At 51.8% G+C, this 138025-nt stretch overlaps 5 protein-coding genes and 3 long non-coding RNA genes across 27 annotated transcripts in view; 3 read left to right on the top strand and 5 right to left on the bottom strand.

Annotated features, from left to right (window-relative positions):
- SMUG1 (single-strand-selective monofunctional uracil-DNA glycosylase 1) overlaps window positions 1-3847 on the bottom strand; it is a 6650-nt gene extending 2803 nt beyond the window's left edge. The window contains exons 1-3 of one of the 4 annotated variants that reach the window (XM_035707301.2): window positions 3533-3847; window positions 2473-2685; window positions 289-590 (exon numbers count right to left, since the gene is read on the bottom strand). In XM_035707301.2, the coding sequence (XP_035563194.1) occupies window positions 289-522 (234 nt within the window). In that variant the 5' untranslated portion in view covers window positions 523-590; window positions 2473-2685; window positions 3533-3847. Of the gene's footprint in view, window positions 1-288; window positions 591-2472; window positions 2686-2938; window positions 2964-3140; window positions 3415-3532 lie in introns of those variants that run through there. The other 3 variants (XM_025458702.3, XM_025458701.3, XM_035707300.2) reach the window with 3 other exon arrangements.
- A 32681-nt stretch (window positions 3848-36528) lies between these two features.
- Window positions 36529-74523, bottom strand: CBX5 (chromobox 5). 7 transcript variants are annotated; one of them, XM_049102906.1, is made up of 7 exons: window positions 74356-74517; window positions 69111-69213; window positions 67927-68035; window positions 54795-54973; window positions 50599-50785; window positions 46871-46971; window positions 36529-44914 (listed from the first exon to the last, which is right to left on the bottom strand). In XM_049102906.1, exons 2-7 carry the CDS (start codon window positions 69182-69184, stop codon window positions 44764-44766), a joined length of 801 nt encoding a protein of 266 aa, XP_048958863.1. In that variant the 5' UTR covers window positions 69185-69213; window positions 74356-74517; the 3' UTR covers window positions 36529-44763. The 7 variants fall into 7 exon arrangements, with proteins under 7 accessions (XP_048958863.1, XP_025314481.1, XP_048958864.1 ...); XM_025458696.3 differs by lacking the exon at window positions 67927-68035; XM_049102907.1 differs by lacking the exons at window positions 67927-68035; window positions 69111-69213; window positions 74356-74517 and adding exons at window positions 56705-56805; window positions 56946-56998.
- LOC118352590 (uncharacterized) lies at window positions 42243-54109 on the top strand. Of its 2 annotated transcripts, none has more exons than XR_004809961.2 (4): window positions 42243-42355; window positions 42550-42842; window positions 45230-45289; window positions 53664-54109. It is a non-coding gene; the product is annotated as an uncharacterized LOC118352590 (long non-coding RNA). The 2 variants fall into 2 exon arrangements; XR_004809963.2 differs by having other exon boundaries at window positions 42263-42383.
- A 499-nt stretch (window positions 74524-75022) lies between the features above and the next one.
- On the top strand, window positions 75023-81530 carry HNRNPA1 (heterogeneous nuclear ribonucleoprotein A1). Of its 5 annotated transcripts, none has more exons than XR_007406610.1 (12): window positions 75023-75180; window positions 75732-75848; window positions 76153-76299; window positions 76429-76639; window positions 76737-76829; window positions 76926-77018; window positions 77280-77354; window positions 77548-77706; window positions 78268-78423; window positions 78644-78709; window positions 81086-81170; window positions 81391-81530. XR_007406610.1 is itself a non-coding variant. In XM_049102905.1 (10 exons), the coding sequence occupies exons 1-10, from the start codon at window positions 75166-75168 to the stop codon at window positions 78697-78699; spliced, it is 1122 nt and encodes a 373-aa protein (XP_048958862.1). In that variant the 5' UTR covers window positions 75023-75165; the 3' UTR covers window positions 78700-78712. The 5 variants fall into 5 exon arrangements, 1 of the variants encoding a protein (XP_048958862.1); XR_007406609.1 differs by having other exon boundaries at window positions 78939-81170; XR_007406612.1 differs by lacking the exon at window positions 77548-77706.
- A 2947-nt stretch (window positions 81531-84477) lies between these two features.
- Window positions 84478-91508, bottom strand: NFE2 (nuclear factor, erythroid 2). Of its 5 annotated transcripts, none has more exons than XM_025458691.3 (3): window positions 91208-91508; window positions 87093-87260; window positions 84478-85739 (listed from the first exon to the last, which is right to left on the bottom strand). In XM_025458691.3, exons 2-3 carry the CDS (start codon window positions 87204-87206, stop codon window positions 84732-84734), a joined length of 1122 nt encoding a protein of 373 aa, XP_025314476.1. In that variant the 5' UTR covers window positions 87207-87260; window positions 91208-91508; the 3' UTR covers window positions 84478-84731. The 5 variants fall into 5 exon arrangements, with proteins under 5 accessions (XP_025314476.1, XP_025314478.1, XP_025314479.1 ...); XM_025458693.2 differs by lacking the exon at window positions 91208-91508 and adding an exon at window positions 90894-91145; XM_025458694.3 differs by lacking the exon at window positions 91208-91508 and adding an exon at window positions 88713-90677.
- Window positions 91509-95044: 3536 nt separating this feature from the next.
- LOC112667292 (uncharacterized) lies at window positions 95045-106225 on the bottom strand. Of its 2 annotated transcripts, XR_004809959.2 has the most exons (4): window positions 105969-106225; window positions 96129-96220; window positions 95442-95600; window positions 95045-95316 (listed from the first exon to the last, which is right to left on the bottom strand). It is a non-coding gene; the product is annotated as an uncharacterized LOC112667292 (long non-coding RNA). The 2 variants fall into 2 exon arrangements; XR_003141120.3 differs by lacking the exons at window positions 96129-96220; window positions 105969-106225 and adding an exon at window positions 95746-95891 and having other exon boundaries at window positions 95046-95316.
- Window positions 106226-112155: 5930 nt separating this feature from the next.
- COPZ1 (COPI coat complex subunit zeta 1) lies at window positions 112156-132447 on the top strand. Its single transcript, XM_025458688.3, has 9 exons — window positions 112156-112292; window positions 123158-123226; window positions 124555-124636; window positions 125259-125350; window positions 127353-127408; window positions 128719-128796; window positions 128951-129002; window positions 130193-130231; window positions 131041-132447. Exons 1-9 carry the CDS (start codon window positions 112275-112277, stop codon window positions 131086-131088), a joined length of 534 nt encoding a protein of 177 aa, XP_025314473.1. The 5' UTR covers window positions 112156-112274; the 3' UTR covers window positions 131089-132447.
- Window positions 127150-128719, bottom strand: LOC118352589 (uncharacterized). Its single transcript, XR_004809958.2, has 2 exons — window positions 127511-128719; window positions 127150-127430 (listed from the first exon to the last, which is right to left on the bottom strand). It is a non-coding gene; the product is annotated as an uncharacterized LOC118352589 (long non-coding RNA).
- Window positions 132448-138025: the final 5578 nt, after the last annotated feature.

The raw sequence follows: 138025 nt of genomic DNA, 5'->3' as shown, positions 1-138025 counted from the left end.
GGTAAGGATGGGGCTGGCGGAAGGAAGAGCTCGCAGAGGCAATTAGAGGACGGCTCACAGGGGAAACGGAACTACCGTTAATGTGCTCGGTTAGCTATGGGCGGCAAGGCCAGGAGAGTGTCTGCGACCGCAGGAGCCAGCATGTGTATGGGGGGGGGGGGGGGGGGGACCAGGGGGCCGGTACCCAAACATGTCCACAGGCGTGCACATGCTCCTCCCCGCAGCACACAGCCCACACCCACCTGGGAGCCTCCCACTCCACCCACCAGGGGAAGCCAAGCCCTTTACCCCAGTCTGAGCCATGCCAAAGGGCCCGGGGTTCATGCCCAGGAAGAGCACTTCCTTGGGGCCCCGGCAGTAGCGGGTCACGTAGCTGTGGTGTGGCTCCCACGCATACTCCAAAGGATTGTAGATGATGCCCACAGGCTCTGAGAACTGCAGTTGGCTCAGTTCATTATTGAGCCGCAGCTCCTCCGCCAGGAAGCCCTCAGCCAAGCTTCGAAGGCAAGGCTGGGGCTCCATCAGGGCACCTGCAGGTTCATGGAGGGGCCCCACTGGATAAGCCTAGGGCACAGCCACGTGACTGTCACCTGGAAAAGAGACGGACAGAGGCTCCATCAGCCCTCAGCTGTAGAGTGAGAGGGATCCAGGCTGGCCAGGGCTACCCTCTCCTGGGCTCAGAGGAGACCATCAGTCACCCTCCACCCTCTAGGTTTGGCTGCGCTCATCTCAGTTCTTGCTAGTGAAGGCCCCTTCCACTTCCCGCTTCCTCAAGTGTCCCTCCTCCTATTATGTCACCTGGTGAGAACGGCCCACCAGCCCCCACTCCAAACCTCCTTTCCATCAGGCGTAAGCCTTGAATCACTAGTTCCAAGGCCATGGCAAGCACATGGGAGGTTTTCAATACACATTTACTGGTGGCAAACTCTCAGCACTCTAATGTCATCCTTAATGAAACAAGCTCGGCCAGGACGGGCTGTGTCCTGGAAACCAATGTGCTGAAGAATGAGATGCAGGTGCACAGCCAGAGCCCAGAGACTAATTACAGAAGGCTAATTACAATTGCTTCCAGGTGGTGAGCAATTGCTCTGTGCCAGCTACACCTCATTGATCCTCGTAACAACCCCATGAGGCAAGGATTATTGCTCCCATGTTACAGGTGAGAAGACTGAGGCTTAGAAAGATCAAGCAACTTGCCCAGGGTCACGCAGTTAGCAAGTAATGAAGCTGGGATTTGAACCCAAACTACCCAACTCGAGGCTAGGCTCTTAACCACTCTCCTCATCCTGCCCGAGGCGGTTCAGTCAGCCGCCCTGCTCTTCCAACAACCCCCTCAGGCCCAGCCCAGCTTCTTGCCCACATGCAAGAGTTCTCAGCAGCCAGCAGGATGATTACCGGACTTAGGACAGCCCCTTACAAGCTATGTAACCGTGGCCAGAGCCTCAGGTTTTCTCATCTAAATACTAGGAATAATATCCACTCAAGGGCAGCCCAGGGCGGGGGCTGGCTCAGCAGTGTAGCGCCGCCTTCAGCCCACAGCCTGATCCTGGAGACTCGGGATCGAGTCCCGCATCGGACTCCCCGTGTGGAGCCTGCTTCTCCCTCTGCCTCTCGTGAATAAATAAAATCTTTAAATAATGATAATATCCACTCAATAACAGTAATGTGAGGGATGGAATGAGATGTTACATGCAAGTGGGGGTTGGGGGGAGAGTAGAGAAGCAGGAGAGAGAAGAGGGGGGAGGAGGCAGAGGGAGCACTCCAGCAAGCTGTATCGTCTACACAGACCATGCCTTCCAGTCCTCCTCCTCACAACTCCCGGCCAAACCCAGTGTTCCAGCCTGAGCATTCCACTTGCGCTTTCAAAATGCTTTTCCTACTCCAAGTCCCCAAACTTGGCACCTGCCATTTCTTCAAACCCAACCAAACACATTCCTGGAGTCAACCGGGACTGTGACTCCCCCGCCTCTCCATACACCCAAGCCATGCCCACCCTTGGAGACGCAGCTCCAATGATCCCACGGGGAACGCCTTCCCCCTTAGGACACGGTGGCATGTGCCGCACGCGCGAGTGGGTCTGCTGTGAGACCTCAGGTGATCCTCATGGTTGATGCAGGCTGAACACCACCTCGCCTCCCTGCCTCGACTTGACAGATCAGAAGCCTGTTCAACTTCCCTTTGTATCTTCAAGGTCGTACCTTTTATTAGGGAGCCAACAAACACCTGCTCGCTCTGTCCATCCTACCTTTTCCAGTCCTGTTTAAAACTACCTTCTACCAGGATGCCTGGGGGAGCTCAGCGGTTGAGCGGCTGCCTTTGGCCCAGGGCGTGACCCCGGGGTCCTGGGATCGAGTCCTGCATCAGGCTCCCTGCGTGGAGCCTCCTTCTCCCTCTGCTTGTGTCTCTGCCTCTCTCTGTGTCTCTCATAAATAAATAAAATCATTAAAAAAAAAAAAAAAAAAAAAACAGTACCTTCTGCCAAGGAGTCCTTCCTGACGCACTCTAGAGCCCGAGCTCACTCAAGGCTCAGCTGCCCACTTGGCACTCTGGTCGTCTGAGGGTTTCCCGGGCTCTGGGTGGATCTCCATCGTGTCTGGGCCTCCCCTAGGGCCGGGATCTTCTCCCAGGTGGGACCCTCGTGCGGACGGAGGAGCTTGAGCCATCAACCCGTTCTCGGATCCGAACCTAGGGGAAGTGGGAGAGAATAAAAAAAACGTCAGGGCCGGTCTTAGGAAAGCCTTCTCGGGGCTGATCTGCGAAGTCTGCTGCTCTGTCCAGACGGCTAAGCAGAGCCGCCGGGGCTCCGGGAGGGCCGAGAAGGGGCCTGGAGGACTCCCAGGTCTCGGCCGCTCTGCCTCTCCCGGCGAGTGCCAAGGTCGGTGCCCGGGCTGCCCCAGCCCCGGGACTGCTCTCGTCCTAGGCTGAGCCCGCCTCTGACCTTTAGCGACCTGCGCTGCAGACGGCAAGGCTGTGTGGGGCTCGGGTTCCAGGGCCCCCGCGAGAGCGAGACGCAGTCCGGGCGGCCCCTGAATCCACTTCTACTCCTGCTCTCACCTCTGCGCTCCTCTCCCGCCAAGCCTTTACCTCTGCTCTCTATAGAACGAAAATCACAAGTTCCATCCACCTACAACAACTGTTACCTCGTCTGGTTTTTTGTTTGTTTGTTTGTTTCAACGGGTCCGTTCCATGGTCGGCACCGCAGGCGCCTCCGGACGGGCGAGAAGCCCAGGACGAACGGCACAGGCCAGGCGCGCGGGGCCCCGGCGGGAACCGGAGGAGCCTGAAGCCCGGCGCGGCGCGCGAGGCCCGGAGCCTTGAACGCCGACACGAGGTCCGTGCGGGGGCGTCGCCAGCGCGCAGGGCCGGAGCGCGACTCGGGGCACCGGGGCGGGGCTGCCCACGCCGTGGCTCGCCCGCCGGGAAGGCCCCTCCGCGGCGCCCCCTCCGCCGCCGCCAACCCCCGAGGCAGCAAGCGGCGCCGAAGCGCGACGCCACCCCCGGGACCCCCGACCCCCGGCTCCCACTTCCTCACCAGGTTCCGCTCTCCATCCGGCTTCCGGTTCCCTTCCCCGCCCCCGGGCGCGGAGGACACTGGGAGTCGTAGTCGGCTTTGTTCGGCGAAGGCGATTGGCGCGGCCGCGGCCACTTCCGCCGGAAACACTCCCATCCCCGGAAGGCGTGCTGCACGGGGCCTAAGTGACTCTGGGGATTGTAGTTCATCCGCTACGTCGGGCCGGAAGCCGGGAAGCCTAAGAGAGCGCAGGCCCAGGAAGGCTCGGAGGCCCTGGCTTCCAGCCCCGGAGGGCAAGGCCCTTCCAAAAGTGCATCGAGACTGTAGCCAACGGGACCAAGAATCAAGAGATTTTAACCGAAAACAAACAAAAAAAAAAAAAAAAGAGAGACTTAACCGGGGATCCCCGGGTGGCTCAGCGGTTTGGCGCCTGCCTTTGGCCCAGGGCGTGACCCCAAGTCCTGGGATCGAGTCCTGCGTCGGGCTCGCTGCACGGAGCCTGCTTCTCCCTCTGCCTGTGTCTCTGCTTCTCTCTCTGTGTCTATCATGAATAAATAAAATCTTAAAAAAAAAAAAAAAAAAGAGAGAGAGAGAGACTTTAACCACCCTCGTCTCGAAGCGCACCTGAGGGCTTTACCAATGGTTAGAGACCCGTTTCTGGTCCTTCTGCTGCCCCACGGACAGGAGACCTCTCCTTGGCAGCCCCCCAAGCAGGTGTCTAGAACATCCCCAGGGGCACTTCTGGGATCCCCCAACAACTCTTTAGTGATGCTTGAAGACTGTTGCGTCTCCCGCCACTGCCCCAGCTTAAGTCTCCATCCCTGCCTCTCCCACTTGACTGCTCCCCCCCCTCCACCGCGGTTCAGCCTACCTAGCCCTACCTAGCCCATAGCCTCCCATCCCTCCCGATCCTCCCCCTCCAATCATCTGTCCGCAACACCTCCCTCCAACATTCCTAATCCCATGGCTGCACCCTCCTACCTCCCCAGGTCAGAACAATGTCCAGAGCTGTCCCCCTCCTGATTTTGATCTTGTTCCGCATCTCGGTATATTTCTGTGTCCTACCTCTCAGGTTTCCATTACACCTCACACCCCATAAGGCTAATTGCCTTTGGATTCCTCCCACCCCCTGCACACCTCAGCACAGCCATGCCTGAGATCAGGAAGCAGGGGCTCCCTACAGGTGGTAAAGGGTGAACAGGTGAACCCTAGAACAGGAAAAGGTGAGAGAGCAAGGATGCTACCCCCTTCCCCAGCTTCCCCTGCTCCCCACCACAGACAAAAGCAGCATGAGCTTCAGGGAACTGTAAGCAGCGACCCCCTGACACCAAAGGTGAGAAACCACCCCCACCTTTGTCAGACTTGGGGAACAGAGTTAATCATCCACCTCACAAAGTCGGGCTATTTCCTGAGCCTTGTGTTCGTGCCAGATTCTTTCCCTTTCTGGGTCTTTGCCTCTCTCTATGTGAATGTATCTCTATTCCTACTCTCTCATTTTGGGGGGCTTTGTTTTTTTAAAAAAGATTTTATTTATTTATTCATTCATGAGAGACACAGCGAGAGAGGCAGAGACACAGGCCGAGGGAGAAGCAGGCTCCATGCAGGGAGCCCAATGCAGGGACTCGATCCCAGGACCCTGGGGTCACGCCCTGGGCTGAAGGTGGCGCTAAACCACTGAGCCACCCCGGCTGCCCTGATTCGTTTTTTTTTTTTCTTTTAATTTTTTTTTTAATTTTATTTATTTATGATAGTCAGAGAGAGAGAGAGAGAGAGAGAGGCAGAGACACAGTCAGAGGGAGAAGCAGGCTCCATGCACCAGGATCCCGATGTGGGATTCGATCCCGGGTCTCCAGGATCGCGCCCTGGGCCAAAGGCAGGCGCCAAACCGCTGCACCACCCAGGGATCCCCCTTATTTTTTATTGGTGTTCAATTTGCCAACATATAGTATAACACCCAGTGCTCACCCCATCAAGTGCCCCCCTTAGTGCCCGTCACCCAGTCACCCCCACCCACCGCCCTCCCTCCTCCCTCTCTTCCACCCCTAGTTCATTTCCCAGAGTCAGGAGTCTCTCATGTTCTGTCTCCCTTTCTGATATTTCCCACTCATTTTTTAAGTAGGCTTTACTATCAGTGTGAAGCCCAACACGGGGCTGGAACTCACGACCCTGAGATCGAGACCTGCGCTGAGATGAAGGGTCCGAGGCTTAGCTGACTGGCCCACCCAGGGGCCCCTCCGCACTCTCCTGTATAGCTCGCTCTCTGTATCTGTGTCTCCGTCTCGCTCTGTGCACACCTATCCCCGTGCCTCTGCTTCTTCCTCTGGAATGTCTGGAATAAGAGTATCCCAGGCTTCGAGAACTGACTGTCCCCTCAGGCTCCTCTGTCTTCATAGATCTATGCATTTGTATGCTGCCGAACAAAAATTTGGGGTGGGGGGAGAACCATACTGTGTTTTCATCCTATTGCTTAAAAACCCAAGGAGCCTCCCCATCCCTGGGACTGCCCTTTTGCCCGCCCTACCCCACAGCCGCTTGCTTGCCAGCCACTTCCAGTTATTCATCGTGGCAGCCCCTCCACATCCCAAGACAGTAAGGAGTGGGCAGCCCGGGGGCGCAGCGGTTTAGCGCCGCCTTCAGCCCAGGGTGTGACCCCAGGGTCCCGGGATCGAGGCCCACGGCCGGCTCCCTGCATGGAGCCTGCTTCTCCCTCTGCCTGGGTCTCTCTAGCCCCCCACCCCCATCTCTCATGAATAAATAAAATCTTTAAAAATAGAAAAAAGAAACGGAGACCCAGAGTTTCAAGAGGCAGAGGCTGTGAGATGGAAGTCAGCAAGGGTGGGGCCCTCCCAACCTGCTGGGGCAGGTGTCCTGCCCCCCCAGGAGGTGTCCCCAAAGGCTGGCTGGCTGTGCTTCACGGATAGAACCTGTGGGGCCGGGGCAGGGGCAGACCCGTGCCCTGCGCGGAGCCTGGGGCGGCGGGGCCTGGGGCAGGGCCCTGTGCTGCCGCCAGGCCCAGGGGCCCAGGCACGAGGGGGTTAAGCCGCCAGCCGGTGCCCCTCGGTTTCCGGGCGCGGCGAGGCTGTGTTGGGCCACGAGCGCCATCTATGGGCCTCCGGTGCTCGGCTCGGACCCGCTCGGGCTGCCGGCGGTGGGGCCCTGTGCACCTGCAGGCCCCAGAGCAGAAGGCCGGCGCTGGCCATTGGAGGAGCTGAGGCCCATGTGCCCCCAGGCCCCAGCCCTGACCGCCTGCGCCCTGGGGGACCCCAAAGGCTTCCTGGCGTGTGCCTTTCAGTGTAGCCGTACCCCCCAGCTCCACCACCCTGGGCATTTCCCTCTCGGCCCTGCGAGCATCCAAAGAGCACGGGAGAGGCGGGGCTGTAGCAGAGGCCTCGGGAGTGGGCTCTCGGGCCTCGGCCTGCCTGGACTTGAATCCCGGCCTTGCCGCTTGTTAGCAGTGACCTTGGGCAAGTCACTTAGCTCCTCTGTGCCTCAGTTAGCTCGGCTGTAAAATGGGATAATCGCTGTAATCCATCCCTGCTTTGCTGATAGTTGAATGACCTCGTTACACAGGAGCTCAGTCCGGGGCAGCTCAGAAGCGTGCCCCACAGAGGTCAGGTATTGCTGTCGGGACCACGAGTCAGGGTCTCGCCAGCCTGAGAACACAGGGTCCAGACCGCAGAGCCGTAGGACACACAAGCACCGAGGACAAGACTGGGCAACACACCCCTGGAGGTTTCCACAGAGACAGAGACCCATATGGGCGGGTCCCGGGGCCAGACGTTTAGGATTGCAAGGGAAGTACCCTTCGGGTCCCCCAGACCGGCAGGAGATTGGATGAGAGGTCAGAGAAAGAACTTGAGGTAGGGACGCCTGGGGGCTCAGGGCTGAGCGTCTGCCTTTGGCTCAGGGCGTGATCCTGGGGTCCCGGGATCGAGTCCCACGTCGGGCTCCCCCGCAGGGAGCCTGCTTCTCCCTCTGCCTGGATCTCGGCCCCTCTCTGTGTCTCTCAGGAATAAATATATAAAATCTTGTAAGAAAGAACAAACTTGAGGTAAAGATGTAGGAAGGAGAAGCACTAAGAAAAAGGTACTAACCGGCCCTTAAAAGGACCCTGATTTCGGGAATTGAGAGAGGTCCCTGATGGGTGGGTGAGCCAGGGCCACTGCATCCCGAAGCCTGTCCTCCTTGGAACAGAATCTCAAGGTGCCATCAGGCTTCCCAGTCCTCCAGACGTATCTGGAAGCCCCATCCCGGCTCTGTGGGGACGTAAGCCCCAGTGCAGTTCCCCGGCCTGGCGGGGAGGTGACCCACAGAGGGAGAAAGCTCCCTGCAGGCCCCACACATCCCCCTCCCGGGTCCGTCCCAGAGGAGGAGAACCCAGGAAGCCTGGCTGTGGGCGACGGGTTGGGCCACACAGGGTTGTCTCCTGTGTCCCCGCCTTCCTCTACCTTCCTGGCAAATGGGTACAGAGACTACTTCAAGGGCTGAGATGACGGGCAGAGTGACACCGCCTCAGGCAAGACGGAAATGCGGGGCCGGGGTCCCTGGTCGGCCTCACCACCCCACGCCCCATCTCAGCCCCGAGGCAGCACAGACCAGCTTATGGGCTGACGGCCACCGGCCCCCGGACTGAAGGCGGGGGACGGCTTCCAAGTGAGTCCAGCTCAGGTGTTCTGGGTGTCCCGGGGCCCGGACGCCTGGGTCCCCCGGAGAGGAGCAGGACAGGCCGCGTGGGCTGATTTGCATCGCTTACTTGGGAAGCAATTATCGGAGGAGCTGTCAGGCCGGCGCGCTCTCTCCTCGCTAATCGGATTTCAGCAGAGCCCGGGGCTGGGGGTGCCGAGTAATTTGGCTTGATGCACTGGTGGGAGATGTCGGGGCCGGGAGGCCGGGCAATCCGTCTGAGTGGTGTTCGAGTTGTCCAGAGCAATTATCCCGAGGAGACCACAGCCGTCGGACGGGCAGCCAGCGAGGGGCCCGGACGGTCCCGAGGCCCGCAGCAAGGCCTGTGGCGAAGCCGGGCGAGCCTCTCCCACGGCTCGAGCCAAATCAAACAACTGGGAAGAGGAATCAAGATGAGGCTGGGACGAGGGCCACGTGGCCAAGCGGGAAGGGGGCCCAAGACACAGCCTGCGGCCCCGCGGCCCCCGGGGACCAGGGACCAGCCGCAGGGCAGGGACCTGAGGCCCCGGAGCCCTGCTTCCCCTGCCCTTGGCTCTCTGGCTCCTCACTTGCCTCCTCCTGGCCTCACGGCCCTTCTGAGCCCAGCCCCCCCTTCCGCCCCCCTTCCGCCCACGCTGCCTGCTCCCTGTCTCCCCAGGTTGGCGCCCGGCGGCTCGCGGGCCCCTCGGCCTCTGTGTTCCACCCGCAGAGCCCGAGGATGGTGACAGTAAGGAGCCTGCCGCCCCCACAGCACCTGCACCCTCAGCTCTGCCTCGGGCTCCGTCCCCTGCACCTCACGCTAGTGCTGAGGGTCGGACTGCACGGCCCAGGCACCAGGTACTGATGGGGACACTGCTGCCCGCGGAGCTCCCCGGGGGAGGGGCACACCGGGCTCTGCGTCCGGAGCCACCAGCACAGCCCTGCAGGCTCTGATGTGCAAGGGATGCGAGTGGACCGGCTCGATGATGGAACGAGTGACCGGCCCTACCCCTCCGGGTGACACGGACACGCCTGGCCTGGCCGCTGCGCCCTCTCATAGCCTCAGCCTGCCACTGCGGCCTGACCTTCCCCACACCTCTCTGCTCGCTCCGCGGCTCATCCTCTGCTGCTGCTGTGCAGGGGCCCACGTGCCTGTGGCCTGCACCTCCCTGGTGACCTGGTCCCCAAGCGCTAAGGGTTTCACCCGCTGCTACAACGTTCGCGGTCCCCCTAGAGCGTCTCGGGCGGTCAGCACTGTCTCCTGTCTCCTGGCATCGGCCCACTGCCTTGCACCTACTAGGTGCTCAATAAACATCTGCTGAAGACCTGAATCTCCGCTCGCTTGTTGATCTTTGGGGATGCTCCTGCGGCGGGTTCAAAGGGGCACTCGGCTTCCAGGAAACTCGAGGGGGGCTCGGCAGTTACCAGCGGGCCCCTCAGGACCTGGGCTGATCATTCCGCCCCTCACCTGGGAGAGGGGATGACAAGAGCGCACCTGGAAGGACGTGTGCGCAGCACCGTCCTCTTACCCGCTCCGAGTCTGTCCCCAAGGCTGTGGACATCCCTGTCCATCGCCCTGCCTCGCTCCCGAGCCTCTGCCTCTCGGACCCCCACCCAGCCCGCAGCTCCCTCACTGTCACTAGGCCTGTCATCCCCGGGGGGTGGCCCCAACCTCCCACCCAGAGCCAGGGGGACCCTCCTCACCTTGGCTTCCTCACCTCGTAACAAGGGAGGCCCTGAGTCGTCCGTCTGAGGACATCAGTAATAAGGGAACAGGCCCTGGGCGGGCCACTGCAGGCGGGGCGGCCCCAGTCTCAGTCCCAGCAGCAGGACCCTGAGCTCTGGACCCGGGAAATCCGGGGCTCATCTGCATGCGATTTGCATCATATTTGCATGTGACCAATTTCATGTTCAAAGGCGCGATCCCGGCCCCAGGGTTCCCCCCACCCCCGGCCCCAGGCCCGACCCGGCACCCCCAGCCCCTGCACCCCCGCCCCTCCCCCCTCCCCCCTCCCCCCCTCCCCCCGCCGGCCACAAGCCTCCCCCTCCTTTCCCTCCTCCCTGCGGGGTCCCCCGCCCCCAGCCCCCGCGCGACCCGCGGGGACCCCCTCGCCCCACCCCCAGGACACATTCCCGGGGGGCCGCGGGCTCGGGAGGGGCATCCCCGCCCCCCTCCGCGCCGGGCGCAGCAGACAGCGAGCGCTGCTCGGCAAATCCCAGCCCATTCAGCCCCGTGATTGATGGCGCTGCCCTCCCCATGAACCTGCCTTTAATACTGAGGAAGTTATGAAACCGCCATACATCAGCGGCCCGGCCGCGCCCGCCCCCCGCGCCCGCCCCCCGCGCCCCTCTTCAAAATCTCATTTGGGCTCCAGCCGCCGGCCCACCGCCGGCCTCCGCGGGGGAGGGGGCGCCTGCCCCCCGCAGCCCCCAGCCCCTCGTCCGCGGGCCCTCCCCTCCTCCCCGCCCTCCTCCCCCCTCCCCTTCTCTCCCCTCTCCCCCTCCCCACTCCCCTCCTCTCCTATCCCCTCCCCTCCTCCCCATCCCCTCCCCTCCTCCCCATCCGCTCCCCTCCTCCCCATCCGCTCCCCTCCCCTCCCTCCCCTCCCCTCCCCTCCCCTCCTCTCCCCTCCCTCCCCTCCCCCTCCTCCCCTCCGTGGCTGCATCTCCGGACCCATTTAGAATTGCTGACATTTTATCTGCATTACATACATCACTCCGTCCCCAGCAGCCATCTCTCATGGATGGGGGGGGGTCCTGCGCTCGGGAACGGGGTGGGAAGTAGGGCGGAGGTGGGGCGAGGAGCACTTCCCCCGCACCCCTGTCCCTGGGGGTCCCCGGGGGCTCCCCGCAGCCGCCTGGAGGTCATGCCGGTGGGGACCCAGGGCAGGGGCCGGCAGGCGCGGGTGGGCCAGGCTCCCAGGCAAGGCCCTGCTCCCTTACAGCATCGCAAGACGTTTTCTGAGACCACACGGCCCTGAAGGGTCACGTTGCCCGCCCCCCCTGCTTCCATGGGGCTCCCCCACAGGACACCCTGGAGGTGCTGCTACATCTGTCAGCCTGCGCTCTGATGTTCCCCACACCGCCCTTCTGGGAAGTCCCTCTGAATATCTAACCGCTGTGCCTCGTGCTGCAGTCATTATTTTCTTCCCGCTTCATCCTTACAGGTTGAAAAGCAGTATTGCCTCTCAGATGAATTAAACGCTTTGTTCCAGTGCCCCGAGCCACCTAAATACGGCCGCCCGCCCACACCCCTCATTCTCATAAATGGGATAGGACGCAGAAGATGGGGCCACCCCAGAAAGGAGGGAACCGACACCCAAATCCCAGAGGGGGCAAAGGAAGAATCTGTCTGAGACCAGGAGGCCAGGACCCAGGGGTCCCACAAGCCCCAGCAAGCCGTTTTGTCTCGCTGGAGAGATGGACAGGGCGGACCGATGACAGACGGAGCGGTCGGGACCAACAGACAGACAGCAGAGGGGGCGGGAAGGAGAAGCCGGAGAGACGGGCAAACAAAGAGACAAACAAACAAAGAGCTAGACAGACAAAGGGACCGTCGGCCAGGGACAGGCAGACAGGCCAGGGGAAGCTGGCTGCGCGGTGTCTCGGGCTGGACACACGAGGACGGCTCCGGCTGTCTGTCCGTCCGTCAGTCAGGGTCTCTGCTGGATGGCGTCTCTCAGGATCTCTGGGGCGCTGTGCTCACGGGCTCCGGGACCCCCAGTCCCACTGTCTGTGGTCCCAGCAGCCCCTTCGGCCTCGGGCCATCCTCCTGACCTGCTCCCCACACCGCTCGGGGGAGCAGACAACTGCTCCCTGGGGGCTCCCGGGGGACTGGGCCAGTCCTGCAGGGATGGGCAGAGGGCAGGGCTCCGCTCCAGGGGGGCTCCTGCTCCAGAGAGAGCAGGGAAGGCCAAGCAAGGTGCTGCGGCAGGAGGGCCCTCGCAGGAGGGGGAAGGCAGGGAGGCGACAGGACCCTCGGGTGCCCCCACCCTCCCCTAGTTCACCCCCCACAAACAGACCTCAGGCAGGGGTGTAGCGGGGAGTGGCTGGCTTGCATGCTGTTTGCATCTCATCTGCATGTCCCTGGTCCCCAGTCATCCCACACACCTTGTCCCTCCAATTCCAGGCTCCCTCTAGCTCAGTCTGGCCCCAGAGGGCTGGGGGCAGAGGGGGGTGGGAGTGCGGTGAGTCTTCCTCAGGCACCTCCTGCCAGTGCAAGACACTTCCCTGCCCGCCCAGGGCACCTCCTCTCCTCCCAGCGTCCCACCCCCACGCACCAGCCACGAAGTGTCCTCCGGACTCTCACTGTCCCCCTCTGACCTTGTCCCCGCGGTTCCCCAGCCCTCGCCACCCTTCTCTGTTTGGTTCAACGTCAGCCATTCTTTAAGGGCAGGGCTCCAGGCCTTCCTCCCCCACGAAGACTTCCTTGGGCACCCAGTCCACAGTGGTCACCAAACTCCGGCTCTCAAGCCTGGAAGGCACCTCAAGAATCCACACTCTTGGGATCCCTGAATGGCTCAGCGGTTGAGCGGCTGCCTTCGGCCCAGGTCGCGACCCCAGGGTCCCGGGATCGAGTCCCGCATTGGGCTCCCTGCATGGAGCCTGCTTCTCTCTCTGCCTGTGTCTCTGGCTCTGTGTGTGTGTGTGTGTCTCAGGAATAAATAAATTTAGAAAAAAAATCCACACTGTTTTGTCTTGCGTACCTTCGGGTAAGTGATGCATCACTCTCCCCATTTTACGGATGAGGCAGCCGAGGCCCAGGGTCAGTTAGATAAGCTTCCCAGGGAGGAGAGGCAGCAAGTAGGGAGAAAAATGGGAGCACAGGCCACTCCTCTCAATGTCCCCTGTCCTACCCCGCCCTTGTCATTCATTTGGTCCTGAGCAAGACCCTGTTCTGCCCCCCCAGCTCTTGCTGTCCAGCGCGCGAACCATTACATATCCTTGCTTAACTTCTCCTGGATTGGGGTTTCCGTCTCCCACAGGCTCCCCAGGATCCAACCCCACAAAATCACTGGCAGTTCCCTGCATTCTGTGCCCTTTCTTAGCAACAAGCCTGTGCCCACAGGGGTCCTCCAGCAAGAGCACCTTTCTTCCCACCGCCTCATGAACTGGAAAGGTTTCAGCCCATCCCTCAAAACCCAGCTCAACTGTGGCCTCCTCCGTGAAGCCTTCCCTGCTGTTCCTGTGAGCGCCCCCAACACACACCACACTTAAGCCTTGAGGGCAGGACTTGTCACGCTGCTCCTCGCAGCCCAGCCGCCCTGTTCGGCGCTTTCCCCAGAGCCCACGTTGTTGAATCGGACCCAGTTTCATCACCACCTTTTGTTTTCCTTTTTAAAATTTAATTTATTTATTCACGAGAGACACACACACATACAGAGAGAGAGAGAGAGGCAGAGAGAGAAGCAGAGTCCATGCAGGGAGCCCGACGCAGGACTCGATCCCAGGACCCGGGGTCACGCCCTGGACTGAAGGTGGCCCTAAACCGCTGAGCCACCTGCGCTGCCCGCAGCTTGGTTTTCTAAATAATCCCCTCCACCTAACAATACTGAACGAAGGAAGGACGAGAAGAAGGCAGAGGAACAGAGGAACAGAACTGAAGGGGAGCAGAGGAAGAAGGAAGGAAGGGAGAGCAAAACAAGGAACGAGAGAGGTGGGGCGGGGGCAGCGGGGAGGAGAGTCAGCGGGGAGGAGGAGGGATCCTCCAGCAGAGACCCTGGCCTCGGGCCTTCCCAACACCCCTGCACCCCTGGCCCTGCTTTCCCGTCTGGGAAATGGGCGCACGGCTCCTTCTCCAAGGACGAGTGAGGCTGGGGAGGGCGGCAGAGGACGGAAGCTCCCGCTGGGCACGCTGTGCCACCCGAGGCCCCGCAACACGCTGCCTCGCAACACCCACCTGGGAGGCAGGGACCATCCTCCCCCGCAGACGCAGGGGCCACACACCTCCTGGAGGTGGGGCGCAGTCCAAGACCCCGGCCCGGGGCCCTCTCCGTTGAGGACAGACAAGAGGCAGACGACATCTGGGCCCTGCGCCCACTGAGCCCTTGCCTCGCGATGCTCAGTCTGACCCTGAGGACTTCCCAGGGGCTCCGGAGCCGCTGGAGCGACGCGCCCGCCGCTGTTAGGTCGCCCTTCCCTCTGCCCCGTCCGCAGCCCGGGAGGGGGGCTCAGGGCTCCTTTTGAAAGGTCACACGGGCCTCTTCCTCATCCCCAGAACCCACAGGCCCCGAACATCCTCGGGCCCCTGAAGCTCGGCGCCCTCCCCTCCCCCTCCCTAGGATGGGAGCCTTAGGGTGCTGGATCACAGGCGACCCCACAGAGCCGAGCTCCACCCCAGAAACAGGCAGGTGCCCCGTGTGCAGTCGCTGTCAGAAGCTCAAGCCCCTCTGTCGGGAAGTCCCTCCTGACGTCTAGCTCACATCTGTCCCGCTGCCATCAGTCCAGGCCTGAGCCGTGAGGCCGAGCAGAACGTGAGCTCTACGGGTTAGAGGATGGGGAGCGGGATAAATACTTAAGGCCTGGGGGTCAGGAGAAGGGGTCCTGGAGCCCCAGCCCTCCCCCAGTAGCAGGAGGAATGGAGGGGAGACTCCCTGACACAGCAGAGAGGTCCGTCTGGGCGGGAGTGTGACAGGCAGCGGCTGTGCCCCGCCGGGGGCCCCGTAGGGCTGGGGCGCTGGAGCCAGGGTGGCAGCAGCAGGGGCACCTCTGAAGCTCGGTGGCGGCTGGGAACCCGCAGCTCCCCCGGGAGAAGGAAGCGCCTGGGCCAGGAGCCCCCTTGTGGCCGCGGGCAGGCTGAGCAGGGGGGGTGCGGGGCGCCCAGGGCACAGGCCCAGCCTGCAGCCAGCGGCGGGCACGGCCCTGTCACCCCCAGCCCCGCAGACGCCGTCCCCGCGACCCGGATGGCTGGGGGCCGGGCACGAGGCCCAGAGCAGGGACAGGGCCGAGCCGCGGGAGGAGGGCACCCCAGCATTGGGGGCCCAGGGCCCAGCCCTGCCCCGGCGGCCACGATGACCTCAGGGAACCCTGCTATCACCCCAGACGCTACAGGGACTTGGGGTGTGTGGAGCAGCACCCAGAGAGGCGGAAAGCGTCATCACGGTGGACCGAGGCCAGGCCCCCAGCCCACGGCCTCCCTCCTGGCTCCTCCCTTTGGCCCTTTGGAAGTTCTTCCCAGCAGCTAACCTCAGTCCTTCCTGCTGGGACTGAGAGGACTCCTCCCTGGGGATTATTCTGGCTTTTTTGCCTCTTTATAAACCGAACAAATCAATCTAAACCCGACTGGGGATGGAAGAGAGGGAGGAGCAGGTAAGACAGGTGATGACCAGAAAGGCGCCGTGTCCACCCTCTTTCCTCGCACCTGTGCGCAAGGAGCGGGGCGCGTTGGGCTGCCCTGGGGGGGCCGGGGAGCCTCACTGGGGACCCTTCTCAGAGGAAGGCAGACGCTGTGGAGGTACGTCGGAGCTCCAGGACCCGGAGATGAGCGCCAGAGAGAGGAAGGCAAGACGGGGAGACACGGGAACAGACGTGTGTTGTCCCCAAAGAGCAGAGCAAGCGCACGGAGGGTGGGGCGAGGGGCCGGGCCTGCCGCGGGCTCCTGAGCAGCTCGGGGTTGTTCCAGGGGCCACTCCGGGGCAACGGGGCCTGCGTGGGGGCTCAGGGAGTGCAGCCCCGTGGCCACCCCCCCCCCGCCCCCGCGCAGGGGCGAATGAGCAGAGCGGGGCAGCAGGAGCCCAGGTGGCCCCAGCCCTCTGGCTAGCGGCTGCGCTCGGAGCCCCAGGCTTGGGGAACAGGTCTGGGCCGACCCCGGGGCTCCTGGATCAGGGGGGCCTGGGAACCCGGGCTCTGGCCAGCACCCCCACCAGCCCCCTAGTGACTCGGAGTCCACGCCTGACAACTGCTGGCTTAGTCTCAAGCTATCATTTTTCGGGGGAGAGAAATGAGGCCCGGAGAAGCAGAGCCCCCGCCCAGGTCGCCAGCTGCACGCTGGACCCACGCGACTCCGAACCCCATCGCCCGATCGCCCGACTCAGGAAATAGCTCAGGCCGCGCCCCCCAAGTGTTGGGGCCTGGCCCCCCTCGGCGCAGGGACCGACGCCTCCTCCTCGTGCCTGGGGCCCTGAGCCGCCGGTGTTCGCTGTCCATGCCCGCGGCGCCGAGGCGGGAAGGCTTCGCGGCATCTGTAGGATGAAGGACCCCGTCCGCCCGTCCCTCCTGGCCCCTGACCGCGGGCAGCAGGTTCGGGTGAGTCCCTGGGGAGAGGCCGGAGCGGCCCGCTTGCTGCCTCCAGTGTGAGGCCCGCAGGAGGGGGGGCCGGACGCCCTGGCCTCGCTCAGCGCCCGGGAGCGGAGGACCCAGCTCTGCGCTGGGCCCCGTGGGCAGGCGGCTGGGCGGCTCGTCCTCCAGGTGCACGCGGGGTCAGCAAACCCCTCCGAGAGCAGGCGGTGGCCGTGCCACGGAGACACTGACAGGTGTGGGCGCCTCGCTGCACCCCCGCCGAGGGCCGGAGACACCTGGAGCTGAACGTCGCCACCGAACGCAGGGTGACGCTCTGGGGCCCCCACCCAGCCCGGCTTCTGTGGAAGGTCCCTCCCCAGCCTGGAGGGGACTCACCTTCCTGCTCTGGACCCTCCCAGACACGCGGGTCCCCCACCGGCAGCCTCGGGGTCCCTTCAGGTCTGCGGGAGGGAAGACGAGACTGAGCCCGGGAAACGGAGGCTGAAGCTCCGTGCAGGTCGGTCAGTGACCTTCCAAAGCCACGCCTGTACCCGGTGCTGGCCGGCGGGCCACGGGCATAGAGCAAGTGGACAGACAGCGCGGACGGAAAGAAGCAGCGAGGCGGGAGCGAGGGGGAGAACCGAGGCTCGCGGGGTGAGAGGAGGGCAGCCTGCTTCCAGGGGCCTCAGCTTCCCTTTTGAAGCTATTGCCCTTTTTTAAGATTTATTTATTTAAAGATTATCATTTATGGGGATCCCTGGGTGGCTCAGTGGTTTAGCGCCTGCCTTTGGCCCAGGGTGCAGTCCTAGGGTCCCGAGATCGAGTCCCGCGTCGGGCTCCCTGCATGGAGCCTGCTTCTCCCTCTGCCTGTGTCTCTGCCTCTCTCTCTCTCTCTCTCTCTCTCTCTCTCTCTCTCTATGTCTATCATGAATAAATAAAATCTTAAAAAAAAGATTATCATTTATTTGAGAGAGAGAGTGCGTGGAGGGGCAAAGGGAGAGGGACAGAGAATCTTTTTTGTTTTTAAAGATTTTATTTATTCATGAGAGACACAGAGAGAGAGAGGCAGAGACACAGGCAGAGGGAGAAGCAGGCTCCATGCAGGGAGCCCGATGCAGGACTCGATCCCAGGACCTTGGGGTCATGCCTTGAGCCAAAGGCAGACGCTGACCTGCTGAGCCCCCGGGCGTCCCGGGACACACAGAATCTTAAGCGGACTCTGCGGTGGGCGAGGAACCTGACGCAGGCCTGGATCTCTTGACCCTGAGATCGTGACCAGATTGCGACTGTCACTGAAAGACTCAGACGCCTAACCCACGGGGCCACCCAGGCCTTAGTGAGAGCCCATGCAGAGCTTCGTGGGAGCCCCCCCCGCCCTTCCACTGCCCAGTGGTTCCAGCTCCCTGCAGATTCCTGGAGCACCCCAGGCCCCTTCGGGAGGAGCACAGAGCAGCTGGGGGGGGGGGGGGCAGGAGAGGGAGTTCCAGTTCCGCATCTGCCACCAATGTGCTTTGTGATTTGGAGAAAGGACCCACCCTCCAGGGCCTCGGCTGGTCCAGCTGTGAGAGCACAGGGCCCAGCGCTCTCTGATCCCCTCTGCCTGCTGCCCCCCGCCCCCCCCCCCCCCCCCCCCCGTGCCAGCGCTCAGGGCTAGTGTGAGAGGTGGAGGGGCGCGGGTGGAGAGACGCTGGACCAGGATCTGCCGGTGGATCTTCCTCTTTTACAGAGGGGGACCCTGAGGCCCAGAGAGCCGGTCCTGCCAGGACAGGGGGGAGCCACAGCCCCCGGCGCTCCGAGAATGACCCAGGCACCAGGAGCAGCAGCAGCACAGGAAGGCCTGACGGGAAGGCGGCCTCCCAGCCTCCCCCCCTGCCCCCGGGGCCTAGTGGACCCCAAGATCCGCAGGGGGCGGGAGGCTGGAGAGCCCTGTGCCAGCAGATGGCCGAGTGTGTGGGTTGCACGGGGAGCTGCACGGAGCTCACGCAAAAGCTGGGCTCCCCCGCTTACTAGCTGAACTTCTGTGCCCCGCACGGTGCAGGCCGCGTAACCCCCATCCCGGGGTTCTCCGAGGGGGAAACCCCTGCCCGATGGGACGTGCTTGGCGCGTGGCGGGCGCCGGGCCAGCGGCCAGAGGAGCGGGGCTGGGCCTGCCCCGTAGGGCACACGGCGCTCAGCGCTCGGAGCCTCCTCGGGACCCCCTGCGCAGCGGGCCACCCTGGGCGCGGCCCCGCGTCCTCCGGGGTAGGAGGCTGAGCAGTCCAGGGTGCCTCCCTTGGAAGGTTGTGGAAGGGCTCAGTGATGAAACGATCGGAGGCACGTGGCAATAACCACTCCACAAATGTTTTAACTGTTGTTATGATTATAAGAGCTCCAATCTCCAGAGACCCAGATTCTAGGGAAGAAGGCCAACCTCCGCGGAGCCCGCGTGGAGGAGGAGGCGGCCGCAGAGCTTCGGGGCGGGGGAGGACGGGGCCACCTCCCACAGGCACCCCCGGGCCCTGGGAGCCGCGCAGGCCCTCGCTCTGGAGCCCAAGCTTGTGGGTTGGTTTGCTTTTAACTTATTTATTCATGAGACACACAGAGAGGCAGAGACACAGGCAGAGGGAGAAGCAGGCTCCCCGCTTGCACCCCACGCGGGACTCGATCCCAGGACCCCGGGGGGTCATGACCTGAGCCCCCAGGGGCCCTGCAGCGCAAGCGTGTGAACAGAACAGCACACAGGCCGCGGTCACGCCGACACACGTGTGCACAGTGAGCACCGAGCAGGAGCCCAGGAGCCCCCCGTCCCCTCTGCACCCCGCAGGCTGCTTGTCCCCTGGGGCCTGAGCCTCCTCTGCAGAAGGGGATGGACCCTCAGCCAGACTCCGAGGGCCCCCTCGCCGGCTGGGGCGCGGATTCCCTGGTTCCGGTGCATCCTGACCCCCGCCCTGCCCAGCCCAGCCCAGCCCACCCCACCCGCACTCGCAGGGAGGCCCAGGGGCAGGAGGGGAGCGCCCCAAGCCCCCTCCCCGCGGGCCCGGGTGGCCGGGGCGCCCCTTCCCGCAGCTCAGAGCCGGGCGTCTGCTGCCCCCTGCCGGCCAGAGGCGGGACGGCGGCCCGGCCTGCGCGGCGGGGGCTGCACCGGTGGCCCGGCCGCACCTCCCCGCCCCGTCCTCGTCCTCGGAGCCACCCCTCCGCGCCGCTTCCCTTCCAGGACCCTCCGGAGCCCATGACGGGAAATGCGAAGAAAGCCCATTGGCCCCGGCTCCCAGGCAGGGGAGACAGCTGCGAGCAACACGCCATCCCCACTGTGCCCGCGGGGCAAGCCTCGCTGGAGCCAGGCCCCACCAGGCCCCACCAGGCCTTACACCCCCCACGAGCACCACTCCCCACTTCACGGGAGTCACGCAGACACGGGGGGGGGTACCAACGCTCAGAGGGGCCCAGAGGCACAGGTAGAGGTAGAGACGCAGGGACTCAGCTACGGAAGCGGGAGGAGGGGCAGGGCGGCCAGGAGAGGGAGGAGAGGGAGGCGGCTCCCCTTTGACCCCGGGCCCCAAAGATGCTATCAGGCCAGACCCAGGCCGGAAAATCCTTCCTGGATCCCTCGCATTCCAGCCTCCACCCGGCAGCTTTTACAGCCTCGGTGGCCGGACGCTGTTTATGGCAGCCCCATTCTGCAGCTCTTGTCTCCAGGCCCCAAAGGCATCTGGCCGGGCTGAGGGAGGCTTGTGGGGGCAGGGGTCCCCCGCCCAGCCTCCCAGCCTCCCAGCCCCTCCTTTGAACACTGCTGGGTGCCGGAAGGAGGGGGCTGGGTGGGCGCCACAGGGCCCCTTGCAGGCTCCTCACCGCCTGTCTGGGGGGCGGAGGCTGACCCGGGCTGCGGCCACCTCCCTCCCGAGGACCCCTGAGTCCTCACTCGGCACTTCCTTGCTTGTGACCTTGGGCACAGGCCTTGACGTGGTTTAACCTTCCCAAGCCTCAGTTTACTCTTCTGTAAAATGAAAATAATAGTACCTCATGCTTTTTTTTGAAAAATTTGACATATTATAAAGTGCCAGCCCTTGGGATCCAGCAGTTTAGCGCCTGCCTTTAGCCCAGGGTGTGATCCTGGAGTCCCAGGATCGAGACCCACGTCAGGCTCTCAGCATGGAGCCTGCTTCTCCCTCTGCCCGGGTCTCTGCCTCTCTTTCTCTCTGTATATGTGTCTCTCATGAATAAATAAATAAAACCTTAAAAAAAAAAAAAGTCCAGCCCCAAACTGTAGCCAATATCATTATCTATCATAGAGTATAGTAAATAAGGTATAAACTAAAGATTTCCACCCCATGAAATGCCCTAGAACCTTCCGGCTAATTCCACTCCTGCTGGTGTGTGGCTGCGAGCTGCTCTGGGCCCACCTCCTCGCAGCCAGCGCCTGGGACCCCCAGCCCCACAGCCCTATACCCCACAGGCTGCAGCCCCACGCCCCGCAGCTCAGCACCCGGTGTCCTGCAGCCCTACACCCCACAACCCCGCAGCTCTGCCACCCGGGACCCTGTCACCCCGCCGCCCAGGACCCCACAGCTCCGCCTGCCAGGATCCCGCAGCCCTATTCCCCGCAGCCCCGCAGCTCAGCAACCGGCGTCCTGCAGCCCTACACCCCACAACCCCACAGCTCTGCCGCCCCAGATCCTGCAACCCCGCAGCCCTGTGCCCCGCACCCTGCAGCCCTGCCACCTCGCGCCACGCAGCCCAGCTGCCCTGGACCCCACACCCCGCAGCCCCGCGCCCCGCTGCTGAACCCAGCAGCCCTGCACCCCGCACCCTGCAGGCCTGCAGCCCCGCCGCCCGGGAACCTGCAGCCCCGCAGCCCTGCACCCCGCAACCCCGCTGCCCTGGACCCCGCAGCCCCGCAGCCCTGGACCCCGCACCCTGCAGCCCCGCAGCCCTGCACCCCGCCTTCCCGCGCCCCACAGCCCCGCGCCCAGCCCCGCCGCCCGGGCGTGTGCGTGTTGCCCTCTGCTGGCCGCCGGGAGCACTGCACGCCCCGCTCCCCTCTGCCCCGAGGGACCCAGGGGGACCCACGCGAGGTCCCCTCCAGCTTTCCAGGGAGCTGGGGCGAGACGCCTCCTTTGGGCAGCGTCCCAGCCCGACAAAGACCGGGCACAAGGGCAGCCCCGGTGGCCCAGTGGTTTAGCGCTGCCTTCAGCCCAGGGCGTGATCCTGGAGACCCGGGATCGAGGCCCGGGTCGGGCTCCCTGCATGGAGCCTGCTTCTCCCTCTGCCTGTGTCTCTGCCTCTCTCTGTGTCTCTCATGAATAAATAAATAAAATCTTAAAAAAAAAAAAAAAAGACCGGGGACAGCAAGAACAGCATCGGTGATGCTCCCCAAGACATAGGGAAGGGGGGCTGCTGAGGGTGGGAGGAGGGTGCCCCCCACGGGCCGCAAGGGTGTCCGTGAGTCTGTCTGCAGGAGGACAAAGACGCTGGCGGGGCTGGAGCTGGTTCCGGAGCGTGTTCCAGAGACCGCTCAGGACCTGAGATGGACCCCTCCGGGCCGGTGGGCAGGGACGGGCAAGGAGCTGCCTCCTCCTGTCCTCACGGCCCAGGCCCTGCAGCCCCCGGGCCGAGGGCAGACAAGAGCAAGAACCCGGAACCTAGCCTGGGCTGCAATCCCCTTCCTGGCCCGAGGTGCCCAGAAGCCCCGGACCCCCCAGTCACCCCCCGTGCCCACCACTGAGCGGTTCCCTGGGAAGGTTCGTCAGTCCCGGGGGACCTTGGATGCCGGCCTTCCCTCAAAGTCACCGGCAACGGGTCTTCAAGCAATGTCAAGGGCTGCAGGGCTGTGGTCCCCCTTTCTGCCCCCCAACTCCCTCCCGACTGCCGGCCCCTCCCCAGCACCACCACCCCCAGCCACCAAGAATTTCCAGCAGGAGGCTGGTTCCAGGCCCGTGTTTATGTTTATCTGAGGACAGGCCCAGTCCTGCCAGCAGCTGCCCCTGCGCCTGACCCCCTGCCCTGCCCCCGGGCTCTGCCGCGCCGACACTGAGCAGGGCCCGCTGGGGGCCGGGCAGCCTGCGCCCCGATGGCGGGGGCCGGGGCCTGAGGCCTCCCCTCGGGGAGCCAGGTGGCCCCTCGAGCTGCTTGTCCTCGCTCGAGTCCCTGCGCTGCGCCTCCGCAGGCCCGGTCAGAGCCCCCCTCAGCCGTTGTCCCCCCAAGCGGCCGGCGCCAGGGTCTGGACCCCGCCCCCTGCACCCTCTCCGAGAGGGGTCTGGGGAGTCGGCCTGGGGCGGCCGGGCCGAGGCATAAACACCCGGCGCGTGGGAAAGAGGCTGGAGGCCCGGAAGGGAAGCGCCCCGGCAGGTCATAAACAGAGCAGGGCCTTCTGTAAATAGAGGGGAGCTCGGCATAAACACGAGCCGAGCGGGCTGCCACGCAGGACGCCCACAAACAGCTCCGCTGGCCCCTTCCCACGCAGCGCGGACCGAAGGGCCCGGGAGCACCTGACCCAGGGAGGAAGAGGCCTTGGGAGCGGGGTGACCGCAGGAACACGAGCCTGCGGCTGTGGGAAGGGGCCCCGCACGGGTGGGAGTGGATGGGTCTCTGAACGGAGCAGATGGAGGTGACGCTTCCGGGGTGACTCCCGGTGTCAAGGGCAAGTGTAACCTGCCGCCGCCTCGCCTTCCTCATCCTCCCACCCCCTCCCGCCAACCCCACGGAGCAGACGGAGGCCGGGCCACAGCCAAGGGGAGGGGAGGTCCCGAGGGCAGGAGCCTGCGACAGGCCCGAGCCACCACCGGTGCCCAGCCGGAAAGCAGCGGGAGGGCCCGACCCAGCACCCAGCACCCAGCCGCACAGAGCCACTTCCTTCCCCCCCTGGTCCTCTGACTCCTCTTACCCTGTCCTTCCTCCCCGCTCTGCTTCTCCTCCCTGCAGGCGGCCACACCTCCCAAAGCATCAGGTTCAAAGGCGAGACTGTCACCCCCAGCACTGCTCCTCCAGGTCACCTGGGCAGTCACACTGAGGTCGTTGGACACCCGGCCACTCAGCACCGGGCCCTGCCTCCGTCTCCCGCCACGCCCGGCCCCTTCTCGCCCCGGCCACACGCACACGCACACGCACGCACGCCTAGTGCAAGTCCTCAGTCCCTTTCACCTGCGCGCACGTCCCTGCCTCCAAGTCCCGCGGCCGTCTGGGCCCGGAAGCCAGGGGGAGAGGCATGAAGCGGGTGCCCCCCTGCCAGGGCTCCAGGTCGACCCTGGGCTGTTCCTGACCCCGAAGCGCGGGCGGACCGCGGGCGGACGGGGAGGGCGAGAGCCGCAGCCTTAAGCCCTCACCCACCTTCCCAGGACGGGACAAGGTCCGGATGCCGCCAGGCCCTAGAGCCATAACCTGCTCCACCGCTGCCCCTGCCACCGCCACGCAATTACTATTCATAGTGCACAGCTGGGTGATTAATGACCTGATTAATAATTACTCAGGCTAATAAAATAATTAATTAATTTGGCAAGCCATTATTTATCTGTTCATCCTCAGCCTGAAACTCTGCAACTAGGAGTTTGGGAATCTCCCCTCCAGGCTCTTTCACAAATGTGATCATTAATATAGGTGGGGGTGGGGGTGGGGGGGGTGGGGTGGGGTGGGGATGTGTCTTCTCCATCCTGAGACCCTCGCAAGGTAGGCGCTGGGACGGCCCGAGGGCTTCCTGAGGATGCAGCTGGAAGGGCTGCAGCAGGCTGACCCGGCAACCTCAAGCCCTGGAAGGAGCCGACCAGGGAGGTCTGAGGGGTGGGAGTGGGCTGCATGGGGGGGGCACACTACAAGGAGATTGGGGGGATGGCCGAGCACCCAGGTTTGGGGAATTCATGGATGCCTTCTCTATGGCAAATGATTGATGACACCATTTTCAACAAATGATCTTTATCTCGCCTCTTGTCTCCCAAATTTATGATTTTGCCCCCAAGCCCCAGGCTAGACAAGCAAGGACCTGGTGAGTTCTGCAGTGGGGGTGGGCTGACTTGGGGTGGGGCCCAAGGGTGAGTGGGGTGTCTGGGGTCTTCTGCAGGGGGGAGAAGCCTCCCCCGACCACCGGTTTCTGGGCTCTTGAGAAGCAGAGCTCTGCCCAGAACTTGGGTTTGGGTCTCCGGGACCTAGTGGGCCTGGACACCCCCCCCAGTAGGGAGGGGAGCAAATAACAGGAGGAAAGAAGGGACAGCTGGTCCCCTGGGGTTGGGACAGGAAGCCGAGGCCCACCCGGTGGTGAGGGCAGGACGACGGGCATGTCCAGTCAGTGTGTAAACAGGTGAGCGACGTCTGCCATGTTCCAGGCCCAGGGGCAGGGGACCCGGCCTTCCAGGGTCCGCAGGAGCCCGGGCGCCCCGGCCAGTCCCCAGGCCTGCCTGTTTGGGGGTCCCGGGCGCGCACATGGGGGCAAACAAACCAGACCTTGCCCCGGAGGAGCTCGAGTACCTGCGGGGGGGGGGAGAGAGACTTGCAAGTGGCCCAGCATCAGGGCTAGAAAAAAGAAGAGTGTAGAGGGCAGCCCCGGTGGTGCAGCGGTTTAGGGCCGCCCGCAGCCCAGGGCGTGACCCTGGAGACCCGGGATCGAGTCCCACGTCGGGCTCCCTGCATGGAGCCTGCTTCTCCCTCTGCCTGGGTCTCTGCCTCTCTCTCTCTCTGTGTCTCATGGATAAATAAATAAAATAAAACAAGATAAAAAGAAGAGTGTGGAAAACTCGTGGGAGCACAGCAACACCCGGCCGGGAGGGGAAGGGGGGTCGCAGGAAAGAGTCCCGGAGAGCGGGGGCACTTGAGCGGGGCTTTGAGGAACGCGTAGGAGCTCGCCGAGAGACAGTAGGTCTGTGCGGGGTGCGGAGGGCAGGGGTGTCCGGGGCCCGGCGGGCCGGGGTGGGGGGCCCGGGGCGGGCGAGGCTCCCAGCGGCGGCAGGGGAGGGCCCCGCGCTCCTCCACGTTTTAGAAGATTCTGGAAGGTGCCGCGGGCAGGGGGCCGGCCGAGCGGCAGGGGCTCCCCGAGACCCGGAGCGCGGCCGGTGGGGGCTGTCGGGCCGCGCCGCGGGGCCCAGGGTGCGGGACTCCCACGGCCGCCCCACGGGAGGGGTCGCGCGGCGCCAAGTCGCGAAGCCGGCGGCCGGCAGAGGGCGCGCGGGAGGCGGCCCGGCCCGGGGAGGCGGCGGCGGGGCGGAGCGGGCCCGGGCGCCCCCTGCTGGCCGCGGGGTCTCCCGCTGTGGCCCCCGCCGCCGGGACCTCGCTCCTGCAGGAGCCCCAACGCGCGTGCGTGCGACCGCGGCTGTGCCCAAGCCCGCCCGGGACGCCGCGTGTGCATGGCTTGGCCCCCCCAGCTCACAGCTTGCGTACAACCAAGTGCCACCGCGTCGTCACCTCCGCCGCCGGGAAGCGGGTGACGCGGCGGGGGCACGGTCCCCTTCACGGGGGGGGGGGGGGGCGCCCCGCGGGCGAGGTCACGCGTCAGGAAGCGCAGGACCCGCAGCCAGCGCCTCCCCCCAGGCTGTACGTGGGGTCCCTGCTGCCTGCCGGGTGCCCACCACGCGGTGTCCCCGCCCTCAGACGAAGGCTCACCCAGGGGATTCAAGGCAGAGGAGCCAGGGGACCCGCAGGCCGGCCGGCGCCTCGGGGTGCGGAGTGGCCGGGAGCCCCTCCTCGGGTGCAGGGGGCACGGGAGCCCCTTAGGGTGCAGGAGGCACTGGAGCCCATCCTCAGGGTGCAGAGTGGACGGGAGCCCCTCGGGGTGCAGGGGGCACGGGAGCCCCTCCTCGGGGTGCAGAGTGGACGGGAGCCCCTCGGGGTGCAGGGGGCACTGGAGCCCCTCCTCGGGGTGCAGAGTGGACGGGAGCCCCTTAGGGTGCAGGAGGCACTGGAGCCCCTTAGGGTGCAGGAGGCACTGGAGCCCCTCCTCAGGGTGCAGAGTGGACGGGAGCCCCTCGGGGTGCAGGGGGCACGGGAGCCCCTCCTCGGGGTGCAGAGTGGACGGGAGCCCCTCGGGGTGCAGGGGTCACTGGAGCCCCTCCTCGGGGTGCATAGAGGACGGGAGCCCCTCGGGGTGCAGGGGTCACTGGAGCCCCTCCTCGGGGTGCAGAGTGGACGGGAGCCCCTTAGGGTGCAGGAGGCACTGGAGCCCCTCCTCGGGGTGCAGAGTGGACGGGAGCCCCTCGGGGTGCAGGGGGCACGGGAGCCCCTCCTCGGGGTGCAGAGTGGACGGGAGCCCCTCGGGGTGCAGGGGGCACGGGAGCCCCTCCTCGGGGTGCAGAGTGGACGGGAGCCCCTCGGGGTGCAGGGGTCACTGGAGCCCCTCCTCGGGGTGCAGAGAGGACGGGAGCCCCTCGGGGTGCAGGGGGCACTGGAGCCCCTCCTCGGGGTGCAGAGTGGACGGGAGCCCCTTAGGGTGCAGGAGGCACTGGAGCCCCTCCTCGGGGTGCAGAGTGGACGGGAGCCCCTCGGGGTGCAGGGGGCACGGGAGCCCGCCGGGGTGGCGGCCGCGGGCGGGCCGTGGGGAGGGCGGTCGCCTCACCTAGGCTGCTGCCTGCGCGCGTCCCCCTGTAAGTCCCCGTACTGGGCCCTGCCCCCACCGGCCCTGGCCGGGGTCTCGGGTCAGTCGTCTGCAGCCCCGGAGAACGACGCCGTCGTCCCCTTGCGCCGCCAGTTGGGCGCCTGATGCAGCCGGGAAGTCCTTCTCGGCGTCTGACCACTGTCCCTCCTGCTGCAGGTGTGGAGGGACGTAGCAGCTCCGGCCTGCGGGAGAGCGCGAGCGCGTCGCCGATCCCTCCCGGCCGCCCCTCCGCAGCCGCAGGCCGCCCTCGCCCTGGGGCAGGGCCCCTTCCTTCCCGGCCTTGCGCTGTCGGGGGCCCCCAGGGGTTGCTGACCGGCTGCCCGCCCCTTCCAGTCCCCCGCCTCGGCGCGCAGGGCCAATCCCACGCGCCACGGCCACGCACGGCCTCAGTTTCCCTGGCGGGACGCCCCGCCTCGGTGGAGCCCCCCCGCTCCGTGGGGTCCCCCCGCCAGCTGCGGAACAGGGGCGGCCACATTCGGGCATCTCAAAGCACTTATTGGGCGCCTACTGTGTGCGCGGCCGAGCTCGTCGCCTCCGTCCCAGACCTGGGGCGCGCGGGGCCCACCTCCGGGCGGGGCCCACCTCCGGGAGGCCGGGCTGGGGGTGCGGGGACCTCCCGCGCCCGCCCGCTCGCCCGCCGCAGCCTCCCATCCGCAGCGCGAGGCAGACCCCTTGTGGCCGCCGAGGGAAGGGCGGCGGGCGGCCGGGAGCGCGACCAGGCCCCGCGGTCCCTGGTCCCTCCGTGCAGCCCTGCGCCGGCACCCCGCGCCCCGCGCCCCGCGCCCCCAAAACCCAACCCTGGGATCCCGGGAAGGAGCTTCTTTTTTTTTTAATTTTTATTTATTTATGATAGCCACAGAGAGAGAGAGAGAGAGGCAGAGACACGGGCAGAGGGAGAAGCAGGCTCCATGCACCGGGAGCCCAACGTGGGACTCGATCCCGGGTCTCCAGGATCGCGCCCTTGGCCGAAGGCGGGCGCTAAACCGCTGCGCCACCCAGGGATCCCCGGGAAGGAGCTTCTGTGCGAATCACGGGAAAACCAGAAGCCGTGGGCCGGGCGGCTGAGGCTGGAGTTCTGGAAGGAGCTCCCTGGACGGCTGGGAAGCGGGGACAGGTGGCAAAGGCCGGACAGGTCACCGCGGGGTCGGGGAGGGGCCTGTCGCGGTCGGAGCCGCCGTGGGGCTGGGCACACGCCCCCCCATCCGGACCTGGGGAGCGGAGGGCGTTGGCGGCATTTGCACCGGGCTGCACACCCAGCTGTGCATAGCTGCATCTGCCTTGGGGCCATAAATCCGGGCAGGGGGACCCCACGCGGGGCGGGTGCCCTGCCCTCGCCCCCCCACCCCAGTTCTCACAGCTCCGGGAGCAGCGGCCTGCGCAGCCCTGCCCTCCACCCCCCAGCTCAGGCCACCTCCCGGGCCTGAGAACCCAGTTCCGGGTCCCTCCGGTGTGTGCATCTGTCTCCCTCTGTCTCCCTCTGTCTCCCTCTGTCTCTCTGTCTCTGTCTCTCTCTGTCTCTGTCTCTCTCTTTGTCTCTGTCTCTCGCGCGGTCCTCCTCTCCTGAACGTACCCCCCTTTCCCTGAAGCCTGGGCCCAGAGTTTCCTGTGGAGCCCAGGGAGCGGCCTGGGTGGTGGTCCTGCCTGGGGGGGGGGGGTCTCCTGCTGGTCGCGGGCAACAGCGTGCAGCTCCGTGGACTCCCCCGGTTTGCCGAAGAAACCTTATACGGTTCACTCTTGCGCGTGAAAACCTCAGCCTCGCCGGCGCGTCTTCAGCTGCAGCCCGGGCCCCTGCCTTGCACGCCCGGCGCCTCGGTTACCCCGCGCGGAAGGCCCTGGGTGCCCAGGAGCTCCGCGTCCACGCGGCCTTCCCCGGGCGGACTGCCCCTGCCTGTGGCTGGCTGCATCGCGCCTGGGTGGGTGCTGCGAGCCCCATCCTGGAGGTGAGGCCGGCTGAGGCCGTCAGCCGCGGGACCCCTGACGTCTACCTGCAGGCGTCTGGGCACTGCACCCCCGGGGGGGGCTAGGACAGGACCGTGGGGCTCCCCGCTGTTTCCAGGTCCCAAACGCAGAGCCTGGTGCCTGGGAGATGCTTGGAAACCCTGGGTGACAGGCGGTGAGGCTCATGGGGGCGGCACAGCGACCAGGGCGACATGGTAGGACGGTGCAGGTGTGAGCCCACGCGCAGGTGGCCCCTGCTTCCAGCACTCCTAGGGCGGCAGGCCGGCCCTGTGGGGCTGCGGCAGAGGGCACCCAGAGGGCACCCAGAGGGCACCGGGCCCCAGAGGCTTGGGGCCAAACTCTAGAGCCCGCACCCTTGGACAGTGGCTTCCTCAGGGACGGAGGTGGACACTAGCGCCCGCAGGGCCTTCCCAGGGGCTGGGGAGCTCGGGGACACCCGCCCGACCTCTGCAGCTCCAGCACCCGTCCCCGGGGACAGCACCTCCCCAATGACCCACGCGAGGAGCGGGAAGGACAGAGCCAGCCGCCTCCCACAGGCTGCTCCTCCCCGCGTGGGGGCCCAGCCGAGGCCCCGCTCTTCCCTGAGCGGCTACCAGGGGGCAGCACAGAACCCCAAATCCCAGCTGCCAGCAGCTGGAGGCAGGCAGCCTCGGCCATCCTGGAACCTGAGCGGGTCGGGGTCCCCAGCCCCCCCACCCCCTCCCGCCAGGGCGCGGTGCCTCCCGGGGCCTCAGTTGGCCCGCCTGCCCTGGACCCAAGCGGGCCGCCCCAAGCAGCACCCCAGCACTGGGGGGAGGGTGGAGAGGGGACACTGGGGGCCCGGGTGCCAGGCCTGCTCTGCCGCCGGTGGTCGCCTGTCTCCTGGGCACATGGCCAGGGACGCACCCCGAGCTGGGGAGCAGGGGTGCGCCGGGTGCTTGCGGAAGCTCTGCCGGCCGGGCCTGGCCCAACATGGCCCTCGGACCCTGCGGACCAGAGCCTGCCTTCTCTTTTTTATTATTATTATTATTTTTCATTCTAGAGCGAGAGTGAGCAGGGGAGGAGCAGAGGGAGAGGGGCGAGCAAACGCCTCTCGGGGCACAGCAGAGCGCAGCTCGGGGCTGGACCCCAGGAGCCCGAGACCCCGACCGAGCTGGAGCCAGGATGGCCCTTCGCTCCTGACGCTGACTGTATCCCCTCGGGGGCACAGTATGGATGCAGCGTCAGCCCCCCAACATGGGGGCCGCATAGGGTAGCAGCGCACCCCCCAGCCCCGGCAGCTTAGAGGCTGCAGCCCTGCGCCACAGCGGTTGTGCCCCCCGCCCCCCTCCACTCCTTTACGTGGGAGCATTTGCTGCAACTGTCCCTGCTAAGCCTCCTATCACCGTTTTGGGTGGTGGGGTGCTGTCCAGGGGGCCCCGGCACAACCAGGGCACCCCTCCTTTACGCAGTGGCCTCCCCCCCAGCTCACCTGTCTTCTCCGTTTCCTCTTTCCTTTTCCTCTCCCTTTATGCGCCCCACCCTTTCCACTTTCTTCCTCACTTTCTTCTTCCTGACCCTCCAGAAATCCTATCCTTTGTCCGCCTCCAGTTCTTTCCTCCGCTCTCCTCCGGGAGCTCTCCATCACCTTCCTCCAATTCCCCCACTGCGGCCTCTGTGTTCCCCCACCCGAGCCCGAGTGATTTGTGAACCACCTTTTTGGAGATCCCAAACTCGGAAGGAGCCTTCTGGTGCTTCAAGGGACGCGATGCATAAACTCCACTGGGGGGACACCCTGGGCGATAAGGGTATTGGACCAGGGCAGGGGTGCAGGCGGAAGGCCTGTGGGGCTGGGGCCAGAGGTGGCCAGAGAGCCTGGGCAGCGAAGGTCTCGCCAACCGCTGTTGGTGTTCTCAGTGAGCTTCACCCCTGTTGGTGATGACGAAGACAAATCTAGTCTCCCTGGATGTCATATCATTCTTTAAATTATGTTCACATCCTTTTTTTTTTTTTTTAAGATTTTATTTATTTATTCATGAGAGATACACAGAGAGAGACAGAGACCCAGGCAGAGGGAGAAGCAGGCTCCATGCAGGAGCCCAACGTGGGACTCGATCCCGGGGTCACGCCCTGGGCCCAAGGCAGATGCCCACCCGCTGACCTCCCCCAGGCTGCCCTGTAATGACCGCCGCCCCCCAGTACCAAGGTGAAGGTGTCTTAGACCACGAGCTCCGGAAGGCGGCAGGACGGGAAGTACCATCGCTAAAGCTCTGGGCTTGGAGAACTCTCCAGGAGCCTCCGGAGGCGGCGACAGGCCAGTGGATACGGGGAGACGAAGAAACAGCGGAGGTGCAGACGCAGATGGGGGGTCACGAGCCTTAGCACAGGCAGCAGCGGCCCCGAGGAGAGCGGATGAGCTGCAGTGGGAGGGCGCGGCGCAGTGAGAGCCAGAAGTGGGAAGGGGAGCCTTGGACTCCCCTGCGGGCAGAAGGGGGCCTCGGGGGCCCTGGGCCCTGCTAGAGCCCACACCTCGGGCCTGCACCATCATTTTATTTTATTTATTTTATTTTATTTTATTTTATTTTATTTTATTTTATTATTTTATTTATTTTATTTTATTTTATTATTTTATTTTTTAAAGATTTTATTTACTCATGAGACACAGAGAGAGAGGCAGAGACACAGGCAGAGGGAGAAGCAGGCTCCATGCAGGGAGCCCAATGCGGGACTCGATCCTGGGACCCCAAGGTCACGCCCTGGGCCGAAGGCAGGCGCTCAACCGCTGAGCCACCTGGGCTGCCCTTCACGATCATTTTAAACAGTGACTGTTACAAATATACATGCTATGGGACTACTTCATGATGTTAAGTGGAAAAAAATACAAAATGGGGGGCGCCTGGGTGTCTGCCTTGGGCTGGGGTCATGATCTCAGCGTCCTGGGATGGACCCCACCTCGGGCTCCCTGCTCAGCAGCAAGCCTGCTTCTCCCTCTTCCTCTGCCCCTCCTGCTCTCTCTCTCTCTCTCTCAAAACAAATAAAATCTTTTTAAAAAATACAAAATGGGGGCAGCCCGGGTGGCTCAGCGGTTTAGCGCTGCCTTCGGCCCAGGGCCTGATCCTGGAGACCTGGGATCGAGTCCCACGTCGGGCTACTGCGTGGAGCCTGCTTCTCCCTCCGCCTGTGTCTCTGCCTCTTTCTATCTGTGTGTGACTCATGCATAAATAAATAAAATCTTTTTGAGCGTCTCTGGCTTCCCAAGGGCGCGCTGCCCTGCCGTCTCTGCCCCGAGGACTGGCAGCGAGCTCCCGGCCTCCCAGCAGCAGGCGCCCCGAGGCGTCCCCGGCCTCCCTGCCTCCCCACCCGCACACACGGCCTGCACGGTCTGCTTCGGCCCGCGCGGCTGCCCCGGTGAGAGCCGAGGGCAGCTTTGGTTTGCCTCGATTAGCGACCTCTTCCTCTCGGCCCGGAGAAGCTCGGAGCACCTGCCGGGGCCCGCGTGCCAGGCAAAGCCCCCTTCAGTGCCACTCCTAAGTGATGGGAGGATTCTCCGCTGCCCTGGTTACCTGGGCCGCCGCTTCTCCTCCATCAGGCTCAACATGGACTCAGCGGGTTTAATCCATACGAGCACAAATGTCTATCGAGGGTCACTTTCAAATTCTCACCTGCACACAGACCTGCCATTTCTTCGGGAGGAAAGGGAGCTGCTTGTCCCGCCTCCTCTGTGGTGACAGCAACAGCCAGCCCCCCGGCTGCCCTCCCCTGCACGTCCTCCTCATCCTCCTCGTGCGCTCACTGAGACCACCTGAGGCAGGGCTGGGGACCGAGGAGAGAAAACAGGAGGATTCCAGGCCCTTCACCCGCCCCCCCAACGCCAGGGGAGAAATCTAAGCCGTTCAGGAGGCCGCAGAGGGCCCCGTGAAGTCATCAGAAATATATTTTGGAGTTTCAGGGCGCTCATCCAGTTCAGAGCAGAGACTATCCTAACTCAGAACACATGAGGGTAAATGCTAAGTTGATTCATGGCCCAGAGCTCTTCAGAGGTGCAGGGCAGCCGTCTGCGTCGGGGTGAGCCTCCGCAGGCCCTGCGTCTGGGCTCGCGTACACACGTGCCCCGCGCAGCATCTGGTTGTCCAAGCCTCTCATCTCCCACCCTTCCTCATTTCACTCCATTCTCCTGGTTTCTCAGGGTCGACCTCGTACCTCCTCCTTCCACGTCCTCTCTCCAACTGTCCTCCCGAGCCACACCTGACCCCGCGCCTTAACCCAAACTGGAAACCCTCTTCTCTGCTTTGAGAGAGAAAAGCAAGGTGGGGATAATACACCCGAGCCCGCTCCTCGCCTCCCTCCATCAGCAGGCTGGGCCTGCCCTTCAGGGGCGGAGGAGGGAAAACCGGGAAATGGTTCCTGCCTGCCTCGCGATCCCTTTGGTGGATGAATGGGGCAACAAGAGACCCCCCCACACCGCCCACGCCCAAGAAAGGAGTTTTTCTTCCTATGCTGAAAGGGAGCAACAAATTCGGACAGAAATAAGGATGCAATTGGTTTAGCTGGACAGTAACACCCCAGACTCCAATCGCCTCAAGGAGGGTTATGAGATTATCCAACGGGATCATCTTAATTATTTTTACCAGAAAAATACCACGGAGAACTGACTCTGCTTTTGTGGGGACGACAAGGCTCTCTCTGATAGACAAAATCACGAAGAACCCAATTGAAAACAGAAGCTGTTTTTTTGGGCCCCCGTTCAGGAGTCCCTCCCTGTTGTAGACATCACTGCTGAGACCGATCTGGAGGGCCAGGGTGGAGAGACGCTCCGACCCCCAAGAACGGAAAGGGAAGGAGGGAAAAAACACCTGTACTCTCCTTTCCCTCTCCATTCCTTCCCGTGAGCCCTCTTATTAGCTGCCTACTCCTAGAAACATGGACATAAAAATGGGGAGAGAAAATAAGGGGAAAAGGGACTGAGAAAGGACACCAACAGGAGAAAAAGAGGCAGGAAGGGGCAGAGAAAAGATGGAAAGAGGGAGCATCCTCTGTGTCTGGGTCTCAAAGCGGAAGAGATTCCCCCGTCCTGGGCAGCACCTGCCAGCAGCAGGTAGGCCGGCCTTGCCCTCTGCTGGGAGCATCCCCGCGGCTCGGTCCCTCCACCTCCCAGCTCCTCGAGCACATAGACTCAACTAGAGGCGCTGGGGGGACCGGATGAGTGGGGTGCGAGGCAGAGGGGCAGAGTCAGGCCCGTCCCGGGAGTTGACCTCGAGGCAGCAGAGGGCTCGCGGGCGCGGGGAACGGGCCCAGGCCGCCCAGGCCGCCCAGGCCGTAGGGAGGCACCGCGCTGCGGGAACTGCAGGAAGGCGCGGGCGTCCAGCGCTTCCGCAGCGCAGGCCAGGGCTTCAGTTCACCGCCCTCCCCCCGCGCTGCAGAGCTCACCTGCACCCCGCACCCCCGCCCTCTGCAGACACAGCCGCAGAATTTCCTCGCTGCAGCCGCGGCAGCTGGGGCCCATCCCCCAGCTCACCGCCAGCTCCTTCCCAGAAGACAGCAGCCCCAGGAAGGGGGAAGAAAGGAGGGGTGCAATGATAACCCCAAGCCTTTTATCTCAGCAGCCCCCAGATTTATCAGCCAGCACAATTCTCAGCCTCTCTTCCTCTCTCCCTGGCTCACAACCAAATGATCACACAAGGCTTTGCTGAGAAAAGGCAGGAGGCATCGCCTCTCCCCATCTGGGAGGGAGCATCACGCTACACACAGAAAGAGACGCACCTGTTTCCAGAGGTGGCATGGGGTAGAAAGAGCTCGTAAAGAGTCCCAGGTTGTTGCAAGAAAGATAATAATTTGATGGGGTTGAAATTAAATGTCCAAATTGAGGCTGCTTATGAAATTTAAAGGGGGTGGAGAGAACATGGGGTGGAGGGACCAGAAATGAGAAGAAAAAAGACAAAGAAAGAGAAAAAAAAACGATATAGTAGACAAAGGGGAGAAACCATAAAAAATACAGACACACAAATAAAGACAGAAGCTGAGAGAGGAGGGAGCTGGCACCTGGAAAGCAAGATGTTCCAGCTGCAGAGGGGGTGGGGGAGGCAGGAGGCAGGAGGCAGAGGAAACAAAGGCCGAGGAGCCCAGGGCCAGGCCCTTCCCCGCGCGCCCTCAGCCGCCCTCAGCCGCCCCAACCTTGAGCGGGAAGCGGGAGGCTCCGCGAGGTTCTCACCGGCTTCACCTCCCCCATCCCCGCAGAGTAGCAGAGGACCCCAGCTCTGCCCCACGCTCCTCGACGGTCGCCCTCAGGCTTGGGGCAGCTTGGGGTGTCCTGGGCCCCCCTCTGCACACGCCCGCGGGCAGCAGCCCTCAACACCAGGGCTCCTGCTTCCCCCCAGGTGCAGGCTGCTTGCCGGCAAGCCACCGAACCCCCACACCGGGCCCCCCGCTTCCCCCAGGCTGTCCATGCTGCACTGATGGCACCAGCTCCTCTGCAGCTCCGAGGCCCTTAGGCGGAGACAAAAGGGGAGGCAACAGCCCGGCTCGGACGCGCAGCAGAGGCAGCATCGCCGGGAGGGCTCGGGAGCGGGCTCGGGAGCGGCGATGAGCTCATCTGACGAGGGCCATGCACGCGAGCCCCCGACACACCGGAGGGCAACAAAACCCACGGCACCGTCGTTCAGGGGCGGCAGTGCGGGGGGCAAACCCCGGCGCCTGGCCTTGCGCAGGCCCGAGGCGGAGACGAGGTGGCGTGAGGGTGAGAACCGGGGAAGGGAAGGAAGGGGCAAGCGGTCCCAGGCTTCAGCGGGGGAAATAAATAATGTCCAGAAGGGGCTGGCTCTGAAGTGGACCAAATGGCTCTCCTGTCCCATGTTTATGGGGTCATGGACCATTAAACCAGCCAACCTACAGATGTCTTCATAAGACTTTACGAGATTAGGCTGGGGAGACCCTATAACTCAGCAGCAAGAAGGGAAAAGAAGAAGGGAGAATTGCAGATAAGAGATGTGGAAAAGAGGGCTCGGCCTTCGGGGTGTTATCGATCCGCGGGAGGAGGTCTGGGCTCTCGGCGCCTCTGCCTTCCTCGCTGCTCTTCTCTGAGTTTCTGTCTCCACTAGATTCAAAACTGCACCAGGCTTTTTAATTAATTAATAAATTTACACGTTTCCCTCCTCATCCAGCTTCCAATTGCTCCCCCCGCAACCCCGAGACACACCATGTTCCTGACCCACAATCATCAGGTCGTCCAAGACATGGTTTCTCTGGTATTTGTGAAGCAAATTGTTAAAGATAATAAAAAAGCCGTATTTGCAAGCCCACATATATTGGGATTTTTAAGCCTGATTTAGATTGTCAATGTGGTTTTCTGCAAATTCTAATAACCAGGGGCTGACTCTTCTGGGTCCCTGGGTTGCTGAAGGCTAATATTTATTCTCTGAGCCACTGGCAGCAGAGAGGAGTGCAGAGACCAGGAAGGCACAGTCTGAACAGGTTAAGGGAATGGAGTAGGGAACAGGATACGTGGGGTCTTATTCCCTAGGCCTGCGCCACCCCGTGGCAAATCAGAGACCAGCAACTGTTAGAAAAAAAGCCCTTGTTCTGGAAGGCTCGCTGCTCTTTTCTTTCAGAAAGGCATGTGTGACAACTGGCTGACATTCCAGGGACCAAATTAAGGAAGAGTGTCAGACCCAGATCTTCAAACCACCACTCAGGATCCATATTTGAAAAGCAACCATTTATTAGAACCAATACAAGAGTATGAAAAGAGGGAAAAGAGGAGGGTGGAAGAGGGGGAGAGAATGAGGTCTGCATCAATGTCAGTTGTGGAAACACATAAATTGCCTACTTTTAAACATTTACATTTAAAAGGCGAACATATATATATCACTTATCCTAAAAAAATAAAAAAATGAAAAGCCGACATGTTTGGCTGAACTAAAACCAAGAAACACAACCAAAACTCCCCCACAAACCAAAAGGTCCATAGAGAATTCAATTTCCCATTTTTCCACTTAGAAATCTGGCTACCAAGTGTGATGTGTTTTCCTACACAGGATGAGACAGTGTGGAGAGCCCAGCCTCTTGAGTCCTTCACGTCCCATCCTGTGGGACAGGGCGGCAGAGCTGCCGGGCCACGGGTGAGTCAACTCCTGGCTACCTGGCAGGAGGCAGACTGCTCTCTCCATCCCCCACAACTCCACAGGACCACCTGGCGCTGCCCGAGCTGGGTGAATAGAGCAAAGTCCACAAAGCACGGAGAACCGGAATGTGACCACAGCAAGGGGCCAGAACCTTGTGCTTTTCCATGGGTTACACGTCTAGGGCCAAGGAGAGGGAAAGGACAAAGAGCCCTGTTGGGAAGAGGAGCTGGCTAAGCCCACATCTGGGCAAATAGAAATCGTGTCCAAAGTTTTCCCAAACTGGAGGGAAAACAGGTCAAAGTCAGGTTCAGACTGTGGACACAGAAAAAGATGACAAATGAGTACAGTAAAGTCAGATGAAGCTTGAAGAGTGTTAAACATATCTCTAAAAAAATTTTTTTTTCCCAAGATGGCTCTTTTTTTGGTAGGGGACGGGGAAAGTGGTTATGTTTATTGAACCAGCTGGTTCCTGTAGGGAGGCAAGAGGGGGTGCGGTGACTCAGTTGGGGGGGGCGCGCGATAAAAGCAAGGATATAAATTAAGCCCACTGTGTTCACTTTGCTCCCGAGACAGCTGGAGTCTGTCCCAATCCCTTGGGGAATGGGACCTTAATTCCCAACCTGCAGAGAGAAACAAGCAGTAGCATCCCTGCCTCATAGTTCCCTAATCCAATGCTCCTGGGTCTGAGACAGCCTCTCTTTGTGGATGCAAGACATAGAAAATACTAAGTGCCTTCCCCCCATAACATCCTACGTCTGGACTATTAAGACTCCAACATTCACAAAAACACTGTCAACATCTGAACTAGCAGCTTTGAGGAGGGGTGGGGGGCAGAGAACTTGCCGAGGTCACTAGTAGTTCCAACCTTGGGACAGCTCAGTGAGGACTGAAGCCTATGTCAGGCCTAGACTTTAGACTTCGGCTCAAGGCATCCTCCATCGAGGACCCTAAAGTGTTCTACCAACTTTGATTTGCAATGCCTCACAACACCCCTGTGAGGTAGGTCAGTATCATTAACCCCATTTGACAGATGGGGAACTGAGGCATTGAAAGGAGTGACTTGCCCAAGGTCAGCAATTATGAACCAGTTGAGGAGGTTGGCACACACAGTCAGCATCCACTCACGTCTTGTTTCACTCCCTAGGGCACCTTACCTCTTAAGAGCGCATTTGCTTGCAAAAGGAAGTCAGCAGGTACACTTCACTCTGCAAACTAGATGAATTTAGCCAACCCACAACTATTAACAGAGGGCCTATTGTTTATCGGGCATAATGCAATGAACCTTGGAGACACAAACTGCTTCTGAAAGTCATGTGTTAGTGATGTTTTGCAAATAAAATTACATTTTAAGCATTAAGGGCATGATTCTTTTGTAAAGAAATACACACTTTCTCTTAAAGAGGTGAAAGTTCTATACTGAGTAACCCCTATCCCTAAATCCTAAAACCCAAGAAAAAGACCTCATTCGAACAAGAATGCAAGAACCCTATCCCCAGGGCCAGTCTCGGTGGTGTCCTGAGTCGCAAGGCCGGGGGAGGGGGCGCAGGCCTAGCAGCAGCAGTGGCACCAATGGGAGGCACTCTCCCCAGGCTAAGCCAGGCCAGGTGGCAGGACGCAGCCCCCTCCTGCTGCCGCTCATCCCTCCCCTCAATGCCCACAAGGCAGCATCTTTCCAACCATTCTGCACCAGTCTAACTTCAGGAGTTGCCAGGATCCTCATGAATGGCTCTCGAGATTAAGGATATAAATGGTGACCCCTCGTTTTCCATTCAGAGAGGGGAATGAAGTGTTCTCTAGGACTAGCTGTAAGACTCTTGTAATATTCTTTAATACCCTGACAGGAGCGTAACTCTTTGATGAAAGCTTGAAAGAAAGAAAACCTTCCCCCCTCTCTGGACTTACAACTGGATTCTGGTGGTAATCATTATGACCCTTATCCTAAAACTAGAGGAAAAAAACTAAAACCACAGTCAGCCCTAGTTTAGAATCAAATTCTAAAGCTACTAGAAACTGTAAAACACAGACTTTAAAAGTGCTGTGACATGACTGAACTCTATCTTCTTGGGTCTCCTTGAAGACTCTCCAGGCAGAAAGCCCCTCTTTTCCCTCTGCACCCCCTTGCAATAGCCAGAGCAGCAGGACTCTCCATACATCAGAAGCTCAAAGAATGATCTACCAATACACACGGTATAATGTCCACCAGGGATGCTCTCATTCCAGGAAGGACCAACCATCACCAAGACCTAAATATTAACCTTTTTCCATTGATTGCTGATCACACTGGACAAGCCCAGGTGATGATAATGTTCAAGACATTAAAATGACAGTTTAGTCTGTTTGGAATTCCTCAAAAAGTGTGATGAACTGGCCACCGGCACCTAGGATCAACTATGAGGGTCACACCTGCCAATGCCAAGGGACATCGCTCGCCCGCTCTCACACACACAAACAGAATGGCAAGATAAAAAGTTCACTGCATTCAATTTAGCCTAATTTCTTGATAATAGTTTCCTATTAGATTTTCCGATTAATACTGATGGCTCTTACCTAGGCTGTGATAATTAGGTTTTGATCTATTGTGACATTAATGATCACAATCAGTTGACTTGGAAATTGTCTTAATTAATGGCTCTTCCCTCCTCAGCTGCCTCCAGTGCAGGTTCTGTCCCCTGCCCTCACCACCTTGTTTTAACTCTTTCCTACTGATCCCAGAGACAAATAGCATTGGAGGACCACTTCCCGTAAGCCAAGATTTCTAACTATTTTAAAACAGTTCTCTGACGGAAGAACAATATGAGATGATGAGGATCAGGATGAGAAGAGAACATGCTGTCAAGGCATAGAAAAAAATTCCATGTTAGAAAACAATCAAAGTCAAGCATGATGTGAGAGTGGCAATGACAAGCCGAAGTAACTTCTAAAAAGACAAGATGAGGTAGTTTAAAATTCAAGAAATCCAGCGCAAGCACAAAGAAATTAGAATTATTTTTATGAAGCTATCCAAAGAACCTTCACATTTCAATTTTCCAGAACACTTACTCATTCCTGGGAATTCTGACTTCCGAAGTTAGTCAACTCTCAATGATCCAGACAGAGAAAAGTACCTTTTTCTTGTAGTTACACAGTTCAGAATTAAGACATTTCTTAGACCGTTTCTTACTTAGCAGGGCTAAGGCCTCACCCTAGACTTCCTTAGATTGATTAAATCTGCAACTCCAGGTATGTGCGCTTCCTAGAGAGGTTTCCACATAACTGACACGTCTCCTTAGAAATCACCATGCTGCAGTGTTGAATAAAACTACACTGCACACAGTAGACACTCATGTGTTAACAGGTGTGCCCGACGCCTTCTTTTTAGTAAACCGCTCGTCATTGAAAAGTATGTCCTTGTTTTAAACTTAAAGCCAACCTCACGATAATTCTTCCAAAAGTGATGAGAAACTGAAAAAGGTGTGAGCGACTCTGATAAAATGTCCGTGAGGAATAAACGTCACAGAACCCATAGTAATGTAACAACACAAAGGTGGGTCTGCAACATAGATAATACATTCCACAAGCAAGGATTAACTAGACCATAAGTACTTTGGCAAAGAGCCCAAAACAGGGATCAACACGAGGGGCTTCTCAATCCACACTCACCTGTTGTTTTCTCTCTCAGCAACAGCAAGGCTAACCAACCTTCAGCTATCCTTATTTTCTGGAATAAAACAAGCCCTCGTTGTAGTCCACCTATGGCCAGTTAGCTAAGTTCATCCAAGGTCACAGGTCTATCCCCCTATGAACCATCACCCACCTACTGTCCCCAAATCAAAAATGTGTACCTATTTGTAGCACTTATTACATTGCACTATTAACACTCAGTTCATCCCACAACAGTATGAAAGTTCTTTGAAATCAGAAGAGTGTATCTTCTTGAACCGTGTACCCCTAAGGCCAAAAAAAATGCTTGTGGAATAAAATGAGTGCTGCTGCACACTAGTATGGTTGGAACATGCACAGCTCAATATAAATCCACTACTATTAATTGGATGAGAACACTGAATTCTGAGCATATCATGTACCCCTGGGTGCAAGGCTGGTGACATCTGTTTTTGAAAATATAACTTTTATGATTAGTGATAAAGCCAGCATGAAACTAGAATACACTGGATCCAAACCATTCCTCTTTCCACCTTGCCACAGGTAGGCTTGCTTGGCAGTCTGATTACAAAGGTACAGACTTCCACACTATAACTTTTAATCCAAAAACCTAAACCAAAAGGATAGAAGTATGGATGCAAAATGAGCTTTTCCTTTGACCTCATTTGTGAGGAATAACTTCCACATTTCTAATCTAATGACTTAACCATGCTTGTGGTTCTCATGTCATTGGAAAGCAGTATTTTATTTTAGGTCCTCAAACTCAAATCCTGAGGGCAAAGACAACTGCTCCCCAGCCCAGACACAAGATAGATCCCTCTGACCCCTTACTGTACCTTAGGTGAGCTGGACCAAACACAGATCCAACAAAATCACAAGATGAAAATCCCAAGCACCTTCCCAAAAGCCCTAGGCTCTGACCTGAACAGAAGGACAATGGACTGCAGGACAGCTACAGAACAGGAACAAAGAGAGTTAAGAAGAACCTAACTGCCCTAGCTACGGAAACAGGACTAACCTTTCATCAACAACAAAAAGCAGTACACGGCCATGGCTGGGGGACAGCCAAGGACCGCCTAGATTCATATTAAGGAACACCAGAGGCCCAAGCGCTTCCTTGAACAGACCAAAACCGGACTGTGGGAGGAAAAATGATATGGCTCTCTCCAGGTTAAAAACAGGTGCTTCCATCAAGGCTGATGTTCCTAACAGCTAATCCTAACATGAGGGCTTTGGCCCAGTGCAGAGCTCAGAAAAGCAGCTACACTGACCTTGGTCAACTTTGCCGGGCAGGGCTCTGTTACCTACTGTTACCTACGGTGGAAAGTGAGATCCTTGAATGGGGATTACTAAAAGAAATTCAGCATTAGAAAGATGTTTTGAAAGAAGACTAAGTAAAAACAGGGAAAAAAGCATGCTTGAGCACCGGAGACCTAGATGTTTAGGAGTGCTTATTTAGCCCAGGGCTACTAACTCTTCTGAGGAGAAAGCCCCATGAAAATAGGTTTCCTTCTGAGGCTGCAATTCTGCAAGGGCCAGGATAGCTACTCAGCACTAACAAATGCCAGAGGCACAGGCCAGTATGTGGTTTCCTTTTGCTGAGGGCTCAAGTCAGAATTCTGGCCTCTGGCTCCCTACATTCCTATAGAATGTAGGAATTCCTATAGAATGTGGGTAGGCAGGGAGAAAACAACAATTGTTCTGGCAGCATTCAGTACAAGACCATGATTCAATACTGTGAACAGAAAAGATGGAGTGAAGAGTAAGGTATTAAACAGCTGATGAGTAGTAGATGGTAATTCCTTTGTTAAAAATCAGATTTTGATAAATGTCTTATATATCACCTATAACCATGGCAACCACGTGCCCCAGGTTTCTCAGAACCAATCTCAGCATAAACTAATTCTTTTGTGTTCTTTGTCCACATGTTGATTTTGGTCTGAAAAATAGTCTCACTGTAGTTTATAGGCCCACTGCTCCTGGGAGACACACACCGGCTCCATGGATAAGCTGTCATTTTCTCCACCTGCAAATCAACAGGCCCAGATCCCCTCCTCAGGGGCTCTGGCCTACTTCTGACTTATTCTTGTCTACCCTAATTATATCCTTGGCTACTTGTATGACAAATCCGTTTCCTGACCATCCTTTCTTTCTTTCAGATGCCCATCAGATTAAGTACTAATCAACTGTCAATTATCTAGGCCTTGAATTCTTCCAGAGTAAAGAAAGAGATAAAAACTCCTACCCACTTGAGGTATGGGTTAGGAGTTCTCACCCAATCACATTACCATTCAGAAGGATTTTCCTGGATGACTTAAACCAAAAGCTTCATTGTTCCAGTCTGTCATGTCACTGCAGCAACAGCTGTCTTCTCAACTGTGCAGTATAATTTTTGACATAATTTATACAAGCACACAGAATTCAATCAGCAGCTGAGCAGGAAAGCAATGGTAACAAATGCTATGAATGGGTATATGATTTGCATATTATTCAGCTCATCTGTGGACTGGAGCAATCTATCCATTCTCCTGATTACTCTGAATAATCTAGAAATAGTTGAATGCTCCTGGCCAGACAGCTATATGTTTTAAAAATCAAAAGCACAACAAAAACCACCTAAGTGGCTAGTGAACTCTAGAGTTAAGGCTATTTCAAGCATTTATTCTTAATTCCTCAGCTTTGGACCGGGACACAGAGGCTCATGACCCTGCTATTTCCTTACTTTTTAGTCTTGATTCTCTAGCACCCCCTCAACTAAAAGGAAATGGCTAAAGAGAAGTAGGGCATTTCTTGGGGTCACGGATGGAAACAGAAGATCAGATAATGATCTCTCAATACAATGGCAAAGCAGGAGAAAGCCAAAGGGAAATATTCTGAATAGGGACAAAAGGTTGTGTCAACATGCTAATGCCAGGGCCTGTCTCTCTGAGGTGATAGTCTTCCACAAAAATGTATTTTGAAAAATAAAATACAACTGTGAGTTTGAGGGTGGAAAAAGGGAAGAGCAATAATACTTTGGAGACTCTTGGTGGCAAGTCCAGGCGTCAACAAAGCAGAAAATTTATGACTATAAATGCTATGAATACTTAAAATTGATACTGTGGCCAAGGGCTCCCCTCCAAGAATTCCCCACTGAAAATAATGGCATGGAGGGGAAACTTGGGTCCACTGAGAAGTGAGGGTCAGGTCTGAAGCCTCTTTGGTACCAGGAATGCTTTGGGAGGCCACAAAAGCTGGCAGGGCAGGAGGGTGCCTAGCACCTTGGCACAAGCAAGCACCAGGCAGTCACTCACACTTACATAAATATAGAGTCCAAATGTGAGGGATGGAAAGAAAAAATTCATATATACCATATGTGATCATAAAGACAACTGTATCCTACCCCATCATCCTCATGTACAAATAGCTAAAAAATCTCCGCAGTTCATAATCTTGTCATTTTATGACAGACTATACCACCTTGCAGAAGCAGAATCAGGGATTGCTAACAAACAAGGCCAAAAGTCCTGGGGCTAAGAGCGCCTTAACAAATATGAGTGTAAAATTTCAAGTCCTCCAAGGGATGGAGCTATTCTGGGAGGATGAGTGGGGATAAACAACAGAGGGTGGCCCAGAGGACCACACCAGGAACCCTGTATTCTACTGGGTAGAGCTGAATGAGGTTGGGAAAGCCCCAACAGGTAGGCAGTTGCTATTGGCTTTTTTAAAAGATGGGAACATCTTTTCCATCCCAACATCTCAAAACAAAAGCTAACTGGTCATCAACATGTTCTAAGAACCAAAGCAAGAAACCAAAATTCATCATCATTACAACAAAATCCCCCAATCTAAAAAGGAACCAACCCTGAAAAGATCAAGACTCTAAGGTGATTAAAAAGTTAAAACTCATCTTGAGGTCACAAGGGAGCAGAAGGAAGAGATCAGGGCAAAGGAAAAAAGTGTGGGAATTACACACAGTATGTAAATGCCTGGTCTTCACAGAGAGACACTTATCATGAATCAGACCATCAGTTATGTTACAAGAGAACCAATACCAACATTTCTCCTGTGGAGCACAGTGATAAGCACATTTTTTATGGATATGTTTAGGATAGAAGGGGGTGGGCAGAAGGAAGAGGAGGCAGGGAGGTGAATGTATTATATACAAAGAGAAATGACAGAGACCACCCCCTCCTTTAGCTCTTTGCTGTTTCTTTCTCTTTGTTTTCCGCATCCTCAGGATATGCATGCCATGTCAGTCTCTCTTCATAAAATGCTATCACAATCTGTGGACATTTTACATTAGCTTCTTTTGCAAGAACCAGGTCTGCTTCATCTGTGTCTTTCCTGGAGAGAGAAAATATGAGACTTAGAAGGAGAGGAAGTAAGAGCGAGAGAGAATCTATCTAAACCAAGGCTTAGGGGATCCCTGGGTGGCTGAGCGGTTTAGCACCTGCCTTCGGCCCAGGGCGTGATCCTGGAGTCAGGGGATTGAGTCCCACATCAGGCTCCCTGCGTGGAGCCTGCTTCTCCCTCTGCCTGTGTCTCTGCCTCTCCCTCTGTGTGTCTTTCATGAATAAATAAAATATTAAAAATAAATACACCAAGGTTTATATTATATGGATTTAACCAACTTGATTTCCTCTCCATCTCGATTTCAAGGTGAGGACAACCCTAACAGCTCCGTACTTTCAAGGAGAAATTCAAGTAAATAAATTATCAGTGAGTATCATTTAACTGCTGCTACATCAGACAGAAGCGGAAGTCTTCAGCTAGAACTTAGATGGAAAACATAGCAGGCTTAATCAAAAGGCTGAAAATGAAGTTATATAAATTTTGCTCCTATAATTTTGATTTATATGTATTGAGTGAACATGATCAAATCTACATTCAGTCCTATTGATTATGCACAGAATGATCAATACAGTTTCTGGATCATCTCAGTGAAAGGGTTAACCTTTCTCATCTTGTGGCCTTTTAAACACTCACTATCCTTTTGGTGAGAACTATGGACTAGAATAGTAAGAAAACAGAAATTTAAGTCTGCAATAGTACTTATATAAGGAACAATAAGAGAATGTAAAATCCAGTCACTAAAATGAAATGTAGGAATTAGCTGCAAATTTCAATTGTCCAAGTTACAAGAGCTCTACCAACGTGTATAAATAAAATTCTAGCCCTGGGTGGCTCAGTGGTTTAGCGCCTGCCTTCAGTCCAGGGAGTGATCCCAGAGTCCTGGGATCGAGTCCCACATCGGGCTCCCTGCATGGAGCCTGCTTCTCCCTCTGCCTGCGTCTCTGCCTCTCCCTGTGTCTCTTGTGAATAAATAAAACATACATACATACATACATAAATAAAAATCTAGCAAGTCCCTTAACCAGCATTCCAAATGGAGAAAGTATTATGGGTGAGGAAAGGAGGGGAAAACACACAGCTCAGAGCAGACACTCAAATTTGGACTGTGGTGGGAAAAAAAAAGCTAGTTAATGTATGATTATAAATCATATGTAACACATATGGCTGAGTGGGGAAAATAGTCAATACAGTTCCTTACTTCTGACAGAGTATAATGATTCTTCAAATCTAGGCTTCTGGGTAATTTACCAGCAAAATTTCGATCAGATAAAATATTAAACCTTTTGATTCTACAACTTCAAGGTAAATAAGCTTCCTCAGTGGCAATGCAGCATGAAGCCTCTCTTTAGAAACCAAACTTAAATCACAAGCCCAGAACACTGGAAACAGAGAGGTAGTGAGGGCCACACCATAAATCACCCTGTCTTTACGAAACCAAATTGAGGGGAAGTAACTACACTTTCCTCTAAGAGACACTCCCTCCACCGGATGAAATAACTTACGCTTATTTACGCTTTGGCTAGTATTAGTAAATGCTCTCTGTTGAGATGATTTTTCGCTTTTAGACATTATTCAGTTGTTTTGATCCTTAGTGATGCCAGAAAGCCTCACTCAACTCCTATCTCATGGCCACAGGCTCATGGTCTAACGGTAAATGATTCAGAACTGTGTAAATAAATGGTTAGGTCATGTCTATACGTTTCCTACCTCAAAGCTACCTTAGGTATTTGGGCTAAAATAATTTGGCTTAATACCAAGGCTTGAGAATGTCTTAAATCCACTCCCAACCATAATTTCCATTAATACTAATGGGTGATATAAACCAAAGATTCTTGACAATCAAAATTCTTAGTCGGGATATACTCTGCCTTCCTTCCCTATCTTCTATACAAATTCAAGCCACTGGCAAAGAAACACAACTATACAGTGAAGCCCAATCTCTCTCACCATTTCATTAGGAACATTAAATCACCACAGGAATCTGTCGCCCCAATGATCTTTTCTGGTTCCAGTCCTCTCTCAAAGCCCCGAGCGATATCATTGCTCTGCTATAAATAGAAGATAAAGAAAAGGTTACAGTCTGGAGAAGAGTTAAAAAAAAAAAAGTTTCACAGCTCAACAAAGCCCAACCTAAGTTCATTTTTGTCACAAATTCAAAGAATTCTTAGAACTTAAGAAATACAATACTGGGCCAGCCAGTGACAATGACGCCAAGAAGTATTTTTGTTAGATGCAGTTGTCCTTCTACTACACTTTCACAGGATTACAAGCAGCCCCTAAAACTCTTTCATATCCCTTAAGATATTCTGGAGGCATCACCTAGGAACTCATCTAACCTTCTAATCTAATCTCCTTGATATTATGAATTGACTACTTCTCAATTGTTGCTTCCGAGATGATAAACAAGTCCATGCTTACCCGAACTAAACCCTTTTTCATTTTATAAACTCAAACGTACCGCTTCTCCATCTTAATTTTTTTAGACATTTAGTCTACCTTAACACTGACCAGTATTTTTAATATTTTTCACAGTCGTTTATATTTATGAAAGAACAGAGATAAGAATGATTCAAGGCAGTACCATAAAATAGCAAATCTCTTTCAGAGCTCACATACTGCACAATACCCACACACTTGGAGAAGAGGCCCTGGTCTGTGCCTAACCCCTCCTGATATGCATGAGCTGTTAGCACTAGAAAACAGAACTGGAGAGTGATTTAAAACAAACCAGTAATTTTCTAGATTATTCAAACTTGGTCAAAATGCAATCATGCAATCAAGACAAGGAGCACAGAGTCCTATTCAGGTGTGATGGCACTGATGAGAGCAAAACAGTGAAATTTTAGACAAACCAGGTAATTTTAAAAACCTTATTATGGAAGATAATGCAAGCTTATCTAGTGGTAACATAAAAAAGATTTAAAAAGACTGCCCAAATGAACTAGATCTCTGATGTCCGATTTTCATAATAAAATCTCTTTGATCTGACATTTACTCTGCCCTTTTTTTTTTGAGAGAGAGAGATACAAAGTATTCAGGATCCAGGTGGTCCCCAAAGATACCAGAACCAACACTGGGAAGGAAATTCCATGCACGGATCAGGGGAGATACTGACTTAAAAACACTGCCTCTTTTGGGGGCGCTTAAGGGGAGGAGGTTCCCAGATGTGCACACAGCTGCTCACAGCTGGAATGCTGGCACACAAACTGAGTTGTAAATCATAGCTGGCGGCTGAAAACAGTTTGCCACATAGAGAGGGAAGGGAAGAAAAATGTTCAAGCTGCTGAAAAGGAGCCGAGGCGAGGAAAATGCTAAAATCATCACACAGGCAGTAATCTTAAATCAGGCATAATGCCGACTAACAAATTTCTTCTGCAGTGGTCTAAAGAAAGAAACGCAATCCCCTCCTGTACCTTTAAAACATACAATCACCTATCTTCCTGGCTGCCTACCTGACAGCCGCCAGCACTGCTGAGAATGCTGTCAGGGACCCTAGATGAACATTACAAGGGACGTGTGGGGGTTGTTTTCAAGGTCAGCAGCATCAGAACCTGGCCCAGGAAAGAAACTCTCTATGCCGGCCAGTAGGTCTAAGCCAGACTGCTCCTTTTTGAAAGGAGAGAAACCCTAGGTTGAGGAAATACACAACGTATGTCACAAATGGCTAGTCCCAAGTCTTCTGCTGTGCTGTTTTTTGGTCTCTTTACTTAGCTAGAAAATGAATCAAACAACAAAAGCCAGAATACAAAGGACTAATAAAAAAGAAAGAGCAAACCAGGTCTTAGCTCCTTAGAGAAGAGAAGGCATTCTCAAATTCCTTATCAGTACTGTATATCATAATGATATACATACCTCACCAAAACAAAGTAGTTTTAAAAATATGGTTGCAAAAAATAAAATTAACCAGGGAAGCAAATAAAGAGATAGACACAAACCTAGAGTGCACTTTCACTTTTAGCCTCCAATCTTTCACTCTTATTTCAATTCTTTTTGGAAAGCTGATCTCCCATTTTCTCTATCACTTGTGTAAGTCTTTTAAAATACTGATGTCTAGGGTCCAACCCAGAGAAGTCTGAATTTAACTAGTCTGAGGTGTATCTTGGGTACTTGGTCTTTTTTTTTTTTTTTTTTTTTTAAGCCCCTCACCCACCCCTAGCGATTCTAATGTACAGCTACGGCTGAGAACTAATGTTCTAGAAAGATGGGTATCAAGTAGAATGAAGATAAATAGAGATGCTTATGGTAGGGACACTAGAAAATTCTGAAGTGGACTTATGCTTTTATTTTATTAAATGTTAAGGGTATGATACATCCTTCATCACAAAAGGCTTCATAACCTTGAAATAAATGAAAGGATTGGAAGCTGGGGGGGTGGGTAATATGTGTGTCTGTGTGTGTGTACAGATGGAAAATATACACATGAAAAAAAGAGAAGCAGGAACAGGGCTTATGCTAGTGATTGAGAGCTAAAGATCAGAAGAATTAAAGTAACTAAATCAAACCAAACTTTCATAAACACACGTTTTAAACTTAACAATAGGGATGCCTGGGTGGCTTAGCAGTTGAGCATCTGCCTTCAGCTCAGGGCATGATCCTGGGTCTAGGGATCAAGTCCCACATCAGGTTCCCCGTAGGGAGCCTGCTTCTCCCTCTGCCTATGTCTCTGTCTCTCTTTCTGCCTCTCATGAATAAATAAATAAAATCTTAAAAAAAATAAACTGAACTAAAAAAAAAAAGATGAAAATTATTTGGAGTATGTAGAAATAATAGACTCAAAAGAGAATATACATGCCACTGAACTGTACACCTTAAAATGGTTAATTGCGTCTAGGCGCAGTCAGTTGAGCATCTTGGTTTCAGCTCAGGTTGTGATCTCAGGGTCTTGAGATCAAGCCCCAGGTCAGGCTCCCTGTTCAGCGGAGTCTGCTTGTGATTCTCTCCCTTCTCCCTCTGCCCTTCTCCAACAATGTATGCATACGTGCTCATTCTCTCTCAAATAAATCCTTAATAATAAAATGAAATGGTTTATTGCATGCTATGTGAATTTCACTTCAATTTAAAAAAGAATTTTAAAGTTTAAAAATAAGTGCTATCTTTGAAACAAAAAAATTAGAAAAAAATTAGTAAATATTTTATTTTTTACTTTTATTTAAAAAAGATTGTATTTATTTATTCATGAGACACAGAGAGAGGCAGAGACACAGGCAGAGGGAGAAGCAGGCTCCCTGCAGAGAGCCCAATGTGGGACTCGATCCCAGGATTCCAGGATCATGCCCTGGACCAAAAGCAGACGCTCAACCGCTGAGCCACCCAGGTGTCCCATTAGTAAACACTTTAAAGCCCCTTTTCTACACTTAAAAACTTCACCAAGTCCCTCCCTCACTAAGATAACTTTGCCTATTTATTATGGAGAAGACAGGAAGTGGTTACCTGTTTTACAGGGATTTAATTTTGCCACTCTACTACAATTCAGTGGAATATACAGTATGTTTCTCAATCAGCCAGGAGAGGGAGCTGCAGTTAATCAACGTACCTCCTTGGAAGCTCTTTTGTTCAACAATTTACCTTGCAAGCCACCCTTAGAACAGAAACCACCAAGATATTGCTTAGGAGGTTGGGGAGGTGGGGAAGAGGCAAAACAAATGTTTGTGGGAAAAAGGGGAAAAGAAGCTTACCTCTCTCTTTTTTTTGGATTTGATATCATCAGCATTGTTCGAGAAATTGGATTTCCTCTTGTTACTTTCTGATTTCTCCCTGGGTTTGTTATTTTCACCCTCCTTCATCTTCTTATACTTTTTCATAAACTCAGAAATTAGCTCAGGACAATCCAAATTTTTCTCGGGTTCCCAAGTATTGTGCTCCCTGGGCACAAAGAATGGGGGGGGGGGGGAAGGAAAAGAATGAGGGGGGAAAAATCCAGTGCTTTCTTTCAAAGAAGACAAGTAGGCAAAAAGAAATAAGCCTTACACTTAAGAGAGAACAAATTTGATCTTAGGAATCTATCTAAGAGAAATGAAAAAAATACATATCCACAAAGAAACTTGCACACAAGTACTTATAGCAGCATTTTAATAGCTAAAGACAGAAAACAATTCAAATGCCCATCAACTTGTGAATGGATGAATAAATGTGGTGTATCTATACAGGAGAATACTATTCAGCAAAAAAGGGAGCACAATACTAATTAATACATGTCACAACATGAAAGAATCTCAAAAATAACATGCTAAAAACCAGATGCAAAAGACCATATATTGTCTGATTCCATTTATATGAAATGTAAGAAAGACACATTTAGAGAAAAAAGCAGACCAGTGGTTTGTTGGGTTTGGGATTAAATACAGATGAGCTCAAGAGAATCTGGGGAAATTATGGAAATATTCTAAAACTGGAATGTGGATTATAATGGTTGACAACTCTATGAATTTACTAAAATTCACTGAATGAATTTACTAAAATTCAACAAATGAATTTTATGGTATGTAAATTACACCTCAATCAAGTTTTCTGAAACTCAAAATAGGAATTCTGCTTTATAAAATAATGTGATTTCATACATATAATCATCTATGCAAATCCTGAGGAGAGAATACATAATAAATTGTGCACTCCCAGTTTTCACTATCTTAAGCATGTTACTTATATTTTGAAAAAATGTCAATAAATTTTTGGAGGATTGGAAGTAATTATTAAGAAAAAAGGTAGTTGTAAGGGCTTAAATCATTAGAATATAGGCAAAATGTTAAAAAGACGACCCAGAAGTGGGGCTTCAATGCTGTGGATTCAAGTCTACTGTTACTAGTCAAAATATGTTTTCATATTAATTAAAAAAACCCAGGCTGAATAAACGAGTCTAATTAAGCTTGGATCAAGGGAGTCCTATTATGAGGAAAACAGTTATTATTCACAAAGTTGTTGTCTATTCCTGGCACGGGGTTTGGAAAACCAAACCACCAACTACATCATAAACTTATGCAACCAAAGCATGAAATGTACCTACATGGGAAAAATCAGACCAGGGATGCTCTTCAGTCCTAGCCAGTGGCGAAAGTTCTTTTGGTTATTTGGTAATGGACTAATTTATATTAAAGTACATCTGAAAATATGTCATAGAAATGGTTTCTACAATCCTTTCATAGACTTGAGAAAAAATTTCATGTATGCACTATCCATTTTAAAAATTTTGTTTTTTAAACAAGGTATCTTTAGATGGGCATGGTTTGAACACACACCATAATAACTTGACTCAAATAAAAAGTAGAATGGAAAAATCTGATATTTACTCTAGATTTAAAACTTTCTGCAAAAAGAGCTTGAGAATGAGACAAAATTTATACTGAAATAATCTGAGCTAAAACTAGAAAACGCTTGCCTTCATAGCTCTTCTTTCAGCAAAAGACAAAAAAAAAAAAAAACAAAAAACCACCTCATACAGTAACTTTCCCCCAAATCCATAAACCATATAGTTTACTATCCCAGAAGAAATTAAGACACCAAAAGCAAGAGGCTTGCCAACGCTGTAAAACACAAGCAAGCAAGCAGCAAGCAGACATTGGGAGGGCGGGGGCGGGGGGGGGGGGGTCTCAAATGATAAGGAAAGCCAGTACTATAATGGGATTATCTCTTTTCCTACCATATTGGTATGGCTGCTTTTACATCAATCCATTTTTACCCAAAAGATAGCATGGTATAATTTTAAAAGAGCCTGGGAATTAGGGCCAAAGTAATCTGATACTAGATCCTTGTGCCAGCACTTACCAGTTATGCTATCTTCAGCAAATAGCTTTGTTAAACCTCCTCATCTGTACATTCAAAATACCTCTAAAGGCTGTTATGAGAATTAAAGAGAATACATGAGGTAGAAGAATCTGATCACTGCCTAGCAATCAGCAGGTACTTAGTTACAGACAATGCTAATGGGGCAAAATTTGTTCCAGTCTGTAATGAATTCCCGGGCATTTCCGAGAAAGTAAGGACAAGTGCTTTTAATTCATCTGCCCCAAACTTTCTTTCCCTCTTTAATCAATGTAAGTTACCAGTTACTGTAACTCAAATACAGATATAGTCCTAAGTACCTTCAAAATGACCAACAACTTCCAATGGTAATTCAATGGGCCCAATAAACATCCTTAAAACCTTTTGGTGTTATTTTAAATTCTTATTTCTAGGTCTCTCAAACTCATAATTTCTCATCTCTAAAGAATGCCGTGATACGATTCCTCTTTGGAATATAAAGGGCATATTCTGATTGCTGTGCTACCCATATTTAGCACTGTGTGCTAGAGATGCTAAGCATCCTATAGTGCATGGACTATCCCATCTAAAATGTCAAAAGTGCTCCAAATGAGAAATGTTGATTTCCGTAATGAAAGAACTTTATGTTCCAAAGGCTCCTGATTCAGACCTTTGTCCAAAGGTACTATCAACACTTGAACCTTTTACTACATTTAATAAGTCCTATACTTTAAAGCTGTGATATTCAATATGTTAACATATTGTGTGGCTTCTGAACACTTGAAATGTGACTACTATGAACTGAGATGTGCTATAAAATGTAAAATATACATGAGATTTTTAAGATATTAAAAAAAGTAAGATATCTTAATTTTATATTGGTTAATGTTAAAACAGCACTTTGATATACTGTGTTAGATAAATTAAAATTAATTTCACTTTTCTTTAATGTGGCCAACAAAAATGTAGAATTATAGACATGCTTTGCATTATATTTCTATTGCAGAGCCACTCCAAGAAGCCTACAACAGTTTCTACCACTGCACTAGGATTCTAGAAAATCCATTCTTTGTTATCAGGCATCCTGGGAAGATAATTAATCAGAAATTGAGGCAAAATGTCTAATGATTACACAGATTTCACCTTTCAAATTACCTCTTCTGTGCTTCAATGTGTCTAGTTCTATTTACTCCAAGGAAAAAGAATAATCACCTCTAGCACTTCAGCATAAAGCCAGTTACTTCCTAAGAGACATTCTAGTCAATACTCAGTATCATTCTTAAAGCTGACTTTTAAAAAAAGGGTTTCTGAGGTTTTCAAATACAAAAACAAAAAGCTAGAATATCTTAGTGTTGATTGCAGAAACTAGGTGGTGTGTATCTCAGTGTTTACTCAATTTCTTTTGTCTCGGCTGTAGATTTGAACTTAAAAAAATAAATACTAGGGGGAAAAAATGTGGCCTCAGATTTAAGTTTCTCATTAAGATGAGTCCTTCATCCTAGGTCACTTATAAGATCCAAAGATCATTTTAGAGAGGTATAGGCTATGGAATAAACAACTTCTGCTTAAATGTATATAATTTTAGCTTAGTTATATGCAAAAGAATATTAACAGTAAAAGTTTATGCTTTTAAAGATTTTGTTTTTAAGTAATCTCCACCCAATGTGGGTCTCCAACTCACAACCCGGACATCAAGAGTCACATGCTATACTGACTGAGCCAGCCAGGTGCTCCAGTAACAGTTTATACTTAACATTAAGCTTACCTGTCAGGCTCTACATATACCCAACATCCCTATGACAAGTACCATTTCCTATTCCTGTTTTTTTGAGGAGGAAAAAGATTAAGGAACTAAACCAAAGTCACCCAGCTCACAAGTGGTGGAACAAAATCTGGACCTAGGCAATCTGGCTCCATGTCTATGCACCTAGCCAATTCATTATACTCTCTCTCAAAAGCGTTATCATTAAAACACCAGCTCCAAGGGAGAGGAGACTCTTTAATTTATTGCTACGTCTTCAAACTCTCAGGAGGAGTGCAAGTGAGGAGGGAAAAAGACAAAGACGGCAGTGGCTCATGGGGAAGGAAAAAAGGTGTCCACCTCTACAGAGTCCTAAGGCCTAAAAGAAGCACTTACTCAGAAAAGCCTTTCCACTTCAGTAGATATTCCACTTGCCCCTTAACTACACGCCTGTCTAGCACCTTCTCCACGACATACTCCTCCTCATCCTCTGAAGAAGAACTGTCAGCTGTCCGCTTGGTTTTCTTTCCCATGTCGCAAGCTGTTCCACCTGAAGGACTAAGGCCACCGGGTTCCTGCAAATAGGAAGGACAGTATGGTCAGAATCCATGCAAGAAGTTAAAACTTTGTCTCTTCTTGATGGAACGCAGGGGGTATAACACAAAGTTGCCATGTACCCTTCTCTTGGGTCTTGATGCATTCTAGAGGAGTCCTAAGAATATAAGCAAAAAATGGGTCAATCACCACTTTCCCAACCACAACTTTCTTATCAGCTCACAAGGCCAACATCATTATTATAGACACAACTGTGTAACTTCTCTAATTTCAGATTCCAAAGACAAGTGGTGTGGTATATTACTCCTGAGTACTTCTATAACTGTTTTACAAGCCAGGAGCTCAAATAAATGCAGAAAACTATTAGTTAAAATAACAGTGATAGAATTAAAACCTTTCCCTATGAAGTGAATAAGGTTCTTCATAAAAATGAAAAAAGAGGGGCACCTGGATGGCTCAGTTGGTTTCAGCTCAGGTCATGATCCCAGGACTTCTTGTAGTCAGGCTCCTTGCACAGCAGGTAGACTGCCCCTCCCCCTGCTTCTCTTATGTTCCCTCCCAAATAAATAAATAAAATCTTAAAAAAAAAAAAAAAAAAAAAGCTCCAAAATGTAACCTCAGCCCAGAGAATCTTGTCTAGTCTCTTAGCAAGCTCAGGTATCTTTTACCACTGTCTTCAGGGACTTGGTATATCTCTCTCTCCCTTAAACAAACTGAGCTTGTCCCTACAGAGCACCCATCAGTTCACAAAAGCAAGGCTGGCATCTCAGATACACTAAGCCACCTTTTTCACTTGGGGATGGGAGAGAGGCAGAGAGAGAAAAAAAATTTTAGTCCAAAAAATAAAAATTAGTTACTGGATTGTTCAGTAATTCTCATGGCTCAACTAATCCAAATAGTTGAGGAGGTACCTCTCTTAACTGGAGTTGACTTTGGGCCAAAGGAAGAAGAGGAGGAAAAAGAAAGAAGTCTGGCCCCAAACTCACATCAACATGAAGCCTCAAAGCACAGAGGAACCATTCATAGGCCCAAGGAAAGCTGAAGCAAGGCAACACAAATGGAAATTGAGTTAAGCTCAGAAATATGCACAACCAGGGGGTACTCAACGCAGAATCTAGTTTTTTTAAATTCCCACATTGTCGTCTCCATAATCATTTTTAAGAATTCTTCTTTAACCATGTTAAATGGTGCCTACAGTCTGGAATATAGAGTAGCAGGAATTGTTTTCTTAGCTGAACTCCATTTTTATTTTTCTGTAAGCTTAAAGGATTTTTTTCAGCACTCTCTAAAAATATTTCCATCCTGACTAGAAGACGACTCCCAGGAACAGGAAAGGCCACCACTACTAATCTCAGAACTGTGTTCAAGTCAAGTAACATAAAAAGTTGCATTTATCAATTTACTTCAAGTTAGCAAAATTTAAGGAATTATTCCAAGAACATCTAGTTGGAAACCATATCTCTAGAACCTACTAGCAATAGGTCTGCCCACCCAAAATACTGTCTGTATCCACTACTGCCCTGTAAAAAAAACTTAAGTTTTTATTAAAGTACTTTACTTGGAAAAGGGGACGGAGGGGGAGAATGTAGACAGGAGTTTCAAAATATTTTTTCCATGAATTTAGAAGAGAGTCCTAAGCTTCAAGAAAAAAAAAAAATCTTATTTATTTAAAATAAAAACAGCCTCTAACCTCACCAGAGACAGGAAATGTCATATTCCAGGGAGAGTACCCCACCCCCACCCCCACTCACCTTGGAATTTCCGGGAGCTGAGCTGTTTAGGTCAGAGCGCTGGGGTTAAAACCAGCCCCGGGTTAGATGCATGCAGTTAAGCATTGTGGCTATGGCCTCCCCTGCCTCACGAGGAAAAACAAGGATTTACATATGTGTTCTTCAGTTTGAGGGAGAAAAGAAGAAAATCTCCCTTTATACCTTCATGCAGAAGAGGAACCCCAAAGGTAGAAGATGAATGGGGGTTCCCTCCTTTACCTACCGGATCGCCCCAGTTCTTTCTTTCCCTCTGGGCTAACAGGAGGGGCCTCCCCTCCCAGGTCTGGGGCTTGGCGGGCTGGCAGCTCCCCCGCCCCCACCCAGCTGCCTGGGAGCCACTGCGCAGCTGTCCCAGCCCGTTGCCATGGCAACTGGCAGCAGTACTAGACTAAGGGGGGGGAGAGGCAAACGGAAAAGTTAAAAGGCTTAACTTTCCTTTTCAGTGAAGACTGGGTGGAGAAGTTGGAAGGTACTCCCTTGGTCTCAAAGCAAAGGCATTCAGAGCTCAAGGGAATTGGTTCTTGCGTTTTAAACCCAAAACCTGTGCTTATTCCTCTAAGAGCACTGGGAATTAATCAATAGCATTTTAAGATCATCTAACAGGATTATAGCTCAACTAGAAGGGGGAGGGGAAAAGCTAGGCCCTTCTACAACAGGATCAGTACAAACCACTCACCCCTAACCCAGCCCACCAGAAGCACTTTAAATAAGGCCTTTTTTGCCATCTGTCACTGAACAGTTAATTAAAATTGCTTGGGGGATGAGGGGATAGCAGGAAAGGGGGGGAAGGGAAGTATTTCAGGATACTATACAACTTTCCTTCTTTGAGGGATTACTAGATACAGAAACACAATCCAGACACTTGAAGCACTATTAAAGAACCTATCCACCGAAATTAACAGGTAGGAAAAAAAATGTAATCCTTATGTAGTTCTTAAAAAAAGAGGGGAGAACAGTTCAGCCACAACTGTTACTGAGTTAAAACCACTTTTCATTAATTGTGACTGTAACATTATGAAACAAATTTTCAAATAACTACTACCCACCTGAAGCATTAAGATATAATAATTTAGGGGGATCCCTGGGTGGCGCAGCGGTTTGGCGCCTGCCTTTGGCCCAGGGCGCGATCCTGGAGACCCAGGATCGAATCCCACATCAGGCTCCCGGTGCATGGAGCCTGCTTCTCCCTCTGCCTGTGTCTCTGCCTCTCTCTCTCTCTCTCTCTGTGACTATCATAAATAAAAAAAAAAAAAAAAAAATTAAAAAAAAAAAGATATAATAATTTAAAACTCCGTATCAATAATCCCTAATACCTGAAATAAAGGATGATAGAGATAAAGAAAAAGAGCTACTTAGAGACCTGCAGTCCCATAAAGTTTCTTCTCTCTTGACCCTAAAGAACATTTTCAAGAGCTCTAGAGCCTTCTGCTTTACGGTTCAGGTCTTTAGAGCCAGAGGTTGCTGCCACAGGAGAGTAAGAAAAAGGGATAATCAAAAGCAAAGAACCCAACTGAGGAAAAAGCAGAAAATAGTGATTAATAACAAATTATGAAATAGAAGAAATTTTAGGGTATAAAAGTAAAGTAGACAGTTCTTAGCTACAGAAGGTTTCCTGAAATTTGAGTGGAACTGTCAGAAAATGTTTGGGTAAAAACTGCCTTTTTGGACTTTTTCCTATAACTTTTTAATACTTTTTGTAATTAAAGGATATAAAAACAATGCCAAAGGAATTAGATCAGGGTTCCAACTCTGTGATTAACTTGCCATGTGTGATCTTGAGTAAATAATTTGAGATTTAATCCCAGAATCACTAAAATGGGCCAAATCCCCATGGCCTACCTCCTTGGGAAGTCTATAAAGAGACGAAAGAGCTGGTAAGTCCCCCAAAGAGAAGCTTTTATAAAAATATAGGGCCAAATACAACAGCAGCAGGAAATACTTGACCTTCCAAATTCCTAAGCCGTTAAACCCTATCACATGCAGTAACTCCTGCAGCTCAACATGTTAGTAGATAGCAAGAAAGAAGTAGCTATTAAACTAGGCACCAGTAAACTAATAAAGCTTCAGAGAATAAGCAGCAGGTACATTCTCTCTTCAGGGTAAAAATACTTATTCTTACTCCTTAAAACTCAAAAGCACTGGAGATAGCAGAATGAAAAGACTAACAGTAATTCTGTGAAGAGATAAAGGACAGGAAAGGATGACAGCAACATTAATATTTTGGTGAAACCTTTCAGAAAAAAGGAAAAGTAAAACCCACAAAGGAAAGACACTCTGGTGTCTACCCCTTCCCTAAAGCATCCGGAAATAATGTCAGATCAATTTCCTCCTTCCCACTCCTTAAGAACTACCTAAAGGGCACCCAGCTAAGGTCCCTTTCTCTTTGGGAAATGGGTTTTGTAACAGCTGACAAATCAAATTGGGCCTGATGCCAGGAGTCAGAGTCCAACCATAATATTCTGTAAAGAATGGCACGCAACTGTCTTGTAAATCTCCTGGACAGTCACAGATCAGAAGCTGGCAAGGATGACGACATAGTTCTGATGGAATGTGTCTTATCTTAACCTTGAAGTTACAGATCTGCTCAGGAGCAGCAGTAAGAAATGAGAAATGCACTCAGACATTGGAGGGGATATAATTCTCTTTTAGACACTGCGACCCGGAGTATTAGGGTCAAATGAAACACAAAGCCAGACGGACAATTTAAGACCAGCGCCTGGACCAGATAAAGCATCAAGAATGGTGGTTCACGCTGGGCTTGAGAGGAGGGAGCACTCAAGTAGGAGAAATGAGACATGGCTGGCAGGATGATGGAGTGATTAAGGTAGAATCCCGATACCATGACGAAGGAAGAGAGGATGAGCCTCTGAGCGCAACCCTATCCTTGTGGAAATCTCCATAGGAAGGGGTAAGCAGCTTCTCAGGTTTCTAGAGTCTCTCGGGCATAACAGCTCTCAGCCCTTTCTTGACTACACACAGTAACTGGTAAAGGCATCAACAACTATAGACAGATGCCAGCAATTCAACTGCCCATCAGGACATGAGAAAAGAACAGGCCCCACCAACTGTTCGTATCAATGATACAAGGCAAATTCACCTTACAGGCCTCCGATGGCTGGGCAAAAAAAAACCTAAACCAGGGATCTGGTGAGAAGTCAGCATTGGAAAAACATCAAAGAGCTTTGTGGTCAGGCACAGTCAGAACCCACATTCCAAGTCGATGACAGGAGACTTCTTTAACAGATAAATCTTCCAGGAAAAAAAAAGGGGGGAAGAGGTGAGGCAGCAAAGCAGAAAGAAGAGAGACCAAAAAATCCCACTCAGTATAAGGGGGGGAGGGGAACCATTAAAATCAGTCCCCAGAATTTAGGCCATTAGAGAAAACTGGGGCAATCCAGAACAACAGAGGTAATGGATTGCATTTATCAATCCTGGAATCACAGAATCACCCACACAGGGTTTCTGGGATCTGTTTGTCCAGTTCAGGCTCTGCTCTAGTCCCTCCAGTCACTACTTTGCAATGCCAGCTGTCTTGGTGTCTTTTCTTAGATCTTGGTGTAGCACATTTTATTTTCATCACTACTTACGAGAAAAAGTATATATACAACATAATTCTAAATCTTTCTCTGAGCTTGCTTTGTATTTTTAAAAAAGTAATGAAAACCAACTGGTAAACTGCTTCACTGAACCACCCACTGAACTATTTGGAAGTGGTAGTCAGACCAAATGTCAAAACACATAATCAGTGAGCTCTCTCTTCATTTTAGAGTTTCTTTTTTTCCCCAAAGATTTTGGGTTTCTTTTTTTAAGACTGTATGTATGTATGTATGTATGTATGTATTTGAGAGAGAACAAACATGAGCAGGGGGAGGAGGGGGTGCAGAGGGAGAGGGATAAACAGACTCCCCGCTGAGCGGGGAATCCAATGGGGTGGGAAGGGAGAGCTCCATCCAAGACTCTGAGATTATGACCTGAGCCAAAGGCAGATGCTTGACCAATTGGAACACCCAGACACCCCCCCCAAAGATTTTATATTTAAGTAATCTCTACCCCATTGTGGGGCTCAAACTTAAAACCTCAAGATCAAGAGACACATGCTCTACCAACTGAGCCAGCCAGGCACCCCTATTTTAGAGTTTCAGTATAAAATCTGTAAGCCCAGTAAGAAGGCAAAATTCTCCAGGAAGAAAGGCATTCTAAAGACGGGAAAGGTGTGAGGGCATATGCAAAGCTCCCTGTCACATGTATTAATTAAATATTCTGCTGATGAGTGACTTCAGTTGGCCCAGGCTTGAGACATTCCCATTTCTCCTCCAAGGAGCTTTGGGAAAGTTAGTGGCTTAAGTGAAGATTAGCTTTGTCAGCTATAGCACCGTCTTCTGGGCGTCCTCTATATAGCCTTATTGTAATAAATAAAACAGATGAAAAGAAACCAAATTTACAGAACCATTTTTATCTGGTCTATATTCTTTGTTCTTTATGGATCTAGCAGCACCAATGATTTTAAGTTTGTAACACACATAGCATAAAACTAAAATACCCTCTATAAAAATGTTTTCTTCTACTAGATTTATGATTTCCAAAGTATTAGCCATGTGGCATTTTAACAAAAACACAGCATAGAGATACACATTACAGCTGTCCTGGCTGTCTCAGGTTTTGTTAAATGGGCTGATAACTATCACTCCACCTCCACCAAAAGCCCATGAGCACCCAATTCAAGAGGAGTTAAAAGCTTTTTAAATGTCTATTTAAGAGACTGGATTAGGAAAGAGTTGAGGAGGAAGATTAACTGTGGTCGTTAACACCCCTATCATTAACAAGCCACATATAGACAACACAAACTTTATTAATAGAAAGGAGTGTGGAGAGAGGAAATGCTCTCCCTTTGGCTAGTGCAGTTCCAGTTTGTGATTCTTTAAAAATCAGGCCAAAGCACTGCCTCAACCAGTCACAAAATTATTCTAGGGCAAAGTATTGTTTGTTGATTATCCAAGCCTCCTGCTCCAGGGAGCAAAGAAGCTTTTGTTCTTTTAGATTAAAACATATACATTATAAATAGAGATAAAGACTGCCTTATAAATTTTGTTCAGCTGTACTCTCCTCCAAGCTCTGACCACCATTAAAAAATCTAAATGAATGTGTACTGTAGCAATTCTCAGAACTGCTTAAAGTTATCAGTCTGGTTCACTGGCATATTTAGCAGTAACACAAATTCTTGAAATCTTATTATGAGAACACAATCCCACAAAATAATTTTAAATGGGATTTTCTGTCCTTTATTAAAATCTACTGAATTTCTTCTCTCAAGTGTCAGTCGTCTTTAAATTTAGTTAGGCCACACCTAAATCCATCACTGGGCAAGGTTAGATATCCAATTGTTCCAAGATTTATGAGAAAGTAGATAATTTGGCATCACTATGGGCAAATGTCTTCCAGATGGTGCTTTCCAACAATTCCATCCTTGCAATGGACTGAACTCTGAAGGCACCAGTCTCATATGGGTGTGATTCTCACAACCACTCCTCTCTTAATTAAATGTGAAGCATGAACTAGGAGATCCAGTCACCTTTCATGAAGAACCTGGCAATTTCACCATAAATAAATGTTAAGAAAAATGGGTTAGAGCCATGTCGGAGTAGTTACTGTGAATCTTAGATTTTTACATACCACTATGGCAGAGCATGTTCACAAAATACAGAACGGTTAAAAGAGAACTAAAGTATCTCTGGTCATATTTTTCAAAGAGCCATAAAATTAAGACATAGTGCTTTATCTGGCACCATCCAGCTTGTACAGATTTTGGGTTACAAAGACCCCTTAAGGTTACTCCAACAGATCCTCTAATTTAAGGAAAAGCCTCTGCTATGCCAGACAATTTATAACCTTAGTTTATTATTTTTTTTAAGACTTTATTTATTCATGAGAGACAGAGTGAGAGCCAGAGACACAGGCAGAGGCAGAACCAGGCTCCCTCCAAGGAGCCTGATGTGGGTCCTGGACCCCAGGATCACATCCTGAGCTGAAGGCAGATGTTCAACCACTGAGCCACCCAGGCGTCCCTCTGATAGGCTTAGTTTAGAGAAGACATTCAAAACACATAAAAACTAATTTGCATAAGGACACCTAGGTGGCTCAGTGCGTTAAGTGTCTGCTTTCAGCTCAGGTCATGATCCCAGGGTCTGGGATCTAACCCCGCATCAAGCTCACTGCTTATGTTCACTCTCTGTCAAATAAATAAATAAAATTTCTTAAAAAAAAATCCATTTGAATACCATAAACTAAAAAATTTCCAAAATATCTCTAATTTAACTGCTGAAATGCTAGAATTTAAGTTAATATGCTAAAATCTGATTAATACATGCTGACAAAAAAAAGGAGTTTTTATATATTTGGAGTTAGAAAGATATCTCAGACTGTAAAAAACTTCATGGAGTAAAAGAGAGCATTCCTTCAATATATGGCATAATTTTGTGCTTTGTCATTACCTTGGTATATTAGCAACATGAATTATATTGAAGTCATAGCCTACAATTTAGATAAATAAAATCAAGGCAGTATTGAACTTCTTCCCATCCCATGCAACGGTATCCTTGGCAGCTCCTTGGCCATCTATTATGATCCTGACCAATTCCTCTCTGTGGCAATTTAAAAGCTGTAAAAAAATACATAATGGGTGATGACAGGAGAAACAAACCCACACCAGAAATTATTGAACCTTGTAGGTCTTTGCAAGTGTCTCTATTGACATTTAAGTGTGAGTTACTATGCCACAATATCATAAAAGTGTGTTCTACACTTCAGATATATTGATAGTTAAATGCAAAGAAAGGCCACCACCAGATTAACGGCTAAAAGAGAGAGCCAATCTCAGACCACCCAGCTCTTCCACTGAGTGTTCTGATGTGTTCCTTAAACCAAATAAGAGGTTTCTTTTTGTCCACGTTCCAACCACAATCCTAATTTAAATCCTATGCCAAAGGGATGATTGATACTGCATTTCTAATCCTTGTTCTGGGGTATTTATTGCATGGGCACTGAGTCTAACCCAGTCTTCAACTTAAGGGCTGAGGATTTCTCCTTGGTGAAGTCAGCACTTGTTAGTCCTGTCCCCAAAGGGACAGTCCTGTTACAAAAAAGCTACTAAAGGGGCAACTTGTTAACAGTAGCAAAAATCCAGGACTAGGAATAAGATGTGGTCCTCTCCCAAATTAGGTCACTGAAAGGTCAAACTAGACAGTTCACTTCATCTTAATGGTATTATTTGCCCTACTTATAGGTCTGCTATGAAGGGAAGGAAAAAAAACCTGGTAAACACTTAAAAATATAAAGGGGGGCGGGTGACTGGCTGGTTCAGTCGGTGAAGTATGCAGCACTTCATCTCAGTGTTGTGAGTTTGAGCCCCAGCTTGGGTGCAGAGATGACTTAAAATCTTGGTGGGCAGCCCCGGTGGCTTAGTGGTTTAGCCCCATCTTCAGCCCAGGGCATGATCCTGGAGACCCGGGATCCAGTCCCACGTCAGGCTCCCTGAATGGAGCCTGCTTCCCCCTCTGCCTGTGTCTCTGCCTCTCTGCGTGTCTCATGAATAAATAAAAATCTTAACAAAATATATATATATATACATATAAGTGAAATAAAAGTTTGCCTGATAATAGATGAAGTTAAAAATAACGAATGCCTTAATAATCGCTCCTCCCTCACCTATTTTCTGGAAGAGTTTGTAGAATTGGTAATACCTCATCCTTAAAGGATTGGTAAGGAGAGAGAGAAAAAAAAAAAAAAAGATTTGGTGAAACTTACCAGTGAAGCCATCCAGGACTGGAGTTTTCACTGGGAGAACATTTTCAATTACCAATTTCATCTCTTTAATAAATATGGGGCTAGTGAGGTTCTGTATTTCTTCTGAAGTGAACTTTGGCAGTTTGTCTTTAAAGGAGGTGATTCGATTCATCTAAGATACGGAATGTACTGGCATAGTTGTTCGTAATATTCCCTTATTACTTTTTTCAATGTCTCTAGGATCAGTAGTGATATCCCTTTTCTTGCTCCTGATAGTAGTCATTTGTGTTTCCACACCCCCCATCAGATCTGCTTGTTTTTTTTTTTTTTAAGATCTGCTTGGTTTATTAATTCTACTGATCTTTTCAAAAACCAACTTTCACTTTCATTGATCTTCTCTATTTTGTTTTATTCTTCACCAACTACCTACTGCTTTTAATATTTTTCTTTCTTCTACGTAATTTGGGTTAACTTGCTCTTCTTGTCCTAGGGTTCTTAAGATAAAAGTGTAGGTCACCAGGGCGCCTGAGTGACTCCGCGGTTGAGCATCTGCCTTTGGCCCAGGAAGTGATCCCGGGATCGGGGATTGAGTCCCATGTCGGGCTCCCTGCATGGAGCCCGCTTCTCCCTCTGTCTAGGTCTCTGCCTCTCTGTCTGTCTCTCTCATAAATAAATAAACTCTTTAAAAAAAAGTTAAAAAAAGAAAGGTGTAGGTCACGGACTCTAGACCTTTCTGCTTTTTTAACTGAACCATTTAGTACCTTTTTTAAAAATGTATTTTATTTATTTATTCATGAGACACAGAGAGAGGGGCAGACACACAGGCAGAGGGAGAAGCGGGCTCCCTTGGGACTTGATTCCAGATCCTGGGATCACGACCTGAGCCAAAGGCAGACACTCAACCACTGAGCCACCCAGGTGCCCCTGAAACATTTAATACCATAAAATTCCCTTTAGGGATTCCTACGTATAGCTCAGAGCCCGCTTCTCCCTCTGCCTGTGTCTCTGCCCCTCTGTCTGTGTCTCTCACAAGTAAATAAATAAAATCGTTAAAAATAAATAAGTAAAATTCCCTTTAAGCACTGCCTTAGTTACATCCCACAAATTTTAAGGTCATGTTATCATTTTTATTCAGTTCAAAATATTTTCTAATTTTCGGATGTCTTCTTTGATCCATGGGTTACTTAGAAACACGTTAATATAATGATATATATATTTCAGTTCCAACATTTTTTTCTTTCATGTATTTTGAAATTTTATTATTAGTTGTGTAAAACTTAGGGTTGTTATGTCTTCTTGATGAATTCTTTTATCATCTAATCTGGTGTTAGCTATCTGTCCTACCTACCTCCTGTGTCTGTTATGGAAAAAGAAGAAAAAAAAAAAAAAACCTCTTTGGAAAGTATACAGCAAACAGAAGGTAAGATGTCTGATGATAAAGGAAGTTAAAATAACTCTAATGAATTTCCTGAACTATCTGTAAGTTATATCTATGCTTGTCTCCAGCTATTCATATAAATGGGGTTTGCCTATGTTTTATCAGATCCTTAGATTTATTGTTGTGAAATACTGAACAAATTAACAGTATATTACCCTCCATAACTTCCTGTGAGGTAAGTGAGTCTCACTGATTTAGGGATGAGAAAGAATGTACACGGAGTTCAAGGATCTGCCTCAGACACCAAACTTAAGCTAGATTTCCCAGCCTGTTGGTTGACCTCTTTAGCAGGGCATTTTATTCCGACATAATTATGCCTGCTGACTCAGATGTGAACTTGCTTTATTCTAAGAAATGGAGATTTTAATCGGAGAAATACTTGAATTCAATTTGGTTCCTCCTCCTCTACATGTAAGAAATAAATAATGACAGTGTATAAAAAAATCAGATCTTTGAATAGTCTTTTCAACAACACCATCTCAATCCCATGTTTTCTAGTGTCGTTTCTAGCAACGAAGCGTGACAGAATACGCACTCAGTTAAGTCTGAAGAATAAGACTGCATGTGAAAAAATTTAAAACTAGGGATCCCTGGGTGGCGCAGCGGTTTGGCGCCTGCCTTGGCCCAGGGCGCGATCCTGGAGACCCGGGATCGAATCCCACGTCGGGCTCCCAGTGCATGGAGCCTGCTTCTCCCTCTGCCTGTGTCTCTGCCCCCCCCCCCCGCCCCGTGACTATCATGAATAAATTTAAAAAAAAAAAGAGGAAGGAAAAAAAGACTATCATAAATAAATAAAAATTTAAAAAAAATAGACTCTTTAAAAAAAAATTTTTAAACTAGCTCCACGACCTAGTTTCAGGTAGAAAAATGTGTCAGTGTTTAATTTTGACAAACTACTCTTACTGGAAAAGAAATCCAGACTATACATTAGGATAAGAGTGAAAAATGGCCCAACCTATCCATTACACCCTTTTTAGAAAACCACATACAATTAACAAATTTATTATCCTGTGTTAATACCCCAAGGATCTGACAACCAGCCAACAAGTCAGTCCTCAAATCCTAGGCAAGACCTCCAAAGGCCTATACTGGCCCAAAATATTAGAATGAGTTCTTCATTCACATTTAAAATCACTGACTTCAAAAACAAAATCCAAGACAGTTCAGGAATCATTTCATGAAAGTCTTTAGTCTAGAAGGCTAGCAGCAATCACCTAACCAATTCTTTCCATATAAGATGGAGAAACTAGGGACCAAAGAGGGCAAATGGCTTACCTAAGGTTGTATCAGTAGTTAAAGACATAAGTGGGAAGAGAATCTAGGTTTCCTAAACTTTAATTTCCATTTGCCTCTCATTTTTAAAATAATTTTTCCTTTGGGCGCCTGAGTGGCTCAATCAGTTAAGCATCCAACTCTTGATTTCAACACAGGTCATGATCTCAGGGTAGTGAGATGGAGCTCCCTATCAGGCTCCATGCTGGGTACCTGGTTGGCTCAATGATTGACTGTAGCATCTGCCTTTGGCTCATGTTTTGATCCCGGGGTCCTGGGATTGAGTCCCGCATTGGGCTCCCCACAGGGAGCCTGCTTCTCCCTCTGCCTATGTCTCTGTCTCTCATGAATAAATAAAATCTTAAAAAAAAAAAAATCCTCTCCTTCCCCCTCTGCCAAAAACAAATAACCTTTTCCTGAAACCAGAAAAATTAAGTAACTTTTTCCTTTTTTAAAAAACTCTTTTTATTTGAGACAGAGCGTGCCCATGCATGTACAGAAGCTGCATGAGTTGAGGGAAAGAATCTGAAGCAGACTCTGCACCAAACACAGAGCCCCACATGAGGCTTTATCTCATGACCCAGAGATCATTACCTGAGTCAAAACCAAGAGTCAGTTGTCTAACACACTTAGCAGCCGGACACCCCGTAAGTTTTCTTTTTGAATTACATAAACTTAGGGGGATCCCTGGGTGGCTCAGCGGTTTAGCACCTGCCTTCTGCCCATGGTGTGGTCCTGGAGTCCCGGGATCGGGTCCCACGTCGGGCTCTGTACATGGAGCCTGCTTCTGCCTCTGCCTGTGTCTCTGCCTCTCTCTCTCTGTCCTTCATGGATAAATAAATAAAATCTTTAAAAAAAAAAAATTACATAAACTTGGATAAGAGTTGGAGAATTAGGGCAGCCCCGGTGGCTCAGCGGTTTAGTGCCGCCTGCAGCCCAGGGTGTGGTCCTGGAGACCCCGGATCGAGTCCCACATCAGGCTCCCTGCACGGAGCCTGCTTCTCCCTCTGCCTGTGTCTCTGCTTCTCTCTCTCCTCTCTGTGTGTTCTCATGAATAAATAAATGAAATCTTTATAAAAAAAAAAAAGAATTGGAGAATTAGGGTGTAGTGGTCTGACTGATGACCGCTCCCCTCCCAAGACACCTAAGCCCTAATCCCTTGAGCTTACGAATATTACTTTATATGGCAAAAGGTGTGACTAAAAGATGTGAAAGAAGAAATCTGAAATTTACCCCAGAGTATCTGGTTGGCTCTTAAACAGAATTCCTTGTATCCGTGTAAAAGGCAGGAGTTCTGAGACAGAGACATGGAGAAGACAATGCAAAGACAGAGCAGGGAAAGATAAGGCTGACCACGATCAGAAGCTGGAAGAGGCAAGGAAGGGCCTCCACTCTAGGGCCTCCAGAGGGGGCTCAGCACCTTGACTGTAGACTACTGGCCTTCAGAATTTTAAGAATAAATTCCCACTGTTTGAAGCCACTAGGGTTGTGGTAATTTGTTCTAGCAGCTACAGGAAACTAACATACAAGGGAAATAAAATTTTAAAAATCATAAACTGGACATATATAAAACAAATTACTGATCTAAAAAAAAAACTGTGCTTCAAGTAACCAGAAGAATGCCTAAAAACCTTAATCCCTGATTTCAAAGGGTAAGTTGAGGCAACCAGAGACTGTAATTTATCCCCCCAAATCCTGGCAGATCCAGGAAGACAAACTCAGCAAGGTCTAATATTTACATAGCTGCTAACAAGAACAGTGTAGGTTTTTCCCCAAACATGTTAGCTAGTGGAGCTCCTGGACAGACTAAACATAGGCACCAGTTGTCGCTGTGGGTGTTCTGCCAACACAAGTGTAAAGTTGTCATCAGAAATGAATATGTGGCTTCGAGTAGCTTACAGAAATCCAACAAAGCTGTATCTTGGACTCTGCACAAGCCAACTCTTCTCAGGATGACCTGGACTCCTTCCCATTAGTACAATGATCAGCTAAAAGGCATCCTCTATAAGAAGGAAAGGAAAATCAAAGTTTATGTCAGGGAAAAGAGGTAACTGCCCAGAGTCCAAGTTTATGAATAACAATGTATAAACGGCAGCCACACCAAGCCAGTTACAAGTGATATCTCACATTGCAATTTACTACTTTTAAAATCAATATTCACAGCACACAGCTCTAAACCCAATTTCATGTAAGATAAATGGAAACAAAAACAGACTAAGCAAAAGAACAAGAAAAGGCATAAGAAATTATTTACCAAGGATTGTTAAATGCACTATTCCCTTTATTTATTTATTTATTTTTTGAGATTTTATTTATTCATGAGAGACAGAGGCAGAGACACAGGCAGAGGGAGAAGCAGGCTCCATGCAGGGAGCCCGATGCAGAACTCGATCCCAGGACTCCAGGATCACGCTTGAGCTGAAGGCAGATGCTCAACCGCTGAGCCACCCCCGGCGTCCCTAAATGTGCTATTCCATAAGATCCATAAACCATGCTGTGTGGTTAAATAAAATACCTAAACAAAAGTAAAAATTATTAATCTTCCTCAGAAGCCTCTATACCCTGGATACCTTTCTCTTTTCTAGAGCTTCTACCAAGGGCTCTGAAAACTACCAAAACTTTCCTAGACATATAAAAATCCAGCCTCTGTAATGTTCTCTTTCTTTCTTGTTGCCCCAACATTATCCTGCTCACCTGCTATCCAGATAGCTTTCTACTTACTGGTTTTCAGACAGACCACTGAAGATATGTTATGTTCCCTTTTAGTGAACACTATCCTTTTAAGTACAGTAAATATTTAAGTTGTAAACAGAAGTACTCGAAATTTAAATTCCTAACACAGCCAAAACATCTTGCATTGTTAAAAGATCAGTACAAATGAACAACCAAACCAGGTTCTCCACAGGCAAGAAATAAGTCTAAACTTGAGATTTGGGGGACATCTGGGTGGCTCAGTGGCTGAGCGTCTGCCTTTCGCAGTCCTGGGTTCAACTCCCATATCTGGGTCCCTGCAGGGAGCCTGCTTCTCCCTAGGCCTATGTCTCTGCCTATGTCTTTTCCTCTCTCTTTCTGTCTCTCATGAATAAATAAAATCCTTAAAAAAAAAAAAAATGTTCAGTGTGGGGGTCCCTGGGTAGCTCAGTCAGTTGAGCATCTTGATTTCAGCTCAGGTCATGATGCCAGCGTCCTGAGATTGAGCCTGCATCCACCTCCAAGGGGAGTCCGCTTGAGGATTCTCTCTCTCTCTCCCCCTCTGCCCCTAACCCAGCCCCCTTTTCCTGCACACATGCAGGTTTGCTCTCTCTCAAATTAATAAATTTTAAAAAATAAAAAAAGATTTTCAATGGAATAGTCTCAGAACATCAATGAAAAATAACCCACTAAAATTTCCCCACCGGAGAAAAATGTTCATCAGACCTATTAACTCTAACATTGTTATAAAAAAAAAAAAAGAAGGGGGGGGGATCCCTGGGTGGCTCAGCGGTTTCGTGCCTGCCTTTGGCCCAGGGCGCAATCCTGGAGTCCCGGGATCGAGTCCCACGTCGGGCTCCCAGCGTGGAGCCTGCTTCTCCCTCTGCCTGTGTCTCTGCCTCTCTCTCTCTCTCCATGTCTATCATAAATAAATAAAAATAAATCTTTTTTTTTTTTTTTTTTTTTTTTTTTTTTATGATAGTCACAGAGAGAGAGAGAGAGAGGCAGAGACACAGGCAGAGGGAGAAGCAGGCTCCATGCACCGGGAGCCCGATGTGGGATTCGATCCCGGGTCTCCAGGATCGCGCCCTGGGCCAAAGGCAGGCGCCAAACCGCTGCACCACCCAGGGATCCCAAATAAAAATAAATCTTTAAAAAAAAAAACTCTAACATTGTAAGAGAATCCACAAAAAAGCAATGTGTACTTGTAAACCACAGTAAACCAAGAAACCTATGTCAAAATCCTGAAATCTTTGAAATTAAAATCATCAGATAAGGGGTCACAGTTAATTTTGTTTATAAATCCAAACAGCTGGGGCTGGAGATGGGCAAAATCCATTCAGATACTCCAGGGGCCGTGATTTGTTTACCTATTCTTCAGATCAGTTCTCTTTTTTCCCCAAACACAGCCACAAAATCAGCAAAAACTGATCTGCATTTTTAAGAAAACGAAATAGTGTACTATAGATGAGAAAATACCAGAGCGCTTTGCACACGTATTTATATAACAAAACTTGTTTTGTGTACAGGGTTAAACAGATTGCCTAGTAACGATCAAGATCAAAAGTTTGAGACACACTGATCCAAAAGAATCCCCAGTAAAGGAAAGAGGCTTAAAGCAGGTAAGAATCTAAGATGCATCTAATCCAAGGTCCACCATTCCATTATTTTAGGCAGTCAAACAAAAGATGCAAACAATCCTGTTACACTGCAAGAAATAATAAAAACTTAATGAAATTCTCCTTTCTATCCAATGGAACAATGAGCTCTCTATATCTGAAGAGATTACCATTAAGATTTAGCGATCCATTTATCAAAGGCTACTTCCTAAACACTTCATTCACCTTCTCCCACTAATTTCCAATTATTAAAATAAAATACTTTGACAAGATTATCAACTCTAGCATCTGTCATTTTATTTATTTTTGTAAATTTAAGTAATCTCTTCACCCAATGTAGGGCTCAAACATGACTCGAGAGCATCAAGAGTTGCATGCTCCTCTGCTGAGCCAGCCAGGTACCTCCAGCATGTCAACTTAAATCAACGTTGCTTTTTAAATTTTTTTATTAATAGTGAATTCTTTAGCTGCACTCCCAACGTGGAGCTTGAAGTCACCACCCTGAGACCAAGAGTCACATTCCTCAGACCCAGCCTGCCAGGCACCCCTAAATCAACAGTTTTCAACCGAGGAAGATTTTGCACCACCACCGCCACCATCACTACCACTGACATCCCCAGGACATCTGGCAATGTGTGGTGACATTTTGATAGTCACAAATGGGTGTGAGGGAGGAGGTGAAATGCCTTTATTAGCTTAAAATGTCAATAGTGCTGTAAGAAATCCCGTAAGTCAAGACTATTTCTTTTGAACCTAAATAAATTAGGGAGAACTGTAATTTAGATCCCTTTAGTTCTTATAAACTCAGCAGAAGCAGCTGATTAGCACACCTACAGTTTATAAAGAAATACGAAATCAAGTTGTCCTCTTGCAAGTGTCAGAAAACACAAATCTCTCCAGTCTTCATTATATGGACAACTAAAATTAACTTTCCTTTGTATAATGTCACAAAGGTCTATAATCAGAAGTGTCCTTCATACACAGTTAAACGTATTACAGCATCTAAACATCTTTCTAATAACCTTATGCCATTGATCAAGAGGGCAATTTAGATTCTGATATAACCATTATGTAACGAAAACGTCTTTATTTTTACTAAAACATCTTCAAATCAGCTGAATGGGTGTTACCAACAGGTGATTACAGTGCCTGTAAAATAAACACTTTGAAGAAAATACAATGAAGGCAATGGAATAATCCAGGTGATGGAGGAGTCCTCCTACCCCTAACACCCTAAATATCATCCATGTTAAGCAATTTGTCAAAATTCAGACATCCTTAGAGGAATAGCAGAAAGAGTCTCGGAAACTTTTTAATGGATGGGACGCCTGGGTGGCTCAGTGGTGGAGCGTCTGCCTTGGGCTCAGGGCGGGACCCCGGGGTCCTGGGATCCAGTCCCGCATCCGGATCCCTGTGGGAGGTGTCTGCTTCTCCCTCTGCCTGTGTCTCTGCCTCTGTGTGTTTCAAGAATAAATAAAATCTTTAAAAAAGAAAAAAAAAAAAAAAAAAGGAAAGAAACCTTTTAATGGTGTAAAGAAAGATACAAAAGTTCACAGAAGAGACTGAGGTTAAAAAAAAAAAAAAAAGAGAGAGACTGAGGTAAAGGCGTGGAAACACAGATGATGCGTGTAAAGGGTTTACTTACTTAGCACAGCGTCTCCCTGGCAGGTACTAAGTACACAAAAGAAAGTCAAGTTTTTAAAATTGTGTTTTTATTCTGAGCATCACCGTGTTAGTTCCGCCGGCGCGCGGGGGGCGGGGGGCGGGGGGGGGAGGACAGCACTCTCTCGTGGTGTAGGGATGACACAGGGGGAGGGGAGGAGCAGGGGATCGTGCCTGGAAACACGAGGGCTGCCTTTCCCATCTTCACCGAGTCACAAACTGCGATCCCTGAAAGGACTTGAGCGGGAGGGACGCCACCTGCCCGGATCCCACCCGGGCCCTGGACACGGACGCACGGCGGGAGGCGGCCCTTCCCACACTTCTCCTGCGGGCTCACGAGCATCCGCCACCGGTCCGGGGAAGGCCGCGGCGTTCCGCGCACACGTGGGTCGGCGCCTGTCCGCGACGGCAGCGGCTCTTGTTCCGATGCGCGCGGACGCTGCCGGCCAAGCGGGTTCCCGACGACCGGCCGAGCTCCCCTGGGAGCCTCCACGCGCGGGGCGACCAGAAGCCCCGGGGTGCGTGTGCGCGTGCGCGTGCGCGAGCGCGTGGAGCGGTTATGCCGAAGCCGAAGCGACACGCCACAGAGTCAGGGTCTCCCTACCGGAAACGCGTGTGGGGTGAAGGGCCGAGCGCCGGGCGCCGGCGGCCACTGTGGAGAGAACGCGCGCCCCCGCGCCCCCGCGCCCTCCCGCCCGCTCCTCCACAGCCCGCAGCGAGGCCTCCCGCTTCCGCACCGCTGACTGGGCGACCCGCCCGGGCGCCGTCCGCAGGCCGCCCGCCGCCGGCTCCACAGCGGGGCCTCCCCCTCGGAGTCCGCCCGCCGCCTCCGAGGAGCCCAACCTACGGCGCGCTCGGCGCCCATTGGCTCGGCGGGACGCTGCTCAGGGCGCAGGGCCCGCCCCCACGTCCCGAGGGCCCGAGGGCCCGTCCGTCGGCGGCAAAGGCGGACCCAATTGGCCCGCGCGCAAGCCAGTCAGACTCCGGGCCGCGGAGCCCCACGGCACTCCCGGCCGGCAGACATCCCGCCCCCGCCGTCCATTGGTTGGCTGAACCCAGCGCTCCCCCTTTACGAGCCCCCACCCCGCGCTCCATTCATTTCACACAATAACGGGCCCAATTGGAGTCAGTTCAACACCTCGTATGAGTAGGCGAGACGATCCGCCGCTTACCCGGAATCGAGACCGGCCACTCGCGCCAACGCCTCCCCTGTTCCTCTGTGGCGAGGCCGGACCACGGGACGCCGCCGCCGCCGCCTTCTGCGCAACGCCAACCGCCCGCCAAAACGGATCCTTCCCTGCGCCTGCGCGGCCAATCCTGCGACCGGACCCTTTCTCCGCCCATTACGCCTGCGCAGAGCGGGGCGCGACTCCCGCCACGACGCAGGCGCCGTAGAGTCGCCGCCGTCTCCCGCCCGCCATTTCACGTGCTCCAAGCGCCGAGCGGAACTGGTTAGTGCGCCTGCGTAAACTCGCCATTTTACTACACATGCGCCCGGCGGGCGGTCGTTTGCAAAAAAAAAAAAAAGAAAAATCACCTGATAACCTCGTTCGTAATATATTAGCATTTACCGTGCTTCGCCAACTGAGCGGAACATAATTTCGGGGCGGAATGGATTGAAAATTCATTTAAATACCTTAGGTTCGTTCAAATATGAATGACTGGTTGACGAGCCAATCACAGTACTTAGGAATAATATTACCCGGGAACCAATAGACCTGAAGGGGCGGAGCCTGCGTAGAACGCCCAAGCGGATGACGTTGCGCAGCAGTGCGGGGCTATAGACCAATAGCAGGGGGAGGCTATCGCAAACATCCAATCAGAGACGCTCAGGGGCGGAGTCTACCAATGCCTAAAGCGAGGAGGCGGGATAAAAAAGCGAGGCCGAAGGTAGGCTGGCAGATACGTTCGTTAGATTACTCCTTTCTGCCCCTGGACGCCGCCGAGTAAGCATCGTTAAAGTCTCCCCTCCCACCGCCGTCATGTCTAAGTCAGAGGTGAGTAACACGCTGTCTCCCGCCTAGTTTCCTTCCTCGCTCCTTCCCTGGGGCCGGTAGGACGCGGCCTGGCGTGGCCGCTCGCGCCAGCCCGTTCGGCAGCCCTTCGGGGGCCGCCAGGGCCTTCCCCTCCCGAAGTTGAGGTCGCCATTTTGTCCTCGTCGTCGCCATGAGGCCGCCGTCCTGCAGCGCTTGGCTGTGGCGCCGGGCTGCGCCCTCCCGGCAGAACTCGCGGGCGCATTCGACGGGTTTTGTTTGATCGTGTCTCCGGGAGCGAGTTTCTTGCGGAGCAGCCGTAGTTCCCCGCCGCTTCGGCGTCCGTCCAGCCGAGTCCTTTTGTTGCGCGTGCGTCGGAGGGAGAGTCGGGGCGCATGCGCCCGCGGCCTCCCAGCCCCCACCGCTCGGTCCCCTCCGAGGGGAGAAGCACGTGGCCTCCCGTAACCCGAGGGAACAATACGTGCCTTGTAACGCTGCTGTCTAGGATTTTCCTCCCAACGGGACGGGGCTGGGCGTTGGGCGCGCCACGTAACGAGCTGTGTCCCCGCTCCTAGTCTCCCAAAGAGCCCGAGCAGCTGCGGAAGCTCTTCATCGGAGGTTTGAGCTTCGAAACGACCGATGAGAGTCTGAGGAGCCATTTTGAGCAATGGGGGACGCTTACGGACTGTGTGGTAAGACGTGCCGGAGACGGAGGGCCCAGGAGCGAGGTGGCTTCCGCCGCTCCGACGGCGGTTAACGGGACTGGGGCGGAGAGCCGGCCGGCGCCGGAAGGGGTGGTCCCAGCCGCGGAGGCGCTCCCGGGAGGAGATGCACGTGTGGCGGCCCCGGGGAGCCGGAGGGCCTCGTGGGCGGGCGGGGGGGGGAGGGGAGGGGGCGCGCTTTTCTTTTTTTTTTTTTCTTTTTCTTTTTTTAATTTGTAACTCAGCGTGAGAAGTTCCGGGGTTCTCCTCAGTATTCAGGGAGCTCACCTTTCAGGTAATGAGAGACCCCAACACCAAGCGCTCCAGAGGCTTTGGGTTCGTCACGTACGCCACCGTGGAGGAGGTGGACGCGGCCATGAACGCCCGGCCGCACAAGGTGGACGGAAGAGTCGTGGAACCAAAGAGGGCTGTCTCCCGAGAAGTGAGTGAGGGTTTATTCTTTCCTGGGCAGACGCAGAAGCGGGCCGCCAAGGGGACCTCGCGGTTAGGGGTGGCTTGGTCGGTGTAAATAACGGAATTGTGTCCGTCCCGTCCCCCCCCCCAACAATAGGATTCTCAAAGACCCGGTGCCCACTTAACTGTGAAAAAGATTTTTGTCGGTGGCATTAAAGAAGACACTGAAGAACATCATCTAAGAGATTATTTTGAACAGTATGGGAAAATCGAAGTGATTGAGATCATGACTGACCGAGGCAGTGGCAAAAAGAGAGGTTTTGCTTTTGTGACCTTTGATGACCACGACTCTGTAGACAAGATTGTCAGTAAGTGTCGGGCATGCTCTTTGCTACGGCTTCTGAAATCCATGTTACGTTCTAAAGCCTGAGGTCATGTTCTCTTGGAATTTTTTTTTTTTTTTAGTTCAAAAATACCATACTGTGAATGGCCACAACTGTGAAGTAAGGAAAGCCCTATCGAAGCAAGAGATGGCTAGTGCTTCGTCCAGCCAAAGAGGTGCGTTTGTTCAGTTAATCCTTGCACGTGAGGATTAATTAACTGAGTGATTCTCCAATCCGTATAATGTAACATTTAAAACTTTTGTGTTTTAAGGCCGAAGTGGTTCTGGAAACTTTGGTGGTGGTCGTGGAGGTGGTTTTGGTGGGAATGACAACTTTGGTCGTGGAGGGAACTTCAGTGGTCGAGGTAAGTTTACCACTCAAAGTTAACAATAAATTTATACTTTGATTATCCCCAGGTCCCTTTTTCCTCTGCAGCAGATTAACTCCTGGCTTAAATTTTATCCAAGTGTAGATCTGGCTTTTTACTAACCAGAAAGTTAAATCATCAACATTGGGATCATTTTTGTAGCACAGGAAGTATCTTTATAGAATTCTACTTTAAAACAACATAGAACACGTATACTCTGTACACTTCATGGTGGTTTAAAACTCTACTTTCTTTCAGGTGGCTTCGGTGGCAGTCGAGGTGGTGGTGGATATGGTGGCAGTGGGGATGGCTATAACGGATTTGGTAATGACGGTAAGTTTATTTTAAGGAATATATAGGTGGAGTTTCGTTTGGCAACCTTTAGACTAGGTTAGTAGAGCTAAACTAGTGCATGATAAACAGCTCTGATAACAGCATGCTGTGAGCAGGCTTTTAGGCATTACACTTGCACAGGTTTTGACTGTGAAATACTTTTGTCTTATTGAGAAGAATTGTATTCTTGTAGGTGGTTATGGAGGAGGCGGCCCTGGTTACTCTGGAGGAAGCAGAGGCTATGGAAGTGGTGGACAGGGTTATGGAAACCAGGGCAGTGGCTATGGCGGGAGTGGCAGCTATGACAGCTATAACAACGGAGGAGGCGGAGGCGGCTATGGCGGTGGTAGTGGTAGGTATCCAGTGATCCAAGTACTTGGTGCAAAAGCTAGATTAGCCCTTTAGAGTTTATGTCCCTAAGGGGATTTAATGCTCTTAAAAAGCATTATGTGGTACGATGCATGGTATTTTTTAATGGGCTTGCTAATGCTACCTCCTCCTAGCTTTAAGCTGGGGCCGCCTCACTCCCAAATAAGATAGATGGATAAGTGGATAGTGGTGCCTTTAATCAGAATTAGATTAGTTTCCAGCAGGATTTAGTATATGACTCCTTTGGGATCTTAGGCACTTGGTTGATAGATCCAGCCTGTGTTTGCAGTGCCCTGGATGGGTACAAGCCTTCGAGGCTAGAGAATACGATCTGTTAATGCCATGATAATTTGTGGGTGAATCTTTTTAAAAACACTGGATTATTCAACTTAGTGCCTTGCCCAGAAAAAGGATGAAATAGGTAATTGGAGCAACCAGAGTTTGGGAGGAAGGCAAAGCAGATCCTGCAGCTTTTTTTGTTATGAGCACTAAATAGAATTCAGAACTACCATCTTCAAGTAACAGGCCCTCTTTCCATTCCTAGGAAGCAACTTTGGAGGTGGCGGAAGCTATAACGATTTTGGCAATTACAACAATCAATCCTCAAATTTTGGACCCATGAAAGGAGGAAATTTTGGAGGCAGAAGCTCTGGCCCCTATGGTGGTGGAGGCCAATACTTTGCCAAACCACGAAACCAAGGTATTGTCTATATGCGCTGTTGGGAGCGTTCAGTATTTATAATACCAGTAGAGTATGTTAAAAGCCTTTAGGAAATTTAAGTGACAGGCAATTTGCAATCAAATTGGGAAAGTCTTGTGAGCTCAAACTCCTGAAAATTTGTGAAATTTTACTGCCCCTTATATAAAAAAATCTTTCTGTTGGTGCTTCCAAAGCTTAAAGGGGCAAATTATGTTCTTAGGTGGCTATGGCGGTTCCAGCAGCAGCAGCAGCTATGGCAGTGGCAGAAGGTTTTAATTACTGCCAGGTAAGTAAACACCCTTTTATGTTTTAAGTTAATTTTTGTAAATGATAATGAACCCAGTAACCCTAATGTAGCTGAGCAGTGCAACATAGTTAACATTATAATTGCAGTAAAATTGTGGATGTTAATATTCAGATCAGCAAAATTTGTGGGAAACAAAACTTGCTATTGGATTGTAGCCTTGAGTCTTAATATGTTTAGATTAACAACTTTATTCCATATTGTTCAACAGGAAACAAAGCTTAGCAGGAGAGGAGAGCCAGAGAAGTGACAGGGAAGCTACAGGTTACAACAGATTTGTGAACTCAGCCAAGCACAGTGGTGGCAGGGCCTAGCTGCTACAAAGAAGACATGTTTTAGACAATACTCATGTGTATGGGCAAAAAACTCGAGGACTGTATTTGTGACTAATTGTATAACAGGTTATTTTAGTTTCTGTTCTGTGGAAAGTGTAAAGCATTCCAACAAAGGGTTTTAATGTAGATTTTTTTTTTTGCACCCATGCTGTTGATTGCTAAATGTAATAGTCTGATCATGACGCTGAATAAATGTGTCTTTTTTTAAATGTGCTGTGTAAAGTTAGTCTACTCTGAAGCCATCTTGGTAAACTACCCCAACAGTGTGAAGTTAGAATTCCTTCAGGGTGATGCCAGGTTCCACTCGAAATTTATTTGCAACCTGCTTGGGCACAGAAGCCATTGTCTCCACAAACCTTGGTGTGGTTGAACTGACAGTTAATGTGTTGTGACCTGGAGTTCACCGTTAAAAGGGTCACCCAAGCAAAGTCCTGGAGTTTATTTGGTTATTATGATTGTTGGCACATCCTATGCAATATATCTAAATTGAATTATGGTATCAGATAAAATTATAGATGGGATTAAAGCTTGTGTATCGTCCATTATCATGTGTAATCAATAAACGATTTAATATTCTCTTGAATGGAATGACAACTGTATGGATTTGGGACTGGCAGAGCTTTGGACTTTCCCTACCCACTACCCCTCATAATGTTGAATGCTTCTATCACAATTCAAGTTCAAAACTCTGCCAGAGAATAGAAACCAGCTGCTGGCTAATGCCACCCCATAAGTCCACAGATTAGAAGTGTTTGGGAGACCTTTTTAAACTGACCAGCACCAGTAAGAATATCTTATTTTTAATACAAAACCAGGTTTACATTAAAGGAAAACAGCAGTTACATTTTGTTCTGGTGGGTGGGTCCGTAATTGAGGTTTACAAATTAATCCCATACTACTTAAACCTGTTTGGACATAAAAATTCTGCAGATGGCAAGGAACCTTATTATATTCACGTTAACTGCAGTTTTCCTTTAAATATGGTACATCACACAACCATCCTAAAATGTTAATTGTATAGAAAATGATTTCTAAAGCCTTTTACAGTTAATATCCAATCATTGTTATTTGTTACATAGGTTCTTTTGAGCCCTCCCTTTGGTACCCTCAATATCAGTGCCATTGTACCTGGTAGCATAGAGAATTGTTTATCACTAGGATTGTGTATTCCATCCCGTGGGTGTGTTACTTGGAAGTTTGGGGAGGAGGGTGGGTGTGGAGTGGGGGGGAGGAGGGTGGGAAAGCATGGGTGATAGTTCCATGAGTTTGATATTGGCTGAGTTTGCAATGGCAGGTGGAACCTTAACTATTGAGGGAGTTTGCAGATACCTCAGGATTCGTGACAATGCCTTTAAAGATCCAGGAGAGATGTTCAGCTTCTAGGAACTGCTAGCAAGTATAGCGCGAATGGCTCCGAGCTCAGACACTCTACAGCTGAGAGTAGACACTTGTGGTATGTGGAGTACAGATAAGCCAGGGGCAGGCCACGGCACGCTCCATGAAAGCTAGGAGGGAGTGAAGTTTCAGTGACCATCGCAAGAAAGGAGGCAGACAAGAGTAAGGCACACCTGACTCTTAGGACTAGCAGTCAGAACCAGGAGAAAAGGTTTTATTGCTATGCTGGTAGGTAAGAACAGATTTTACTTACATCCATATAGTGTTACTTAAATTCCAGTTTTCTGTTACATTTTCCTTAATATATTGAGCCAAAACTAGTCCAGTTAAGCTGAACTGGCTTTTCTGGAGATCAGTTGTTTTAAATGGACACCCTAGACTTGGCTCCCAAATGAAGGAAGTGAACACTTAATTCTACTGTGACAATATATTTTTGCCCTTTTAATTTTATTTCCTACCTTCCTTTAACCCATTTCATTAAAACAATGGCTCAAAGTAATGCATTATAATCTTCCCCAAAACATGGTGGGAGGGAGGGTGGACCATTAATTTTGGGGGGTGGGGGATTTACCCTGATCTGGGAGTTGGTCTCAGAAAAGCTAGTTCTAAAGGTTGTTTACTTTTCTAGGGAGGAGTCTGCTACTCCAGGCTAATCAACTCTCTTTAAAAAAAAAATTTTCAGAAACTCATCCATACAAATTTATGGCTAAAAGGTAAGCCTTTTATAAACTTAATTGTCAGCAAGAGTGCTTGGTAATTGCCAAAGTAGAGAATGACAAATTGTGCCTGGGAACCCAAAAAATGGGATCTGTCTGCCGTAGCCAGCAAAAAGTATTTAAAGTAATTGGGTTCCCATTAAACTAAATCTGACTGTAATTGTAGAATTTTTCAAGCGCTTCTGTAAACACTTAATAACTTTTTTTTTCCTTGCAGGAACATCCTTAATGAGGACAACCTTTAATCTGAGCCACTATGCACCTCATTTTCACTGCCATGCAGTTGTTAGCTGCTCTGCAGCTTGAATTAATCATTCAGTTTTGTGAATGGACTTTTAATAAATACTTTGTAACTTGGTTCTGTTCCTTGTTTCCCTCCCCCCCCTTCATAATATGATAAATCAAATTTTTTTAGAATTGAAGATCTTTCTCCTTTATACCTTACTAATGCTTCATTGGACCCTTTTAAACCTAAAGGAACTACTAAGATCTTGGGTGTGTAAAGAAAGGTGGGACAACCTAAATTCCTTAATCAGGTTGAAGTTGAGATTAGGGAGGAACTTGAGTTGTTGGGAGTGGTCCTTTTTCCAAACGAAAAAAATAAGTAGTATTCAGCTTTTTGGAATGGCAGTGGTTCCTTCCGCCCCCGCCCCCGCCCCCCCCCCCGAGATTTTATTTATTCATGAGAGAGACCGGCAGAGGGAGAAGTGAGCTTCCTGCAGGGGAACCCAGTGTGGGACTCGATCCCAGGATCCCCGCCTGAGCCCACCCGGGTGTCCCAAAGTGGTTCTATTCATTTATTTTTTAAGATTTTATTTATTCATTCATGAGGGACACCGAGAGAGGCAGAGACACAGGCAGAGGGAGAAGCAGGCTCCATGCAGGGAGCCCAGTGTGGGACTCAATCCCGGGGCTCCAGGATCACACCCTGGGCCAAAGGCACTGCCAAACCACTAAGCCACCAGGGCTGCCCTCCACAAGTATTTATTGGCCAGCTATCTCTGATTTCAAAAAAATCTGAAAGTTAAAGGTGAATCTGGGGAGAGCAGGAAGTTTTAAGGTTTTGGGGGTTTTTTTTGAAAGATATTTTTATTTGAGAGGCAGAGGGACAAGCAGGCTCCATGCAGGGGACCTAACACAGGACTCGATCCTGGGTTTCCAGGATCACACCCTGGGCTGAAGGCAGCGCAAAACCACTGAGCCCCCCCCCCCCGGGCTGCCCAGTTTTTAAGTTTCTTAAGAGTAACCCAAAAATTATGAAGCAGTAATTCAACCACCTAGTGAATGCTTAACCCTTCTGTCTTCAAAAAAAGATCATCCAGCTTCAATTTTCAACTTAGGTGTGAATGTGTAGGTGATCTACCACTGTAAGAATCTAATTCCCTTTGTGACTTGAAGTTACTAAGTTTCTCATAATCATGGTTTAGAAGGACAGGACCACTAGAATAAAAAGGTTATGCTTCGGTTACATTCCATGTACTTCACTACGTGCTTTACAAGTAAATACAGGATGTTAGTAAGTTTATTAATGGGAGACACAGGCAGAGGGCGAAGCAGGCTCCCTGCGGGAAGCCCGATGTGGGATTCAATCCTGGAGCTTGGATCATACCCTGAGTGAGGCAGACACCACTGCTGAGCCACCCAGGCGTCCCAGGTTCTGTACTTTTTAAATGAAGGTGACCTGGCTCCAGTTCTTGCAACCTCCGGAACATAACCCAGGTTCTACAAAACCCGTGTTCACCTTTAACTTTAGGTTATGTAGGTTCTGTGTATATGGTGGTCTTACCCGCTTCGATGTATCTTTAGAATGGAGCATTTTCCCCTTTTGTATCTCCAGTGCCTAGAACAATTCTAGAATAGGTGCTCAGGAAGCACTGAATAGTGGTCTGAACTACCCTCTTGTGAGCTTGCCTAGAAGTGAAAAAATTGCTTGGCATCCCTAAGTGAACTGAGTTGCTAAACCGCTAACCCAGGCACTGCCCTTTGCAACTTGATCCTGCATTTTCAATTTTTTAAGAAAGTAAGGTTGATAAGTTGAACTTAGCAGATCTATTAGGAATCTGAGGCTTTCTGTTGCTTTCATTCCCTAACCTAGGAGACCACATTTTGAGAACCTTTTTTTTTTTTTTTTTTTTTTTTTTAAGATTTTATTTATCCACAAGAGACAGGCAGAGGGAGAAGCAGGCTCCATGCAGGGAGCCCAACATGGGACTCGATCACGCCTTGGGCTGAAGGCGGCACTAAACCGCTGAGCCACCCGGGCTGCCCCATTTTGAGAATCGAAGCATAACAATTCCACACCTTTGATGTCTGCTTTCATGTCTCAAAACTACCAGAACTTGGACGTTTTCCCCATTGGAATGGAGCTAGTAAAATTGAAGTGTAAATAGAAGTAAGATACCCCAAAGACCTATTGCAGTGACTGGAAAGATCAGGAACCACCCAACGCCAACCCGGAAGATTAAAGTGTAGTGTCCGAGAAGTTTGATTGGACTTGGATTTTGGAACTTATTCATGTTCTGCTTCAAGGAAAAAATGCCCTAGTTCTTTGAGGCTCTAGGAAAGGGAGGCCCCCAAACAATGGGGTAGTGCATCTACTACAACCAAGGAGAAAAGTTCACCAAAAGGCATATCCTACACCAGGGAGCAGGGCTTGCCCAGACTCGGGTTTGAAATCCCTTGAGGGGCACCTGGGTGGCTCAGTCTATTAAGCGTCTGCCTTTGGCTCCGCTCATGGCATGACCCCGGGGTCCTGGAATCGAGTCCCACGTCGGGCTCCCTGGGTGGAGCCTGCTTCTCCCTCTGCCTGTGTCTCTGCCTCTCTCGGTGTCCCTCATGAATGAATAAATAAAATCTTTATTTAAAAAAAATGCATTCCGCTTAAAGAGCATCTCAGTCTTCCGAGAGCTCTAGTACATGAGGACGAGCAAGTCCTACAGAAGTGGGCGGGAGGGAACAGGAAGAAGGCCCGCGGTATCCTGGACTTCTCTGTGCTCCGGAGATTGGGAAAGGAGAGGCCTGAGCTTCAGGATCTTGCACAGGGGGTATAGCCAGCTTTGGCAGCAGCCCCCACCCCCTAAATAGTGGGTCACCAGGGAGGGGGCCCCTCAGATCATCCGTGACCCCTGGCTCTGAAGAAGGAGATGAGGGGGTGGACCGTGCTGCTCAAGCCCAAATGTCTCCCAGAGCTGTAGGGGCAGAAAAGAGCCTGGCAGGGTTCCCTCTCCACCACTGCCCAGCGCTGAGCTCTGAGGGGTGCTCCGTCTCATCGCCCTCTCCTGAGAAGGAAGACACAGTGGAAGGCTTTGTGTGTGTGTAGAGCGCTTTATATACCGAAGCTCAAACAGGAGGTGGAGGCTGGAGATCCAGGAAGCCGGATCATGGAAAAGAGATTCCAGCGCCCCGCAATCACTTCCCCTAAGGCAAGCCTTACCGATCCGCCTCGGACCTCCAAATGCTAGGTTCCCCTTGTCCCCTTCTGCTCTAGAGAACTCGCTCCTGCTAGGGAGCACCCTTATCAGAAGGGAATTAAGACCTCTCCGGGGCCAGCCCCGCCCTTCAGTCCGCGGCCTCCACCTTGGTCCCCCGGGGCACCAGGAAGATGGCCCCATCGGCGGCCTGCTGCAGGGCGTACTCTTCGGGGGAGTAGCTGTTGCCTGCCTCGTCCCGCAGGTGCTGGAAGATGTCACAGTACAGCTCCGTCAGCTGCTGGCGCATGACCTCCAGGGTCCGGTCGGCCTCCCCTCTGGCGCGGAGCAGCCGTTCCCGCTCGTTGCCCAGCCGCTCCAGCTCCCGCTCCAACTGTACGATGGTCTCCAGCTTTCTCTTGCGACAGTTCTGGGCCGCCACCTTGTTCTTGCCCCGCCGTCGGATGTCCCGCACTAAGGCCAGCTGGCTCTCCGTCAGCGGGTACCGTGCCAATAGCTCGTTAAAGTCATCCACCGGCAAGTTGACGATCTTGTCCGTCGGGAAGGGAATCTTCATGGCCAGGGCCCGACGCTCATCCCGACTCCCCGCCTCCCCCCGCGCCGTGGACTTGGCCCTCACGGGGCCTGCGGAGGGTTCTAGGGCTAAGGGGGTCTCTGCAGGTGGCAAGGCATAGTTGGGGTGAGCCAAAGAGTTGGGCATGAGTGAGTAGGGATACTCCACTGGGTACATCTCTACATACTCGCCGCGCCGCCGACCAGCCTCCGTCCCCTCCAGCTCAAGAGATTCAGCGTCACTATAGTTGAGGGATAATCCTGAGTCAGATTCTGGGTCTTCTTGGGGCTTCGGGGGCCCCGCTGGCAGGCCGATGTCCAGGAGAGCCAAGGGATCTGGGAGGGGCTCACTGAGCAGGCCTGAGAGGGTCAGGGGCTTGGAAACCGGTATGGCCATGTTGCCGTAGGAGTACGACGGGTCTGGGACATGAGATGTGGCTGCTGGGAGCTCGTAAGGTGTTGGAGGAAGGGGGAAGCCAGCATCTGGATGGATCGAGCAGGGGCAGTAAGTCGGGGGTGGCGGGGGCCCAGGGTATGGGGCTGGGGCTGGGGTCTCAAACGACGGCTCACTTGGAGCATTTAGGCCCTGCAAGAAAACACACAGAGGTTTGAAGACAGGCTGAGGAAGAGAACCAGCTGGGTCCTTCTGAAAGGTACGGTGACATAACGGGAACAGAGAGGTGCAAAACATCACGCGAAGCCTCTCGTAAGGTTGCTGTGCCGCTATTCCAAGTAGAAAGCAGCTTTAAAAAGCTTAAACGGGGATCCCTGGGTGGCGCAGCGGTTTGGCGCCTGCCTTTGGCCCAGGGCGCGATCCTGGAGACCCGGGATTGAATCCCACATCGGGCTCCCGGTGCATGGAGCCTGCTTCTCCCTCTGCCTATGTCTCTGCCTCTCTCTCTCTCTCTGTGTGACTATCATAAATAAATAAAAAAAAATTAAAAAAAAAAAAAAAAAAGCTTAAACAGGAGCGGCAGTCCCCGAGGTCAGACTCCGGGAAGGACTACCTAACGCTGCAACATTATGGAATCTCCCCCTCTTCAGGGGAAGCTCTCACCCAAGTTTGAAAAGGCTCGTCTTCCTTTCTTTCCTTCAAGAAGACAAGAAGTTGTTATCTGTGATGACCCCCCCAGAACCCTTTCCTGCTGTGGTTATCTAGGGTCAAAGGGTCAAGTTCAGACGCTGGCCATGCCCTTGGCACCCGGCAGAGGGAGCTGCTGAGCGCGAGGAGGGCTTAGGGCAGATGGCAGGGCAGAGAAGCGGGGGGGCAGAGGGCTAGGTCTGGGGGCTGAGAGGCACCTTGGGGAGCCGGCACTCGCAGTACCCTCTCCTCCCCAGGCCCTCTGTCCCCTGCCCAGGTGCAGAGAGAAGGAGGGAACATGCTGGAAACAGGGCCCCCAACTCACATCGAGGAGCCACCGTGCTCCAGCCCAGCCGGGGACAAAGGCATCATTGTTAGGCCAACAGACACCCCTTTGTCCAACTGGCAGGAGGCAAGGACCCTGTCATAGTCTGACCCCCTCCTTCCCCAGGCCCCTGAACTACTGCTCTGCTACCTGAGGGAAAGGGGCCCAGCATCTGAGGGCAGGGGGAGGCAATGAGGGAAGAAGATGGGCAGGGCTGGAGGAGAGGGAGTTCAGAAGGGAAGAAGGTGAGCGAAGGCAGGCGGCCCAGGTGGGCTAGAGAGATGGGAGGGGAGGGGCTGCTGAGAGCCTACGCGGCCAATCAGGTCCTTCCTTCGCCACCACTCCTTCCCCTGCTCTTCCGCACCGCTCACCCCTTAATATTCTGGTCTTCCATCCAGATCGCCCTCCTGCACCAGCCCTTCCTTTTCCAGTGTCTGGAACATTCCCCGCTCGCTCCAGCCCCCTACTCAGCCCCAGCCAGACTCCCTGCTCCTCAGCTCTCCCCTCCCCTGGGTCCCCCCAGTCCCGCTCACCTGCAGCTCAGTGATGGACATGATCTCTTGCCAAGTCAGCTCCATCTCGCCCAGCTCTGGAGTGGGCAACTGTGTCCCCCTGTCCCTGCTCTGCTGGGGAGGACACGGGGGCATCCTACTGGGCCAGGGCCTGGTCCAGCGTCCTTAAAGCCCAAAGTCCCCAGGAACCTGTGTCAAAGGAGAAACAGGGTAAAGAATAAATAAGTTTTAAAAAGGAGAAACAGGTTAAGGCCTCTCGTGCTAGGGACCAGCCACTTTGTCCTGGCTCCACGGAGAGCTCCCGCAGCCTCGCGGGAGAGAAGGCGCGCCCTTGTCCCCCAGTTACGCTGTCCTCGCCGACCAGCCCCTTGGGCTGCAGAGGCTGTCCGTGTGGTGTGATCTCCACCTCACCTGCTATGGCTGCAGACAGGTCCTTGCGAGCACAGCAGGTCTGTACCTTCTTTTGCAGGCAAGGTGCCCTCTCTTTCCCCTTCTTCTTACTCCCTAAAACTGTATCACTGGCCAGGGCAGAAGTCAGATCTTCTGGGGGACTTTTTTCCCTATTTTCCGGGGCGACATCAGGGATCACTCCTGCTTTCCTCCTCTGTCCTCAGTTTTCCTCCTCTGTCTCATCTTCCCAAGATGAGAATGAGCGCTTGGGGATCCCCAAGGAGCGTGTTGTGGGAAGAGCCAAGTAGACAGCCCCTCCTCTGCTCCGAGATATGGCCCGGGCCTGGTGGCTGATAGCAGCCCTGCCTTCTCCTCCTCTCCTGGCTCTGGGCTCCCCTGCTTGGGCCTGATAAGAGGTTTATCAGCTGGAGGCAGCAGAGGAGGAATGGTCTCTGGAGACACTGGACCTCTGTCCTCTGTCCCTGCAGGGTCATCTCGGCCATACCCCAACCCACACAGCCAGGCGGCCGGGGTTCCTAAGGTAATAGGACAATCGTCGCGAAGGCCTAGACGCGCTGTCAAGAGTTCAAGAGCGGCGGGTGTCCCGCAGGCCTGAGTCTGCCGCCGGCTTCCACACCCGTCCCAGGAGGTCGGCCCGAAATGCAGCCGCAGCCGAAATGCAGCCGCAGCCGAGAAGCCAGGCCACCGCCTGTGCCCCGCCGCCCCCGCCGCCCCCCGCCCGGCCCGCACTGCCGGCTCCGGCCCTCCTCCTCACGCAGTTCTTTCCTGCAGAACCTCTTCTCTCCTCTTCTCAGAAAGGCCTCTCTAGAGCCTCAAAAGCACTTTCCCTTCGGCTCGTCCCCGCCGACCTTCCCTGACCTGGGCTCGAGCTGCCGCGGCCCCGGGCCTGAGGCCGGCAGCCCAGGCCGGGCACTGCTCTCAGCTTGTCTCCGCATCCATAAACCCGGGGTTGCGTAGCTTGAGCTCCGCGTCCTTTTCTGCAGCTTGCTGCTCTCAGGCGCCCTCAGCCCTCTCCACGTCGCCTCCCTCCGGGCCCTTCTCAGCCCACCTCCCCACCCGACCCGCCGACCCGCTGTCACCCACCTCCCGGCCCGCTCTCCCTGCCCCCGGGAGGGATCCAAGGGGCTTTCACGGGGCCTCCTCGGATCTTAGGGCCAGACACGGCACCCATCGCTGCCCCAGAGGAAGGGCAGGCAGGCTGGGGGGCGGGATCACCCCAAGCTGCAGGACCTTGATCGCCACTAGGATGGCCCATCCCCGAATCTGCTGTGCAACCGGCTCCTTGGTTTCCCGCAAACTCAGGCAGAGAAGCTATCCTGAGGAGGAGGCCGCCCCCCGCCCCCCTGCTCTACTGCCCCCAGAGCTGGGAGCCGTGTGGCACGCCCCGCAGTGGGCAAAGTGGGTGGGGTGTTTATGTCTGCCCAGGATGCCATTTCAACACCGGAACCCCGCCCTCCCCCACCCAGGTTCTGGAGGAAATTGCCCAAAGGCAAAGTGAATGGAGAAGGGGCTCAGGGGGCAGGGACAATGACTCTTGCCTCACAGCCCTTCACCCTGCACCCCTCCCTTGGTCCCTCCTCGGGTCTTCCTGGATCTGACCCGTAGCTGCAGTACCAGGAGCCTGCCCTAGGAGGCAGGAGACCAGGTTCTCGCGCCTCCCGAAGGCGAAGGCGTGCCTTGGGGCAAATCACTTCCCCATTCACCTCTTCCCCGAGGGGACCAGAGGCGTCCCTAGCTGTGGGAGGCGGTCCGGTCCGCGGCACCCAGCTCGGGCAGTCACCAGTTTGATTGTGCACCACACTCACCTGTTGTGCTTGTGGGAACTCGGGCTCCCGCAAGGCACCCCAGACCTACTGAATGGAATTCATAGGTGCAGGTACCCAGTGGCGGGCACCTTAACAAGCGCCTGGTGCTTCTGATGCGCAGCCCCACCCCACCTTGAAAAACGCTGAACTAGTCCAACCTTCTGTGTTTACAGGGAAGAACACGAAGCCAGAAAAGAGCCTGGCAAATTAACCCTAGACGCCTCCTAGCTTCAAACCCATGACCCAGGCAGGCTGCCCTCAGGGCTGCCCCGGTCTCCGAGACTCCGTATCAGCCCCTTCTCATGGAGACCAGGAGCTCAATCTCCCCTGAACCTTTGGGACAAGGAAATGAGAATCCACAAGGGTCCCCAGGGGGACCTGGAGGCAGGAAGGTCGGGAAGGAGGGAGTTGATGAGAATCTCCGGATTAGCTCTAACGGCCTGTGTGGTGCAGGCCATGGACCAGCCCCAGGGGAGCGTGTGCTCTTCCCCAGCCACTCAGGGCTTGGTGGTGGTCTCTCCACCAGCACAGGCCTCTCCGGCTCTTGGGAGCCTCCCTGTCTAAGGAAGGGGCCGGGGCACAGGGGCTGGCAGGTACACAGCAGGGAGGAGGCTTAGTCAGAACTGCTCAGACAGACCACCACCGGGACGCACGCATGACGGCTCCCGGGAAAGCGAGCGGGCCTCCCTGCGTCCCTTTAGCTTTACAGTAAACTGTTCCCACTTTGCAGTGTGACCTGCACTTTGAGGTCACACAGCCCTCTTCCTCCCCACCAACATGTTCCAGGCAGGACGGGAGCCATTTACAGGGACTATACTCCCCCCGATGGTCCCACCCGGACGGCTCGTAACGCAGGGTCCGGGCACTCACAGAGTGACACAGAGCCTTATACCCAAGGATCCCAGAGGAGGACCACCTGCGAGGGGACGCCTTGACGGGGAGAAGGGGACAGAGAAGGTGCTGGCCTCTGGGATCCTGCTCTGAGGTTTATTAGACCACCCACCTCTCCGGGCATCAATAGAAGCCATGGAAGGATGGGGAGGGATCGGCGAAACCTGGGGCGTGGAGTGGCAGGTGAGCAAGCTGTTCAGAAATATTAGGAACAATCCCAAAAGAGGGGGAGGCACATGAAGGTAAAATAGAGAAACAGAACAGAGGAAAAGGGGAGAGAGAGAGAGAGAGAGAGAGAGAGAGAGAGAGAGATCATCAGTGGGAGATCCAGACTCGAACAGGTGTATAGGAACGAGGGAGAAAGGGACAAGTGTGTGCCATCCCCGTTCGGTCCCTAGAAACCAAGCTCCAGCTGTTTGGGGGCCAAGATGTAGAGAATCCCAGCCCCCAGACCGGCCGCCCCCCTCTCTCTTCGGCTGCCACCGGCCTCCTCCTTCCCGAGCTGCTGGACCTCCAGGGTGAAGGGCTGCCCTGCCGGCTGCAGCGGGGGGCGGGGGCAGGAAGGCCACGGGCGGCCAAACCCCAACAGCCCCGCGCCCACCGCGCATCCTGCCCATCCTGGCGCCTCTCACCCCCCAGGCCAGCGGCGGCCCCAGCTCCTCGCCTCCCGAGCTTCCCAGCGGCCACATGGGGCAGCAGGATGGGTACCACGCACCTGAGCATCGCTCCCCCAGGGCGGCCGTGCCATGGGCTGGCTCCGGGTGTCCCAGCCCCGTGACCGTGGCCCAGAGGACCACCGTGCCGCCCCCGCAGCCAGTCACCCTGAGGGGCCCCGGGCGCTCAAGAAGCCATCTGGGTCTTCTTCCCCCAGATGAATTCCTGGATGTCCACTCCTAAGGGGGGCCGCCGGGGAGGCCCTCGGCCCTCGGGGGTGTGCGGGGAGCTGCTGATTCTCTGGGCCGCCACCTCCACGTCCCCAGCTTGTCCCTGGCCCCCGGGCACCCGCCTCCCGCCCCACCCCGCAGGCACCTGTGGCAGGGTCCGAGCCGGGTGAGGAGAGAGCCGTGGCTCCGGCGCGGAGGCTGGGGAGGCTGGGCCTGCGCTGACACCTCCAGGGTGACGATCCCCGCTACCTCTGGAAACAGGGGAGGGCTGCGCCCCGCCCCCGGGCCATCACTGAGCGCTGGGTGCCGAGGCCCGGCCTGAGCACTGAGCACGGGGAGCGCGGCGGTGCCCCAGCCTCCGCTCTGAAGACCTGGGCCTGAGCTCTCCGTCCTTCCTCCAACCCTCCTCCCCTCTCCCCGTGGCCCTCCTCTCCTCCTGCCCCTTCTGGCCAAGAGAGGAAACTTGAGCCCGGTGTGGTTTCTGCCCACACCCCGCCCCCACGGTGCTCGGGCCAGCGGGGGCACTCGGGGCTCCAGCGCCCCAGCCCTGAGGAGCCCAGGAGGCCCGCCAGGCCTGCATTTCTCCCGGGCACATGATGAATCCCAACCCGGTGGCCCTCTCCCGGGTGACCTCTCGACTTTATGCAAGTCGTAACCTCCTTCCTTCTGCCCCCTTGACTCTCTTCGGGGCAGGGAAACTGAGTCATGGCAAGGTGAATGGCAGCTGGAGATAGGGACCCAGTGTGTCGCGTCCCAGCTGTTTGGGCAGCTGGGCATTTAGGGCATTGCTTTCATTTGAGGAAAGCCTGGGTTCCGGGAGAGAGGTGAGGGAGCTGTTTTGGGGAGGAGGGGCAGTGCTGCTTTGATGTGTCCTTTCACCTGCAGCTTGTCCCCTCCCCCAGCAGCCTCAGATGTCCTGGGACAAAGGCCTCTTTCTTGGCCCCGTTTGTTGCCAGTGTGTGAGGGGAGTTAGGTGTGCCGGGGGCGCCCAGCAGGGACATTATGCACCCCTCTTACAGGGGCCCTGGGTGCCCTCTGTCCTCCTTTCTCCCAGGCGGGGCACCCCAAACGCATGGCTGCCACACACCCTCCGGGCCGGCCGGCACATGTGTGCGGGATATCAGGTTCATCCCCAGCACCCGGAGCGGCTCCGTCTCAGGCCAGCAAGGATCCCCAGAAGTCACTCCATCACCCCTGGGCCTCCAACACGCACCCTAGGCCCAGGCCAAACATCTCTCTCCAGAGACTGGAGGAGGCTTGCTTCCTCCTAGCTTCCTTTCAGTGGCTCTCAGCTGTAAGGAAAGTCCTTCCCAGGTCTAGCTTCAGGCCTTACAGCTGCAGCTTAGACGTTTTCTCTATTTTTTCTTCTTAGAATGTTCAAGTTTGCAGCGGTTTGGCGCCTGCCTTTGGCCCAGGGCGCGATCCTGGAGACCCGGGATCGAATCCCACATTAGGCTCCCGGTGCATGGAGCCTGCTTCTCCCTCTGCCTATGTCTCTGCGCCTCTCTCTCTCTCTCTCTGTGACTATCATAAATAAATAAAAATTAAAAAAAAAAAAAAAAAGAATGTTCAAGTTCCATTGGAAACAGTTAAAGACTGGGAGGCAGATGGGCGGCGCTGCCCCCAGCCAGGATTCTCCGAAAGGATCGTGCTCACTGTTAAAATGACAAAATTTTTCTGTCCTGGTTGATAAATAAGAGCTCCTCCGAGTGTTCCCCCCTCCCGCCGCCTCCACATCAGCACCCCAGTTCTCCCTCAGGACCTTCCACAACCAGCAACACAACCGAGCGACCCAAGAGGCCTCCTTGAAGCCTTGGCGAGGGGAGGAGGACCGGTCAACAGCCACCCAACCCCAAGGTCAAGTGCTTGGGGCTCCAGCTCTGTCCCAGGAGACCATGGTCCTGCTCGCATGATGCACGGAGAGCCGGAGGGGACGCGTGGCTTCAGGGCGCGCTGCAGGTGGGGCCGCAGAACCCCCTGATGAGCTGGGCGTGAACGTGGGCCGCACACCTGGCACCTGGGCGCCCAGATGTAGCTCTCAGTGGCGTGGCGGGGGCGAGGGGTGGTGATAGTCACGCCTGTGGCTGATGAAGTAGTGATATCAGGTTGCAGCTAGTGGACACACGCGGAGTGAAAACTGGCTCAGGCCCCTGGTGTGGCCGCAGACGCCACGGTGGGTAACGAGCCTCCATAGTCATCAGTCCGTTCAACGGGGGCTTATCGAGAGCCCACGATGTCGCCTACTACAGGGACACAGGGATGAGTGCCACAGGCCACGCACGTCCCCACTCACAGCCTCGTTGGGGAGTTGCGCCGGGCAAGGTCTACACTAGCAGCTTCGCAGGTGAATTTCCGGAGGTTGAGGAAAGGCTTCCCGGAGGAGGCGGCAACTGGGCTGGGCTGTGGAGGACGACGGGGGCAGGTGAGGCGGGGAGGCCCGGGCTGGGTGGGGGAGCTACCCAAGAGTGGGGGGGGGGTGGTGCGGGTTTGCACCCTGGAGCACCGGGCTCATGGAAGCATTCGCAGGGGTTCACTGCTTGTTTGGGGGGACACACGGATCGGGATGGTGCGGGCTGGGCCGGGGGAGGAGGGCCTTCGCAGGCCAGCGCTGTCTCTCCCACCTGCCCCAGGAGGGGCCTGCCTCCGTGACACCTGCCTCCGCGACACCTGCCTCGGGGACACCTGCAGCCCCTGGGCCCCTGGGCGCGGGCTGGGCCCTCAGCCTCCCCTGGGTTGCTGCTGTGCAGAGGCAGCGGCCTTCTCCGTCCCTCCCTCCCTCCCTGGCCGGCGTGGTCAGCAGGGGCGGGGAGCCTGGACGGCCGGGCCCCCACCTTCTCCCAAGTCTCCCCCCGCCGGGCAGCAGGCGGGGGGGGGGGGACCACGCGGCCACATGTCCCCTCCACGCGGCTCCCGCGCCCCAAGACGCTGGCCTGCGGGCCCGATCCGTCCCCTCACCCCTGGGGCGCACACCACCAGGCCAGGCCAGGCCGCAAGCCTGTTGCCAAACGCCCCCGGTTACGCAAGCGGCTTCCCGAGCAGGGCGGGGCGGGTAAAGGTGGAACCGGCGGCCCGTCCCGGTCCCCAGGGCAGGGCCGCCCCTGGCCTGCTCCCCGCTGCTCTGACCGCAGCGGCCCGGGGGCGGGGGCGGGCCTGGCCCTTTATCAGTGCCCTGCAGGCTGGCCCCTGCCACCCCCTGGCTTCCTCTCCCAACAGACGGAAAGGGGAGGCAGCCACAGGAGGCCAGGGGAGGGCCGGGCGTTATCCTGGGCACCAGGGCCTGGCGGTTGCCCCGATGGCTGGGGGAGGTAGAGGCCGGCGGGACCTGGGAATACTTGAGGCCCCTCTTCCTAAAGCCAACTGAGGCCCCGGTGTTAGAGCCAGCTCTCCCGAGCCATCCACCGGGGGTTCCTTGTGCTCTAGTTTGCGCAAGGAGAGGACAAAAAAAAGTCTTTGAGGGGGTTGCTTTCCAGGGATAAGAATTCTTAGAGGATTTGGACGCCTGGGGGCTCAGCGGTTGAGCGGCTGCCTTGGGCCCAGGGCGTGACCCCGGGGTCCCAGGATCGAGTCAGCATCGGGCTCCCCGCAGGGACCTGCTTCTCCCTCTGCCTGGGCCTCTGCCCCTCTCTCTCCCTCTCTCTGGATCTCTCATGAATAAATAAATAAAATCTTTAAAAAAAATTCTTAGAGGATTGACTGAGGAGTTGAGGGGAGCCTGAGCCCCACACTGAGGCCAAAAGAGCTTGGGGCTTAGAGGTCCAGGGATGTGGGTAAGACTGAGGTTCCCAGACTCTGACATCCGAGAGCTACGCCCTGCTAGCAGAGCCTAGCGCTGTACCCGAAAGGACGAAGGCTACTAGAGGAGTCCAGAGTAGCCCGAAGAAACCGCCCCAGGGCTTCATTCTAAACCTCGAAAGGGACATGGGCATGGTTAGAGCAGAATGAGGGAGGACCGGATCCTCAATCCTTTTTTTTTTTTTTTTTAAGATTTTATTTATTTATTCATGAGAGACACAGAGAGGCAGAGACACAGGCAGGGGTAGAAGCAGGCTCCATGCAGGGAGCCTGATGTGGGACTCGATCCCAGGACTCCAGGATCAGGCCCTGGGCTGAAGGCGGCGCTAAACTGCTGAGCCACCCGGGCTGCCCCTGGATCCTGGATCCTGGATCCTGAATCCTGAAGCCTAGGCTTGAGTCTCAGCATTTCCTGGCTATGTGGCTTGGGCAGCCCAACCTTCCCGAGCTTTCTCTCCTCACCTGAAAAATAGAGACGGTAATGATAATACCTATTTAGCGGTGTTGAGAAGATGAAAAGAAGTCAATAGGAAAGTGAGTCTGGAAGCGCCTGGGTGGCTCGGTCGGTTAAGCGTCTGGTTAAGCACCTGGTTAGCATCTGCCTTCGGCTCAGGTCATGATCCTGAGGTCCTGGGATCAGCCTCCCATGCATTGGGCCTCCTGCTCTGTGGGGGTCTGCTTCTCCCTCAGCCTCTGCCTGCCGCTCCCCCTGCTTGTGTTCTCTCTGTCAGGTGAATAAATAAAATCTTAAAAAAAAAGAAAAAAAAAAAAGGAAAGTGAGTCTGTTATTATTAGGAGATGGAAGCTTCAAAGCCTGGGGACCAGAGCGCCTCAGGGGCTTGAGGAACAAGAACAACACCCCTGGAGGCCACACGCCCGTGTGCGAGGCACCTGGCACAGAACTGCAGCCAGCAGGGCAGCCTGACTCTGGAGGCATCAGGCCTAGGATGCAGCAGTTTGCGGGGCAGGTGGCAGCTAGACTTCCAGGAACCAGCCCTCAGGCCATGGCTCTCCCACCAGCACTGATGGGCGGGGCCACCTTTAGCCGCACAGTGGCACAGGGCCAGCCTTATGGGGCTTCAGCCACCTTCCAGGAACCCCAAACCCCTACCCCCACCTCACTGTGTTGCAATCCTCTGCAGGGGTGGAGCTGCCGAGGAAGCCTCACCCTCTGCTCCTTAGAGGAGGAGACCTGATGCCTACTTTATTTTTATTTATTTATTTATTATTAAGTAAGCTCTGTACCCAATACCCAATGTGGGGTTTGAACTCACCACCCTGAGACCAAGAGCCGCATGCTCCATCAGCCAAGCCAGCCAGATGCCTATTTATTGATTTTCACAGCCATCCTGCTCATTCCAGCCTCCTTTAAAAAAAAAAAAAATATATATATATATATATATATACACATATTATTTATTTATTCATGAGAGACACAGGGAGAGAGAGAGGCAGAGACCCAGGCAGAGGGAGAAGCAGGCTCCATGCAGGAAGCCGGGTGCAGGACTCAATCCCGGGACCCTGGGGTCACGCCCTGAGCCGGAGGGAGACGCTCGCCCCTGAGCCACCCGGCTGCCCTCGTTCAAGCCTCCTTATCTTTGCTCCTGCCCTCCCCTCCACCAGGATGCTCTGCTGGGCCCTTCCTTCCAACCTGAGGCGGTGTGGAGTGGAAGAGAGATGGGGTTTGAGTGTCAGCTCAACCCAGCACTGGGCATTTAGGCAAATTATTTAAACTTGGGATCCCTGGGTGGCGCAGCGGTTTGGCGCCTGCCTTTGGCCCAGGGCGCGATCCTGGAGACCCGGGATCGAATCCCACGTCGGGCTCCCGGTGCATGGAGCCTGCTTCTCCCTCTGCCTGTGTCTCTGCCTCTCTCTCTCTCTCTCTCTCTCTGTGACTATCATAAATAAATTTTAAAAAATTTTAAAAATTATTTAAACTCCTCTAGACTCTTAAATGGGGAGACTAGAACTCCCCACACAGGTGATTATGAGGGATAATTATGACGAGACAATGTATGTAGTGTGTAGTCCATGAGTTCCTTATATGTACCAAATAATTAGTAACCTGATTTAAATGTTTTATTTACAAATCGAACCATACGATTTTGTTTTATTATTAGTGATGATTATTATTTGTTTTGTATTCGTGATGGTATAAAACTCGACTCGGAAATAAAAAAAAAACTTGACTCAGGCACTGCTATAGCACAAAGGCTAAGAGCATGAATTTGGGGGGGGGCCCTGGCTGGCTCAGTTGGAAGAGCATGAGATTTTTGATTTTGGTGTCCTGAGTTCAAGCCTTATAGTGGGTATAGAGATTACTTAAATAAATTTTAAAAATCTTTAAAAAATTTTTTTGAAAGCATGAATTTTGGAGTTGGAAATGCCTGTACTGGGACGCCTGGGTGGCTCAGTGGTTGAGCGCCTGCCTGCCTTCAGCCCAGGGCGTGATCCCGGGTTCTGGGATCGAGTCCCCCATGAGGCTCCCTGCGGGGAGCCTGCTTCTCCCTCCGCCTGTGTCTCTGCCTCTCTCTCTCTGTGTCTCTCATGAGTAAATAAATAAAATCTTAAAAAAAAAAAAAAAAAAAGAAATGCCTGTACTCTGATAATCACATTGAGGTTTCAAGCAAATTCTTTAATCTCTCCAAGCCTAATTTTACCCACCCAGCAATTTGAGGATAATAACAATACTTTATATTACTGTGAGAAGTAAATGAGGGACGCCTGGGTGGCTCAGTGGTTGAGCGTCTGCCTTCGGCTCAGGTCATGATCCTGGAGTCCAGGGGTCAATTCCCATATCGGGCTCCCTGCATGGAGCCTGCTTCTCTCTGCCTCTCTCTCTGTGTCTCTCATGAATAAATAAATAAAATCTTAAAAGAGAGAGAGAGAGAGAGAGAGAGAGAGAGAGAAAAGTAAATGAGTTAAAAGCCAGATATGTATGTTTAATTCAGTGAATCATCGCCTGAGATATAGTAAGCACTATCGAGTGGCACATCTAATATTATTATTAAATAAATAATTAAATATATTAAAGTATTAAATTGTTGTTAACTAATATATAAACTTATTGAAAAGAATTGCATTTTATGTTTTGTCTTTTTTTTTAATATTTTATTTATTTATTCATGAAAGACACAGAGAGAGAGAGGCAGAGACACAGGCAGAGGGAGAAGCAGGCTCCATGCACCGGGAGCCCGATGTGGGACTCCATCCGGGGTCTCCAGGATTGCGCCCTGGGCCTAAGGCAGGCGCTAAACCGCTGAGCCCCCCGGGCTGCCCTGTTTTGTCTTTTGTATACATACCTTGAGGTGTCTAGTTCTGAGTATAGATACTGTCACTATCAACAAATACTTATAGAGTATTTGCCAAATTGCTAAGTTTGAAGGACAGCAAGATAGCTAAGTTGTGATCTTTTACCTTTGGGCATTCACAGTCTAATGGTGCAGACACATGTATAAACCGGTAAGTGAATATGGACAGTGATGTGAGAATAGATAAATTCGTTTTGGGGGTAACAAAGGAAAAGGAGGAACTGTCTCAAGGAAGGCCTCGGAGAGGAGGTACACTTTCAACTAGTCTTGAAAGATGAAAAAATCTGAATTTTCCAGGAAGGAAAATGGAAGACAACATTCTAAGCAGAGGAAGCAATATCTATAAATGCATCGTTGTGGGGGGAAAACCTGTAAGATTTGACCAGTTACAGTGTATGGGAATCCCAATGTCGTTAAGAGGGGTTTGGGTGGAGAGGAGGTTTCCTGAAGTTTCCTGATACAGCAGAGCAGGTCTTGGTGAGGAGGCTCAGGGTCCACTCCCTGCCTAGAGTCGAGTTGCCCATCAAAGTTCCTGGGTAGGTCGGTCCCTCCAAGTGCACTGGGGTAAACTCGGATGACCTATGCTGGGAAACCTTAGCAGGGCTTTGATGAGCTTCTTCCAGTCTCTAGGAGTGACCATGTTGGCCAGAGCTGACAAGGGGGCTCTCCTCACTGTGGCGAGCTGGGCCCCACCTCTGTGTAGCATAGAGACACCTATAGAGGTTGTCTAATTTTCTTTCTTTTTTTTTTAATATTTTATTTATTTACTCATGAGAGACATACACAGAGAGAGACAGAGAGAGAGAAGCAGAGACACAGGCAGAGGGAGAAGCAGGCTCCATGCAGGGAGCCTGACGCGGGACTCGTTCCCGGGTCTCCAGGATCATGACCTGGGCCGAAGGCGGCGCCAAACTGCTGAGCCACCGAGGTATCCCAAAGGTTGTCTAATTTTCTAAGTGCCTCTGGGCCCCTTCCCAAATTCTCGTGTGTGTAAACCTTCTTCCAAAAAGCCCATGTCTACACCAGGGCCTCACACACTCCCTGTCGGCTATCCTTGTCCGGTTCTCTCTGGCTGCAGCTGAAACCACGCTCATGAACTGGTTGCTGCTCCGCTGGCAATGTTTTCCCCAAAGAGATCACTTGGCAGAGAATGAGACACCCACAAGAAGGAAGGTGCCGATCTCCTGACCTCATCTTCCCCCAACTATCAGCTTTCCTTCTCCAGAGTGAAGAGACAGAGATCCATATAGAGGATTGGTGGAGAGCCAGCAGCTCAGTTACCCAGGCGAGAAATGAAAAGCAGGCTTCATTGTTTCTTACTCTCTGGTGGGAGGAGAGGTGGAAAGAAGAAATAAGGAAAGACCAAGGGTTGGCATAGAAAAGAAAGTTGGAACAATTTAATCCAGATGAAATCCTCCGAAATGTCCCAAGGACCTTAACTTCTGTTCACCATTTCTTCTCACACCCTACGCCACTCCTCCCATCCAATTACCCCTTTTCCTTCAAGGACCCTAAACTATTGATGCTATTTTGTTATTTTATTCTTTAAATGATCCATCCACTCCCCTTCATATCCAGAACTATAAATTTGCAAATACTGTTAACTTCCTTGCCCCTTTCCCCCTCCATTATATTTTCCTGAGGGGAAAAAAAAATCAATTCTGGGGCATCTGGCTGGCTCAGTTGGTAGAGCATGTGATTATTGATCTTGGGGTTGTTGGTTTAAGCCCTTGTTGGGTGTAGAGATTGCTTAAGGAAACTTAAAAAAAAATCAATTCTGGTTAAATCCAACAATTTAGCTTCTCCACATCTATACCTGGGCAGCTAAATCTTGCTAGAGAAAAAGTCTCAGATTCTTGCTGACTAATATCACTTTAAATGCATGCCCCCCAAATTCATCACTGCCTAGTACTACATTTCCCTGGTAAGTTCTCATTTCTACTCTCCTCAATAATCGCTTCACCATTTCTCTCTTCTGAAATCTCCAACACCCCTTCCACTTCCCTCTCAGCAGATGACCTCGCCTCATATTTCTTTCTTTCTTTCTTTCTTTTTAAGATTTTATTTATTTGGGACGCCTGGGGGGGTCAGCGGTTGAGCGTCTGCCTTTGGCTCAGGGCGTGATCCTGGGGTCCTGGGATTGAGTCCCACGTCCGGCTCCCTGCATGGAGCCTGCTTCTCCCTCTGCCTGTGTCTCTGCCTCTCTCTCTCATAAATAAATAAAGTATTAAAAAAAAAAAGAGTATCTCTGCTCCTAACTAAGGCCATTCCCTGTCAGCTCTGAAAGCATAGCTGACATTCAGTTCTGCACCACACACAGCAAGGCTGCTCTCTGCACAGCTGACTATGTGGACCCAGTCGTGAGGAGGAGGCTAATTCAGGGGTGGTGGTGGTGGTGCTGAACTGCAAAATAGCAGCCCTGAGAGTTCATCCAGGTAGAAGTCCCACCCCATTCTCTTGGATGCAAGCGCAGCTATATAATCCCAGAAAGCTTCCTCTTTGTGGTCTTAAATGTCATCATAGTCATGGGTGGTTGGGGAGACACTTCCCACACTTCAGAGACAAAGCCAGACTGCTGTTGGGGCAGAAAGATGCGACCTTCTCTTGTCTCCCCAGGACCTGCCTCACTGTCCGAAAGTGCCCCTACGGAGCACTCAAGATTGAGGTGTCCTTACTTGTCATCTTGTGGAGGGGATGTGCCCACATCTCCAGGTCATCAGCTACAGCTGCTGTCCCCCTCCTGTCTGCAAATCCCACTGTTTGTGCTGTTTCCCATTCTGTAGGAACAATCAGTGATTGCTGTAGCAAGAGGCAGAGCAAGCCCTGGGCTGGGAGCTGGAACATTCAGCACCTAATCTACGTGAGCCATGTGTGGCCCTAGGGGACCTGAAGCACTTTCTAGGTTTTCTTCCACTCTTAAAATGGAAAAACAAAACAACACCCCCCCCCCCACTACCTCTCTGACTATGTGAAATAAGTAAGGCTCCTTCCGTGCCTGGGTTGATGTGAGAGTGACAAGAGACAGAAACACGGTTGAGTTTTCTTCTTTAGGAGGATCTGAGGCTCAGCTTGAATGCCCAGAAGTTGATTTTGTCAAATTAATTCATCTTAGGAGAACTCATTTATGCTGACCAAACTCAAAAGAGCATGAAATATAAGCTATATGGTTGATTTAATGTTCCACATATAACTTACGGTGGCCTAGACAATCCTATCGACCAACCAAAACACTTGACAATTTTGGAAGTCAAATATTACAAATAGAAGGCTACTCAGTGAACAAGCGAGAATTAGTTGGATGATTTTATTTATTTTATTTTATTTTATTTTATTTAATTATTTTTTAGTTAGATGATTTTAATGGCTAATAGAACTACATCCATCTTCTTTATAAATAAACAAAGATGATACTTACGTAGGCCAAACAAGGAGTCTTCTTCTCTAAAGGTCACTGGGGAGAGGCTGGCAAGCTAGTTTTGGTTGGCTGGGGAGGGGGAATTCTATTCAGATGATCTCCCCTTTTTGTGAACACAAGGTACAATTCAATTGATTGGGTCTCAGCTCCAGCCAAGTTAATATAATTGATTCTGTTTATGTTCACTTCAGCCATTTTATCATAATTGATTAGGTTAGAGTTTGATTGTGTTAGGGCTCCAGCCATTCTACTTTAAGTGATTAGGCTGCTAGGGCTTCAGGAATATTGATAGAATTATGCTTTCCTGAAACTACACCAGGTCATTGGCTACTTTTACAGATGGCTAATTTTATCCATTACACTTTGACTTTTCCTAATTTCGGTCACTTGTGGTACATCATCTTTTGGGGGTACTTTGCCATTATTACTATTCTGTGTCCACTGCAACGTGAAGAACTACAATGGCTTCCTAGTTGGTCTTTCTGCCCTGCATTGCTCTGGGAATCCTTCCTATACACACGGTTTTCAAATTAATTATCTTAAAATTTCTTCCATACAACCTACAAAATAGGAGAAAATAATTGCGACTCATATGTCTGATAATGGCCTAGTATCTAGAGTATATAAGAACTCTTAGAGGTCAACAACAAAAAGACCAACAGTCCAATTTAAAAAGTGGGTAAATGGGGATCCCTGGGTGGCTCAGCGGTTTAGCGCCTGCCTTCACCCCAGGGCGTGATCCTGGAGTCCCGGGATCGAGTCCCCATCAGGCTCCCTGCATGGAGCCTGCTTCTCCCTCTGCCTGTGTCTCTGCCTCTCTGTCTCTGTGTGTGTGTGTCTCTCATGAATAAATAAATTAAATCTTTAAAAAAAATAAAAAAATAAAAAAATGGGTAAATGGGGGCTTGGGTGGCTCAGTGGTTTAGTACCACCTTCAGCCCAGGGTGTGATCCTGGAGACCTGGAATCGAGTCCCACGTCGGGCTCCCTGCAGGGAGCCTGCTTCTCCCTCTGCCTGTGTCTCTACTTCTCTCTCTGTGTGTCTCTCATGAATAAATAAATAAAATCTTTAAAAAGAATGGGTAAATGACTTGAATAGAAATTTCTCCAAAAAAGATTTACAAATGGCCAACAAGTACATAAAAAGATGCTCAGATCATTAGTCATTAAGGAAATGCAAATCAAAACCACAATGAAACACCACTTCACATTAACTAGGATGGTCATTTAAAAAAAAAGGCAAACAACAAATGTTAGTTATAATGTGGAGAAATTAGAACCCCTGTACTTTGGAAAGTACTTCGGTACAGCTGCTGTGGAAAATAGCTTGGCGCGTCCTCAAAAAGTCACACATACTATTAACATATGACCTAGCAATTCCACTCCTAGGCATTTAAGCAAAAGAACTGAAAACAGGTACTCAAATGTTTGTTACATGACATGAATGTGCATAGCAGTACTATTCTTTTTTTCTTAAAGATTTTGTTTGTTTATTCATGAGAGACACAGAGAGGCAGAGACACAGGCAGAGGGAGAAGCAGGCTCCCTGCAGGGGGCCCGACGACGTGGACTCGATCCAAGGACTCCGGGATCCAAGCGCTGAGCCACCGGGCTTCCCTAGCGGTACTATTCTATATACAAGGGCCAGAAGGTGGAAACAACCCAGATGTTCCTCCACTGAATGGATACACGAAACAGGGCACAGTAAGCAATGGATCATTACACGGCCATGAAAAGAAATGAAATACTGATACTTGCTGAGAAATGTATGCATCTTGAAAATGTTAAGTGAAAGGAGCCAGATACAGAAGGTCACGTTTTAGGACGCCCGGGTGGCTCAGTGGTGGAGCTTCTGTCTTCTGCTCAGGGCGTGATCCCAGGGTCCCAGGATCGAGTCCCGCTCCTTGCAGGGAGCCTGCATCTCCATCTGCCTGTGTCTCTGCCTCTCTCTGCGTCTCTCATGAATAAATAAAATCTTAAAAATAAAGTCACATATGGTATGACTCCATTTATCTGAAATATCCATAGAGATAGAAAGCAAATTAGTGGTTGCCCGGGGCTGGAGGGAGAGGAAAATTGGGAGCAACTGCTTTTGGGGCGCCACATATTTTAGGGGTGGCAACGAAAATGTTTTGGACCTAGATAGAAGTGGTTGCACAACGTCGTGAATGTACTTAATACCACTGAATTGTACGCTTTAAAATGGCTAAGGGCACCTGGGGGCTCAGCTGGTTAAGCATCTGCCTTTGGCTCAAGTCATGAGCCCAGGGTCCTGGGATCAAGAGGAGCATTCGGCTCCCTGCTCAGGGAGCGGTCGGCTTCTCCCTCTCCTGCCTGCCCTCTGCCCTGCTCATGCTCTCTCTCTGAAATAAACACGATCTTAAAAAAATAATAAAATGGCTAATTTTTTGGTATATGATATTGCTCCAGTTAAAAAAAAAATTGCCTCCATAATCTCATGCCTCTGCTCAGAAGTGTTCAACGGGTTCCAACTTTGTATGAGGTAATGAATAACAATGGTAGAACATTTAACAGTTTTTACATATTTTTATTATGTCATTTAATCTTACACATTTATCCTCATTTTGATGTTCACCTTTTTCTTTATTAGTTTTTAATTATAAACACATGCTTGTTGTAACAAAGTCAAATATACTGACATACATAAAGGAAAACTATTTAATAATCCACTCTTTCCATCTCACCCTTTAGGGTAACATATATATATTTAGATTTTTTCTTTTTTTTAAAGAATATAGCTTTCTTTATGTATGTATGTATGTATGTAATCTCTGCACCCAAGATGGGGCTCGAACTCATGAGCCAGAGATCAAGAGTCACATGCTCTACTAACTGAGCCAGCCAGGTGCCCTATATGGTGCCCCCATATTCATACTTTTCTTCCACATTTCCCCTTATATGCTTTCTCTCTTTTTTTAAACTTAATTTTTAATTTTTTATATATATTTTTAAAGGTTTTATTTATTTGAGAGGAAAAAAAGACCATGAGCCAGGGAGAAGGGCAGAGGGAGAAGCCAGGGAGCCCGATGTGGGGCTCAGCTCAATCCCAGGACCTGAGCTTAGGTAGATGCTTAACCAACTGAGCCACCTGGGCTGCCCGTTTTTTTTCTTTCTTTTAAGATTTTATTTTTAAGTAATCTCTATATCCAACATACACTTTACAACACCAAGATCAAGAGTCACATGCTCTAGGACCAAACCAGTCAGTCATCCCCTCTTCTATGTTCTCTTTGCCTAGAGTGCTCTTCCCCCAGATATCTACATCATTTATTCTCTTACTCCTTTCAGATCTTTTATTAAATATCCCCTTTTGGGGATCCCTGGGTGGCTCAGTGGTTTAGTGCCTGCCTTTGGCCCAGGGCTTGATCCTGGAATCCCGGGAGGGAGTCCCACGTCGGGATCCCTGCATGGAGCCTGCTTCTCCCTCTGCCTGTGTCTCTGCCTCTCTCTCTCTCTCTCATAAATAAATAAATAAATAAATAAATAAATAAATAAATAAATAAAATTTATAAATAAATAAATAAATATCCCCTTTTTAGTAAGGTCTTCCTTGATCACCCTACTGAATTTCCTCTCTGTCCCTCACTTCTCCCCAAGATGAATGGTATCACTTCAAATTGTGCAACATACCAGAATTGCCCCCAGTGTCTTCAATTTTAATTTTCTCCCTAACAATTTAATTTTCTCCCTACCTAAACTCCTATATAGTTTATTTGTTCCTTTAGTTATTATCTGCTCCTGCTCTCCAACTAGAAGGCAAGTTCCGTGAGGGTAGGGAGACTTACCTGTTTTGTTCATTGCTATATAACCGGTGCTTAGAGTGGCTGACCCACAGGTGGAATTCAATACATATTTGTTGAGTAGAATAGAAACATTTACAAATATAGTTATTCATAATTAGAGTCTTACATTGTTTTAAATCTTAAAAATGCAGGGGCGCCTGAGTGGCTCAGTTGGTTAAGCGTCCAACTCTTTGGTTCAGGTCATGATCTCAGGGTTGCGTCCAGCTCCGTGCTGGGCGTGTAGCCTGCTGGGATCCTCTCTCTCTCCCCCTCTCTCTCCCTCTGCCCTTCACTCCCTCTTAAATAAATAAAATGCGATCATACCTCATAAATTCCTCTGTAATGTAATTTTTCACTTAACATGCCACTCTACTACTTCTCCAGGTTAATATATATAGCTAGAACATACTTTTTCTTTAGTTGCAAGTTATTCCCCAATCTGGATGTACAGTAATTTATTTAACTATTCCCTTACTTATACACAATATTATTTTTTGTCATTGTAAACAATGTTGCAATAAGCATTCTTGTATTATCATTATGTACCGGGTTATGTGTTTATTTCTCTAGGTGAGGATGTACTTACATTTAATTTTACAGGATAGGGATCCCTGGGTGGCACAGTGGTTTAGCGCCTGCCTTTGGCCCAGGGCGCGATCCTGGAGACCCGGGATCGAATCCCACGTCGGGCTCCCAGTGCATGGAGCCTGCTTCTCCCTCTGCCTATGTCTCTGCCTCTCTCTCTCTGACTATCATAAATAAATAAAAATTTTAAAAAAATAATTTTACAGGATATTGCTGTAATACTTTCCAAGAGACTGTAACAGTTCCATCTCCCACAATCATCTGGTCCCACTACAGCAGCTACCTAAGCTTGCATTCAAGGCATTTCCCAATCTGGCCACAAAGTACTTTTCCAGTTTTATCTCCATCCTCTTCTGTATTTCTTTATTTGAATCCTTTGTGCCATCAAGTCAATCCCTCAAACATTTCTTACGCAACCATGAGGACATTTTTGCTTTGCTGCATGAAATAAGCCAGACACAAAAGGACAGATATTATAGAATTCTACTTATAGAAGGTACTGGAATAGTCAAATTCATCCAGATAGAAAGTACAATAGTGGTTACCAAAGTCTGCTGGAGGGAAGAGGAGAGTGGGGAGTTATTGTTTAATGGGTACAGAGTTTCAGTTTCGGATGATGAAAAAGTTGTGTAGACTGATAGTGGGTGATGGTTGCACAACAACGTCAATGTAATGTCACAGACTGTACACATAAAAATGGTAAGATGTTTGTTATGTATAAAATAAATTATTTTACTTTAAAATTAAAAAGTAAAAATCTCTTACACATTCAGACCCCCGTACTTTCATTCTAACCGAACTCTACCTGGCATTTCATCAGTGCGTGAATGAGTTAACGCCTAACTCAACACCTCCTCTTCTCCCAGACCTGGACGACCCCATGCCCCAATCTTGAGGGATCACTCCCTTTTCAGTATCTGTGCTCCTTATTAGTCTTTTCATCCTAAGCTTCCCTTTGACACTGTTCATTCCTCTTTGTAATTTTTTAAAATTTTTTATTTATTTATGATAGTCACACACACACACACAGAGAGAGAGAGAGAGAGAGAGGCAGAGACATAGGCAGAGGGAGAAGCAGGCTCCATGCACCGGGAGCCCGACGTGGGACTCGATCCTGGGTCTCCAGGATCGCGCCCTGGGCCAAAGGCAGGCGCCAAACCGCTGCGCCACCCAGGGATCCCTCCTCTTTGTACCTTGCATTTTCACAAATGTTCATTCCATTCAGTAACTACTGTTTGAGTGTTCCCATTTGAGGGCTAGGGGCCGAAGAAACAAAATGAATGGGACATAGATGGCAAGTCTAGTGGGTTAGGTCTATGTGGTACAACATGGCTCTAAATAGAGTCAACGATGGTAACGAAGGGGAAAGCATTCAACTCCACCTGTGGACATCAGAGAAGGCTTCATGAGAATAAGTGGCTTTTGTCCTTTAAAAAATAGCTTATTTTTTTCCTTTTAAAATAGCACTCGCACATTTTGGAACACCCAGAAAATATAGAAACACTGAGAAAAATCCTAGCACTTCAAACAAAACAAAACAAAACAAAACACTGGTTACATTTTGGTATATTCTTTCTAGGCTTTTTCTCCATTTTTTCCCCACATATATGTATTTTTAAGATTTAATTTTTAAGAAATCTCTATATCCAACGTGGGGCTAGAACTTACAACCCCAAGATCAAGAGTCAGACTCCACTGACTGAGCCAGCCAGGTGCCCCCCCCGCATACATTTTAAATAAATTGTAATCATATATGCATGGTTTTATATTATCTGTGTGTATATATATATGGGGAGGAGTGAGGCACGTATGCATTTCCCATTTGATCGATTCTTTTAGGATTTCTACAAATATTTATGTATTTGAGAGAGGGGGGCAGAGGGAAACAATCTAGAGCAGACTCCTTGATGAGCGGGGACCCCCATGCGGGGGTTCAACCTCAGGACCCTCAGTTCATGACCTGAGCCAAAATCAAGAGTCAGACCGTCAACCGACTGAGCCACCCGGTGTCTCCATTTGATCAATTCTTTATTCATGAGAGACATAGAGAGAGAGAGGCAGAGATGTAGGCAGAGGGAGAAGCAAGCTCCACACAGGGAGCCCCATGTGGGACTCGACCCCAGGACCCCGAGGTCACGCCCTGAGCCAAAGGCAGAGGCTCGGGTAGCCCAGGTGGCTCAGCAGCTTAGTGCCGCCTTTGCCCAGGGCCTGATCCTGGAGGCCGGGGATCGAGTCTCATGTCGGGCTCCCTGCATAGAGCCTGCTTCTCCCTCTGCCTGTTTCTCTGCCTCTCTCTCTCTGTGTCTCTCATGAATAAATGAATAAAATCTTAAAAAAAAAAAAGACAAAAAAAAAAAAAAAAGGCAGATGCTCAACCACTGAGCCCCCCAGGCATTCCCATTTGATCAATTCTTAAAGGTTTTCCAGGTGAAGGGGAGGTGGAAGATAAGACTTTAACTTTATTTTTTTTTTTTTTAATTTTTATTTATTTATGATAGTCTCACAGAGAGAGAGAGAGAGAGGCAGAGACACAGGCAGAGAGAGAGGCAGGCTCCATGCACCGGGAGCCCGACGTGGGATTCGATCCCGGGTCTCCAGGATCGCGCCCTGGGCCAAAGGCAGGTGCCAAACCGCTGCGCCACCCAGGGATCCCAAGACTTTAACTTTAGATAGGGCTAGTCTGATTTAAAAAAATTTTTTTTTTTATTTTTAGGAAATGTCTATCACAAATATGGGGCTCAAAATTATGACCCTGAGATCAAGAGCGAGAGGCTCTAAACTGAGGCAGCCAGGTGCTCCAGAGGCTCCTGCTTATTAAATCCAAGTCACAATAAGAAATAATGTTTCGGTACAGCCAGTTTTCTTCCCCCTACAGCACAGTCACCTACAGGCCAGAGAGCTCAGATTGAGGCATTTTCTGCAACAATACCTGACTGCTAAAATTTGTTAGTTATTCTATCAGAGAAAGAGAACACCCCCTGCCCCACCCCTCACACATTTTTCCTCTTCGTGGTCCGCATGGAACATCTGGCTCTGGTGTAGAGTACTTCAGGTAGGAATGGAACACACAAGAGGCTGGACCACAAGTTAGAAGAGTGGATTTTGGGGAAGAACCAGACCTCCTATGCTTGAATGTATGGCTGCCAATTGTTGTATAGCCTTAAGTAGATCATTTAACTGCAGTGAGCTCTACTTTCCTCATCTATAAAGTGGGAGTAATAACCATCTACTTCGTAAATGTCTTCCAGAAATGTTCAATAATGGGCCCTGGGGTGGCAGGCAGCTGGGGGTGAGGGGGCGGCCCTGGAGTAGGGGCTGTGGCTGGGCATGGGGGCCTGGCGAGGTAGCTGTAGATGGCTGTGGTGGCTGTAGGGCTGGTGAGAAACTAACATTCCTGTGGAAGTAAATTCAAATTTAATAAGAACATAACGGTTGGAGAAAACCTATGGTGGCTGTGAAGGCTCTGCCACCATGTATATCAAATTGGTATCTTCTGATGGTCATGAATTTATTGTAAAAAGAGAACATGCACTAACGTTGGGAACAAGAAAAGCCATGTTGAGTGGCCCAGGTCAGCTTGCAGAGAACAAAACTAATGAGGGGCGGGAATCCCTGGATGGCTCAGTGGTTTAGTGCCTGACTTTGGCTCAGGGCGTGATCCTGGAGATCCTGGATCGAGTCCAATGTCGGGCTCCCTGCATGGAGCCTGCTTCTCCCTCTGCCTGGGTCTCTGCCTCTCTGTGTCTGTGTGGGTCTCTCATGAATAAATAAATAAAATCTTAAAAAAAAAAAAAACAACTAATGAGGGAACCTGGGTGGTTCAGTTGATTAAACCTCTGACTCTTTTTTTTTTTTTTTTAAAGATTTTATTTATTTATTCATGATAGTCACAGAGAGAGAGAGAGGCAGAGACACAGGCAGAGGGAGAAGCAGGCTCCATGCACCGGGAGCCCGACGTGGGATTCGATCCCGGGTCTCCAGGATCGCGCCCCGGGCCAAAGGCAGGCGCCAAACCGCTGCGCCACCCAGGGATCCCAAACCTCTGACTCTTGATCTCAGCTCAGGTCCTGATCTCAGGGTTGTGAGTTCAAGCCCTGTGTTGGGCTCTACTCTGGGCCTGGAGCCTATTTTAAAAAGAGAAAAGAAAGAAAGAAAAAAAGTAATGGAGTCAGTTTTAGACAGATCCCTTAAAAAAATAAAAATAAATAAGTAAAAAATAAATAAAAAATAGAGAGATCCCTTCATGTGTGCTATCAAAAGCATGCACGTATTTTACCTACAAGTTTTGCTACACTAACAGCTCCACAGTGATTCCTGAATTCCCAATTGCACCTGAAACTGCACTGGAGCTGCTGATGACTACGACCTTTCTAGATCGTTAAATAAAATAAATTATAAGGAGATCCCTGGGTGGCTCAGCGGTTTGGCGCCTGCCTTTGGCCCAGGGTGTGATCCTGGAGACCCGGGATCCAGTCCCACATGGGGCTCCCTGCATGGAGCCTACTTCTCCCTCTGTGTCTCTGCCTCTCTCTCTCTGTGTCTCTCTCATGAATAAATAAATAAAATCTTTAAAAAAATAAATTATAATAGACTATTAACTTTTTTTAGTATTTAAAAAATAAATAAAAATATTAAGCAACCCATTCAAAGATTTAGCATGTACCTGGCACAGAGCAGATTGTCATTAAATGTTAGCTTTATCATTAAGCTGCCAAGCCAAGGACAACCTTGACACAATGCTAAATGTCTGAATAACTTCCCATTCAGAACAAATAAAGGCTGAGCCTTTACTTCCTCCAAATACAAGGCTTGTCACCTGGGACTTTACCAGAAAATCATATACCTTCCTTCATACCAGTTAACTCTTTGGTTTGGTTTGTATTGTTCTATACTCCTCTCTAAGGCCCTCTGACTCTACTCTGAAATCATTAAAAAAAAACAAAAAAGGGATCCCTGGGTGGCGCAGCGGTTTAGCGCCTGCCTTTGGCCCAGGGCGCGATCCTGGAGACCCAGGATTGAATCCCACGTCAGGCTCCCGGTGCATGGAGCCTGCTTCTCCCTCTGCCTGTGTCTCTGCCTCTCTCTCTCTCTCTGTGACTATCATAAAAAAATAAAAATAAAAAATAAAAAATAAAAAATAAAAAAAAAACAAAACAAAAAAAACAAAACAAAAAGAACTCCTGGGTAGGTTTGGATGCTCTTCTTGGAGAGTTCTGAAGATGCAATTGTCAGAAATGGGGGAGAAAAAAAAAAAAAAAACCCTTTACAGACAATATATGGCAAAGAGGTGTCCCTGACCTAAGAGGAGTTTTGGGACCAACAAACCTGGGGGGATGGGGAGATTAGGGGAAAGCTAAACTTCATTAAAAAAAAAAAAAAAAAAAAAAAAAACCTTCCATATTGTGAAATCCCTGCATTCTGTAAACTTCTCTTTTCTCGTTTTGCAACAGCTCGTCCCTACTGGAAAACCGCAGACCCTGTTCCCTACACCCTCCCTCGTCCTGGACCCTCTGCTCCTTTGTCTCCTACTCTCTCTAGCCTCCAAGCTCTAACAAACTACATTCCTTCCGTTTCACGTCTGGTTAAAGAAAATCTGCTTTTATTATTATTATTTTTTTTTAAAGATTTTATTTATTTATTCATGAGAGACCCAGAGAGAGGCAGAGACCCAGGCGGAGGGAGAAGCAGGCTCCGTGCAGGGACCTGATGCGGGCCTCGATCTCGTGACCCGGGGTCACGCCCTGGGCCGAGGGCAGGTGCTCACTCGCTGAGCCCTCCCCCCCCCCCCCCGCCCCCGCGACCCCTGAAAATCTGCTTTCGGAAGCCCCGTGGCTTCCCGTCCTTCCCGGGCCCCCAGCGGGTTCTCGCAGCGATGCTCGGGGCCGCCGGGGGTCAGGAGCCGCGCGCCGAGCGCCAAGGAGACACAGCGCCCCCTAAAGGCAGCGCGATCAAAGTGGCGGAATCAGGCCGCCGACACCACGTGCTCCCCGCTCTGCCAATCGAAAATTCACAATCGCTTCCTCCGCTCCCCATGGAAACAACCCCGCCCCCTGACCCTCCCGCCCCCTCCAGCCGTGACGTTGTGGCGTTCTACTGAGTGTTTAGACTGGCAGTCAAACGCCCGCGCCTTCTGGTTGGACAGTCCGCTTCCGCTCAGCAAGCGAGCGCTCTGATTGGCCAGCGGGCCGAGCGCCGGTAGGACACCATCCAATAGTCCTCGCCATGGGCGGGGCCTAGCGGGGAAGCAGGGCCAATCAGCGGCGGCGTTGCTTTTGCGGCTCCACGTCGGCACCAGCTGCGGGGCAAGATGGAGGCGCTGATCTTGGTAGGAGCCGGAGGGGCGGCCGAGCGGCTGCGGCGTCCACGGGGGCCGGGAGCTGGGGTTCGCCCGCGGCGGGCGGGGGTCGCCAGGGCACCTCCGGGTGGCCCTCGGGGACCGACGCTTCCGCCGGCCCGCGGGCTGAGCGCGCGGCCTAGTCCAGGGGCCGTAGGCGCTGAGGCCGCGGGGGGCGGTGGGAGCCCTTCCGGGAGGGCGAGCCCGTGGGAAGTCGAGGGCCGCGGGCGCCGTCCACGCGCGGGGCCGCAGCCTCTCGGGGCGCGCCCCCTCGGCGTTCTGGGCGGCGGCCCTGCGCGCGGGCCCCGCCTCTGGGGCCCTCGGGGTCGCCACGCTCGGCCTCCGTGGCGGATTACGTCACAGCCCCCGAGACGCCTCCCTGTGACGTCATCCCCCGCCGGCCCCGCGGTGTCGGTGTGTCGTCACGGGCGCGTCCCACCGCAGCTCTGGAATGCCTGGTGCGCCCCGCGCGGCCTGGGGGCGTGACCCCGGAGCCCTCCTTCTGTTCTCCGCTTTTGGGGTGTTTTTGTTTTGTTTTGTTTGTTTTGTTTGTTTTCCGCCCCCACCAAGAGTTCAGGAGCCCCCGGGGCAGGGTGCGCGGTGCTCACGCGCCCTCCGCGTACGGGACGGTCTCGGGGGCTAAAGGGGCGCGGGCGTTCCTCGCCCCTAGGATCCCTTCTGCTTCTTAGAACCAATAAAATACCGTTGCGTCTTCCTGAGAACTGGGCCGGAGGATTCCTGCGGGGGCTCCGCGTCACGACCCGGACGTCATGCCCTGGCTCCTCTTGAGGCCGCGGGCGCCTTCCTTCCGCCCTTAGGATTTGGGGTGAGCGCCGGGTGCTCCCGTGATGGAGCCGAATTCCAGCCGCTTCCCAGAGACGGTGTCTCCCGTGTCTGTTCCTTCAGCCCCAGCACATGCACACGCCCGGAATGACGGGCTTTAGTTCTTCTCCCCAAAAAGGGCAACGATAGGGATAACTCCTTCTGACTGTACGGATCGGTCAGGCTTGAAATCTGAGTCTTGCAAAATTCTTAGATTTAACTTTTTTTTTTTTTTTTTTTAAGTAATCTCCACACCCAGTGTGGGGCTCAAACTTGTGACTTGCAGGTCAAGAGTCGCGGGCTCCACCAACGGAGCCCAGGCAGTCCCTGAGTAGTTTTTAAATAAGATATTTTTTGCACCAGTTAGCCAGTATCCACTTTTTTAAAGATTTTATCTATTTATTCATGAGAGAGACAGAGGCAGAGACACAGGCAGAGGGAGAAGCAGGCTCCATGCAGGAGCCTGATAGGGGGACTCGATCCCGGGTCTCCAGGATCACACCCTGGGCCCAGGGCGGGTGCTCAACCGCTGAGCCACCCGGGCGTCCCCGAGCCAGTGTTGTTTACACACAGTAGGATATACTCCAGGGAGTTGATTTCTTCGGAAATCTTTAGAAAAATTTAAAATGTGCTCCGTACATTTGTTTACAAGGGAGCCTGCTGAAAGGTACGAGAGTGAGGACAGGGTCCTGGGGAGCCCTCTTAACAAGGGATCGGTGTGTAGTGGTGAGTGGAAGGAGGTATGTGTGAAAGCCTCACGTTTTCCCTTACCTGGGTTTTCAGCCTCCACTTCCTCCGTGAAGTCTGCAATCTGCTGCTTCCTTAGATCCGTTTTGATCTGTACCTACGATGCCGCTTTACAGATCCCTTCGAACCTCATCAAGCATCCCAGAACTTTGGTTCTAAAACCACACTGATGCTTCGTCATGAGAAATCTACGTAATGGGGTTAGGGGAAACCGAATTACAGGGGAAAGGGATTGCTCAGGGAAGCACGTGTCAAAACTGGGATTAAATTTTTTTTTTTTTTTTTTTTTTTTTTTTTTTTAAATTTTTATTTATTTATGATAGTCACAGAGAGAGAGAGAGAGAGGCAGAGACATAGGCAGAGGGAGAAGCAGGCTCCATGCACCGGGAGCCCGATGTGGGATTCGATCCCGGGTCTCCAGGATCGCGCCCTGGGCCAAAGGCAGGCGCCAAACCGCTGCGCCACCCAGGGATCCCATGGGATTAAATTTTGATTCCTCATCCTCCCAGACTGTCTGTCTGTCTCTCTCATGTTACTGTAGGTGTTCTCATCGTGGACTTTCTACCTCTTTAGTATGCAGAATCATACTTTTAAACGTCAGTTACGTAAAGCTTTTGTTGGGGACAAAGTACTAATAGGTATCAACACGTGTGCTGGTCTTCAGAGGTCTTGTGATAATAAGCCAGTATTTTCCTTCCTCTGGGTTAGCCTCTCTCCAAGACTTTTTTTTTTTTTTTTTTTGGCTCTTTACAATCTCATTATAATTTTGGCCTCCAATTAATAATTTATAGATCTTTCTCACTGTTCCAGCCTTTTCTCAACCAGAGTTCTAGGAGAGAATGAAGCCCTAAGGCATTCATTAATGTAATGAATCAACTTCTCTGTATCCACAATGGTACTAGTTTGTACCATCCTTGGGAGAAGTTAGAAAAAAGTAGTCATTTAAATAGTTTTTAGGATTCGGTGCTTCAGATGAGGAACCTTAGTTGAAAATCAGGTGATACTTCCTAAATTTTTATTTCTCTTTACACTCACGAATTGGCCCAAGAAATTGAGCCCCATTGGACTCAGAATCACCCTCCTGCATTGGTCCTTTTAAACCTCACCCCCTCCTCTGTTTACCCAGCAGCATCTGATTACTTAAATTCCCATCTTCATTGTGAAAAGTATGAGGAATCCATGGATCTTACCTTAGGTCTCTCCTGAACTAGAGTTTACCGTAACGTGATAATATTTAACAAACCACTCAAACAGGGCAGACACCTTCTAAAGTTCTTGTCGGCTTCCTCCTTTCACATTTCTGTTTCCCGGTTTCTGGACCTCTGGGGAAATCTCATCAAAGTATATTCTTCTTTCCCCACCTCTGCGAGGCTCACAGCCATAGGATATTGAGAAGGGAAGGGAAATCTAGAGGGGGTCAAGAAGAAACATCTGCCGAAATTTGATCTGATTATGGGGATTTCTAATTACCAGTAGGTGCCCTTCATTTAGGTGCTTTACAGTGGGTCACGTTTCTTTCTTGAATTAGGTAACCTGGCCCTAGGTTTCAAGCAGATTTGTCTGATCTTTTCTCAGGTCCTCTGGTGGTCTCTAAGGAAAGAGACCCTTTCATCGCCTTCTCTTCCCAGTGCTTTATAGTGCTCCCAGCCTGCATCTTCGGACTCGGCTTCCTCTCTCCTGCTGTTTTCTGCTGGTTCTTCCTTTCTTCGCTGTGAATGGAGAGGGATCTCTGCGGGTCACCATTCTCCATTAATAACCAATGAAATCTTAAAGATAATGACTTACCCCTTCCTCCTCTACCTTTTTTTTTTCTCCAATGAATTATTCTAGCAGTCTAGATCCTTAAATCTTTCCTCAGAGGTTTCATTTTTCCTCATCCTCTCTGGATTCACTTTGAGTGTTTTTCCAGTGTTTTTCAGACCAGACTTAGTTCTACCTTTTCTCTCTCTTTAGTAACATTTTTTTATTCTACAGTGGCCAAATCCCGAATTCTAAGCCTCATTCAAAAATCAGGGCATCCAGAGTGCACAAGAGGGTGCGTATATATGGAGGAGGAAACTATGCGGAATACATCAATGACTTAAAGGTTGATATTGCTCTGTGGCCTTCGCTTCCTGAATCATCTTAATGGGGCTTTTGTTAAATTCCTTTGGCACTAACAGTAGAGGTACTTGGCCTAAATGCCCCCTCCCCCTGCTCTGGGCAAAGGTATCAATTACATTAAGCCCCCAAAGCACTCCCATCTCGTTCCTGGCAGTCCCCTGTGCCCCTCTCCCAGCTGCGTCCTTGCCGGTGCCTGGCCCCTCCATTTCGTTAGAAGAAGCAATCTCCTCGTTCCTGCACTGTGGAGATATATTTCTCAGCGAGGGCGCAAGCAGTGCCAGCACTGCCCCCGGTGAGGTCCCTGGCAGCCATAAAAATTTTTATTGTGATTATGTTGGTGTCGGGGTGTCCATCTGGGTTATTGCACACCTAGTTTAATTGATTGAAGTTTAATTTATTGACACTTCAAATTAAATGATCAGAATAAACTGTGCTGTTACTCTGGCCGGCTTGTTTTAATGGTTGATTGCTGGAAGCAGACCTCGGCTTGAACTAAAACCCCCAAAGAGCAATTGACGCTGCTTCTAACTCTCTCCATGTCTTGCCCTCCAAGAAGACCTCGTTATAGATTTCCGACGTATTTATATATATTTTTTCCCTCTCCTTCACAGTGGTGGGAAAGAGTTGGTCCCTGGCAAGGTATAAATTATATCAGAGGTCTAGGGGAGCTGTCACACGGTCAAGAGAGGAGGAGGGGGTCTCCATGTGAAGAAAGCCAGGTCTTTGAGAAGCCAGGTCTTCCCTGTGAGGCAGAGGATGAATGCAATTATCCCGTTATTTGAGGGAGGCTAGTGGCAGATTTAGGGTCTTTTTCATCTAGATATTTGCTACTGTTTTTTACTCCACTGACCCGACTTGGTTAGAGTTAGGATACTGACAAGACGACTAGTTACGGAAAGGGGAAGTCGAGAAGCAGATAAAGGGTCGAACAGGAATAAGGAATCTGTGCCTGCCGATCCTCTTGTGCGGGAGTGATGAGGGGGACGGCGAGCAGAGGGCCCGCGGGCGGCTGACCCGCTGGGCCGGACGTGGAGGCCGTGCGCGTTAGGAGATGCCAGGCCTGGCAAAGGCCCTCTCACATCTGTCTTGCCTGATTCCCCACAGAAGAGGCTCTCTCTCAGGTCACATTATTAGAGAAGTTCTCTTATCCTTAGATTTCCTAGCTTTCGGGGTTTTTCTGGCGTTAGACCACGCCCATCGCTTCAGAAGTATTTTCTGCCCTGGAACTAAATCACAGGCTGCAGGTGAAGCACACGTCTCTCTGGCTGTTTCGTTTTCACACGGTCAAGGCAGATAGTCCCCACCTAGAGCCACAGCTTTGGGTCGCTCTGCCAACTTCCTTCAACTGCGTTTGTTATTTGTGGACGTCTCAGAGGGTGACAGACTGGGGCAGAGGGTAGCAGTTACCCCTCCGAGTGTGATTTGGAATTCTGGGTTGGTAGACGGTAAGGTGAGCACAGAGGCTGTCAGCTCGTTCTCAGACCAGCAGACGGGGGGCGGGGGGCACGGATAGCCTTAGACATGATCATAACCAGGACTCCGCAGAAGTCGATCTAGTTCCACTTGATTTTTCCCTTTACCGAATGGTATGTATGTATTTATTTATTTATTTATTTATTTATTTTTATTTAATTTATTTATTTATTTTTTTTTTTTTATGATAGTCACAGATAGAGAGAGAGGCACAGAGACACAGGCAGAGGGAGAAGCAGGCTCCATGCACCGGGAGCCCGATGTGGGATTCGATCCCGGGTCTCCAGGATCGCGCCCTGGGCCAAAGGCAGGCGCCAAACCGCTGCACCACCCAGGGATCCCCCGAATGGTATTTAAATGAGGGCGCTTGTGTTACAGACCTGGGAAGGCAGGAAGTTCCAGTGTTGCTGTCAGGCCCCGGGTGCGGGTACTTTGATTTCTGCTTGTTCACCTCCTCTTTCCAGTGCTGCGTTTCTGTAATTCTTTCACCTTCATAGTAGTTGGAGATTTTACTGTGTGGCCCCCGGGGAAAAATCCTGCAGATCGACTTTCTAAAGAAAAATTTTTTTTAATCAGTTCTTGGCCTAATGTGGGGCTCAGAGTCACAACCCTGACACTAAGAGTTGCCTGCTCAACCAGCTGAGCCAGCCAGGCTCCCGGCTTTTTGAATTTTAAGAGAGGATTTAAGATTTTGCATTCCTGGGCAGCCCGGGTCGCCCAGCAGTTTAGCGCCGCCTGCAGCCCAGGGCGAGATCCTGGAGACCCCGGATCGAGTCCCACGTCGGGCTCCCTGCATGGAGCTTGCCTGTGTCCCTCCCTCTGCCTGTGTCTCTGCCTCTCTCTCTCTTCCTCTGTCATGAATAAATAAATAAAATATTTTTTTTTAAAAATTTTTTTTTAATTTTTATTTATTTATGATAGTCACACAGAGAGAGAGAGAGAGGCAGAGACACAGGCAGAGGGAGAAGCAGGCTCCATGCACCGGGAGCCTGACGTGGGATTCGATCCCGGGTCTCCAGGATCGCGCCCTGGGCCAAAGGCAGGCGCCAAACCGCTGCGCCACCCAGGGATCCCTAAATAAAATATTTTAAAAAATTTTGCATTCCTGAAGAGCTTGGGCTTGGTTATCTTTGTCCTTCCTGTCTCATAGCCGCCAAATTTAGTCATTGAAAGGTGCTGACCTTTGCTCCCCCTGCTGGCTGCAGGTTTTCTCAGTCATATTCATGAATTTATGAAGGCCACACACATATTTGTTGAAATCATGATTTGGTGCCAGGCAGAGGAAAGGGGGGGGTGATTTACAAAAGTATCACTCATTTCCCCTTTTTTTCCCCTCCCCTCTCCACATGATCTTATTATCCTCACCAAGTATCATATTTAATTCTTACTGAGCTCCATGAAATCATAAAAATTTGCGAATGTATATTTTTCTGGGAACAGGGTCCATAGATTTCACCAGCTTACCCAAGAGTTCTGCTGTAACTTAAGGTATTCACTTTAATTGATCTGGGTCAGGCCTCTCGTTTCTCTGATGAAGCAGTGGAGTCCCAAGAAAGGTAGAATTTGAGTTAATGGCGGACCCAGATTATAATAAAGGATTTTAAGTGTCGAGAGACATTTTCTCCTGTAGGTCATGAGTTGTTGGCAGTCGCTGCGCTTTCACGTTTTATATCTGTGTCAGGTAGGAAGATTCTCCAGGTGTCTCTTCCTGACATCACTTCTTCCTTCCTAAGACTCGTGTTCGGTTTCCTCTTTATAGCCAGTACCTGGTCTCATGGCATCTGGGTTCCGTTCTCTGGTACCTGTGGCTCCTGGTCTCTCCTGAGTTGTGCTTGAATCCAAGCGAACCTTTGGGTAGTGTGTAAACACTGCGCTTCCTTGTCGAAGCCTTGAGCTAATTCTTTTCGTTTGAAGTCCCTTGGGTCGTGGCTGGCAAATTGAAGCCCTCAACCCCAGAGGAGCTTTTCATTTTAAAGAAGTTGGCACAGAATCAGGGAGCAATACCTGCTTAGCTCTGTGGAGCTGGGAGCGGTATCCTGTCTTGGTTTTATGTTATAAATAGGGTCGAGGGAAGAGCATCTTGGTTTGTTGTTGTTTAGGACCTATTGCCAAGCCAGGGTATTACTTTTGGCATGGCCATAAAGATTTCTTTATAAGTGGAAAATGAAGAACTTTCTAGGAATCTCAACCGGATTCTTACTTGTGTCCTTTCAGCCGCGTGGATGGCATCCTCCTCTAACTCCACAGAGGCTTCTGGGTCGTATCCCCCCCCCCCCCCCCCCCCCCGTGAATTAAATAATCAGGCTTAGCCCTCAAATATCCTGTCTGCCTGCTGCAATCCCAGGCCCTTCTGGTGGCGTTTCGTGATCTTATCCCAGAGTGCCCTCTTACTGTGTACGTTGTGAACTGACTTAATTCGGTGCTTTTTCAGGACCCATCTCTCCTAGTTTGACTTAGGAGACACACAATTAGAGAGCTTTTATGCAGAGCTGCCTTTTAAAGATTTTTGCTGTTATCCTGAGAAAGCTGCAGGCCATTCGAAGGCCCACAGGGGGCAGCACTAGGAACGGCGGCCCCGGCTTGTCCCCTCTGTGCCGGGTGCTGGGAGATGATGTTTTCCACCAGGCTTCAGAAAGCCTCCGATTGAGATCAAAGACTCCTTTGCAGCAGGCTGGTTGCTTGTTCCGTGTTGTTTCAGCTCTCCTGAGGAGCCCGGTCTAGTTCTCTTGATAATAAAAACATACAAGGAAATCTGTATCTGAGCCACCCAACCTCCCACAAACCAGTCTGCCTGCATGTCATTCCCAGGCACAATTAGCATTTGAGGTGAAGTTCTGTTATACACTCAGGCTGTGGCTCTCTGAAAGTCAGTGCATCACAGAACTTTGTCTCGAAAGCTTTCTAGCAGCTACACATTGGGGAATGGGAGGGAAGAATAGACCTTTAAGATCCTTTGAACATGGCCCTAAGCTTGTAGGGTCTTTTTCAGCCATCGGCATTTAATATGTTACAAGGTCGGGCCTAGTCCCTTGTCCGGGAGGCCCATTTCTCAATAGCCAGGAGTTATTTATAAACTTGCCCTTTGCAAAAACTTAAGATGAAATTACATTATCAGTAATGGCTTCTGGGGCCTTTAAACTGGCTGGTTTTATGGTAGGAGAGGAACTCGTGGCCTCCCCACCCCTGAGAGGTGGAGCCCCCCTCCCCCCCCCCCAAGGAAAGGAGAAGCTGCTGGCTCCCGCTGTGCACAGTGGAGAACTGAAGCAGCTTTTACACTCAGGGCTGAGTTCTCGGCTGTGTTTAGTGTGCTTATTCCTTTGAAGTTTGAAATGATCAGCCTTTTCTCTAGCGCCTCTGCCCTCCTGAGAGCGCTGGTAGGCTGGGTCTGGTCTTCCCCTGCCTGCCTTTGCCCGTCTTTCATCCTTCCCACAGAGATCCAGTTCCTATTTTGGGGTTAGCCCAGGGATCTGTTTCTGCCTTTGCCAGCAGTTGTAGGCACTCGTACCCCATTGGCTAAGAGAGTCTTTCTTTTCTTTGGGATCCATCCCATTCTTTCTAGGGATGCCAGAGTCTGTGGCTGCAGGAACCAGTCACCGATGCCAGATCAGTGCCCAGCGTAAACCTTTAGGAAGCTCTCCAGTGTTCCTGTGAATGTGGAGAGAGGAACAGAGCCAAGGATTTCCAGGGAAGAGGTTGTAGGGAAAATGATCTCTTGTGAATTTCCTTCCCTGTGGGCTTCTTTTCCTATTAAGGACACTCATTCCCATTGGTGTCTCCCTTTTTGATGAATTGAGGATCCAGTTGCTATAGAATCGAGCCTGCTTTATGGGAAGAGCTTTCTGTGGGGTTTAAGAGTTAGGAAAGCTTCTCTACTTGTGACCCTTTAGATGATCCTCTGGGGGACTGCCCTCTGCTAGACGCAGAGTTCCTTAGTCAGACAGTGTATTTATTCCAGGGGGTAGTGTGTATAGGTGGGCGTCTCTAAGGAGTGTTTATCAGAGGAGAGAGAAATTGGTAGTAATGTCACCCAAGATGGCCACAGCAGAATGTCTACCTGTATCTGGAAGTCGACTTATAAGAGGGTCCCCGAGATGCTTACTGCTTCAGGAAGTTTTTCTTTATTCTCAAACTTCATTAATTCTCTTAATCATTCAGCAAGTACTGAGAGTTTAGTGTATGTCACACATTGTTCAGGACACTTGGAATAAATCAGTGAGCAAAACACAAAAATTGCTATTCTCAAGAATTCCAAGTGGGGAAAGCACGCATTCTTCATCACCCTGTTGTCAAAAGACTGGGTTCCCTTTACTCTCATTCTTAACTCCCCAAGGTAGGGTTGGTTCTTTTCGTGGAACCATAAACCTCCTGGAGCCTCATGGGACAGTTTACCTTTGTAGAGGTTGCAGTTTCAGGATCCTTGGCAATAATTCTTCCATCTTCACTCTTGGGTTTTTGTTAAACACATGCTTGGAGATTATATTTAGCCCCTGTGAGGACTGCGGGTTTCCTAAGTAAGGCCAGGAAAGGGAGGCAGCAAAGCAACAGCCCTTTCTCATAGCACAGGGGAGGGATAGCAATGGTAAGTAATGTTGATTAGAAATTCAAGGAATGTGAGGGGCACCACCTGGCTCAGTTGGTAGAGCATGGGACTCTTGATGTTGGGGTTGTGAGTACACTGGGCGTGGAGCCTGCTTAAAAAACATATAAAAAAAAAAAAAAGAAAGAAAGAAATTCGAGGAATGTGAGCCTGCAGAGCCTTCCATACACATCACACTGCCTCCCTTTCCTTCCTCTTCCTCTTCTGTTAGCTGGTTCCCTAGAAGTTGCAGGAGTAGAGGAGCTTTTGCAAAGTGCTATGTTTTGCATTTGTTTGAGTGTAACCATTAAGGCTGAGGCTGCAGTTCCTTCATGAGAGCTATTATCCTCAAAATTTGATTTTTGGTAGTAAAAGAACACTCCCCTCTTGCTCATTATATCCAGGCTCCAGGCTTCGTAGATCCTTTTCTTACTACTTAATTCCTCCAAAATTCAGATTGGTTTTTGTCTTGGCAGGTTAAGTGGTAGTGGTTGGGGGTGTACTAGAGGAATTGGGATCATAGGGGAAGTCTTGGAAGATGGATGTCTCACTGGGCTGCATTCAGAACTGGTGTGTTTGTGTGTATGAGTGTGTGTGCACGCATGCGTGCTCGTTTCCCTCTGCTCGGTGTGTGGGTGGTTTAGGGAAGGCTTGCTTTATGCCTCTGCATTGCTACTGCATTGGGACTGCAGAAACTTCAAGTACACTAGGGCATTCAGCCCTATTTTCAGATAGCCTCGTGCGGTGCCTACTAATTAATCTGGTCGCATTCCATACCTACCTGCACATGGGAGACCAGGGAGAGAGGGTAATTTGGAAAATAACTGTAGCATAATATTTGAAAATAAGAGCATGACCTACCTTTATTAAACCCTCTGTGAGTCTGGCTCAGAGAAACTGTTTCTCTGATGCTGCTTTAGAGTCCTTTGTTGAAAGCCCCCCCCCCCCCCAATTCAGTTCATTCACCACTTGATCGTTCTCGGTGGGGATTGTCTAAATGTAACCATTCGGGATAGGGGACATACGGAGGCACCTCTGTATCCCCTTGCAGCCCCACTGGGACTAGGGGAAGATATCTGGTTTGCCAGGGGTGGCAGGAGCCTTCAGGACTGAAGGTATGTTCATATCTCTTCAGGAACCCTCCCTGTATACTGTCAAAGCCATCCTGATTCTGGACAATGATGGAGATCGACTTTTTGCCAAGGTGAGATTCCCTTTGAAATTCATTTAGGAGCAAGACAAAGACTTATTTTGAAATTTGGATGGATTTGGGACTGCCCCTGTTTCATAGTCCTTGATACTATAATTTTGAGAATTCTTTCTTGTGCCTACTCCAGATAAAACCATTTCTGTATCTTGGTTGCCCTGCTTCCATACTTGCTTCCCACAGATTCTGACCTCCTTTGTTGTACCAGAGCAGGGAAAAGCTTGGGAACCTTGGTTTCTGAACAATACAGTGTTTGGATGTGAGAAGCAGGTTGCCCAGGCCCATCATTCCTGTCCCCTTTCCTTCTGCCTTGTCACCCTGCCTGGGTTTTTCCAGGAATTCTCCTGGCAGTTCCAGGGTTCCAGCCCTAGGTCTGCAGTCACCACCAGGCTTGTTACCTCCTGACGTCCCCAGTGTGATGTTTCTAACTTTGGATCTATTGAAAGAGAGGAGAAAGGACACCCCTCTCCTCTCCCTCCATATTCTCCCCCTCCTGTGGAAATTTTTTCTGTCCCTGGTGTATTCACTCCGGGCGAGCACAGCATAAATCAATCAGCAGGTAGAGATTAGTTTAGAATTCACCAGCTGTTCCTCCCTGTAATTGGATGTAACTATGCAGGACACCTTTTGAAACAGTTATCCAGTTACTAAATGCCAGACCTGTCATAGGTCTTCAGCTGACTGCGACGGATTAGCCCCTAAAGAGCAGAGCGATTTAGCAGCCTGTATCTCTACCCCTTGCCAGCCAGGGAGAGCTTGGGAGTGGGCTCAACAATGTGCTCGGCTGTCTCCTGCTTCTTTCAGTTTGCAGAAAAGAGAGCTGAGATCTGCAAGAGATGGAGTCGGGTTTGCCTTTCTTTAGAGGAGGTTCTTGCAGCCTTTCCCCATTCCCATTCCTCAGCTTCATAGTGTGAGTGAGGGTCTAAAAGGCGTGTTCTGTGCCCTAGTGCCTTTTGTGTTCCCTACTCCCTGCCATGGGATAGCTCCTAGGAAGCACTGGATGAGAGTGGCCTCAGGGTTGCTTTCCGAGAATGCAGACAGGGGTAGAGCTTCATCACAGGCCTCCGTCCTTAGGGTCTTAGGGATGTGAGGTGGGCGTGCTTATGGCAGGGTCTTTACAAGAGCTTTTTTTTTTTTTTTTTTTTTTTTATATTCAGTTACTCACTGACCATTCCCTACCTCCGTAGTTCTTCCTTCGTGCCAGTATTTTTCCCTCACCCCATGCCTTAAAGGCGAGAAATCCAAGATCCAGGGCAAAACACAGTCACTAATCATTCTGGGCTCCCAGCTCTAATGACCCAACCCATCTCCTTTCCCTCGACCAGTACTATGACGACACCTACCCCAGTGTCAAGGAGCAAAAGGCCTTTGAGAAGAACATTTTCAACAAGACCCATCGGACTGACAGTAGGTCATTTTCCTTTCGCTGCTCCCTGTGCTGGGGGAACCATAGTGGGCAGGGGGTGGCAGCAGGACTGCAGAGAAAGGATAAAATGACTGCCTCCTTTTTCTCTTTTTTCCTCCTCCCCTCATATAATAAACTCTTCAGAATGTAATGGGGAGGTGAGTGTACCTCACGCGGGAATACCGTGCTGGAAGGTTGGCTGTTAGCTACCTGTCTAGTCCCTGGATTTATGAGCCTCACTTGACAAATTTAACTGCAGCTCTGCTTATTGTACCGCATCCATTAGGGCAGGTAAATGGAAGTCTGTAAAGGTGACCGCTCTGCATTTTCACCTCCGAAGGATTGACTAGTATCCTGTCTCCTATACAAGGAGGGAAATAAGGGTAGTTGTTGGGGAGGTGGTTAGGAGAAGATACATTTTGATTCCCCCAAGTTAGTACTTCCCTTCTTGTGCTACCACTCAGAAGGAAAAAGCAGGCGAACTTTGGTCTTTGGGGGTTATTATGACTTACCTTACTTAAGCCCAAGGAGCTGGGTACCAGGAGTTCGCGGCAACTCCTTCTATCTTACTTCCTTATCTCAGGCCACCCACTATTTGCGCCTTCCCTTTCTCCCCCTCCCCAGGTGAAATCGCCCTCTTGGAAGGCCTGACGGTGGTATACAAGAGCAGTATCGATCTCTATTTCTATGTGATTGGCAGCTCCTATGAAAATGAGGTGAGAATCCCACTCCTCTTCGCTCGCTCTGATCCCACTTCCTAAACCAAAGGCAGGACATAGTCATTGGGTCTGGACCCCAGGAGTGCCACGTCCCTCTGGGCTAAAAAAGTTGTCAGAGATCACTGTTGACCTCACAAATGTGGCCTAGCAAATCAGCCTAGAGTGGTCGTTTCCCCCAATTGCTCGCTCTTCCTTTCCTTTCCTTTCCTTTCCTTTCCTTTCCTTTCCTTTCCTTTCCTTTCCTTTCGTTTCCTTTCGTTTCCTTTCGTTTCCTTTCCTTCGTTTCCTTTCCTTCGTTTCTCTTTCGTTTCTCTTTCGTTTCTCTTTCGTTTCTTTCTTTTCTCTTTTTTTTCTTTTTTTTCTTTTTCTCTTTCTTTTTCTCTTTTTCGTTCTTTCTTTCTTTTTCTTTCTTTCAAGTTTTGTTATTTAAGTAATGTCTACACCCAGTGGGGGGCTAATATGAGGTTTTTAAAAAGATTTTATTTATTGAGAGAGAGAGAAAGCAAGTGCAAATGGTAGGGGTGTGGGGGGCAGAGGCAGAAAGAGAGGGAGAAAGAATCTCCAGTAGACTCTGTGCTGAGCACTGAGCCTAATACCGGGCTTGATCTCATGACCCTGAGATCATGACCTGAGCCAAAATTGAGAATTGGACACTTAACTGACTGAACCATCCAGGCATCCATAAAAGATGGATTTCTGAGGTGTGGTCAAGGTTGGAAGGATGCTTCTTCCTGCTACGTAGGGTGCACACCTAACTGAGTTTGGATGAGTTAGACAATATTTGGGGTCATGTTGAATGAAGCCATACATCCTGAATGGATCAAATTGAGAAGACTGTGGGTACAGTCCTAACCTGCTGCCTGTGCAGGAAAGGCTACTTACCTCAGGTGCAACGTCTACAGGAGTAGATAAGTAGAAATAAGCCCCCACATAATTTGAAGCAAAAGTTAAAGTTTGAGAGAACCAACTCTTTTGAAGCTCTTACTACTTTAAGTGCTTTGTTACTTCTATCTTATGGCACTTCTGGGTTATGGTCATTTGTGCCCTTTCTTTTTTGTTTTTAAGATTTTATTTGGGACACCTGGGTGGCTCAGTGGTTGAGCACCTGCCTTCAGCTCAGGGCGTGATCCCGGGGTCCCAGGATCGTCCCACATCAGTCTCCCTGCGTGGAGCCTGCGTCTCCCTCTGCCTGTGTCTCTGCCTCTCTCTGTCCTGAATAAATAAATAAAATATTTTTTAAAAATGAGTTACTAGGATGGGTCAAATTGGGGTTAACATATTAAAAAAAAGATTTTATTTGTTTATTCGTAAGAGATACAGAGAGAGAGAGGCAGAGACTTAGGCAGAGGGAGAAGCAGGCTTCATGCGGGGAGCCTGATGCGGGACCTGATCCCTGGATGCCGGGGTCACACCTTGAGCCAAAGGCAGACGCTCAACCGCTCAGCCACCCAGGCTGCCCTGTGCCCTTATTTTATAGATGAGGAAACCAAGCCATGAGGAATGTAATGAAATTCCGTGCATATGGCCACTGTTGAACTACAGAAGTGGCAGTTTCATATGGTTCAACCTAATAACTTTCCTGGGGTCACACATTTAGGAATGGCTCAGCTGGGATTTAAGCCCAGATCTATCTTACTCCAAAAGGCCATGCTCCTTCCACTGACTCTGAGCTGAGCTATTGTTTGGTTAATGACTTCTTTACCTAAGATACTGGGTGACACATACAGAGTTGGTAAAGACGTGTTGGGGACTATGATAGGAAAGTTTGAACAGTCTGGCCAAAGACAGACCTCAAATTGTGGGATCGTATAGCAGAATTTATTTCTGTGAGAACTCACTGGCCCTCTTCTGTTTTGCTCGGTCTTCACCTTATGCTTTTGGTCCTTTGTGAAAGAAAGCCTGTGTCTTTTGACGCTTAATGAATTAGTGAGTTTTGTGTTCAGGTAGCAGTTTTCAGGGCCTTGAACCTTATCCTTCTGCTTCTTCTGTCTCCCAACAGCTGATGCTCATGGCTGTTCTGAATTGCCTCTTTGACTCATTGAGCCAGATGCTGAGGTGAGCAGGCCATTCTTGACATCTGTTGGGGAGAGAAAGTCATATTCATCAGGCCCAGGGATTTGGGGGGGAATTAGCAGGGGCTCCCGGGAATTGATTTACCTTGAGAAGTGAGGCTTATTATTTCAGAGTAATTCGCACTGATGGGGAGGACTGGATGGAAAGTATGTCCCTCCTGTGGGATAATTCTCCTAAGAACGGGGACGGGGAGGAGCAATGTCTGTCTACTCTCATGTTACCCAGTGGCTCTGTCAGAGTCCTGAGCACCCTTATGGTGCTTTCCTAGACCTCATTAGAGGGTAGGGAAAGGGCAAGCATAGGGGAATGTCCCAGATGTAACATCAGTACCCTGGGAAAGGAGGCAGCGCTCCCAATTTTTAACTTTAGCCCTTAGATTTTTCCCTTCTTTAAAACAGGAAGAATATGCCATTTACCTTCCCCTCCCTTTCCACCTCCCCAGCAGCCCTGTTCCCCATGTAGACGGGCAACAGAGGAGATATAAGATACTTTTCCTGAAAACATCCAGGGCTCTGAACTTCATTCCCCTAGCAGCTCCCAAGTGAACCCAGTACAGACAGCCATCCGCCATCCGGAGCAGAACAGCAGGCGCTCTCAGCCCCACAAAATCAGCAGGGCGAATGGCTCAGATTTCCTCAGGAAGGGGATGATTTATTTCTTAGCCAGGTGAATGAATAGACTTCATTTCAGTGATCTAGTGAAAGAGTCAGACTGACGGATGTGACTGGCCACATGCACAACCACCGGATCTAAGGCTGGTGGACGAGGGCCCTGACTGTTCCCAGCCCCCTAGTTGGGCTTCTTTTCAAGGCCTGAGAAGAGCTGGTGAGGGAGGGGGAGGCGGGGGGAGTGGAGCGAGGCTTAGAAGGGTTGTCAGAGCTGAAGTACAAATAGACTTTGCACTCAACTCCTCTCCACCCTCCCACCACCTCCAGATTGAGTTTAGCTGTTTATTTCCTTTTTTCCACCCAGTGATGTCAGTGTTTACGAGCAGTGTCACTAGCAGCATCGCGGTAGGTAGGGAAGAAACTAGCTGGATAATCAACCCTTGAATAGTCAGAAATTGCCTATATTCTTTGAATCTCTTTGTTGACATTCCTGATCCTTACTTATTAGCAACTAAGAGTAAGAAGAGGTTTAGAGTGGATAAGCCAAAAAGTTCTTATTTACTTTTTAGTCTGTGTGGTTGGTGGAGACATTTTATAGGTCTAGTTTTGGATCTCCAACTCAACAATGTCCTAGGGTTCCTTTTACACACAGGCTGGTTTTTCTCTCTTCTCTTGGGGACTCAGGAAAAATGTAGAAAAGCGAGCTCTGCTGGAGAACATGGAGGGGCTCTTCTTGGCCGTGGATGAAATTGTAGATGGAGGGTGAGTTTTCTGACCTGCCTTGGATCTGGGGTGAGGGGATGGAGTAATTGCCTCTGTCCTAAGGCGAGTGGCCTGAGTGACCAGAGTTTCCCTACAGTGAATGAGTTTGTCTTATAGGACAGAATGAATGATGGTCTCTTCTTTATCTTCTTAGGGTGATCCTAGAGAGTGATCCCCAGCAAGTGGTACACCGGGTGGCATTAAGGGTAAGCAGGAGTGTGCTCCCCTTCTTCCCCCATCTACTCACCCTCCAGGGCCGACCTGCTAAATGCCTACGAAGGTCAGGGCTTATAGAATCCATATGGCCTTCTTCTTCCCATTCAAATTCTCATTGTCTCAAAGAGAGGAAGCAGAAGCAGCATTCTTTTGCCGCTTTACCTGATACCTAGCGTCCCTTACAGTCTTTGCACAGAGGGTCATTTAATACATCCTTAAGTGAATCAATGATGAATAAAAGAAACTTTGATATTAATACTTCTGAAATTATAAAGGAGCTTGAGGTTGACTTCTGCTCCCTTTAGGGACGGATCCCAGTCAGGTGAGGCAGAGGAGTGTCTTCCTTGTCTTAAACTCTTATGTAAGTGAGGACAGCACCTCTCTCTCAGGAAGCATTTATTTGCCAGAACCTCAGTCCTCTCCTGGTAGTAGTAATCTCCAAAAGGGGCCTCTGAGTTAACCACAGACGTCTCCAGGTCCACTGGGGAGATAATGGTGGGTACAGGGAGAGCCCACCAGTAAATTTTGGGGTGCAGAGGTGTTTGAGCAAAGCAAATCTCCCCATTCATGGAATGTCCCAGCTCTGACCTCCACAGAGTGAAGGCTGACAGTGCCGGGTAATGGGAAATCTTCTCCCTTAACTGCCGTGGGCTCCATTTGCATAGTTTAATCTTCTCCTCTAACATATGTCTCTATGTGGCAAGAGAGAGGGTCCCCCCCACTCCCGCCTTCCCCTTCTCAGGCTGCTGTTGCAGCAGTTTATTTCTTCAAATTAACATGCTGTCGTTACCCATCAGGCCTTGCGGGATCCATTAAATTACCCCTGGCTCCCCCTCATCCTTTCCCTGGTGATATTGATATTCAGGGAAGGTCTTCTCTGACTAGGGAATCAGGTCCCCCACCCCCAAGTTGAGGATCAGATAACCTGCTGATTACTTGGAATGGAATAAATCTTTTAAGAAGTCCTCCTGCCTTAGAGGATGGATGAAATGACCCTTTCCTGCTCACAGTCCCTCTGGCCAAGAAAACTGTGGCTCTACTACCTAGAAGGGACTCAGAAGTCAGGCATCTGCCTCCTGCTACAGTTGAAAGGACCACCTTTTCCTTCTCCACTACTGACTCCGGTCAGGTCTTACTCCAGCTTTCTCCCGTGCTAAATGTTTGTCTCTCTGTGCCGTAGGGTGAAGATGTCCCCCTCACGGAGCAGACCGTGTCTCAGGTAGGACTTTCTCCTTTCTTCCTCTCCAGGATGGATGGGGCCACTAAAGAGGCTGGAGTAGCATTCCATCCCAGCCCAAGTCTGAATGAGTCTAGAGACTGAAGATCCATCTTTCTTGGCTCCCTAGTATTCCAGAGGACTGGGCCTTATCCAGCCAACACGCCCTGCCCACCCAACTCCTATCCCACTTTGCTGTGAGCAGTGGCTGTCAGCCTTGCTCTGTACCCTTCAAACCCTCCCTGCCTGATGCCTCATTCAGTGATTTATTCCCCAGCAGAGGCTTGCCTTAAACAGATGGTCTGTGTGCGTGCGCGCGTGCACACACACACACACACACACTCTCTCTCTCTTTTCTTATTATTCAAATGAGGCTAAGCTGGAAATGCATATCCTAGAATAAGCAGGTTTGCAGATCCATCCTGCTCCTTAATGGATAGATTGCCTACCTGATGCGGGAGGCAAGGGAGGGATTCTGTTTTCTATCTATTTGGAATTCTCACCAAGAAGTCCATCTGGATGTGGTAACCCCTCCTTTCTAACATATGTCCAGTAACCCCCAGTTTTTTTCTTTCCTCCCAGGTATACCTCTTCTCTCTTCATCCCCCCAGTGGATTTGAGTTTTTTTGGAATTTCCCAAACTGACAACCCTCTAGGGCCTTAGAGAGCTTCTTCCCATCCCTCTACCCTTGGGGATTTTGTATTTGCCATTCTCCTAAGGACAGGGAAGGCAAGTGAGGGGAAGGAGAGCCCCGGTCTCTGACCTTGCCCTGCCCCAGGCAAGCCCCTCACTGCCGCCCTTGTCCCTGCAGGTGCTGCAGTCAGCCAAAGAACAGATCAAGTGGTCACTCCTTCGGTGAAGACCTCACTGTTCCCGGCTCCTCACCCCCTCAAAAAATCCACACGTCTGCTGTGACTTCTCATCCAGTCCCCCAACTGATGCTCTCAGGGTCATCTCGGGGATCACAAGGGATCCTTAAATCTCCATTCTGTCTGTGATTGCTCCCCAAACCCCCACGTATACTTCCTCTTCTGTCTCACTGTTTTTGCAGTCTGGGAGTAAAGCTCCCAGCAGATTCAAGCGTAGGGTAAGGGAAGCACCCTTTTCCTTTTTACACCAGATTTTGCTCTCATGCTCTCCTACCCCCCATATTTTCTTCTCAACTCCTGTGCCCTTTGCTGCAGTTACACTTGAGATCAAAGCAGGAGAAAGAATGTGCTGAGTGTTTTCCTCCCTTTGCCTTTACTGGGCCTTTTTCCCAGCAGCCCATATGTTAGCAAGGGGAGGGGGAGAGAGAATTCTTTTCTATAGGATGAGTGGGGGGTGGCATATCCCAGCTCAGCCACAGCCCCACTTAGTGGCCTCAGCATTTCCTCCCATTCCTTCTTACTGCCCTGTCCTCCAGCCTTGGAAAAAAAAAGATTGCTGGTTTTCTCATGGGCAGGGGACAGAGTGGAAGACGCAGGGATTTACATTTTATTGGATAGGGCTTATAAAATTCTGTATTTCAGTCGCAGCTGCATTCTTTACCCTGATCCTGGCTCATAGCTTCAGAGCCACTGTGGTTTGTGAGTGTTCACTGCGGTGTCTGTCCCCTGGCCCACTCCCTCGACTCTCCAGCGTCACGACCCGTGGGATTGACCTGTGGGATCCCGGCCTGGCTCATCCCCTCTGTGCCCTGGAGCAAAGCCAGTCCCCCGACCTAAAACTCCATTTTAGTCTTGGGAAGGAGAGTTTTTGCTCAGAGCTGGGGCGGGGGACGGATTTATGACTGGGCCTCTGGCCTCTGGGCTCTGGCCCCCGGCTTCCCCACATGCACTTCCCCTGCCTCGGGCCTTCCTCCTCTGTGCCTCAGCCTTACATCCAGGCAGTAGGTCTGGGCTCTTTCCCTCCCTAGGCCGCTGAGAGAGGTGCCTTTCTTCAGAAAACCTTTGGGATTTGGATTTCCCCGGGAAGATGGAGGCTGGAACACCCACTCTTGGGTCTAATCTTTCCCCTTGACCCAAAACTTCCCACAAAAATGTCTCAAAAAATCCTTCCTGAGACTTCAGCCTTCCGTCCCACCCACTACCTGCCAGTTCTCCAAGACTGAGGTGGGGCGAGTAACGGGGCATATTGGAGGGGGCATTTTTGGGTGGGAGAGGTCTGGAGTCGGCAGAGAGCCACCTTCACATCCTGCTCTGTGCAAAGAGGAATAAAACCGATTTCTTTTTCCAAACTGCCTTTGTGTGATGTTTCTGTTCCTCTTCCTCTCTTTTTGGCAGCTGCTTCCACTCCTCTGCCCCCCCATCACTCCCCGTCTTACAATATTTCTTCCCTCCTACCTCGGAGACTCCCCAGCATTCCACCCCCGTCCCTAATTTACGGGGCTGTTTGCCTCCTTGGCATCTCTCCGTCCCCTCGCCTGGAAATCGGCGCCAGGGGTGGGGCGGGGGTGCCGTTCGCGCGGTGGGAGTCCCGGGGAACCGACCGCCCCCCGCCGCCCCCAAAGCCAGCTGCCGGCTCCCGCCTCGGCCATTAGTAACCCGGAGACGCGCACCTGCGTGGGGCCCGCGCCCTGCCCGTCCCGCGCCCCCCGCGCCCCCCCCCCCCCGCCTCCCCTCCGCCCCGCGCGGCCGTTATTTATCGGGCCGGGCCGGGCGCGCTGCGGAAGGTCAGGCCGCGTGTAAATAAGCGCCCCCGCCGCGGCCGGCGCCCGCCCGCCTCCCCTCTGCGCGCGCAAATGAATGTGGCTGGGCTGGCGCGGAGCCTGGCCCTGCATCCTAATGGGCGCTGAGCTCACAAGATGGATTTCGCGGGGCTTGTGGTTGCCGCGGCGACCGGAGGGCCTTGGCGTTCTCCCCGGCCCGGCCCGGCCCCGGCCCGGCCCGGCAGGGAGGAGGGGAGGAGGGGAGGAGGGGCGGTGCGGGGAGCCCTCCTCTGCGCTGCAGTCGCCAAGGGTCTCCTCCCCGGCCCCCCTCCAGCCCCGCATGGGGCCGCAGTCCCGGGAGAAGGCAGGAGACACCATGTTAGGGCCTCCGGAGAGGATGAGGGAAGGAAGGTACTGGGGTTGGGAAGAGCCTCTCCAGCATCAAGACCGAACCCGGGTTGTCCAGCCCTCCCCGCTGTAGGAGAACCCGGCAGTAGAGCTCAGCACCTGTGGGGAACCTGTGCCCGGAATCCCCCTTAGCAGGTAGAAAAAAAAAGACGCTTGGGTTATCACCCCGTCGTCTGCTCTGAAAGTTGGGGTGCAGGGGTTTGGAGGAGGGCCAGGCACCCCGGTTTTAGCCTGCCGGCCACGGGAAGCGGCGTCCGGCCCCACCACCCTAGTCTTCCTGCATCACCCAGCCCCGACCCCGGTTGCGGGAGGGCACGTCCGCGTGAGAGCGGCTGGGGTCGGCGTGGAGAGCCCAGTTCTCAGCAGCTCTCAAACTTGAAATCCTCTGAGCCGGTTTCCCCGGCCTCGGCCTCGCCTGCTTTGGCCCTTCCTGCCTCTGTTTCCCGTGAGGAGGGGAACTCGGGTGCCCTGGCCTGTCCAGCTCTCTGGCCAGCGGGTTTCTTTCAGGACTAGGGGCAAACCCTAATCCCTTCTCCCTTCTCCGGGACCGACTGAAGCACAGACTGGGGAGCAGGGTCTGATGATCTCCCTCCATCGGTCTCCATCTGACTCTGGGCCTCTGGGTGTGTGTTTGCAAGCTTTTCCCTCTTCCCCAGGGGGCCCTGGGAAGCCCCTCCTCCCGTCTCCACGTCCTCCCCTTTGGCTGGGAAAGTGACTGCAGCCTGAACGGTGCCAGACACCTGCCTGCCAGATGTGGCGATCCCCCATTCTTCTTTCCCCCTCCTCAAATGTCTATCCTTTACCCACCCCACTGAGCTCAGCCAGAGAGAGCCCCCCCACAGTGTGATTTAGTGCCGCAGCCCCTCTTCCCCAAGTGCCCCCTTCCAGCCCCAATCCCTCCCCCTGGTGCCCAGGCCCTCCCCTTTTTCCCCACCAAGTCCTGCAGATGGCTTCCTGGTACAGCCCGTCCTACTCCACCCCGGGGTGCTGGGATGTCTAAGCCCCAGCTCCTGGACCAGAGAATGAATGGGTGGAGCAGGGCCGGTGGGCCTCACTTTCACCCATGGGAGAGTACATCAGCAGGGCTGAGGACAGTGGCAGCCAGAGCTGATGTCATTCGCACTGGTGGCAGGGCGGGTGTTGGGGGAGGAGGAGGAGAGTGGGGAGGGACCCGGCACTCCACGACGACGGCCTGCGGGCCTGCAGGCAGGAGAGAGGTCCGTGAGCCCTCGGTAAGCCAGAGAGCCCAGAACCGGCTGCCTGGCGGGCACCACATCTCTGTTTCTCTGGCTGAGTCTCCGGACCCTGTTGCCGGAGGGTTCTCTCTCTGACTCAGGAGATGCCCCTCAGCTCCTCCCATTCAGGCCGACCCAAAATATGCTTAAAGGGAACCTTTAGTCCTTACCCTCCCCTCTTTTTTTTTTTTAATTTTTATTTATTTATGATAGTCACACACACGCACAGAGAGAGGGGCAGAGACATAGGCAGAGGGAGAAGCAGGCTCCATGCCGGGAGCCTGACGTGGGATTCGATCCTGGGTCTCCAGGATCGCGCCCTGGTCCAAAGGCAGGCGCCAAACCGCTGTGCCACCCAGGGATCCCTTACCCTCCCCTCTTTACTGCTTGTTCTTTTTCTTTTTCTTTTTTTTTTTAAGATGTTATTTATTCATGAGAGACACAGAGAGAGAGAGAGACAGGCAGAGACACAGGCAGAGGGAGAAGAGGGAGCAGCGGGCCCCATGCAGGGAGCCCGACGCAGGACTCGATCCCAGGACCCCAGGACCAGCCCAGGGCGAAGGCCAAGGCTCAACCACTGAGCCACGCAGGCGTCCCTACTGTTTGCTCTTCTGTCTTTTCTCTTCCATCCCTTCAGCTCTCCTCCCTTGGTTGAGCTTTTGTCCTGGTCGCCTGGCTCCCCTGCCCCCCTACAGCCCATACTGGAACACAGCATGGCCCCAGGCCGCCCAGCAAAGCAGGGGCCCATTCAGAGCCTCTTTTCTCCTTCCCGTCACCCTGAGGCTCCGGGTGTCACCCTGAGGCTCCGGTGGCCGCCGAGGGAGCAGGACGTGGTTGGGCTGAGGAGCAGGAGAGATGGAGAGTCCAAGGAAGGGGGGGGTAGATGGAGGAACCGAGGGAGAAGAAGAGACGAGAGACCGAGGCCGAGGGTTAGCAGAGGCCGCCAGAAGCGGCTGGAGAGGGAGAGAAACTCGGAGGAGGGAGCCGCAAGCCTGGGGACAGCAAAGGACGGAGAGATGGAGAAGGGACGTCCCAGCAGGAAGGCTGCTGGGGAGGGGCTCTGCGGGGCTCCCTCCTGCCCTCCCCGAACCTGGGATGTGGCCCGAGTGTGTCCCCGTGTGTCCCCGTGCACAAGCACAGGGGGTCTGGTGGGCAGGAGTTTGATTCTCGGAATAGGCCCATTCCCCCATGTCTTTCTGCGCTCCCTTCCTCCGGCACCCCCACCCCTACCCACCCCCCAGGATTCCTGACTCCCAGGGGTCCTTCCCAAGGTGTCCTGGTCTTAGGAGTCCCGCCCCGCAGTGCCGCCCTGCAGGAATGTGCAGTGGGGATCTGAAGGATGCGGAGCCCGCCCACCCCCTGCCCACCCCTGCCCACCCCCTGCCCACCAGCTGCCCCTGTCCGTCCTCTCCCCCGTCTCCTCGGGCTCCCCTCCCCTCGGGCTCCCCTCCCCGCTGCGGCCTGACCCCTCCCCGCCGCTGACCCCCAGCCGCCTGGGGCCGGCTCCGAGGGGGAGACAAAGACAGGATTTATGGTCGGAGTGGGGCTGAGGGCCCTGGCTGACCTCCCTGGGGTGGCGGGGGGGGGGGGGGGGGGCGCTGGGCCGGACACCGGGCAGCTGGAAGCCTGGGTCCCCAACTTTTCTCACCGTGACCTCGACCTCGCTCGCTCCGGACCCGGCCCCGGCCCCGACACTTAGGAGACACTTAGGAGATGGAGGGCGGCCTCGAGGTGACTTCAGGGTCCTGAAGGGAGCCTGGGGAAGGGAGGTGTCTTCAGGTCTGTCTGTATGGACCCTGAGGAGGATTTGGGAGTGGGGAGCCCGCAGGCAGCGGGGCTCAGGACTGGAAGGCCACCAGGTCCAGCGCTGCAGCTGCTGCAGCCGGAGACGCAGGGAGGCGTCCTTCCTAGGACAGGGGACAGGCCGGGCCTGCCGGGCCAGAGAGCCCAGGACTCCGCTGAAGGTGACGCAGGCGCAGAGTCCCCCGGGGCCACTGGCTCCCGCCATCCGAGGCCTTCCTCGCTCAGACCCCAGCTGCCCCTGCCTTTCCCATAGACTGTGGGCCCGACCTTGCCTGCTCGCAGGCAGGGGACGTGGCCGGGGAGGGACAGCGTGGGCCAGGGCTTTCCGGGAAGCCAGGCCGAGCATCCTGCCGTGGACAGCTCGCGCAGCCTCCCCGGGTGTCCCAGGCCCCACGAGCCCAGCTCTGCAGCTCCCGGCCCGCTCCCGGCGCCCCAAGCGTCCCCGGCTGCCTTCACTGTCCCGGGAGAAGCTGCTAGAGCCCCCTCCGCGAGAGCAGACGGTGGAAGGAAGAGAAACTGAGGCAGCCGGGAGCTGCCTGCCCTGGCCTCTCTCCACAGCCCCCCCCCCGCCCGGCCCTCCCTCCTGGTGGCCTCCTCCCGCAAGCTGAAATCACCACCTCAATTCCTGATGGAAAGCCCAAAATCAGAAATCTTAGTGGAAAGCAGCGTGGATCGGGAGAGGACAAAGGAACGGGGTGGGGGATGGCGCAGGTTAAGGAGAGCACAGGAAAAGGGAAGAGAGCATCTCGCTTCTCCTCAGTCCCCTTCCCCCAGTTGAGAAGGCAGATTTACAGCCCGGGTTTGGGGGGAGCGTAAGGAAGACGGATCTGCAGGCCTGCCCTCGGAGTGTCTGGGTACTTAGCTTTAACTCCCCCATTAGCATCAATCCCCATCTTGCCGCCCATCCGTCTTCTGACATCAGCTCCTTCCCCGTCTGGAGCCCAGGCTTTCTGACCCTAAGTGGCTCTTAAAGGGCCAGCCTAGGAGCCCCCCCGCCCCCCCGCCGCCAGGCCCCCGGGCAGCGGGTCTGGTGCACGAGCTGCTGCGGCCTTCCCAGTGGGTGGAGGGCACGGTGTGTGGGGGGGTGTGGGGCGGCGGCTCCCGGCAGCTCGGCGTGCCCTTGGACGCCCCCATCCCCGCGCCCTGCGCCCCGTGCCCCGCGTGTGTGCACTGCCCACCTGAGCCCAGAGCGAGTCCCCCCAGCAGGGGGGGGCACAGACACGCGGTTCTTGTGGGGGTGGGGCTGCAGCAGACGCTGGTCTCCAACGTCCTGGAGGCCGGGCAGGGAGCATCAGCACTACTGGCTGCTTTTAATTCCCGGCTACACAGGTCGGGGTGCACAGGCTGGGGGTGCACAGTCTGGAGTGCACAGGCTGGGGCTGCACAGGCCAGGGGTGCACTGGCTGGAGTGCACAGGCCAGGGGTGCCCATGCGGGGGGTGCACAGGTCGGGGTGCAAAGGCCAGGGAGAGCACAGGCCAGAGTGCACAGGCTGGAGTGCACAGGCTGGGGCTCCACAGGCCAGGGGGGCCTAGGCTGGGGCTGCACAGGCTGGGGCTGCACAGGCTGGAGTGCACAGGCTGGGGCTCCACAGGCCAGGGTTGCACAGGCAGGGGGGCCTAGGCTGGGGGTGCACAGGCTGGGGGTGCACAGGCTGGGGGTGCACAGGCTGGGGGTGCACAGGCCGGGGCTGCACAGGCTGGGGCTCCACAGGCCAGGGGT

This window comes from Canis lupus, chromosome 27, assembly GCF_003254725.2.
Source record: "Canis lupus dingo isolate Sandy chromosome 27, ASM325472v2, whole genome shotgun sequence".
In the NCBI taxonomy this organism is placed as follows: domain Eukaryota; kingdom Metazoa; phylum Chordata; class Mammalia; order Carnivora; family Canidae; genus Canis; species Canis lupus.
The sequence above is the reverse complement of the archived record's forward strand: the minus strand, read 5'-3'. Positions and strand labels throughout refer to the sequence as shown.

Excerpts from the sequence above, each read along its gene's own strand:
- CBX5 (XM_049102906.1), bottom strand. The coding sequence starts at position 69,184 with ATGGGAAGGAGTCCAGGTCATCCTGAGAAGAGTTGGCTTGTGCAGAGT. Across the intron at positions 54,974-67,926 it reads GACCACACCATGGGCAGAAG|GAACCCGGTGGCCTTAGTCC; the intron begins GCAGGTGCTAAA and ends TCCTATTTGCAG. Across the intron at positions 46,972-50,598 it reads AATCCAAAAAAAAGAGAGAG|CAGAGCAATGATATCGCTCG; the intron begins GTAAGCTTCTTT and ends TTCTATTTATAG.
- HNRNPA1 (XM_049102905.1), top strand. Across the intron at positions 76,300-76,428 it reads AGAGGGCTGTCTCCCGAGAA|GATTCTCAAAGACCCGGTGC; the intron begins GTGAGTGAGGGT and ends CCCCAACAATAG. Across the intron at positions 77,019-77,279 it reads AGGGAACTTCAGTGGTCGAG|GTGGCTTCGGTGGCAGTCGA; the intron begins GTAAGTTTACCA and ends ACTTTCTTTCAG.
- NFE2 (XM_025458691.3), bottom strand. The coding sequence starts at position 87,206 with ATGCCCCCGTGTCCTCCCCAGCAGAGCAGGGACAGGGGGACACAGTTG. Across the intron at positions 85,740-87,092 it reads TGTCCATCACTGAGCTGCAG|GGCCTAAATGCTCCAAGTGA; the intron begins GTGAGCGGGACT and ends GTTTTCTTGCAG.
- COPZ1 (XM_025458688.3), top strand. Across the intron at positions 124,637-125,258 it reads CAAGACCCATCGGACTGACA|GTGAAATCGCCCTCTTGGAA; the intron begins GTAGGTCATTTT and ends CCCCCTCCCCAG. Across the intron at positions 129,003-130,192 it reads TACACCGGGTGGCATTAAGG|GGTGAAGATGTCCCCCTCAC; the intron begins GTAAGCAGGAGT and ends TCTGTGCCGTAG.